Source organism: Lissotriton vulgaris, chromosome 3_1 (assembly GCF_964263255.1).
Source record: "Lissotriton vulgaris chromosome 3_1, aLisVul1.2, whole genome shotgun sequence".
NCBI lineage: Eukaryota > Metazoa > Chordata > Amphibia > Caudata > Salamandridae > Lissotriton > Lissotriton vulgaris.
In genome coordinates, this window is record NC_141689.1 from 804601165 (window position 1) to 804745343 (window position 144179).

The 144179-nt window shown below is 43.3% G+C and overlaps 1 protein-coding gene across 1 annotated transcript; it reads left to right on the forward strand.

Annotated features, from left to right (window-relative positions):
- Positions 1 to 1827: 1827 nt before the first annotated feature.
- Positions 1828 to 116335, forward strand: ISOC1 (isochorismatase domain containing 1). The gene is made up of 5 exons (XM_086961120.1): positions 1828 to 2149; positions 95097 to 95216; positions 95341 to 95544; positions 112151 to 112267; positions 114344 to 116335. The coding sequence occupies exons 1-5, from the start codon at positions 1868 to 1870 to the stop codon at positions 114488 to 114490; spliced, it is 870 nt and encodes a 289-aa protein (XP_086817246.1). The 5' UTR covers positions 1828 to 1867; the 3' UTR covers positions 114491 to 116335.
- The last annotated feature ends 27844 nt before the right edge of the window (positions 116336 to 144179 follow it).

Sequence of the window (144179 nt, forward strand, 5' to 3'; positions counted from 1 at the left end):
TATAAGTACCCCTTGGTTTTGGGGGTAAGTTAGAATTTTAGGATGTTCTTCTAGGGATGCTGCTTGACTCTTTTCTGATTTTGCTGCTCATTGAGACATCGAATGATTTCTAATTTTTGACTACTCTCTCTATAACGTTGCATTTAAGCCTTCATGGCATGTATTCTCTCTATAACGTTGCATTTAAGCCTTCATGGCATGTATTCTGGCTTGAGTTCTGAGATTTTTATAATAAAACCCTTTAACTTTCTTTTAAGGTGGCACTTTGGAACAAATTGTATTTACACGTTTGGATGAGTTCACTTTTTTAAGTTTCTATCTCTTTTGAATGATTTTAATTAACTGATACAAAGAAAGAATTGATATTGATATGATATTGATTTAAAGGATGCCTTTTTTGCACAAGATCAACCTGGGGGAGAACCGTCTGAGGTGATATTAATTTTTGGGGGTCCTGAATGTTGAGATACAGGTTTGCTCCCACCATGGTAACCCGTCTCCAGGTTTGGGCTAGAGAAGATAATAGGCCCAAGAACCAAAATAAAAGTAACCCACATTAGTGAATCAGACAGCTAAAAATGTGACGCACATTTGCAAATCTTTTTGAACTTGTAAAGAGATTTTGTATAGGTAAAACATCTATTCAAACTCTGTCTACAAGTTCAAAACGATAGCTATGGGAGACTGCATGCATTTGTGCTTACTGCAGGCAATGTGTGTGGCAATAGCGGGAAATCAAGGGTCAAAATCGTCCCTACAGGCCATAAAACAGGGCCATAAACAGCCAAAACACTTTTCCACACACTGACCTGTCACACCTGTCTTTATGACAATGCCAGATTTCTTTAGGCCAGTGGGCCCTGGATCTCTAATTTTGACTGTGATTAGTTTCACCGAATGGATGCCTAAAGCTCTGCTTAGAAGGCCGTGGCAGTTAACTGCCACAGTGCTAAATACCAAGGCTTAGTCTTCAATCCACCTGCTGCCTCTTTGATCTGTTACCAGAAACTCTCTGCTTCTCTATCGCACTTTTGCAGGTTCCAGTTTTCTCCCTTTGTTGCGTTTTTATGTCTTTCTCCGTCTCCGATCTTCCATTGTCTCTCTTGCTCTTTAAATGTCTGATGCGAAAAACAAAATGCCGCTGGGTCCCACCGGGGAGCACTGGCTCAAATTAACCACTGTCTTCAACCATGTTCCTGCTGCATATAAGAATACCAGTAAGAACGTGAACCTATTAAGCCGTATAAACAGGGCTCGAGTCGGGGGTACACGCGGGTGTCGCCCCACTCTTTTCACAGGGTGGACGCCGTCCCCTTGTCAAGAAGCTGGGCCCCACAGAAATAAGCTGAACGTGTCCCGGTGTAATTTTCAGACACCGGGACACGTTCAGCGCGTGACGACATGAGGTCATTTGCATATTATCAGTCCCCCACTTATTTTTATAGGACTTGTGTGCCCTGTGTATAAAGCCTCTTGGACAACGCTTGCGTTGGAGAAAACAGCATAAACAATAATCTAATGAAGAAAAAAGATGACGAGGAAACAGGTGGTTGTTGTTAAGCAAGTCTGTAACTGAGTTTGTAAACGAAAATCATTAAGTCAGAGGAAAAGGTGCCCAGCGCATCCAGTACTCTCCAGAATGACAAATGTGACTCTGATTTTTTGAAGCGTTTGAGGTCGCAGCGCCCGATGTGCTGCCAGGAGCAGCTGCTGCTATCAGCACGCCTCGGCTTCTTGGCTGCCCACTCCCCCAGCAGTGTGCGCTCGCCTCCTCTACTGGCCCCCTCCCTCCCTCCCTCGCACGAGGGGGCGGGGCTTAGGGCCAATCTTGGCGAGTGAAAAAAAGCCGAGGACTTGGAGCGTGAACATGGCGGAGCAACCGGTTCCTGCGGCGGCGGCTCAGGTGAACGGGAGCGTGCCCGTGCTCTTCTGCTTCTCCGTCTTCGCCCGGCCCTCTGCCGTGCCGCACGGCTCCGGGTATGAGGTGCTGATCCAGAAGTTCCTCGGCTTGTACGGAGACCAGATCGACATGCATCGCAAATTCGTCGTGCAGCTCTTCGCCGACGAGTGGGGCCAGTACATCGACCTGCCGAAGGGCTTCCTGGTGAACGAGCGGTGCAAAGTGCGGCTTGTGCCTCTGCAGATCCAGGTGAGCGCCCGCCTTGTCTTGTGGTGCCTGACAGCTCCCTTAGGACCCACCTCAGTGTCCCTGGTGTTCAGGACTGCCCAGCCCCCTTGATCAGATGGTTTTGTAGTGTCCTGTGCTCTCTGTCCCTGAGACCAACCAACGTCATGTGCCCCTTCCTGGGTGATATCCTTGTAGTGTCATGCGCGACACTACACTCCCTGCTCCCTCGTCACTCTACAAGTGAATTACTGTCCCTCAAACTGCTGTAAATCCACCCCTCCCCGGGGCGAGAGGTGTGCCCACGAAATCCACGATTGTGCCTTTTCAGGTCCAATTCGGTGTCCATCATACAGGTATTCAGATGCCCGGATGTCCATCCGAGGTGCGTCGTATGCTCGGGGTCAGTGCACTGTCCAGTCCAAATCTCGGCTGCCCACCTGCAGTAAGTGCCCTTCAGCCTCCAGTCTGTGTAATCTCAGTGCCCGGCACGTTCGTCGTTGCGCCCTCCAGTGCAGCTGTGCGCATCTGGACCTCTGTGCGCGTGTCTCTGAAGAATGCTGTTCCCAGTCGGCGCAGATACCCGCACCGTGCCAAGGTGACTGAGGCTGTGACAGTACGATGTGGTCTGTTTACTGTCTGTAGTTGAGCGCGACATGGTACATTTGGAAAAGCGCGTGTTCCAATGAATCTTCAGTCTCTGTCTGCCAATTCCGGTTGGGCTGCTGTTGGATCCTGTTGCTTTCTTCTCATAAACTTAGCAGTAATCGTGTCTGTGTGAATGAAGTGATGGAAACAGTCGGCATTAAAGCCAAGTACGTAGTGCAGTGTTTTGGGAAGCAGTGCTCTTATAAATGAAACGCTACACAGGAAGTGTCATGTCTACCCAGAATCAAGACATCCCACACCTACCCTTTTTTATTCGAGAAGGTCCATTTAAAGTTATTTTATTGTATGTATGTTTAATGCAGTATGGCGGGGGGGGGGGGGGGGCTGTTGAGTATTCGGAAGGCGCGTGCTGAAGTGTAAGTTTATTTACTACACCATGCCTCGTGGCTCAGCTCAAGTGGGCAGTGGTTCCTGTTGTAGGGTATGCTGCACCCTTCGCCCGCCTGACACCCACACAGTCCATTCAGCCCATGGCCACCACCTCCGTGGTTAGAGGAGGCTGACCAAACGTACAGACCCCTTCTAGTTGTATTTGCCGCACTCCATGGCAATCTTATACTATTTTCACTCGATATGTATATTTTTATCATGCATGCAGGTCGAAAGACCTGTTGTGCCAGACCGGTCTGTGGAGTGAGTCCGTGTGAATGCCGTTGCACCCTGCTCATGCGCAATCCGCCACAGAGGGCCGACCCTGTGGCTGTGTGCTGTCATGGGAGTCGCTTGGGATTGCTTCCCCCTTCCCATGGCTGCTTCACAAGCAGCTTCCTCTCGAAGCGTTGGTACATTTAGAACCCTTGAAAGAAAAGCAAGTGGTGTAGGGACAGAATAGGCTTTTGCACCTGTGAGACATCCTCCCAGTAATATCCATTGCGTCTGGCTGTCAGTCCCAGGCTGTAGGACGTAACTACATGTACATAACAGGAATCCACATGCAGCAGACAATGTGAGAGTGTTGTATATGGTGTTTTTTTGATTTGTTTGTTATAAATAACTCTTCCAAGCCCTGCAGCCACACCAAACTCATGGCTTCTGGTTAGAAGAAAAGGAAACAAACTTAAACCAAGCATTGACTAAACCAAGAGACTTCCTTATTTTTAAAGAAGGAATGTCCTTCACATTTCATGCCCTTCACATTTCATGCCCTTCATAAGCTGCGCGTGGTACTGCTCCCATGCAGGCTGCAGTATCTTACGGTCTTTCTGGAGCTCCCATAGCCCTAACGTGCTCCTGTGTCACAAAACCGCAACCCATGGCAGGTGTAAGATATTCTGTCTGCAGGGCTGTGTGCATGTTCGATATGGTAGGGAGATATGACAGGTAGGTATGTTAGGCGTGTTGAGATTTGTAGGTATGTTAGGTTAGGTATGCTATCTTGGGTATGGTAGGTAAGTATGTTGGGCATGGTAGGTTCTGAAGGTATGATACTAGTTTGGGTTTGGTAGTTTGTAAGTCATGCTAAGTATATATGACAGTTTAGTATGGTAAGTTAACAAGGTATGGGAGGCTTAGTAGGTTATATGTTGCTAGGTATAGTAGAATTGTTAAGGCATACGATTTTAACTGAATTATAATAGTAAATAATATGGTGACAGCAAACTAAAACAAAGGAATGTGCTTAGTGTTTAGTAACAGGGAGTGAGATTTTGTTAAGTAGTAAAGCCATACATCCACAAGTAAAATGCCATTGCCTCAGGAAAGTAAATACAGTAAAGAGCACAGACTGGCTAAAGCTAAACATAATGTTGCTTCTGCAGCTTAACTGAAGGACTACATGATCAGTTACCAAAATCTAATTCGTCTTAAGCAGGACAATATAACTATCCTCAAAATGCCATGACCTTGATGAACAGCCCATAAAATCAATAGCAAATCATAACAAACATGAAATCCAGTGGTTGAAGAGAACTGACCCAAACCTTTCTATCTGTTTATACTTTTTTATATTTTGTTGTGAAGTATTGATGACAAAAGCTCTCAACAGATTGCTAAAACCGTCAGTAGTGAGTCCTAAAAAAATAGTAGTTAAGGCACTTCCACCTTCTTTTCTTATAGTGGTCACACCATAAGACCAATAACATTAAACAATGCGATTATATAAGTTGGAGATATTGAGTCATGGAATAATTGAAAGTCTGGAATTTGCTTCTTTTCCACGAGCCATGATTCTCTTTGACAAGCAGGGCCAGACAGACTATTGCAGTTGACCAAGCCTGCTATGGTCTCCTGCACTTCCAAATGACTAGACTGGTGTTTTCCCTCCACTAACCAGAACCCTGTGCCTTACTTACCCTTCACAACGTCCACTGTAACACCAGACACAACTGAGCACTCAGCAAAGAGATCAGAAAAATGAAAATGTATTTGTGACTGCAAAGTATGCCTGACATTGTGTAGTGAGTGTTGCTCCTGATTAGACCATTAAAGAGAATCTACTACTACAGAATTGCTGAATATTCTAAAACCTAAAGCAGACATGCATTGCTTAGGGCACCCCGAGAACCTGCAGTGTGTTTGCCCCCAATTCTCCCATGACACTTCCTGCATGCTTGATGCACGTTAGCGGAAGTCCGTATCTCCCTACACAGGGTGACATTGTGATTTTAACAGCTAACCATCACTTACTTACTCTTTGTTGAACTTAAATGTATTAAGGTCGTATCCTTTACTGAAAGAACAAGGATTGGACAGTACAAAGTGTGTTCTGTACTGTTTAGGTGCCTACGGTATGAGTTTCCACATCCACAAATAACATGCAGGAGTAAGCCTTGACTGTTCAACCTTACTAATCATGAAAGTCAAAGCCCAAACAGGAGCTCTTGGGTATTTTCGGAGTTCCAGGGATGGCTGCAATTATTATTACAAGTAAACCTACTTTCTCTTGCGTCCCTTCTGCCTCCAATTACTGGCTTGCGCACGTAGTCACAGTTTACATTTCAAGTAGATCTAAACTGGAAAAAGTGGGTCTCAGAAGTTCAGTAATGTGGGCAATTCTAGGCCAAATACCTTACTCACTGGTGTTCTCCATTAAGAATGTAACTCTATGTATCAAATTATTAATTTTTGGATTGTAATTTTTTTAAACAAACTTTATAGAAACTTTGAAACCTTCATAACTATCAACAATCGTGATCATGAAAATGTCTGTAGCTTTCCGAAGCACATTTGTAGAGAGTGCCACTAAAATATAACACATGGTATTGTGTGTTGAACACCTTGTTTCTCATTCGAGCTTCCCAACTTGCTCACTTTGGGTAAGGCAAAAATGAATATTTAGAAACAAAGCGCTTTCCCTTTTGTTAACTCGTCAGCATAACTCCCATGGTTAAACAAAACCTCCCTGTCTCCTGCGTGGAATCAGATCTAACAATGTGTACCTCTCACCCCCTTTTTGTGAAGCCTCGCCTTTTTGTTGGTAGTAGTGTTTGATATAGTGCTTTTATGATTTGATCATATCTTGTGTTTATTTGACTACTTCTTCTCTCTTTCATCATGATAATGTACTTTTCTGGAGCTTATGCTTACTTCTACTTTCTTTGTTTTCTTTTAACATTGTGCTTTCCTATGTGCCAAACTTGGTTCTAAAACTTCAGACACACAGGGAGGCAATGCACTGTTTACCTATTGCATTCATTGATTTACAAATTTGTTGCAGCCTTCCAAATCAAATACACAGCACTGTTTTTTTTCTATTTGGTATTTAACATACAGTATTGAACATTTCACATACACTACGTACATCATTCATCCACAAGTTGCAATTGAAATGAAGTCAGACCTATTGGACTGCTGTTATATGCATATTCAGTTATAGGAAATCTGAGTATCCAAAGTCCTGGAAGGTATCCGCTAGCAGGCGCGCAACATCCATTGGATGAGACAGATCCCGGGCACACACAGAGCCGCACCCGAACGTTTCACAGGTCTTTAAAAGACCATTTGAATGTTAATTAGGCCTTGTCGTTGTTTCACCCCTTCTAAGAGCCCCTGCAGCTCCACTCTGCCTACTGATTAAAGGTTCAACCCCCCCCTCGAAATTTTTTTCTTAGCTCCCCCGAAATTTGGTTCTAGTTGCGCCTCTTTCCGCTAGCATGCAATTTGTTGAGGATCGTGACACATCCACCCCACTCTCTAGACAACATTCAGTAAGCCTTGGAGAAAAGTAACCCTGTGGACCTCCTTATACCCTTTTCCCCCCCTCAGCCGTGGCCCGGTCTGTTCTGGACTCCTTAAAAAGCAGAAGTCACCTCAGCTCTAACCAAGTGGTGCTGTGCCACCCAAACCTCGGGGTTGTGCAATGAACTCTCGCCACCCATAATACATCCCTCCAGGTGTTTGACCTTGCCTTTTTTGCAGGTTTATCCCTAAATGTTTTGCCTTTTGCCTCCTATCATTCTGACCCTGTTTTTTTTGGCTATAGGATTCTGGGCACTTTACCACTGCTGATCAGTGCTAAAGAGCATGTGCTCTCTGTGTAAATTGATTGGCATATTTGATTTATTGGTAATTCCCGAGTAAAGTGCAGTGAGTGTGCCAGGGCCTTTAATTCAAATGCTACAAGTGGGCTTGCAGCACTGGTTGTGCCACCCACATGAGTAGCCCTGTAAGTGTGTTTCAGACCTGCCAGTGTCTGTGCGTGCAGTTTTGAACTGCCTTGTTGACTTGGCAAGTGCACCCACTTACCAAGCCCTACCCTTCCATTTTCTTACATGTAAGGCACCCCTCAGGTAGGCCCAACGTAACCCCATGGGCAGGGTGCAGTGTATGTGAACGTTTGGGCATGTGCTGGTGTGTTTTACATATCCTAATAGTGAAATACTGTGCATTTCGTTTTTTCACTATTGAAAGTCTGTTTGTCCCTTAGGTTAACATGGAAGCTGCCTAGTGTCAACTTACACCTTTCACTTGCCATCGGGACAAGGTAGAGAAAAGAAGTTTAGGCTCTCCGGACTCAGAATTTAATAACACACCTTTTTAGTAAAGGTGTTTTTGCAAATTGTGTGTTCGAAATTGTTATTTTTAGAAAATGAGCAATTTCTTGCTTTACCATTCTGCTGGCCTCTTGTGTTGTGTATTCACCATCTTGGTTTGGAGTAACAGGACCTAGGGATGTGCATTCACTATGGACAGTCACAAGAGGGTCTGAGGTGTGTCCTGCCTTGCCTGAGTGACTCTTCCCTAGGCTGAATAGGCCTGGTCTGTGTTTAGAGTGGTCGGAGGAATTACGGCAGCACCTGAAACAGCTGTGTCTCCTTTCCACAATGCAGCTTCCACCCCCTGTGGTCAAGCTGGACCAGAGAGGGCAGAACTGGTTAGTTCAGAGCTCTGGAGCTAAGAGAACAATAGGAAATATGGTAAACGTGCAAGACCTTAGACCCCAGGACTTGAGATTACTTCTGGAATCAAGAGGCACCTCTGCCAAGTAAAAGAGCTGGAGAACTGTAAGGAGGAGGCTGCCCCTTTGCTGTGTGTTGCTCTGCTGGGTTGGCCGGCGGTTGCTGTTTCTGTCAAGGAGAGGACAAAAACTGGACTTTGCTTTGAAGCTGTTTGAGAAGAATATCCAATGGCTTGTAAATGCTTGCCTCCTGTTCTGAAGTCTCAGGGACACAAAGACCTCACTTGCAGCATCTCTGAACTCCACTGCTGGGAGTTCTGACCTGCCTAGTGGTGCTATTTCCAGTCCTGGACCACTGGAGGTCTGTGCTGGAAGATTCCTGTCACCGTCTCCAACACCGCTGCCTGCACTGACGCCGTGGTCACTGCTCGTTGAGTGAGCACATCATCAACTGTGGCACGGTAGCCCCGACTCCTGCCAATGCAGTCTCCACATTAAATCTGACATCAGGACCTAGGCAACTGCCTACACCTGGGCCAAGGGCACAGCTCGTGGAGTGTATGACGCACCAACTGACTCCAGCACCTCCCGACCACCGTTGCAGAGTCGCTAACCGATGTGGGTGACTGCCCGACGCCTCACCATCACAAGGAACCAAAGCCTTGCTGCCATGTTATCTCCCCAGCAACAGTAAGCAACCAACGCCTCCCCTCCCCTGCATAGCAGTAAGGAACCAACGCCTCCCCTCCCCTGCATAGCAGTAAGGAACCAACGCCTCCCCTCCCCTGCATAGCAGTAAGGAACCAACGCCTCCCCTCCCCTGCATAGCAGTAAAGAACTGATGCCTCACCGCCCCTGAATACCAGTAAGGGACTGCTGCCGCCCGGCACAGGCACCACACCACCTTGCGACGCCATTGTTTGGATCATTACAAAAGGTTCTGTTTCTCTGGGGGTCTGTGTGACTCCGTGACCAGCCTGCACACCTCATGGTTGGCTCCGTACTTTGAATTTGTACCTGTCACGACGTTGAGATAGCCCCAGTTGGAGCTATTGTCTTCTAAGAGCTATATTTTTGCAAGAAAACATTTACATGTGATATTTTGAGTTGTGTATATTGGATTTATGTTGTTTTGCTCTTGTTTGTTTTAGCTAACAATATTCTATTTTTCTAAACTGGTGTGGTGCCATTTGCGGTGTTTTCACTGTTGCTGTGGATTATATAAAAATGCTTTCTAGATTGCCTCTGTAGTTTAGCCTGACTGCTCTGTGCCAGGCGACCAGAGGGTGAGCACAGGTAAACTTAGGTGTGTACTTTACTCATCCTGACTAGAAGTAAGGGACCCTACTTGAACAGGCTGTATGCCACTGCCAATTAGAGACCCCCATTTCTAACACCATGGAAATCCAGCATCCATTACTTTTACAGTCTTTTGGGGGTACCTGGCAACTCGTCAGGGGAAGGTGGTCCGGATGCTGAAGTTCATTAACCAACTCCTACCAAGCCCTTGCTACTTCCATCAACTGAGGTGTCTCACTCTCACACGACAAAAGGTGAATCCCCTTGAGAGAGTCGTGGGAATAAATTAACACATTGCACGGACAATCACAATAACATGAAATCTATTATAAACACAAATATATTGTACAAATTATTTATTAAACATAAATAGTTAAAAACAATTCATAATACTATTGAACAAATTGCAATTCTAAAAGAAAAATCAACATATTACTTCATCAACTATGGCCTGCATAATTGACTGGACAGACAAAAACTGTAAAACATAAACATTGTAAAATACAATTTGTACATTTATAGCTCACAGATATTATCACCTATAATTTATCATCACAGAATTCATATATAAATATAAGTGATAGAGACTCAAATTGTACTAGGAGTGCGTCGACGCGTTTCGGTGGTGTATGCTGATTTATTCCACCTTTTTCAAGACAGTTCTTAGTTGTCTGTCGTGGCTGAGGGTCTGATACAGCACCCTAAGGTAAACATACATTTCGTTACTACATCTTGGGTTACCTTCGAGATTATCAACAGGTAAACCTTGATCCTATTACCTGTCGTACACCTATTAGGAGGAAACAGGGCAATTCAAGATCAGCGATTTTTGTATCTCTATTCAGCCGCTATTCACTTATATTTATATATAAATTCTGTGAGGATAAAATATAGGTGATAATATCTGTGAGCTATAAATGTACAAATTGTATTTTACAATGTTTGTTTTACAGTTTTTGTCTGTCCAGTCAATTATGCAGGCCATAGTTGATGAAGAAATATGTTGATTTTTCTTTTAGAATTGCAATTTGTTCAATAGTATTATGAATTGTTTTTAACTATTTATGTTTAATAAATAATTTGTACAATATATTTTGGTGTTTATAATAGATTTCATGTTATTGTGATTGTCCGTGCAATGTGTTAATTTATTCCCACGACTCTCTCAAGGGGATTCACCTTTTGTCAGGTTAGATAACCTCATTTCCCTTGAGTTTCTTAAGGGGTACCTCTCATTTATATTCTCATTCTTTTTCTCACTCCCACAGCCTGCCTAAAACCGCACTTCTCCTCCCCCCACCCCTGAAGGCCCCTCAGTGTATTCCAGTTCCTAGTGATTTCTTTGTTTGTTTGGAAAAAACCTAAATGAGACCTGCTCATGACTTTATTTTTGGTCGTGTGTGGGAACCAGCTTATGAGGACACAGGACACTGTCATCTTCACAAATAATTGGCATGTCTATATCCACAAAGTATTAAACTTCCTGTTTTAGGGCCGTATTAGTAGATATTTCAAGTTCATACACTATTTTTCCACAGGTCTAGGCCAAGATAGTGCTGTAACTAAATAGTCAGTAAAACATCTAAGAGGGCTCACAAAACAAATAAAATTTGCTATTTGCATAAATAGTTGCTTTCATTCTGTCACACTATTCAATAACTTCCCTGTGAGAAAACACAATGCCTGAAAAATGGACTAGAAGAGCTATGCTCTCACGCATTGTGAGTGACAATCCGACATTTGGACTTAGGGTTCAACTCCTACACCACATTGATTGTCACACCTGTTGGGAATAGACGCTCTCCTTATTTTTTTCTATTCATCGCTCATCTGGGTGCATAGCAACGCTGAGGATGCTGTAAGTGGCCTTTCCATCACAGAAGAAAACACCCCATAGACCCTTCTATTGAAGAGCACGGACGTATCTCAGCTGTGCTCTACTAATTGGGAACAATATGTTTTCTGCATTTAATCTGGATACCTTTATATATTATGCATTTTGTGCCACTGCAGTTCATTACCTTTTTAATGAGACTTTGCTCTTATTTTGAACTGTTGTCAAGCTTACAACGATGTCGGATTAATTAAATCTTCAAGCACGGATGTGGCCGAAGGGCTAGCGTGGTTGACCTCAAATCTGGGGAACCGGGTTCGAGTCTCGGCAACGACGCTCGACATCACAGTGACTAACAAAAATGAACGCGTCCTTGTGTAAAGCAACTGGCGCTCATGTAAATGCTCTGATACCATTGCGCTATACAAAATAAAAAAATAAAAGTTGCGTGATATTATTGCCTGCGATATACTTAAGTATGCTTTTTACTACGCACTTACATTTGAAAACACACACCTTCGCGGAAAAAAAGCGGAACCAAAGTAAAACCTGTTTTTCCAAGGAGGCTAATTGGCAGCGGAGAAATGCAGTAGGTGAAGGAGTAATTATTGATGTAGGTTATTGATCGTGGATGAAACCTCTTAGTGTTAGTACATAACTGCAAATGAACTGCTTTCTAAAACTCAATGAAAGTGTACAATTTGAGATTCCCTGAAGCTATACGCAGCAATTGAACCAATGAAACAAGATTTTAGCACATAACAAAATTCTGGCAAGTTGACTACAGATTTAAATCAGCTGTTGCACAGTAGTCTTTCAATAATATGTCCAGCTTTGTAAACCTGAAGGTTTTCCTGCCAGATAAGGGAACATGATAGTTCCCTTGTGAATGGATCTGCTTTATTTAATCTCAGCCACCATTTCTTAAGTCTCTACTGGGTTTATTAGTCCTCTGATGATGTAAAACGACGAGGGCCATAAGGTGCCGTAGCAGATCTTTGTACAGAGGATACTTCATCCTTTGAGGATTAACCAAAATAATCTCTTAATACCTCCAGGGTGCTTGATTGTGACCAATCGAGTGCAGCAGCCTATGCACCTGAGAAATGGGAGTTGGGCACCCCGAGGTCACAAACACAGTCTTTGCTTTTCAATACGATTTTTGAAGTAATACCGAGATTCAGGCCAGCAGGGCATAAAGCTCTGGAGTTTTTTCATAGTGAACACTCGCCTGCATGCTTTAGAAAAATTACTAATGCGTAAATAGAAAAGGGCTAAAAGCAGGACATTTTTAGGTCTGGACTAAAGATCGCTGTACCTGATCGCCAACCCAGTGTAATAAATTAAAGAAACGCACGCAAAAAAACAGAACATTCTTAGATGGGTCTTCCATCAGCCCTCTTCATCTGTTGATATTTTCAGCTGTCATTCACAATTTGCTTCTGCCTATCACAGCATGGAGCAATGGGCCTCCCACTTCAACCATTGGCTGTCTTGCACTGCGAGTGATGTTTTATCTTTCCTAACCACATGTGATCATATTCTTAAAAAGAAGTGCACTTTAGTCCAAGGGCTGGAAAGCTACTTCTTTAGTTTGCCAGTGTTTTTTTTTGTTAATTTTATTCTTTAATCCTTTTTATTTTTTAGCCATCCTCATGTGTTTGAACAATATACTCAGGGTACATTAATGCAAAGTCAGAAGTAACTTTATTTGTGCCAACAAGAATCACATTGTTCTGTGATGTACATTAAAACTAGAAAGAGACGATATGCTTCTAACTACACATACTGGCTAGGACCCCCCGCCCCCTAATCCTTTATGGGTTCCAGATTGGGTAACAAGTACTATATGAATGCAAACCTTTCTTCCCCTTTTATCCCTCCGCTATCCTTCTCACTCCAAATGACTTCTACATATCCACCACTGAAATTACTTCATATTTCACCATATTAATTCACCACTAATCCTTTTTGGGCTTCCTGAATAGCGTGCGTCAACAAGCGCTATATAAATACAAACCTTTTTCCTCCTCCTCTATCCTTCTGCTATCATTCCAAATCAATAAATAATTGACTAACTTATCCACCACTTAAAATATACTTGCATGTTTCACTATACTAATTCAACACTAAACCTCTATGGGTCCCGGAGTAGCGTGCTACTCGCCGAAAAAGCGCTTTGACTCCTCGTCGGGGTAGTAAGCTCTTTATAAATGCAATTACAATACTATAAAGTTTACATATTTCTTTTGTTTTTCTCTTATTTGTTGTGTGTGTGGTATACGACTTTAAAAAAAAAAGTTACCATTTAACCAGCTTGCCATGGTTACATTTATTGAGTTTGCCAGTGCTGTATTGAAGAAGAATTTGTGTATTCTGAAATGATGGTAGATTAGAAGGATGTAGAGAAGGGGCAATATGTAGACATTGTGCATTGAGGAAGGCAATTCAACTACACTTATCTAACCGATAACAGGCCTTCTGGGGAAGGCGCAGCCACCGCCCTTCTCGCTAATGGTGTTTGAGAGAGTAGGCAGAGGACCAGGGAAGTGCCTGTCGTCACGGGCCTGTTTCTGATATTCTTAGTGGGGGCTTGCATTTTAAAAATGGAACAACTGGATCACTTCAAATATCATTCGTTACCTAGCAGTGCAGCATGTGGAGCGTGGTAGATGGCCTTTGTATGCAGGGAATGTGCACACAAGAGAGCTCCTAAACATGGTATTGGTTTTAAAGAGAAGACATGGGCAGCAGTGATACCTACCATGTGTGCTGATCTCCTAACCTCCCCATGGTGGCAAGAAGGCAGAATATAACCAAGAGTGTAAATCCAAGAAAGGAACATCCAGGAGAAAGAGAGCGGTGAAGGGAATAACAGAGGCGGGTGAATGTGCATTACCTGGGCCATGGCAAGAATGGATGCAGGAGCGGCCACTGAAAGGACAAGTGAAAAATATAAAAGAGTAGATATCGCAGATGCAAATCCTGCAAGCCCCCAGGAGGTTCAAGGCATAACCCGTAATCATACCCTGCTAGAGCACATTTGGTGCACTTGCTTTAGCACAAGACAAGGCACTGGAAAATGTCAGGAGCACTCCTCGTCCTCTTAGCTAGGGAATCGTTGAGGTCAGGGTCTGATGCAGGACAGCACAAGGTGCAGGGGAGGAAGGAATGTGCACCGCTGCTTAAAAGAAAATATGTGAGGATAAATCTCCTCTAGAGAACACTTAAGGCAGCAATGCCCATCATGCAGTGTATTTAAGGTCAGGAAGGCTGAAATGGGTAGTTGGATCCTGCAGTGGGTGCAGGGTAGGCACATTAATAGAGTTGGGCTGTGCAGCCCTACAAAAATAAGGTTTGCAAGCTGTAGAAGTAAAATGAGCTGTGTATAGCAGTGAGAACTCGAGGGAGAATGTAGAGATTGTGAATGGCTGTGAAGCTTCCAAGGAGGTATTCAGTAATAGTAAGAAGGCCCAGGGAGTCCCTAGAAAGAGCAGTCCTCTCTACAAGTGATGAAAATGTGGTGGTTAGAAGGAAAAAGAGAAAGATCCAGTTAGGCAGCATAGCCAATGAAGCAGGTATAATGGAAGAGTCTCATTGGATAACAGAATGGAAACAGAAAGGGAACTACAAGTTTTGACAGCAGAGCATGGGCAGGAAAAAGGAGAGTGGGGCCTATGAGGGTGGGTACTGCAGATGTTCAGGGATGAGAACAAGAGAAACACGTGTGAATTAGAAATAGTTACATGACTTTCGGATGGAGAGAGAAGGTGAAAGAGAGCAAAAGCACAGACGACCCATTTTGCCCGGAGCACAAGTCAAAATCTAAGAAAGCGGCTGTACAGGAAGAAAGCGGGACAAATCTGAGGAAAGATGAAGGTAGTATCAATAGGAAAAGGGTCACACCTTCTATGGGGACAAGGGAACAGTAGATAGGAGGGTAAATGTGATGGTCAGAATCTTTTGTAGAGATTGGGAGGTTCCAGATGGATGTATGGCAGCAATAGGTGTAGGGCAGACGCCATGAAACAGGAAGGAGGCTTATAACCGGGCACAAGGAGATAACCGAGAATGTGATGGGATACAGGAGATTAGTGCCTAGAGCAAAAGAGTGTGAAGAGCATCCAAGGGAGCATATTTAGAGAAGCGTAATAGATGTGGGGCCTGTTGGGCTAGGGCGAGCAGGATGAGATATCGAAGATTGTGGTGGGTTGTCCTTTTAGCCCTTCATAGGGAGAGCCGTCTTTAGTCCCATATACATCCTTGCTGGATTGTGGCGGTCAACCATGCACCATGATGGCATGCTAGTATTCATAGATGGATCTGTTTGCCAAGGCCCAGAAAAGTTCCCTGGGTATGCCTTCAGGTTCAGCTGGTCTCAGGGCCGCTATGTTTTTTCCAGGGAATCCACTGCTATCACAAGTCCTGTGAAAGGAGTGGGAGGATACAGCACAGATGGTCCTGAATGCTCCAGCTTGGACAAGAAGGCTTGGAATGCTTATCTGTTGACACACAGGCATGTTGTCACTTCTTCTCTTCTGTACAGAGTGGATCTGTTCTCGTAGCAGAATGGTCAGATGCTCCACTTAAGTCCTAAACTCTGCACATGCATTAGCATACATTGATCAGTGTCAGATAGTCATTTTCCTTCTGAATGAAGTTGTGCACGTTGTGGCAGCCAACCAGCTATGAAATCTATTTCGCAGTTCCTTGGACAAATGTGTTCAATTGTTCAAGCCAAAATGCCTGAACCTTATCAATCATGTCTATCTGACGTTTTACGATTGTGGCTGTCCTTTCACTGGGTATAGCTAAGACTGTTTAGCAGCCTTGTCCACCTTCATGTGTCTTCCTTACAAGCCCTACTTTTTAGATGGCCCCTAGCGGCACACTTTGTGAAAGGTTCACGTCACTTGTTTTCTCCCACTCCTTTCATTGTTTCTCTTTTTTTTTATTGAGGAAAGATAAGAAACAAAAAGAGCATAAACAAACAAAAATAATACAGATGTAGAAGAATCGGTACGCCCACATTATCTACAATTGATTTTACGATCTTTTCAATCCCAGCATCCATATTTCATTACATATTTACATAGTTAAATTACTTAGTTAAATTACAACAGCAATGCATGTTTTCATAATACTTAATTCTTTACTGAAACATTTGTTTGTAATTATCCTAGTGCGGGGAATGAGATTTTGATACCTTTTCTGATTACCTAGATACCTATCTCATTCTTCCTTTTTGGATCGATTATTTTCTGTCATTGAGTAAAAGGCAAACCCACATAGGTTAAATCAACCCCATAGACTGACGCAACTCTGAAGAACCACTTACGACTGATAAAGTTTAAAAGTTTTAATATAAAATCAGAATCAATTGCATATACAATCCTCTCAGGATAAGATTCAACAAGTATACAGGAACTAAAAGGAACATAAATTCCCTAAAGAATCTAAGTCTACAAAAGAATACAATTAATATCAATTCCAGAATCAACAGATTAAAAAGCATAGACACAAAGTGGATCCGTTGCGTCATCTATAAAAAGAGAATAACAAGTTATTTCTGTCCCTACTCTATGCTAGGTGACATCCCTACTGCGCAAGTTCCTTACCTAAAAAAGGTGTCAGCAGTTTGACTTCCAAAGAAGTTCAAACTCTCTTAGCCTCTAATGGTAACTTATATCGAGAAACAGTACCCTTTCTGCCTACCCATCCGCTCTCTAAGGGTCCTCGGCCTACTGTTCTCTTGCGCTCTGCTCTTTCTCTCTCTGACTCCTCAGGCCATCTGCTCTATCTTCTCTCCTCTGACTCTTCTCCCCAGGGTGCTGTCCCTAAATACACAATCACAGTATGGGTTTGACGCCCACCACGTATACATTTACACATGCTCTCATTCTTGGGTTTTTCCATAGCTTCATCTCTTCGCGACGTCCGTTAAGTTGACCTTGCTTCTTAGGCGCCATCTTCGTCTTCGGGCTGGTGACTTCATTGACATTCCAGTTGACACTTTCAGAGCAAAGTCTATCACCTCAACAGAACTCCATTCTTTACGATTGTGATTATAACCTCGTTTGGTCTTGTGAACAGTCATTTCTAAACAAGACCCCAAATTCCAAGCGTCTCTTATCTCACTTAGGCCATAAACTTCGTCCAGTATTGTCACCTTAAATTTAACAAGACCTTTGACTCTTGTCTCGCACGTACAGATCAAGGCTATCCCCTATTCCTGTGAGCCCACTAAATTACATACAGCGGACTACACTCTTGCGAACCCTTGGTCAGTTAGGTTAAAATCACACATGACCACACTTTCTAAAACTCCTTCTTCTACACAGTATAACCTTTAACACACATACATATATATATAATCGAATTAGCGAATCAGTGATTATACTTGAATCCATGTTACATAAAATACAACGTTTACATTCTCGTTTCTACACAGTGCTATATAGTCTACACATTTCTTCGCTTTATATTTCGTCTTCTTTCTCCGTCTAATGATTACATACGTATATTCAGGTTAGCACGTTCTAACGTTCTTAAGCATTTCTATACATTTCTATATTAGACCACTACATATACGGTCTTTCTAAGGCATATTCTAAAGTGAATACAAATACATTCCTATTACTTAGGTTACATCGGCTAACTTATACGCTACAAGTGCTCCTTCATGTTACAACTTCTACGTTTATGCGATATGCTTGTAAATATGGTACAGATATACTTTTCATTCAAATTGCGCTCTCTCAGTTCCCCCCTTTGATGACCTCTAGGGGTCATCACTAATTTCAATTTGAATGACACTTTACACAGAACTAGTTACAAGGTTCCCTCTTTTTATCGTTTCGAGAGCTCTCAAACTTTTATACTGTTGATCTTGTAAAGCAGCTAATCTCCTTTCTTGCTCTCTCATGGACCTTTGTAACCGGTTTGACCTATACCATTTGTACAGTCTCACTAACCCAATAATGTAATTATGCAAATCAATATTATTAAAACAGGTTTCAATATGTACCACACAACACTTTTACCAAGATTGGCAAACCAATTTCCAACTTTTCCCACTCCATGACCTACTTTCTCCCAAACATTTACTTTTGTTAAATCTTCGATTTCTTGATGTATCTCTGTAATGTTCCGTATGACTTTCTCAAGTGGTTTTGAATTGTCTGGAATGTAAGTACAACATTCTTGGACCTTCAAAGCCTTGCAGACTCCGCCCTCTTTTGCTAGCAGAACATCTAAAGCAAGACGGTTCTGAAGAACCATTGCCCTAATCGACTGCATCTCTCCTTCTACTAGCATTAATGACCTTGCAGTACTTGCAGATAATCTATCTACAACTGTAGCTAGTCTCCTGATCTTAACATCGTTAAGTATCAAACCTAAAAGAGGAAACATTGCTCCAAATATGTCTCCAACTACCTCAGCATCTCCTACTTCCCTTTTCGCTCTTCTCGAAGTCTTTCCTTCTATGATCTCTAAATCCTTTGCATGATATACTTTGGGGAAGACAATTGCCAAGTAACACGAACCATACCAATTGTCAGGCAGTTTTACATAGGCATTTCTTCCACATACAAAATATACATTAGGAATCGCTTGCATCCCTTTCATAAAATCTTTCGTATAGAATTCTAATCGAAAAGCATGTTCGCAATTTACTTCACCTACAAATACACTCTCATAATATGTCTTGCTTCGAGTTAAACATAACTTTCCTTTCTGCGTTCTATCCAAAGCTATTGGACCATTGCTACCCTTCTTCTTGTGCGCTTTTTCTTCTTCGGTCCAATCTGTTTTCCACTGTCCTGACATTTTTAGAATCTTCTGCCTTCTGTACCGGTCATCTACTTGTCCTATGAACTTTTTCTCTACCTCTGACACCTTGCAAGTCAGATTATTTCTGCGTGCATATGCAGTATCTAATGTATCCCAAGGAAGAAAGAATGTTGCTAATCGATCTTCCTTTTTGTGATAGTCCCACTTATTCATTTGTTTATAATTCGGGACTTCAGGCAGTACCGAATCATAATTTGAAAAGTAGTACTCGAACCCTTCTCTACCATAAAATATACTGAGCAATAAACTACATGTTATCCCATATGTCAGTGGGAGATGATGATATCTGATGCCTTCATCTACAGAAGCCGGCAATTCCATGCACACAACAATCTTTGGCCTCCATGGCATCAATATACTCATACAATAGCTTGGCATATGCATTTGATATAAAATTTCCCTGCGACTCGTCTACGTGTAACCTACGAGCTTCATTTGCCAGTAACGTCTTTTCACGGATGACATTGCTCTCTTCCTTCTTCCCAACAAGAGCAGGTTTCAAAGTCGTTACAGGCTTTACATCTGTTGTCTCTTTTTCACTTGCATGTCCTACCATGTACGATGTGGTAACTACTATAATAATGAGAAAAATTACTACTGCTATTAGTGTACCTACTATGCATTTGGCTTTTCGGTTTGGGTTGCCATTCTCCATGTTATCAAAACAGCGTAGCTCTTTCCTTTTTTTTGAAGAAAAGTTTTCTTTTCAAGTCTTTGTCTTTCTTTATTTGCCTTCTCAGTCTGTGAAGCGCTCTTAATCAACAAAAAGTCTCTTTTCACAACAATGTCTTTTTATCTTCAACAATAGACAACCCTAACCCTTCTCCGTCCTCTAAATGTAATCCCTAATTTTATTCTTCTTTCCACTCAGCGCTAGGTTACCTTCTTCTTTATAGCTTTAAACACAAAAGTCTTTATGCATCTACAATGATTCTCGTACCTGCAGCTCTAATAACATGTTCCAATAATTCTAAACGAATGACTTTTTCTTCTTGTGCTGGTATTTGATGACCAAAAGTCGGAAACTCTAATCGATTCAGTACTAGGTCTTTGATCCGACTTAGGTAAAGGGGAATGGGAAGTGTGAAAGTCAGTAACCCCTCAGTCTCGATTCCAGGCGTCAACATCCATATCTCCACTGCCACAAATGGATCGAGATTGATCACTTGCACTTCTCTCACTCTCCCAGATCTCTGTCCCCAAGACATCTGCTAGATAAGTCCACTCTGGGGTGGCGTACCTTCTGCAGGGCACACGTACCCTTCTTGATCTTCTCAGACTCTCAGAGCCTGAATCCGTAGCTTCTTCGTCTGGCTCTGAATCTTCGGAGATCGGGACAAGGGTGCTCTCTGGATTTACTCTCAAGCTTGACCTTCTCCTTCTTTCCGGCCAACTAGCTTCTCCATTCCTTGTCCTCCTGCTCCTTGTTCTTGGACTCGTCTCTTGATCACTTGCAGCTTGTTCGGTATCTGACTCGAACTCCCAGCTACTTTCCTCTTCTGAGGCGACTTCGGTCTCACTGGTGTCCTGACCGTCGTCAGCCTGTTCCGACACAGGCTCAGCCTCTTCAATCACCTCTACAGCTTGACTTTCCCCCTCTGTGGCTTCTCCGCTTTCCGCTGGATTCTCATCCGAGAGAGGAGCTGTTTCTTCCAGAGGTGCTGGAACTCTTCGGGTGTGTGAGGCGTGTATCCAGTTGGGCAAGCCTCCACACTTTACTGCAGTGTTCGTAACTAGTATGACTTGGAACGGTCCTCTCCAGCGTGCGTCTAGACAGTTCTTCCTGACATGCTTCTTCACCAGGACCCAGTCCCCTGGACACAGGTCATGGCACAAGTCTTGTGCTGATGGAACCTCTGCAGCCTGGACCTGGAGGGACACAGAATGAATGGCATCAGATAGTCCCTTGCAGTAGTCCAAGATCAAATCGTCTGTGATGTTCAACAATGCTGCAGTCGGAACCGATGGCAATCTCATAGCTCTTCCCTTTAGCACCTCGTGTGGAGAGAGACCTGTTCTTCTATCTGGTGTGCTACGTATGCTCATAAGAACCAATGGAAGTGCATCAGGCCAACTCAGAGATGTCGATGAACAAACTTTGGCAAGTCTGGATTTAATTGTGCTGTTGATTTGCTCTACAATCCCCGAGGCTTCTGGTCGATAACTACAGTGGAGCTTCTGGTTAATACTCAAGGCTGAACATAGCATCTTCACTGTTTCGCTGTTGAAATGAGTTCCTCTGTCCGATTCCAAAGAGGATGGCACCCCAAACCTCGGTATCAACTCTCTAAGCAACAATTTTGCTACTGTAAGAGTATCGCACCTACGTGTCGGGTAAGCTTCAACCCATCTGGAAAATATACAAACTATCACTAAGACGTATCTGAGTCGATTGCACTTAGGCATTTCAATAAAATCCAGCTGCATTCTATTGAAAGGCCCCCCAGACCTCCCTATGTGACTCAAAGTAACTGGTGTTCTTTTCCCTACGTTTAGTTGCTGACAGATCGCACAACGCTGACATACTGCTTCTGCCGCTACTCTAAACTTCGGATTATACCACGTCTGTCTGAATACTCTCACCATAGCATCTCTACCTATGTGTGCTGGTCCATGCAATCTCCTTGCCATTGGACTAACAAGTTCGTTTGGTAAAACTGCTCTCCCATCTGCAGAAATCCAAAAATTCATTTCACTTTTGATACATCCAGCTGTCTCCCATGCTTTTTTCTCATCATCTGGTGCATTTTCCTGAATACACTTCAATTCGTCCCACGTATCTACAGTGTCTAACAACATAGTCAACTCAGTTCTTTCCTGTATTCCCCCCACTTCTACATTGGTGTGAGAATACCCCTGTTCTGCACAATAACGTGCAACTTCGTCCGCGTATCGGTTACCTTGTGACACAAAGTCTGTATTCTTTGTGTGCGCGGCGCATTTGACAACCGCTATGGCTGTCGGACCTTGTAATGCCTCTAACAATAATCTCACGAATTCTCCATTCCTAATAGGAGAACCCGAGGAGGTCATGTAACCTCTTTGAGACCATAACTGCCCGTAGTCGTGAACTACCCCGAAACCATACTGGCTATCGGTGTATATGGTGACTCGAATTTTGTTACCTGCCAAACAGGCACGGGTCAAAGCAATGATTTCAGCTACCTGAGCGGAATGTACTCCTTCCAGGCAGGCGGCTTCCACAACTCTGGTAATTGTACAAACTGTATATGCTGCTCTCAGCTGACCGATATCGTCTCTTACGCATGAACCATCAACAAAGAATATTTCATCGGGGTCAGTCAATGGTTCATCTACGATATCTGGTCTCGGTTTGGTGCATAGTTCAGTCACATCAAGGCAGTCATGATCTGTACAAATTTCATCATCAATATCATTTGGAAGTGGCATCAAAGTAGCAGGATTCAAGACAGAGCATCTCTTTAGGGTCACATTCTCAGCAGCCAATATGACTTGCTCGTAGCGTGTGAGCCTGCTATTCGTCAGATGCTGAGTCTTAGTCCTGGTCATTAACAATTCCACAGAATGCGGTACATACACCACTAACTGATGTCCCATTACCACATTTTCACATCTTTCAATGCTGACACCCGTTGCAGCAACGGATTTGAGACATCCGGGCAACGCTGCGGCTACTGGATCTAATGTAGCCGAAAAATACGCAACTGGCCTACGCGCATTTCCGTGTATCTGGGCCAAAACTGCTAAAGCACATCCTTCCCTCTCGCAGCAGTAAAGCAAGAATGGTTTTTCGTAATCAGGCATTCCCAAAGCCGGGGCACGACACAAGTCCTCCCTCAGCTGCAAAAATGCCATCAAACAATCTTTGTCCCATGGTACCGGATCACTCACTCCCTTGTGCGTCAGTTTTAGTAAAGGTTTTGCCTTCAGTGAAAAGTTGGCTATCCACTGCCGACAATAACCGACCATGCCTAGAAACATCCTGACTTCTCTTTGTGTTTTAGGCGCGTTCATTTTCATGATTGCCTCTATTCTGTCTGGAGACACCTTCCGTTTTCCCTTTTCAATCCTGTTGCCCAAGTATTGCACTTCGGTGAGACAATACTGCAATTTACTTGGAGACACCTTGTGTCCGTTCTCGGCCAAGTGATTTAGTAAGGTGATGGTGTCTACCTTGCAAGCTTCCTCAGTTTCTGACGCCACTAGGAGGTCGTCTATGTACTGGACTAGAACCGAGTTCTTGGGCAGTACTAGACTTTCAAGATTCTTCTTCAGCAGCTGGTTAAAAATCGATGGGCTTTCTGTATACCCCTGGGGAATACGACACCATGTTAAAACGCGATTTTCCAGCTTAAAAGCGAACAAATACTGGCTCTCCTCATCTAAAGGAATCGAAAAGAAAGCCTGGCACAAGTCTATCACTGTGAACCATTCAGCTTGGAACGGTATCTGAAACAATATTACTGATGGATTCGGTACCACTGGACAACATGAAACAACAATATTATTAATCTTTCGAAGATCCTGCACTATTCTGTATTTCCCACTAGGCTTCTGCAAACCCATAATCGGGGAGTTACATGGACTTCCCACGATCTCCTTCAGTATTCCCTGTTTAATCATGGATTCGATCACAGGCTTTATTCCTGCAATCGTCTCCGGTGTCAACTTATATTGTGGTGTTCTTGGATACTCAGCATTGGGTTTTACCATGATCTTTACCGGTTCTACCCCTTTAATCATTCCTATTTCTTCTCCAGTAAAATCCCACACCTCAGCTGACACTGTCTCCTTCAAGTCCTGTGGAAGCTCCTCCACCGTTAGGGTAGGATATAGTTCCACGCATCCCTGCGAGTTTACAACCTTAAAATCGGCATCATCATCGTTAGTCTGCACTTCTACTCCTTCAGGTGTGCAATATATGGTGCAATTTAGTTTACACAACAGATCTCTTCCTAGTAGACACACAGGGCTAGAATCACAGATCACAAACTGATGTTCATCACTGTAGTTCCCTATCTTCACTGACACTGGTTCTGTCAGAGGATTCGTCATTCTCCTGTTTGCGACTCCTACCACCTGAATCGTCTCTCCCGACATTGGCAAACCTGGGACTACCGCTGATCTCAAAGTGGATCGAGTGGCCCCCGTATCTACCAAAAAGGTCGTAGGACATCCAGCCACCTCAGCCTCTACGTATGGTCCTCTCTGGTCTACCTCCAGGGCTGCTCCTAGAGTACAGTCTTCTTCCCTATTCACTCGTTGCCCTGTAAGAGGATCAACGTAGTAGCATTCTTCTCCTCCTACGAACAGTGGCAGTTGTCTATAGGTTTTCCCTCCATTTGTAATGCGAGGCGGTTGAGGGAGCGGGGCTCAAGGAGTCTGAGTCCCCCCTTTGATAAACTTTCCTTTCGGGACTACTGTTCCCTTTACCATGCTGGTTTGAACCTCATCCTCCTCCTGTTCTAATTCCCCCGTCTCGACATTATAGGGACACTCGCGTCTCCAGTGTCCTACCTCGTTACACTGATGGCACCTCGTTGTCTTTTTCAGTGTCGCGATATCTACCCTCGGTCTCTGTCTTTCTTCCTCATCTCTGCTTTGATTATTCTGTTTCTTTCCTAGGGTTCCTGTTCCCTGTTGCCGCTGTCCACTCTTTCCAGCTGATTGCATCTGCACCAACATCAGCTTTTCCTTAAGTTTCTTTGCCTTTGAATCTATTTCATCGCTACAGTACCTCGCATACCTCAGAATCTCATCTAAAGGTTTGTTTTGCCAACAGATCAAATGCTGTTGTATCATTAAGCTTATGTCTGGTCGCAATCCCAGGACAAACTTCGACACAAACTGTCCTATGTCTTTGGGATCCATCACATCCAATCCACTGTACTGTTTGAATGCTTTCAGCAATCTCTCATAGAACTCGTGAACGGTCTCTTTAGGTTCCTGAGTTGTTCGATCTATCTTAACCCAGTCTATGTCCTGCACCGGCACCTTCTCTTTTAACCATGCAATTACCCTCTCGTACTTTTCCATGACTCTCTCTGATGGACCATTCGTCCGGGCATCCCTCGTGTGTTCACAACTGGGCCATTCGACACTAAGTTTGCATGCCGTCCACAAATCTCCGGGTACTACAATATCAAACAGGGTGTTCAAATCGATCCACAGCACCTTAGAGATCTTCACGAACCTCTCTACCTGTTTGTACCACTCGACGGGATTCTCCCTGAGCTTTGGAAAGGAATTGGTAAATGCCGCTAAATCCCCCCTACTCCAGGGCACATGCACGTAGCTTCCGTTCGCGATTTCTCACAAAGGGAAAGCTTCCATTCGCATTAGTTCTCCATCCGGGGACCTCGTAAGTGTACTCCTTCTGACGGATCCCCTCTTGGACCATCTTTCCTCCCATTTATCCAAATCCCTCCACATTCTGATACTCAGGATCAGTTCCTTTATGTGTACTTTCAGCCCAATCGTCCTACGCTCATCTAGATCCTGATCCGTGCAGTTTAGCCTATGGTTACCCTGTAGAGCTTTAGTTCGTGATAAGTCTATCATGTACCTGTCTGCCAACTCAGATAATTTCTCATGAACTGACCTCGCTTTCCGAGTAACATCCTTAGACATAAACAGTATTTCTCCCTGATCGTACAGCTCTATCCTTTCCATTGGCAATGTGCCGTCTATTATTTCATCCAAATCTGATTTTAAACTCATTACGTCGAGCCGTTTTGCTTTTATCTCAGCTCTCAGTACCTCACCCCTAGGTGGTTCGTATACATCCCTCTCACCCCCACTACGAGCCCTACGTCTCGGTACAGGTGAGTTATGAGGCGTCCTTCTTGCTTCTCTTTGTTCCCACCTCTCTAGATCCCAAGCTCTCCCATCCTCCCTTGGGGTATGGTGGAACAAAGTTCTATCCCCCATTACTGCGTTCTGTCTTTTCGGCTCGGTCTCTCTAGATGCAAGATAGGATCCTCCGTTCTGTTCTATATCACTGCAACTCCCTTGCTGTCTGGTGTCACTCAATAAACGATAAGGTCCTTCACGGTCCTCCATGTTCCCGCGATCCCGTCCGTGATCACTGGATGTATGGCGAGACCTTTCGCGACTCCCTATATTCTAGTGACTCCAATGTCGCACGTTTTCTCCCGGGGCATGGTGAGTGCACCTGAAGCTATCTCGGTACTCCTGCGTCTTTCGTTCTCCCTCACTAAGAATGAGGCGAGGCACTCCCCCACACCCTGCACTCTTGTCCTCACACATTTGTCTAGTGCCACCGATGGTATGGCAAGTATCTCCCTTGCTTCCTTGACTCCCTCCCTCCCACTCCGGGCTGCTTTCGCCAGCTCCGCAGTGAGAGAGGATCCTGTTATCCTGATCTCTCCATTCTGCTTCTGTTTCTAATCTTTTATTCTGAGTCTCTTTGGCAGCATCCCATTCTTTCAAATACTCCCTTAATTCCTTAAAGGTTTTCGGTTTCGGTCCCCTCAGATCCATCTGTCCTCTCTGACCCCCTTGTTCTATCCAGGGACCCGTTGCTGAATCCAATGGGGTACTCCGACTCTTTGGTCCTTGCAACTGCCTTTGGGAATTGATCGTATTATTCCTACTTTCCATCTCTGCCCTTTCCCTGTCCCATCGTGCCTGTTCCTCCTGCTGGACTCCCTCCGGGTTGTAGATTGACACTATAGGACCTATGGTAACAGGTACTTGTAGAGCATCCGGCAATTGATACGACCTTGCACACTGCGTTTCTGGCACCTTCTGGACCACGAATCTTCCTACTACTCTCTGTACGGGACTAGATTGAGGTACTTCCTCACCTTTCTTGGGATCCCACTCTGTTACTGGGAGCGGTTTATATTCCCCCCACCTAGCCCCATCCCCTTGCTGTAGTTCGGGACTTTCGGCTTCTCTGTTGTACGGTGGTGGTCTATCTAATAATAGCCTCTCTATCAGATCCTCATCCGGCTCGCTATCCTCATCTTCTTCTAGAGGTTTCTTTTCTCCCGTAGCACCTAGCATTGTGAACAGTTTGTCTGCTTCTATCTTCTGCACCCTCCACTTTTTAGCTTCATCATCCCATTTAGCATCCTGCACTGCTTTTACCAATCGTCTCACTCTTTCTTGGCGCCTATTCAAGCTCTTTTCGTGTGCCGTTCTAAACCATGCACTAAGGGCTTCGAACTGTGTTGGCCTCGGTAGAGGTCTCGTTGCGAGCATTACCGCTTTTAGTTGGTTCAATACTTCTAACCTAAATGTCCTGTATCTCGGGAACGTCATTTCCTCATTTCCTTCTGTTAGCTTACTCCACTCGGAGATCCATAGTATGGAGTGTAACCCTACATTCACAGCCATATAATAAGCTGGTGTGCCTTCTGGTGGAGCTTCTTCCCCTGCATACAAGTTTCCTCTATCTCTCTTAAAGATCGCCCTTAAACGTTTAAAACACTTCATTTTCAAAATCTACGATTTTCCTTTTAATTCTCTTCCTTATTTACTTCTTGCTGACAACCACCAATCCCTGCGCGGCTCTCGCTGACCAGCCTATTCCAGCGCGACTCTACGCTGACCGACCAATCTCAGCGCGGCTCTACGCTGACGTCACTCGTCCCCTCTGCAGCAGTTCCCCTCCTTTCTCAGCTCGTCTCACGGTCTTGCATGCGTTTTCATTCATACGCCGAAAAATGACTACTTCCGTCCAAGCGATCACTTTTCTCTGACTGTACGGCCACAGTCTAACTGTAATTGTCACCTCAACTGACGAGACATCTTTACTCTCACGTTCAGACGCTCGCCTTAACTGATAGGTTACTTACACACAGTAAACGTCCGACCAGCGTCCGTTACTCATACACTCACTCTGTCACTCCCCCTATCATCGGTCCTAAGGGCGATCAATGGTACCTCATGACCCCCTTTACAATGGTAGACAATTACTCTGGGTGTTCGATACACCCGAACCACTTAAGCCCTTCTCTGGATCTTAAGATTTTATCCGGTTGCGCGCGCTCACAACCTTCCCTCAATCACACTACAGACATTCAACTCCGCTTGACATTACAACACAGGTACAACACAAAACACCGCAATCTGGCAACGCATGACCCTTATACTCACTCTCGACCGACTCTGCTGCTTTTCTCTCGCACCGTCAGCACCTTCTTCTGCAGGGATTCTTCTTCTGGTCGTCGATGACTAGGGACCTTGGGGTAATTTAAGCCTGACCTAGGTTGTCTTCCTCAAGAAGAAAACCATCTTTCTCTGCTACCAACTGCGGGGAATGAGATTTTGATACCTTTTCTGATTACCTAGATACCTATCTCATTCTTCCTTTTGGATCGATTATTTTCTGTCATTGAGTAAAAGGCAAACCCACATAGGTTAAATCAACCCCATAGACTGACGCAACTCTGAAGAACCACTTACGACTGATAAAGTTTAAAAGTTTTAATATAAAATCAGAATCAATTGCATATACAATCCTCTCAGGATAAGATTCAACAAGTATACAGGAACTAAAAGGAACATAAATTCCCTAAAGAATCTAAGTCTACAAAAGAATACAATTAATATCAATTCCAGAATCAACAGATTAAAAAGCATAGACACAAAGTGGATCCGTTGCGTCATCTATAAAAAGAGAATAACAAGTTAATTCTGTCCCTACTCTATGCTAGGTGACATCCCTACTGCGCAAGTTCCTTACCTAAAAAAGGTGTCAGCAGTTTGACTTCCAAAGAAGTTCAAACTCTCTTAGCCTCTAATGGTAACTTATATCGAGAAACAGTACCCTCTCTGCCTACCCATCCGCTCTCTAAGGGTCCTCGGCCTACTGTTCTCTTGCGCTCTGCTCTTTCTCTCTCTGACTCCTCAGGCCATCTGCTCTATCTTCTCTCCTCTGACTCTTCTCCCCAGGGTGCTGTCCCTAAATACACAATCACAGTATGGGTGGAACGCCCCTTGACGCCCACCACGTATACATTTACACATGCTCTCATTCTTGGGTTTTTCCATAGTCATCTCTTCGCGTCGTCCGTTAAGTTGACCTTGCTTCTTAGGCGCCATCTTCGTCTTCGGGCTGGTGACTTCATTGACATTCCAGTTGACACTTTCAGAGCAAAGTCTATCACCTCAACAGAACTCCATTCTTTACGATTGTGATTATAACCTCGTTTGGTCCTGTGAACGGTCATTTCTAAACAAGACCCCAAATTCCAAGCGTCTCTTATCTCACTTAGGCCATAAACTTCGTCCAGTATTGTCACCTTAAATTTAACAAGACCTTTGACTCTTGTCTCGCACGTACAGATCAAGGCTATCCCCTATTCCTGTGAGCCCACTAAATTACATACAGCGGACTACACTCTTGCGAACCCTTGGTCAGTTAGGTTAAAATCACACATGACCACACTTTCTAAAACTCCTTCTTCTACACAGTATAACCTTTAACACACATACATATATATATAATCGAATTAGCGAATCGGTGATTATACTTGAATCCATGTTACATAAAATACAACGTTTACATTCTCGTTTCCACACAGTGCTATATAGTCTACACATTTCTTCGCTTTATATTTCGTCTTCTTTCTCTGTCTAATGATTACATACGTATATTCAGTTTAGCACGTTCTAACGTTCTTAAGCATTTCTATATTAGACCACTACATATACGGTCTTTCTAAGGCATATTCTAAAGTGAATACAAATACATTCCTATTACTTAGGTTACATCGGCTAACTTATACGCTACAAGTGCTCCTTCATGTTACAACTTCTACGTTTATGCGATATGCTTGTAAATATGGTACAGATATACTTTTCATTCAAATTGCGCTCTCTCACTAGTATCTCAAAATATCCCTGATGCTGAAAGTACTACACTCCTTGTCCAGTACTCCCCTAGAAATAAACACATACAGTCAGTATCCAGCCACCTATTCACTGCTGACCAGACAGCAGCTCCTCTTATTCTTGCTCTCCTACCTTTCCAGATTATATTATTTATGATTAGATATAAATTCTCTTCTAAATATTATATTCCAGAAAACCTAGCATTTTTCACTATTTGATAGAGTGGGGTTCTGGGTCTAACCACGCTGCCATGAAACATATCCTTGAGACTGTTTCAGCTACAAAGACTGGATGTGTACCACAAATAGGGGAGCGAGAGAAAATTAGACCAGCTGCAGACTCCTGATTTAAATAGTTAAATACAAGGGCAACTGGAATATTTTAAGTGGGTTTCAAGGAGGCCTGATCATTGACAATTTGCCAGAATAGGTCCTGAAGGTAACCTCTTGAATATCCAAAGATATTGGAGTAGACGCCTCGCTCAGGATCCTGAGTGGATCGTGTGGTAACAAGACATTTTTGATGGCTTGTATCGTACAGAGGACTTTGACCGAAAATCTTTTTCAATTTTAAGACAAAAATCACTTACTTGCCAATATTTAAAGAACTTTTGCCACAGTATTCTATATTTATCCTGCAGGGCTGCATACGGTGCGAATTGCCCATCTGAAGAGAGGATACCTTAACTTCTGCATTCTTGCTTTCCAAACAGTGTTCATCATGGAACACTTTCAGGAACTAAGAAGAGCCCCAGAGTGGAGTTTAGGTTTTTTACTGGGGCTATCCCAATTTTGCCTTACCGGGCTGCCTCACCCATCTTCAACCAAACGTTTTATAGTAACTAAGCTCCAGAATTCTTAAACACCCTTTAGCATTCTTTCCCAGGGTTAATTCATAAATGCTAGTCGGGAACCCCGGTTCTTTATGTGGCCCACTATTATTGGTTCCATGAAATGCAACATAGCTGCCCAGGGGTAATACTTTAGGCAGGGTATGGCCAAACTACCTTTATCCAGTGAGAGAACTATTAACCTCAGAGCACTTCTCACTCTCTTATGTTCCCAGATGAAATCATTACATATATTATTCCGCTTTTTTAACCAATCATAAATAAATAGAGAACCTTCAGGAGCACCGTCGTCTTGATAATGTCTACCTATCAGCAGCAAGTGGAGGTTGTTAATCAGCACATAGTTTTTCTTAATTTTGATCAAGAAAGGGGCCGAAATTTATTGGGATGATATCTCGTGAAAGAGGAGTTGTGAAGTCACCATATAAATCTTCCATTTATCATTGATCCGAGTATTATCATTACAAATGATTTGACTCTTTTCCCTGGTAAGGAGATAACCCGATATCTGCCCAAACCGGGCAGCCTCCCTCTCAGCTTCTTTAACCGCACCATTGGGGTCTGTAGTTAAAATGGCCACATTGTCCGGATACGCCAATACATTAGTTGCCAATCTGTTGACCACCACAAATCTTACAGCTATATTATTAATTAGCTTGTCCAGAAAGGGGTTAATATATAGAGCAAATAAAGGAGAGCATGGGCAGGCTTACCGCCTACCCCTAGCAATTCCCATATTTGGATTTTACCTTCAAAAGCCGGATCTACTCCCACTCTCTCTAGTTATTCCCACAGATAGGACCATGTGACCTACTCAATGGCATTTTCCGCTTTACAGGATCATCCTGGATAAAACATGCTGCCAAGAGGAGACCAGTCTGGCAATAACCCTGATCATCTGAGTCACTAACATCTTTGAATAAATATTAACATCACAATTGATTAATGATATCGGTCTGTAGGAGCCTTAGCTCAGGGGGGGTCTTCCCCTTCTTTAACCCCTTGGGCCTGGCCGGGATTCTGCACCTGTGCGGCACATTCCGATCGCGGGTGCGGTCATGACGGCCGGGAGCCGTCATCAGCACACGAGCACTGTGTGCCATGACGGCTCCCGGCCGTCATCAGCATGGATGGGGTTAAAAAGACAACTATATTAGTATAAGACCATAATTATGGGCCTGACTCCACTCCCGCACCCTCCCCTCCCCCCTTGTGTATCTAGGATGATCACAAGCATGGCTTCTGACAGGATCAGAAAAAAGTATGATAAACTCTGTGATGTTTATCCGGTCCAGCTTCCTTCCCCCAATGCCAACGAGTTCACTGCTTCTCTCAACTCATCCATTGTAATTGGTGAGTCAAGAGCAATTCTGTACTCCTCCCTTAATAGCTTTAACAATGGTTTGATCTAAATATTGGTTGGTGCCATCCACCAAGGGATCCAGCTCCTCTTGATGCAGCGCACTCTAAAACTCAGAAAAGACCCAAACCATACTCTCTGTATTGTTAACTTTCTGGCCTTGTCCATCTTCAATGGCAGAAATTCCGGACTGTATTTGCTGTTGCCTAAGCTTCAGGAAAAGCTGTTTCCCTACATTCGCTCTATATTCATAGTTTTCTCCATTGTGTGCCTGATACTACTCAGCAGCCCTCCTGATAAGAAAGCTATTAATCTCCGCATTAACCATTCTAATCCTCTGGAAAATCCCATCTTCTGGCTCTCCCTCTCTCGCTGCCTGCCTAGTCCGACTTGCATTAACGAGATCCCCTTCCAATCTGCCTAGTTCCTTTTAATTCCTTAATTCTATATTATCTGAATGTTAAAGCTAAAACTAATTAGTTCTCCCTTACCTCCAGCCTTTAAAGGTTCCTATACTACAGCTTTTGAGGTGCTTCCTCTACTTATATTTAAAAAGTCAAACAACCACTGTTTCATATGTCTGACATAATTGTGATTTGACAAACGTGCCCTATCAAATGACCATATGCTCCACCATGATCTTAAACTGTGAACATTGTGTATTTCCAGCAACAGAGGTTTATGGTCTGGAAAGACCTATAGAGATTTCCATATACCAGCATGGTATAATAAAGTTGATGATGACAAGAAATAATCCAATAGTTCATGCTTTTTATGTGGATAAGTACAATACCTAAAAACACTGGATCAGTAGTTTCTAATGTTGCCCATACTTCCTTCAGCTCATGCAAATCCATCAGCTGTTGTATGGCACACTAGGCCTTGGGTTTTCTTCCCGAAAACCCCTATCTAGAAGCAGCAGCGGTCGGCTCAGGTAAGTGTGGTGAGGTAGGGCAGGGCAAGGCAGGGGGAGAAGCCGAAGGAATAGGTTTTATTTATTTATTTAATTATACCTCCTACGTCTTCTACCAGGTTACCCCCTGCTGCGCCCTGCCCCACCGCGCTTACCTGAGCCGGCCATGGCTAATTAGAAGTACCTATCAAACCCATATGACAGTCTTCGCACACTGGTATAGCTGTAGACCAGGAGGCCAAATCTAAAATCAAGTTTTCTACTACTAACGTCTCTTCCAGCTTGGACCCATAAATCGAGCTAACCAAGAGCCCCAAACTTGACATAAGGCCTACCTCTCCCATAGGTTAACATTGGGGTTGCCTTAAAACCTCTTAAGTGAAATTTCCAATTGGGAAGAGATGGAGATCTGAAGTTTGGCGTTTCAGGACTCACAATCCAAAATCACAACTTATGGTGAAGTCCGATTTCAAATTGTAAGTCTGAAAATGCCTCTTTTACGAAGTTATAAGAAATGAATGAAGGGCGCTGCACTCAGTTTAAACTTATTCTGAAATGTTAGTTCGGTATGTGTGCTGTACTAGATAAGTGCCTGCTCACTAGAAAAAGTCTGTATGTGGCCTGGTGAAACAAGTTACGAAGTTGGCATTTTCTTACTGTAACCCTTCTGTCTGTCTTTGAATGCATGTCTTGGTTGGGTAACAGGTGGGCTTTGTGCATTCCCTCTAGACAGTCACACGCAAAGGGAACTGAGGTGTGACATTCACATCCTGATTGCCCACCTGATGGGTCTTCTTGGCCTAGGTGGAAGGAAGGAGTTGCCACTTGCACCTGAATAGGGCTGTGCCTGTTCCCCCACAAAGAGATGCATACCCCCTTCAGTGAGTCAGGAGCCAGGGCAGGAAGGGCGGAGAGCTTGTGTTCTTCAAAGGCCTTTTTTGAAGTGTCGCCCACTTCAAAGGCACAGTTGGATATAAGTCCTGGAACCCTGACACCACCAACTCAGTACACTCAGGACCCGAGGACACTCTGCCAGGAAGTAGGACTGCTGTGCTGCTGAAAGAGCTGCCACTCTGCTGGTCTTGTTGAACTTCTGCTCTGCTGTGCCTGCCCTTCTGCCTGCTGCCCCCTTCCTTGGTGGTGAGCAGTACTGGACCTGACTGTCTACATACCCAGTACCAAGTGACTCCAAGGACTTGCTGGCTTGCCTCCTGGTCTAAAGTCTGAGGGATATCAAATATATCATTGCACTCTGCTTCAGCTGCTGGACCATGCCAACTGTGAGCCCTCCCCTACCAAGAGGTGCCAATCCAGTACTGGGCCTTCAAGACGGATTCTGCAGTTTCTCTGCCAAAATCCATGCATGGTGTGCTTTGCACGTGTTGGAACTGATGCATCTGCTCTTGATGCAGGCTGCTTTGGAGACTCCACAGTGTTGACAAGCGCCGTTTGACGGTGACACAGGACCCGACTATGACGCTCAATGACTACACAGTGCCTTCTTCTTAAAGGGGTTCGACGATGGCGCGGGACCCGACTGCATGATTTGGACCCGACGCAGCTGCTCCTTGACATCGACACATCCTCCAGAACGGTACCATTGTCAGCTTGGCCTGCACGGCTTCTGTATCCGACCATGTGCTCCATTGCGTTCAGCTTGACTTTTTTTTAGATTTGACCCGGTCCAGTGCGACTTCAAGTAACACCTAAGCGCTATTGACTTTTAAGCACTATATTCCACTTTCATGTTTAGAAATTCATAACTTCTGTTCCACTTATTGGATGTTTGTTGTTTTGGTCTTGTTTTGATCATTAAATTAAGCTCTAGTTTGTAACCTGGTGAGGAGTATTCTTCAGTGGTGTTTTTCACTGTTGCACTGTAATAGATGTGGCACAAATACTTTACACATTGCCTCTTAAGTTAAACCTGACTGCTCTGTGCCAAGCAACTAGAGGGTGAGCACTGGCTAATTTAAGGTGTGACTTACCCTGACTTGAATGGTGGTCGCGACTTGGACAGGGTGTATACCTCTGCCAAATACAGACCCCATTTTTAACAGTAAAAGAAATATTCATACTTTAACATTTAGTTTTATTCATCAGTTTGCAATATGATTTTCCTTGTTCTATACATCTTTTTGGACATCCATGCCCCACTCAAAAATAAAGTATTTTTCTTATGTTAACGTTTACACTTCTAACTGTTTTATTGTTTATTTTTTTTTGTATTGCAACACATGTACTTTACTCTGAACCCCAGGCAGATGGTATTTGCCATTATAGTTAACATATAAATACAGCACTGTATGTAAGTATTTATATGGGTGTGACTTCTCATGATTTGTTGACTAAGCTACCAGATTAGCAAAGCTTTTTTTCTGGGAGCTTGCATTTCTTTTTACTTCTAAACATTCATGAGTAAAGCATACCATAGTCTGGACTAATATGTGATTCTTTGCAGAAAATGCATTGTGACTCATCATGCCAGTAAGTTCAGGAATAGTTTGAATTTAAGATAGGAGTTGGACAATACTCTCAGTAAAAGCTTTGTGAATTGAGCTCATCGCTTTCATGCCACTGTTATAGCGTACCACAATCTCCCTAATTATTATTTCCTTTTTCAGCCTGGTTGTCTGCACGTTTTGGGGAGGATTTGAAATGGAAACGTCTGTTTTCCGTTTGTGTAGTGTGACCTTAATGTTTGTTATTCTTCTAAGAATTCAGGTTATTGGTGACTGAAGTAGAGGCCCCACTTGTGTAACAGTCACAACTCCTTGTCAGAGTGAACCACCAAAGTCACTAAATTAATCTGTGATTAACCCTCTGGTAGCTTCCCACAAAACAGTCGGGCTCAAATTTGAGGTTAAGTATTTATGCAGCGTACAAACGGTAATAAAATGAAAAACCAGCACAAGAAAAATCCCAAACCAATTTATAAAAATGGAGTACATTTTAATGAATAAAAGGCTACAATATCACCAAAAATCCAAGCAGTAGAACTGGAGGTACCCAATCTTACTGTTTTGAATAAGAATAGCGCAAAAAAAATGAAAGTGCCAACTGAAGGTATCTGGTCTTACTGACCTAGGACAAAGTCACACAGGCTGACTGCGATGGAGCAAGCAGTATTGCTTTGCGTTAGTTATGATAAAGCTATCAGCTATACGGTGAGGCTTTGCGATGCTTTGTATTGCTCATCGTTGGTTGTGATGTTTTCAGCTGTGCAGACTGGCTTAGCAGTGCTTCATGCGCATTTGATGGAACCTTCAGTTAGGCAAGGGGGAGTTCTCTCTGATGCCAGCCAATGGCCGAGGACCTGGGGAGGCAATTCTTAGGGATCAAGCACTGACTCCATCAGAGGTCAGCATTGATCAGTAAGGTCCAGCTGCATGTCCAGGCAGGTCAGGTGCAGCAGGTCAGCTGGGCAGTTGCAGGGAGGCCTCTGGGGTTTGTTTGAGTCACTTAGGTAGCCTGTGATGAAGGGAGAAGGCACAGTCTTCCTTCTCAAGAGAAGTGCAGTCCTCAAGCAGCAGGGCAGCCCTCTGGGGGACAAGACAGTTCTCAAACAGCAGGGCAATCCTCCGGCTAACAAGGCAATCTTCTATCTGTAAAGTCCACAGATTCAGGAGTGTACTAACGAGTGGCTATGGAGGGCTATCATTTATACCTGATGCTAGCCTTTGAAGCGGGGGGGGTCACTATATTACTCCCACACCTGGTTCTGGAAAGTTCTTACCTTTCCCTACCAAGGCTCCAAGAAGTCTGAGGTGACAAAAGACTAGTGTTGGGTTTCATTGGGTGTACGGGAGGCAAAGCCCTTTGAAATGCTAGTGGGACTGGTTACAGCTTTGCTCCCAATCATTTGGTCAGGAAGGCCAATCCTGTTCACACCTAATCCTCTGTATTACTCCTAGACACAGCCATTCACAGTACTATAGGATACTGGTAGAAGGCACATATGTTTAGAACAAAAATGGCAACTTTCTAAAAGGGATTTGTGACTTAAAATCTGACTTTTCTTTAATGGCTGAGTGTTGGAAATGTCTACCTTAAATTAACATGGGAACATGGTAAGGAGAGATGACCATTTCTAGATCTTCTTCTTTATCCTAAAGCTGGACGAGTGCTTACCCAACTGTATAGGAAATGGCAAGTAATTCACTCCTAAGCTATGACAGCCACCAACCCAGGTCCTTACCTCGGGCAGTTCCTGAGTAGTAGGCAGAATTGTTCAGGAGTAAAGAATTATTACAAGCACTCAGCTGCTCCGAGTAGACAACATATATCCAAGAAATATACCACATATTTGATTCAAAGAACCGAGCAGCAGCCTGTAATAACAATCAAGATGCCTTTTTCGAAGATAATCATTGACCACCCAATGAACCATTGATTGTAGTTGTAGCTTTTCAATGAAGATTCAAAAGTCTGTTCACAAGAATTTTACTATATTGAACACAGGTTTGATGGACCTAGCACTTGCAATATTTGCTTTTCAGCAAGGCCATATTTGATGGATCAGCTTACTCACACTCACTCACTCACTCACTCACTCTCACATGACCAGCATTGAAGAAGCATACCTAACCAGATAGGCTGTGGTCTCTGCTAAAGTGATTGGACACTTTCCATGTGGCACCTGTTCAGTGTGCCAGTTCACTAAACAGATGACAGTGGTATAGCTGGGTGTCAAGACCACATGGAAACAAACATTTCAGTAACTGCAATAGCAGTGACCTGATTCATATGATCATGTATAATTGTGGACTGAGCTATGTTGGCCTAACTACACGATCAGGATCTCTGAGCATCCCAGCATAATTTAGTGCAATCATAACAACACAAAGTTCATTCACCACCTTCTAGAGATGATCCTCAGTGATCAAGATATTTTTAGGGCAGTGATTGACAAAGCAGTCTGTATTCCCACAGAGGCTGTGGGACTAAGCTTCTTACATAATTTGGAACAACATGAAGTATTCTGGCTTAAAACCCATACAAGAGGTCTGATTGAAGATATTCCCTGGAAACCATGCAGTTACAGCCTGCCTTAACATTGCTTGTTTGATATAGCGCATTTCTATTTCCAGTCATCTGTTTTGGCCTTGTATGTCTGGTGTTTGGGACAGAAGTACCCTAGCTATTGATATTGGAACAGAGTTAGCAGTAATGATTTTGTGTGTCTTGGTTGTCCATTTAAAACATATTTTTTTTTGCAATTTGGCTTTGTTTTCAACTGATTGAGATAATAATGTTAACTCAATTTGGAGGATGCATAAAGAGCTCAGGTGACTCCCTGCAATCCCTTTTAATCTTATATTTAAAAGGTCCTATGGACATATGGTCTATTGAACTTCATTTTGGTGACATTTTATGACTTTCTTTTTGTGACCCAGCACAAGTGCATTTTAACTTGAGACACTGGGATCAGATGAATTTTCAAAACCACCTTTCCATAATTTTTGTTTGGTTCTATGACTCGATACCAGTGTATGTTACCTCGCTAGATGCCGGTTTAAAAACTGAATTGTTCCAGTTGAATTTTTTAGAACTAAATCTCCTGTTATTCCAAGAGTAGTGGTACCTTGGTGACCTCATCTGGTGTTTGTCAAGAATTATTCTTGTACAGATATGCGGTAGACATTTTTTTCTCACTGCCTCATGTAGGATATTATGAGCGACAGCGGAGATTAAGTTACATAGAGATCTCATTCCCTGTTTTTCCCTGTTAACTTATAAGACTTTTACCCGGTAGCTATGAAGAGCAGTACATACTGTTGACTATCAACCTTACTATGACGGTTTTTTTGTCCTGCTTTGTTAGCAGGTAGCTTGTGTATGTTGAGATTACCTAAACTGAACAGCCACAATTTTTAGAGTGACTATTTTGTGCTGTTAACTCACTTACACTTGAGATTGTTGGTGCTGATATGAGGAGTGCTTTGTGGTCTCTCGACAGTGGGTGTGTGCAAACAAGTTTGATCAATTTTCTCTCCTTATTTGCAGTTTTGTCAACAGTGGCCCCTAGCTGGTGAGTTGAGGCCATTTGACCCGACACATGCGGGTAAGCAGTGATGGTATATGATGAATTATTGTTTTGGTGGCTGTATAACACTGAGGACATGAACCATTCACCTTTGGGTTGTTAGTATTGGCACCTATAAATTTGATGTGCTTCTGAAATGGGGATACTGAGAAACCGTCACATGAGAATCCAACTATGCTCAGTCACTTTAGTTTTCTAATATCTTTTCTGATTTCTTGAGTTTTTGCAGATGCCGACAGCCTTATTGATTATGGTTTAGGGTTTGTACTTGTTCTATTGTTTCACATCCTGTTTACCTACAGAGTGATAGGTTTTAGTAACATGGTCATGAAGAATGCCATTCACCTTATATTAGGGCAATTAGTAGTGGCATAAACACGTGGAGCATATCATAAATTTGGCTATGTTCCACTGAGAGGCATTTTTAATTACTCTTTTCTCGCCTTTTTTGTTTTTTCACTACACTTGATTTAACCCCTTCCCTGCGGCGAAAATTTCCCCCCGGTGCGGGGAGTTATTTAGGGGGAGTAACTCCTTGTGTGCTCAGATGGCCCCCGGCCTTCCTACTTTACTCTGGGCGTCCGAACTCCGCCCACTAACTAATTCTCCAGTGCAGGCATGGCATACGCGCTGCACTGGGGAATCTGTGGCATTCGGACGGCCCCCGGCCATTCTGAGCACACGCCCAGCGTGATGTAGGACGTCCAGGGGCCATCCTGAGCACGCAAGTGGTTAACCTCATGAACACCATCCAGCTGACATTGTTGTAACCATATGTCATGGTAGTCAAAGTGGTTCCTCTTCTGTTTTTCTCTAAGAGTTATAGCCCACTGGAACATCCACACTTACTAGTGATGACAGGAGGAACCCAATGATAAGGCATGCCAATTAAGTGTGGGTGAGAGATTGTGTGCTTAAAGGACTATTTTCTAGGGGTGGGCAGTAAACTCTGCTCCTCCAGCGCAGTTGGCAGAGTTTTTCCACTCCGTGCTCGGCTTGGAACGCGTAGTTCGGCGAAAACCCCACCAACCACTGACTGAGCAAAGTTTACCAATATGTGCCACTCACCCTTAGTATTCATCCTCCAGAAAGGAGTATTGCACTGGGAGCAATGATTAAAAACGTGTGGCGGGGCCTCCGAAGAGATCTCAGCAATCCCACTTTGTGGGACTTTTTGGTGAAAACTGTAGTGGTTCTTGGCCCCCAACGACCCTCAGCAGCCTAAGGGACTTTATTCCACAACCAGGAGTGTGACGGGAGGTGCATTTGAAGAGTGGTTGAGAAAGGGGGCAGGACCTCCACCGAGGTGTCGGCAGTTCTTCTGTGTGACACTTGCTGGACAATCCTGCTGTGTGAGACTGGTGGTAACACCCTAGTGACCCTCAGAAGCCAAGGGGACTATATTCCTCAACCAGCAGTGCACCAGGAAGTGCATTTCTAACGTGGTTGAGAAAAGATGCGGAGCCTCTGGCAAAGTCTCAGCAATCCTACTGTGTGGGACCTACTGTTGGTAGCAGTAGGGGTTCTTGACCTCCAAAGATCCTCAGCAGCCATGGGGACTTCATTAGGTGTGGCCGAGCAATACTCCACCTGCTGGAATTGGGCAGAGTTTTTCAGTAACTCCATGGATTTTCGGGAAGTGAAACTCAGCGATCGCCACCTAGGCCTACTATACTCCAAGAGATTTCTATTTGCTAAACACCACTTCTGGTTTTTCCTGAGATAGACCCACCTTGTTCTTTGTGTGTCTTGTTAACATCCGACTTTACCATTTATAGAGGATTTTAGATTACAATTCTTTTTAGTCTAAACAGCATATCTCTATCTGCTCCCAATCAAAAGTTATTTATTAAATGTATAAGGTAACAGCATGTTTGTCAATGGGACAGATACGCCTTACGTAGTGAAATATGACTATAGGACTTTTTCCCTACCAGGACTTCAGGCCAACCAGGAGCTTTAATTTACAGGCCCTATATGCATGTAGTACCATTTACAAGTAAATCAAATTGCCAATTAGGTGTGAGAAAATGTTGCCATATTTTAGAGCGAGGGAGAGAGTGAACGCACAAGCACTTTAGCACTGGTTAGTCCTTAAAGCCAACTAAATCAAATTCAACAAATGGGAGAAGTGAAGGCAAAAGGTTTGTGGGAATGCCACGCCAAGGATGTTTAATCTAACACTTCTAAATGAATAGGGCCATATTTAGACCATACGCACCAGTATGGTATTACTTTTCTCACTGGTGGGTAACGTTTACTGCAAATGCTGCTGTGGTTCTGGTGGCAAGGATGTTTTTAGGGACGGAGACATTGGTGCTCTGGTGCTCTTTCCCGTATTGGGCCTGCAATGCTTCTAATTCCATAATTCATCCTGATTTCTTTTAATGTGAGTGTGGAGTGCCCCTAAAATCAGCATGGCATGTCAGGTGGACTCTTCCACTGCCCAGTCACTGTCACAATTACACTGAAAATGCACAATGTTGTTAAAAATTGATATTCAATATGCATGGTACGGTGTTTGCGCTTTGGAATTCCTGTGACTCATTCTTTCTTCACCATCATCCATCACTGATTAGCTTGAAGAAATGACCTTGCTGAAGCCGAGCACTGATGCAATCTGGTGACCGTGAAAAGGTGCTTCTAGCTTTGCTCTTGGTTTGAGTAATTTGCGCCCAAATATATTAGTAATTTTCTTACAAACAGGCTACCTCCTGTCTAACGGATGGAGCACTCGTTTGATGTCTCATTCTCGTTCATCCACTCGGGCATCGCTTACTACTTCTGTAAATAAGTGGTGCAACCTTAGAAAACATTTTTATTTTGTTGTTTAATCAATTGTCTTTTCTTTAACTCACACTAAACGAATTCCCTTGCTTTCTTTTCACTGACTATATGAAGCAACACTTTCAGTTTACTTTGAACAATATCTTCGTTGGAAATGTAAATCCTAAAGATCATAATTATCAAAGAATTGCAGATTGCACTAGGATATGTTTCATTTAGTTCACTAGACCGCTGGACTGCATTTTTGGTAACCTCAAAGTTGGGACAGGCTCTGACGTTTAGGGCTTTAGTCACAATTATTCGTCATGCCTAAATTTAACTTGGATGTGCAAAATATATCTAGAATCACAAATGTAAAGTCTCGATTAATAAAAATAGTTGTGCTTACCGTTTTCACTTGCAGAACGACCTTACTACTGCCGGCAGTCTGCCACTATTTTAAATTATGCTTTTGAAGAGGGAACTTGTAATCTTCTAAATGTATGTAACATTCTGATTGTGCACATAACTTCCTAAGGTCTACTTGATTATACTCTAAATTAGAGTTGGAATACATGTGTATATTTTATCCTGTTTAGACATAGGGCCTGATTTAGGTTTTGCTGGACAGTAGACCATCTGTCAGGGTGAGGAAGGACATTACCTCAGCCACCCTCCTGGACTTCCTTCCATCAAAGTTAGAAATAAACTTCTGCCGAGCTGTCATCTCTAAGTTAAAAGGAACTTTCTTCTTGATGGTTCCCTTAAAGGTACAAAAAGGTTAGTTGAAATCAATTTTAATGGCCGTTCACCAAACGTTTACTTTTTTTCTTGTTTTTAAGTAACAAACTCAAAAAAGAAGAAGTTTGTTTCCGAAAAAAAAAAAAAATCACCCTTTTCACCCTGGGATCCCCTTCTCCAACAGGCTGTCAGAGGAAGGATTTCTTCGATGGAGCTAACATGAGCTTTGTTGATGGAAAGCTGATGGTCCTGTCTGTCAAACTCTAAATCAGGTCCATAGCTGGTAGATTATTTTCCTTCATCTTTAGTATGGCGGCCTGAGAGCTGTGCTAATTGTTATCCCAGCACATTCCTTGCAGTGTTTGGTGTTTCATTCCATAGTATTCTTAATGTGAGACAAGCCAATGACATTTGTGTTGCATTTGCCGACACCCTCACCCCCAATTTCGTGTGTCAGGCACTCACCATGAACTTCTTCCATAGCATTTGGATAGTTTGTTTCCAGATTTGCATTACTCCTCTGTGATATTTAAGACTTACTAAGCCAACCTTCAAGGAAAGATATTTTGTAGGATATTCATATGTACTTCCTAAAAATTTCCCTCTACTTTTAGGTATCTTTATGGTTGCTTGCCTTTCTGCCAAGCATTGTGCATAATGCCCATCTTGCTTGCTTGATTCACTGTTGGAATGTACATTGCATTCAGGACTGGTCTTCCATTCCCATGTGTATAGTTTGGAACATTGGGATTGTTTGACTTGCTCAAGAGCTTTGTCTTCCTTGTTGTGAGATCAAGAGGCAGCTGAGCCAGGTAGCTGTGGAGTCTAGACTGTCTCTGCCATGAGAAGACAGAGGAGGTGCCTGCGAGTATTTCAGTGTGAGCTGTAAGTTGGTTGTAAGAGTTTGCGAACACTGCCATTGACACTTCTCACAGAGCCATAGAATATCCATTGCTTTGAGATGCCCGACTGTTTCATCTGATAATGTTGTCCTTCAAGTAGGCTCTAAGTTTCGTTTGGTTTGTGAATAGTTGACCATTATCTTGAAAGCTATGCTTACGTGTGCAAAGAACCAGTCATTTTCCTATTTGTATTCTACAATTGTTTTTTTTGTTTGATAGTTTTTGAATATAGAACAGTATTAGAGTGGGACATTTTTGCTCACCTTCTTCTTGTAACATAGGATATTTTTTTGTAAGTGTTAAATGCATTGTGTTTTTATGAGCCTTTGTCATTCTAGTGTCCTCCATACAAAGATAAACGGGCCAGATCTAGATTTTGATGGACAATACTCCATCAGCCTGGGAGGTCGAGGACTATATGCCCACCAAATTCAGAGCTCACTGCTGGCCCAGCAGTGATCTCAGTACATTGGAAAGAATTATATTGTGTTGGTTACTGTCAGGTACAAATATTTTGCTGGGTGTCCGCCATCAAACATGTGGAAACTTTTTATTCTTCAAAGTGGGAGTTCGTTATGAAAATGAAAGGGCGGAGGAAGAACCACCCCTCCACCCTCTCTCCACCCCTATATGCACAGTTTCTTTCCCTGGGTGTGCAGGTCATTATTTGGGGTTTTTTCTGTCCCCCCCCCCCCCCCCTCCAGGTTTTACCGGGCAGTTACGGGCAGAAAAAAAAGATGATCATACTTTATTCCCTAAATAGGGCAGGTGGTGTATTGCCCTTCTTCCAACAGCCCCTACACAGTACGCCATTGGAGGAAGCTTTCTGTTGATGGAGTTAAAGGCAGCTCGCCCAACTGAAAGTGGATGCTCCTCCATAACCTAAGTAGGGTGGGCAAACGGTCATTTTGGTGGACAGGGTACTCCATGGCATTTACGATGGACTGCCAAACTCGAAATCACGCCTAATGTTTTTTAGAGAGCTATAATTCATGTTTATCATTCATTTTAAATTCAAGGATGGACACCTTAATTTTTCCTGCACGAGGCCGAAAGTACTCCTGTTATCAACATTTTGAATGTGGGAAGAAAAGTTTTCATGGCTTTTCCCCATAGTCTTATTCTGCTGGTATGAGATGAAACCTGAAAGTACAGTTACAGTTTTAGAAATGTGAGCAGACAGCGCATGATGGAGAGGATTCTAGCCAAGTAGAAGAAGGCCAGAAATCAAGCATTGCATTTGAAGAAGTAACATGTCATCATTTACACCTTCTGCCGGGAGAAACCTGAACAAAGGAAATCGTTGCTCTGAAGAGCTAAACCTAGTTTGTATCTTCTTCTGTAGATGTGGCTGTACTGTCCATTGGATATATTGTCTAAACTAATGTGGACATTAAAATGGCATTGCACAGAGACTGCATATAACTCTATGCAAATAATTGCAACTCTAATATTCAACCATATTACATTTTGAGTTGTTGCTATGAGTGGTTAAGTAGAACGTTTGAAGACTGGAAGTTCTACGTTGTGACACAAAATGTGCAAGTGCATCTCATTACTTCTGAATAATATTGCATCTTTTGAAAGAGCTAGTGGAACAGCCAATGAAAAGAGGCTACCCAACCAGTAGTAGCCGGTATGTGGGAGGGGAGGGGAGGGGAGGGGAGGGGTGGGGTGGGTGGTGAAGGGGTTGCAGAGGGGGAAAACATTTAAAAAGTATCTTCAGCCGGCTGCATACTGTGTTGCACTCCTCTGATTCTGGAACAGGCTCCAAGAATGCTCTGCAGCCAATCCTGAAGCTGCTCTCAAATGAGAGTAGCTTCAGGATTGGTCTGAGCGCCCTCAGTTAGCGCTCCAAGTCAGACTGGGTGTCTGTGCCTTCTCTCTCCAACCCTAAAGGGGAAGATGGATGGAGTGTTGAACATTGCAAGCACTCACCCCGAGTCAACTGATCTGGGTTTAATCCATCATCATTCCACCACCCCAGTTCAGACATGGCCATATGCAAATAAGTCTCACCCTGTGCCTCATGGGAACAGCCCAGCCCAAACTGCCAAGCCATGTCTTCCCTGGACCGGAAACAAGTATCCTGGGACCGGTTTCTAGGTAATCAGGCATCATCAGCCAGGCTAGCTTGAATCTGGTGGCAAAGTGAGCAAGGGACCCACGTCTGGGCATACCCTGCCAACTTAGGGCGAACAAAATAAAACCAAAGGGGTTGATGGACGGAGTGGTGAACATTGCAAGCACTCACCTCCAGTCAACTGATCTGGGTTTAATCTATCATAATTCTTTAGCTCACTCCACCCACGCCTGGGCATCAACCCCAGCAGCATTGCTGGGGTTGGAGAAAGCAGGCAAGGACCCCCAGAGCTTCACTGCGCATTATGATTTGGCCAGCCTGAGACAACCGGCCAAACCATCATGTGCAGTGAAGGGAGTGCACTACCACTTCCCTCAGTGGTGTCACCCCCTGCCCCCAAGACTTTTCTTCTTTCCTGACGTTACTTGGGGGGTAACACTCCTCCGCCATAGTGGATGAGGCCACTGTATCCGACAGGACATTGTATTCAACAGGACAATCTCTGGAAACTGATTTGCCTTTTTCCTGACCCATGAAAACTGTGGTTCTGAAGAAGTGCAGAATCCTATTTCTCAAAGGTCCCTAGTTTTCATGGTGTAAATAAGGAGACTCTAATGAAAGTAAAAGCCTAGATTATTCATTGAAGATATGTGACCCTTCCTGTAAGTTTCTGAAAATATAAATCTCACTTCTGTAGCACATTATCCATGAATCTTTGGGATCATCTCAAAGCCTATCACTGGGGAATCGTGCCATGAATCCATTTCAGACTCTTTCGAAAATAGTAACGTATGTAAAATAATTTAAAAGCAACACTTCTTAGTCGTGCAGTTTCACCAGTTTAGCACTAACGGACATCAATTGCTTGCACTCTGCATCTAGACCTGCATTCAACTGGATACCCTGTTACTTCTAACCACAACGCTATAATGCAAATAGTGGCTCATCTCCCGTTCTCATTGCATTGTTTGCCAGCATCCCTTCCCAGAGTTAGACTTCTGGGGCAAGTCCATTAAAACCTGCTGTCCAATAGTCGGGTTTTGTGGCTTTCTTAGAGTAGTTCATCCCTCAAGGAAATTTATGTTCTTGGAAATTGAAGCCCTGCCAATTGACGATATTTGAAGATTGTATTTTAGCTGAATTTCCTTTTATCAATTGTATTCTGTTATCCAGCTTTTTTTCTGTAAAGTTGTTTAACCTTTTCTGCCCCGAAGACACCGCAGTGAAAAGGTTCTTGTGTTTTTAAGTTATCTAAGTTCACCGTTTGATGATGTTAATTCTCTGGGTTTTACTGAGTGACCTTGATCGATCATTTTTTAATTAATATTTCAGACATAGCTAATGCATGCAGAAGCTTAAGACACATTACAGTAGCAATATATTTCTATGAGTAGCATTTCAGTTATTTTTATGTTATGCTGTGTAGTAGTGTGGGTCTTTCTACAATACTCATTGTATCTCATGTTGAGTCTAGCTATATCTTTTGTAGAATACCATTAGAACTTGAATAGAGCATTAATTACATTTTACCTGTAGGCAGAGTCTCTGGAGAAAAGCGGTTGTGCATCTTTTCCTTTCAGCCTCTGAGATTTGCAATCAAGACACTTTTCTCTTCGAATTGCCTCAGTGGGGTTTTTTAACATTGGTAAAGAACACCGACCCACGGAGTGAAGCAATACCCTTCTGCTGCCACTCTGGGAGCCCTTGTTTTAGTGCAGCGCAGTGCTTTCCTTGAAAGGACTAACTTCTGAACTGTGTGCCTCTTTCACATTGCTGCCAGTTTTGTTGAAAGGATTTGAAGAATTTTTGCTCAGATTGATTTCGATTTCTGGGAAGTCTACCATTCTTGAGAATTACAGCACCCCTTTTTGAGTGCATCCAACAAATACATGGGGTTAATGTAGACTTTTCACAACTTCATCTATAGTTCATAAACCTATCCAGCTACAGTGTCCTGAGCATTAGTTCTGAGGCATTAACCCCTCACAATATAAATCGGTTCACTGTTAGTTATTGGTTTATCAACCAGATCAAAGTGAGATTCACTCAGATGCTCCGTGAGTGTGAGACAGTCCTATGGCTTGTTGTTCTTGGTGGTATGCATCTTGATGCTAGGTTCAGGGCAGGGCAACAAATCATATGGGACGTTCAGAACAAAATTGTAATTTCTCTTAGAAGCCTTATGGAGCTTGTTAGCCAATTCAGTGAGCAAGTACTTGCAGCTTGCGTCGTTCTAAGGTGACAGGAGCCAGTAACAGATCATTAACATAATGTACTATTTACACCACCTATTCATGTGGAACATTATATTTCTGCCAGGAGCACCGCTGTTCTGACTAGGCTGACCTTAAATGCACTGCAGTGCCACACGGCAAGGAAAAATTCTGAGATGTGGGATATGCCAATTTTTCTATACTCTTAAATCACCCCGCCCCCAAAGTGTGCCTAGTAAGCCCACAAGACAGGGTTCTGGTATATGAAAATAAGATTTGCTGCATATTGGGGATAGTGTGTCCTCACAGAGAAATACACCCAAAAGCTATTTTACGGTAAAGGCCTGGCTAGACTATTCCCTAAAAGGCTCAGGTAGGATTAAAATCTTTATTTTCGACCTCTGTTCAGGAAAGGGCTACAAAATGCCTCAAAGTTATTTCTTCCTTAGTTTTTAAAATCTGATTTAACTGTGAAATCAGATTTCTGATAAGTTAAGCAGGAAACCAGGTCTGCCACTCACTACACCACAAGAGCAGGATACCCATCATTGGCTGAGAGGATTAACGACACTGGCTCAGGGAACTATGGTCTACCTCTGAGCCCACGAAAGGCCAATGGGTTTTAACTGCTGACCTTCAAAGAAGGATTAACTGTCTTGGAGTGGACAAGAGCAGTTGCTTCTACAAAGGGCATCTTTAGCACTACCTCTTTTGACTTTTAGATGACAGCAAGGGATTCTCCTATTCATCCCCTGGATCTTCCTAGACAGTCACTACCCTGGCATAGTAGGAGGGAAATCTAGAGCTGCAACCCTGTCATGTAGGGGAGTGGTCACTAAGCTGAATATAGACCTGCCACATGGATCTTAAGGAATTAAAAAAAAAAGGCAAAGAGAAAGTGCTGCAAGAGAGTTGGGTGACTGCAAAAAAATAGTTAGATTTTGGTGGTATGTTTCATCCAGTCACTGGCTAATGTGCAGGACAAATCTGGTACCCCAACCACTACCACCTTCGAACATTCCCGGACCTGTGAAAACTCTGGGTCTGATTTAGATCTTGCCAGATGGGTTACTTTGTCTCAAAGGTAATGGATATTACATCGACCGAAAAAAAATCGCATAGGATATATTGGGGTTTATATGTCGGCAAACTTGGCATCCGTAACCATTGTGATGGAGTAACCCATCCACCAAGATCTAAATCAGGCCCTCTCTCTTCAAGAAGAAGGCCCAGGAGGGTGAATCGGATCACCTGCTGGAAGAAGAGAACTCATGAACTCTTGCGTCCTGGTGGTACCTGGGGACTTGAACAGCACTCCAAGGGTCAAGTGGGTGGCCTCCTGTTTACCTTCTTCAGTGGGACAAAACTGGAAGGATTCCAGACTCCAAAAGGGCCAAGCTGAATATAGAGGACTTCACACTGCAGTACCCTGGCTGGAAAGAGGCCTGGTGCCCAGAAGCCTGCTCTGATGAGCTAGGGGCTGCAGGAAGCTCTCCCAGCTTATGGAGACTTGGGGTCCAATTCATTTCTTGGCTGTAAGGTTACGCTGTTGCAACGACAATGAAGTATCCTTACCACCAAGATAAATTGTCCTCATCCGACAGATTTATATTCTAACAGACAATTGTGTAATCATGGCATAGACTACTCCATCTCCACCTCCACCATGGTTATCTTACTCCAATGGATTAATAGCCTAACACTTGACTTTATGGCTGTCCACCCAAAAAGCTTGTCTAGCAGTTATTTTTTTACTGTTGCATGGTTTGATTGGTGGTGAGTGACAATAAAAAAGAAATAGTGCCCCCCTCTCCATGGGAGATGACTCCTTGATGAGGTGGGCATTATCTATCTAATTTTCAAAAAGAAAATCCTGTATCGCGATTTTTATCTTTGAGAATAAAAAAATAAAAGACAGTTTGGTACAATGTTCTATCATGTTGATGGACCCCGGCACAAAACAGCAAAATACATTGACAGGAACAGCTGTGATGGTGGCTCCTGCAACTGCTTTCTAAATGACTTCCTCCTTGGCAATCGTTTTAAAACTGGCGGTCAGGGCGACGCAGGAATTTGCTCCGTTACCCTAGTAGAACAATGGCTCGAGTGCCAATATCTAAATCGGGCTGTTAGTCTGCTGGTAAAAAAATAGACCTGGACAATCCGCTTGAAGTATTTGGCCTCTACTTCATTGCAATAGGCCTGACATTGCGTCTAGGTCCTTGCCCAATGCAAACAATTGTTTTTCTATAGTGCTTCACTTTTTCCAGCCACTTTTACAATAACCCTTTAAAAAATCACATCTCCGATTCCCCTTAACCTATTTTGATAATCCTGGTTTGTCTGTTTGCTCACTAAATATTTCTAGATTGTCTTGGTTATTTTATTATGTTGTGTATTCACATTTGTTGGTACTGCTTGAACTTAGCATGCACTTCTGGGGATTGAATTTTGCTCCTGCCACAGCTACCAGGGTTCTAGCAGAGGTTATTTTAGAACTGTACTTTTTTTACCTAACCAGAGTGTGTTTATTGAATTGTTAGGCTTTCCCTTTCTGCAATCAGTAACCCTATTTCTGAGTGGGGCAGTGATGGTGCAAGTCAGAACCCTTTTCTTTACGGTGTCTAATTTTGTATTAGAGTCTCTCCTGGGGCAGATTCATGCCATAGATCTGAGACATATGATTCCAATTGTTTGCTTTCTCATACCAATTTAAAAGAGCTGGCCACTGGCCTGTGTCTTTTGTGTTCTTAGTATTTCTCCATCATTTTCTGTTTAAGTGATCTAGATCAATTGTGCCTTCCTCATGAAAGCAATTATTTCCATTTTTGCTCAAGAGTTCAAGTCACTGTTTAAGATATGTACACATGCTTTTTCTAATGAGGCTCTTGCTGTTTATATTTTCTATCCCCTGATTTTCTATTCTGCATTCATACTAAGGAACACCTGAAGGTGCCTGCCAGCCTAGTGCTCCTCTTTATCCCATGGATGGAGTGAGGGAAATGAAGCAATGGGAACGGAGGGACCTCCGTTATTTCTGTAACTGATCTCGCGGAGGGAGGAAGGGAAATATCTTTCACTTGTGTGCAGTGCCCTCCCCCCACCCCTCTTCTTGATGTTGGCTTGCATTCGGTTAACATTGCAATGGTCACAGAGAGGTAGGGCAGCGGGATCAGTGAACTTCTTTCAGACACACGTTTGTCGGTATAGGGTATTTGCTTGGGTCCTTGTGCTCTTGCCTGGCTACTTCTCGCTACATCACTCCACTCACTCTATACCATGGAGGGTGACCAAACAGGCCTTCATGCACTTCTACTAAATCTACCTACCCATCCTCTCCACTTGTAAAACACCCTGATTAGTAAGCAAAACTGCAGAAAAATAAGCCATGAGCTTTGATCTAGGGATGTATACGAGCAGGACTTCTGAGGATCTGAGCTTTCTGCTAGGCGAGTACCAGGCTAATTTACTATGGAAATAGCTAGGTCCAAGGTTATGGCGTGCCTTAAAAGTTATGCATAGTGTTTTTAACTCTAGACGTTTTGCTATAGGTAGCCAGTGTAGGTTGATCAAACTTTGGGCCGCTGACGTATGTTTGGGTATTCCAGCGAGAAGTCTCGCTGCCACGTTTTGTAATGTTTGTAGTTTCTGTAGAAACTTCTTGCGGATACCAATAAATAGCGAATTTTCATAATCCAGCTTGGTCAGGACAAGAGAGGTGACAACCAATCTTTGAAGTTCATTTGGATAAAAGGTCTGATTTTCCTTATCAGTTTTAGTGTGTAAAATACTGAGGAAGATAAGCTCCATTTTGATCATCAATTAAAAGCCTTATCATAAAAAATGACTCCCAAGTGTCTTCCTTTTTGATCTGGAATAGGCAAGGGTCCTATTTTCTGAGGCCACCAGCTCGGAGACAAGACCGATCTATATTTACCAAAAACTAACACTTCAGTTTTGCCAGAGTTTAGCTTTAGGCAATTTATTGTCATCCAATAATCAACTTGCAACATACAAGAGCTCAACCTATGGCCTGCCTCTATTGAGTCTTTGGGGATGGACACCACAATTTGTGTGTCGGCAGCCTAAGACACTACCGAGAACCCCAGAGATTTTATCAGTTTCACCAGGAGAACAACATACAAGTTTAAGAGGGTGAGGCTCAGTGAAGAATCCTGCAGCACCCCACATGGCAAACTAAAGTGCTCAAATGTGCAATTGCCCAGTGCAACATAGTTTCTTCTGTTTGTTAAGAAATCTTGTAATAAGGTCAAGGCAACTCTGCTAATTCCCATGTCCCTTAGACGGTTAATCAATATAGTATGGTGAACAGTGTCAAATGCCACGAAGCGACCAAGTAATATCAGGGCGACTTGATCACCTGTTATCCAAGGCCCATCTGATCTCTTCGGAGGCGGCAAGCAAAGCAGTTTCTATGCTATGTGCCTTTCTGAAACCGTATTGTAAAGAATCCAAGAGATTATTATTATCAATACATGTCATCAGTTCATCATTTAGTGCCTTTTCAAGTATTTTGGCTGGGAAGGGGAGCCTGGAGATGGGTCTACAACTACTGAGATACAGGGGATCCAAATTACTTTTTTTCAATATGGGGAGAATAGAAGCCATCGATCCAATCAGTAGGTTTACATCCTGTGTGGAACACTTTGTTTAGAATGTGTGTGAGTTGTTTCTCGAACATCTTAGGAGCTAGATGTATGATTTTAGGGGGACAGGGGTCTACTGGGGGCCTTGATTTGCAAGCTGTAATACGTTTCATAACTTGCTCTCTATCAAGAGGGGCGAACCTATCCAGGAAGTGTGGGAGAGTTCTTCACAGGGTTAATGGATGCTTTCTTATGGTTTTGGTTAAATGAATCAAAGACCTCCGTGACTTTACCTTGAAAAAAGTTGGCAAGGGTGTCACATAGAGTTTGATCCGACGTGCTAACTTTTTTTGTTGCCATTTTTGATAATTTTGTTACTGTTTTAAAAAGTTCCTTGACCCAATTTTCAGCCAACAGAATCTTTTCGGTAAAGTATTTATTTTTCTCCTTATGTATCAGAGATTGATGCTCCGCAATGGCTTTTTTGTAAGTCTCTCTGTGTCTCCCGCATCATAACTGGTTCTCCAATTTCGCTCCAGTCTCCTAAAGGTTTGTATCTGTGACCTTAGGGCCTTCGAGAACTAGGGTTCAGACGGGGTTCCGTGCAGGAGTTTCTGCTTTTTTTCCAGTGCTAGGAGGTCCATGGCCTCCTTTTTCCAGATATTGTGTTTATAAGCAACTATCTCCCCATCCACTATATTTGTTGTGGGACTAACAAAATAGCATTGAGGTCCTGTGAATTTAGCTTACTCTAAGGTCTTGAATTGAGGATCTCTGCTGGTGACACTGGGGGGGGGGGTCACTAATAGGGGAAAAAATATAGCATTGTGATGTGCTGGACTAACTCCAAGGTTGAACTGCTGTATCTTTCCAAATTCTTTGGTCCTTTTTGGCTGTAGTAACTTTAAAAGTGCCGTTAGTGAAGAGCAATGGATTTACTCATTTGTATGTGGGTGTTAGTATTTGTATGTCCCTACCTAAATCCCTATTTACCACTCCCTGAGCCCCTCCTTTCCTCTCCCTGTAACCCTCTCAGTAGTATTTCCAAACTTTCCAGCCTCTCTCCTAGGATCCACTCCCATTTACCACTAAAACATCTGCAATCGTGGCAGAGTACACTGCATGGGAAAGATGGAGACAAAGGTCTCCGTGAGTAGGTTTGTAAAAGGAATTTTGAAGAAAGGGAGTTGTAATATTATAGTGCTATTAAGCTTACTAGTAAGTGCAGTTTGTGAATAGGCCCCTAATTGCCCGAGTAAGTGCTACAAATGTGTACTTTGCTTAGTCAACCCCAATAACCCTATTTACCAGAACCAGATGTATTTGCCGCATGCAGGATCCTTCGGTCATTCCCTCGCTTAAATATCTGGGTGCTTCTCGAGTAGTTCACTGATATTGCTACTGCATGCCACTTTTACACAATCTGTATCAGGTGAACTGGTTCGCTAGAAGCCTGGAAATATGGGCGGAAAACAAAAGCCTGACTTGTTATTAGGCTCGCAGCCAAATTATATTATCCTTGCATTTCTACATGTTATGATAAACGAAGCAGCAGGACAGAATATGCATGTTTTGTTTTATCATAATTTGATTATGACACGGTTTAAATTTCGTTGGGTTAATCTCCACTGAATCTGATGAAAATGTACACTGTGGATCAATTCCTAATTAAAAATGATTTATATATCAATGTTTATTTCCTTAAGGGCTTAATTCTTGTATAAATAATAGCTAAATCAATTTTGCATGAGTTATAATTTTGCTGGTTTTACGACTGTCTTATTTAATATGCCTTTGAACGAAAATATTGGGTGATCATCTTTCATGGAAGACCTTCAATCCATTATTACACTGAAGAGGTTTAGAATGTAGTCTGTTTAGTCAACACAGTTAAAATAGAACCGCAGCATTACATACTTGCATTAGGGAATCATGTATTTTTTTAAATTGCCCTTGAAAAAGCACAAATGGGTAATGGTGAATTTGTAAAAAAAAAAAAAAAAAAAGTGCCAGTGCCCAACTTATTTCTCAGGAATTCTTTGGGACTCGCACCATTCACTGCCATGAGCCTTAAATGGCAGTTCCCGGATTGACTACTGACCATCACACTGATCGATTTTGCTCAATTTCAAGCCACCACAAGTTGTCTGAGCAGATCAGCCATGCTAGGTCATTATGTGTTTTAACTATATGGAACAGGTCTTTTAAAATAGACAGCGCTCAAGCGAGCCTTTTAAACAGACTGGGTTGGGAGCACACTGCCTCACAGTCCCAAAACTCCAGCTAACTTTGAAGTAAGTTTGAACTGTGTACTGCATTTACCAGGATGCAAAAGAGCAAACTGTACTGGGACTGTGAGGCAGTGTGCTCCCAACCCCCATTCTGTTTAAAAGGCTCCCTTGAGCCAGCAAACTGACTAGCTTTGGAGATGTACCTGTGTGCCTGTGAGTGGTTCTGTAACCCGAGAGTAACTTGGCAGCATTTCGAGCAACCCCAGATGATTTTTCTTTGCTCTCTAATACTGCTGCTCTCTACTGAAGATGGGCTCAACCCAGAAACACATGTCTAGAGATATACAGCAATGTCTGCAGCAACTTTGGTGAAAAACTCCAGCTAACTTTGAACTGTGTGCTGCATTTACCAGGATGCAAAGGAGCAAACTGTACTGGGATTGTGAGGCAGTGTGCTCCCAACGCCCATTCTGTTTAAAAGGCTCCCTCGAGCCAGCAAGCTGACAAGCTTTGGAGATGTACCTGTGTGCCTGTGAGTGGTACTGTGACCTGAGAGTAACTTGGCAGCATTTCCAGCAACCCCAGATGATTTTTCTTTGCTCTCTAATACTGTTGCTCTTTACTGAAGACGGGCTCAACCCAGAAACACGTGTCTAGAGATATACAGCAATGTCTGCACCAACTTTGGTGAAAAACTCCAGCTAACTTTGAAGTAAGTTTGAACTGTGTACTGTATTTACCAGGATGCAAAGGGGCGAACTGTGCTGAGACTGTGAGGCAGTGTGCTCCCAATCCCTATTCTGTAAGTTTGCGTTGTTTGTCTCCTCTTGGCAGCTTATATTCTTGTCCAATCATTTAGAGAGGTATTTTGTTTTGGCCTGGTAGAAGCTCCTTTTATATGTTTTTCTCTTTGATTTTAGTTTTGTTTGTCATGAAGGATACACTTTTCTTTGATCATTGCTTGGCTGTGCAGAGTGGACTTTCTTATTTTGGTGGAGACAAACCAAAGTGATCATTTCTTGATCAAGGTCAGTTTTGTTTAATTGGAGAGGCCAGTTAGTAGAGAGTGACTGTAATCGTCATATTGTAGGGTGGGACAAAAACATTAGCGTCTGATTGAAAGTGGAGGGGGGGGTGGCTGGAGATGTGTGGTAATCAGTATATCCATTTATTTGCTTTATGGTCTTAGTGTTTGGTGTTTCTTGTTTCAGACATCACATTCTTTGGTTATATTTTTCGTATGGTTGCAGTAATCCTAATGTTAAACAGAATCAGATTTATCCACCATCATGGGTTTCAGCATTCACTTGTTATCGAATCTTAAGACAATAAGGTTAACCCCTTCCATGCTGATGACGAACCCCAGCCGTCATGCACTACGGTGCTCGTGTGCTGATGACGGCTGGGGTTCGTCACGGCCCGCCCCTGTTCGTGTTGTTTACAGCACGCCAGCGGAATCGCGGCCGCATGGAAGGGGTTAAAAAGCTATACTTTTTAGTGAGTAGGACTTTTGCATTGCTATGCAAGACCACTGTTTTGAAATTAAAAACATATAGGGTATTAGATGCTAACCCAGTGGAAATTGAAATCATCTAGAAGTACATTCCTCAATTTGGGTTATCTTCCCACTAAAGTGGCAGTAGATGACACTTGTCTTGATAACTTTTATAGTAGCAAGATGTATATCCGCACATATACATTGGAAGGAGAGATAATTTGAGTTTGGTCCGTTTTTTATGATCTCAAGTCTCTGTTGTGCAAATATTCAAACGTAATTTGTATTGACAGTCAGCGTCAAAACCACTGATAGGACTCTCAAGAATGGGATGACCAGGATTCTGTAAAGAAAAGAAAGCCAAAGTTGTAATGCAGCAGAGATGAATAAGAGAATGCACCTCTGGTCTGAAGTTTTGTAATGCACAGCAAATCGTATGAGTTCTGGGAGCAAGTTGGGAGCTGTAGGGATCCGCTTTATGTAAGAAGTTCCTCACACATATTGCGGTATGCATGTGCATGACATTTTCATAATGCAAACCTAATCAAAAAGGCAGCTGAGCGATTTACAGGGTCAAAACAAGCATGAAGTCAACAGGTGATAGAGGTTTGTGGACATTATTGCATTGTGATGTATTGCTCTTCAAAGAGTGGTGTCTGCTACGCTTTTCTAAACTGCATCAGCTTTGGGTGGACCATGTAGATATGGGGGTGTTCCAGAACCTTGGTGCATCATACACACGGAGAAGACCTGCCACCTTGGTTTTTTTTTACACTTCTTAGTCTGCAGTGTGATGGTGTCCTGTCCTGGCTGCAAGTGTGCCGAAAACCACCAGAGATGGTGACATTCTGTGTAAGATAAGTGGGGGTGCTGTTTGTGATGGCTTTGTAAATGATGCAGCTAGTTTTGAAGATGGGGCGGGTAAGGGAAGCCATAGAGTGACTTCAGAATAGAGATGATGTTTTTACATTTCTTCATTCCCTGGATGAGAAGGTGCTACGGTGTAGGATGTCCTCAAGCTGCCTGTGTGCTGCGCAGAGGGAATGCAGAATCATTAGGTCATCAGGGATTTTGTTTTTCTTCCATTTTGTTTTCTATCTGCAGGTTGATAGTTTGTCAGCAAGATCTGTAGAGTACCAGGGTGCTGAAGGGTTTGGCTTGCACTTGGATGTTTTAATTAGGGCGTGGATGTCCACCTAGTTTTTCAAAAAGTGTTGACATTGTTTAGAAGGCTGTTGGTATCAGAGAGGGAGTTGATAGTGTTCTCTGGCAAAATCTTTAAGGGACCTGAAGGTTTGTACTTGTCTTTTGTTGAGATCTCAGTTTGTTGGTAATACGCTGGTGAAGTGGCCGGTCCAGTCCAGCAGTTTGAGTGGTTTGCATGAGAGTTTTGGGGATGTTGAAAAGACCAGGTCCAGGATATGACATTTGGAGTGTGTTGGATGTCTCACATCCTGTAAGCATTGAGTATGTGCAGGAGTGGAAAGGTTTTGTCTTTTTTTTCCCCTTGGTTTTTAAAATTGAGTGTGAGGTTTGAGTCATGTGGAATTCTGGTGTAGGCATTTCAGATGCACGAGGTGCAGAACAGAATTCATCAAAAAGTCTTTTTTTCTGCAGGGAGGCTTGTTAATGAGATGGAAGGTGGAGGTCTGAGTTGGAAATGGGATGTTAGCTCCATGGAGATGAGCGTCACATGCTTGCCCAGGGTGTAGGACCAGGAGGACTTATAATGGTGAGGCCTCTTCCCTTCGTATGCTTGTGTTGAACATGATGCGTGTTGTTGCGTGTAGGACAAAGGACTTCTTGGTTGTGCAAAGATGTGGAAGTGCATCATGGTTCATTGATGAATAGGGAGTCCAGCTTAACAAGCTTGTGAAAGGTGAGGGGGTCTGTGATATCCGGTGCATAGTATACTGTAGATTGAGAGTTAATGAGCATAAGTTGGAAGGTGTTCTGTAGTTTGAGGCGGTGCAGTGGTTAGTGGAATGTGTACACTTTTGGGCCTATGTATTGTGGTAATGCTATGTGAATGTTTGGGTCATATCGGTTTGGGTGTTATTGTGTGTGGCGATTAGCGGTATGTGGTGCTTGGTGAACATGATTTTTTCTTACCTTTTAAATTTCAGTGAACGTGATCAGCTAGTTCCTTTTCTTTTAATATGTATGGGTCTTGAGAGTGTCTGTCTGTATGACCATATGGGACACATTTTGATGTAATCTCTGATAGATGCATTGATGATTTGGGCAAAAGATGGGGAAGTTGGCCTCTCGGTAGATGATCATGTAAGGGACACATCACATAGTGTTTGGGAGACATTATAAGTCTTGGGATTTTCATCAACATGGCAATAATTCAGGTAGACTGTGGAAGATTCTTGTGAATATTCTGATCTGTTCTTCATTGGAGGATAATAGTTTACCTTTTTACTGGGCTTATGTAAGAGTATGGAGTGAGTCTTACACTTCATTGAGAGAGGTGGCAAGTCTCCTGATCTGTTCTTCATTGGATGATATTTCACCTTTTTACTGGGCTTATGTAAGAGTATGGAGTGAGTCGTACACTTCATTGAGAGAGGTGGCAAGTCTCCTGATCTGTTCTTCTTTGGATGATAATAGTTCACCTTTTTATTGGGCTTATGTAAGAGTATGGAGTGAGTTTTACACTTCATTGAGAGAGGTGGCAAGTCTCCTGATCTGTTCTTCATTGGATGATAATAGTTCACCTTTTTACTGGGCTTATGTAAGAGTATGGAGTGAGTCGTACACTTCATTGAGAGAGGTGGCAAGTCTCCTGATCTGTTCTTCTTTGGATGATAATAGTTCACCTTTTTACTGGGCTTATGTAAGAGTATGGAGTGAGCCGTACACTTCATTGAGAGAGGTGGCAAGTCTCCTATCAAGTGTTTACATTTTTATTTTCACATCTCATAAAGCTGACTGGATTTAAGTGAGTGTCATATATAGAGGTGGCTCTGCAATTGAAGGACTTAAGTGATTGGTCTGTCACTTTATATGCTCGCTAGTTGTTGTTCAGTGTGAAGGTTGAAGGTGGGTAGTTTGTTATTGCCGTTTTAGGAGACGTGACATTACCTTAGAAACCCACAGCATTATCTCAATTGTTATTGGAACTGTATGTGAACATGTAGAAGTTAGGATTTTGAATGTGAGATCTTTCTTGTTCTTTTTGTTAGCAGAGGGAAGACACAGGATACATATCTATAGTTTTCTATGAACCTTTAATCTCAGAAAAGGCCAATGACCGGGTAAAATAGTCATCTCTCTCATCCCTGCCTCCTCCTTTTTGTATTTGTTACAGGTTTATTGGATTCATACAGATTCTATATAATTCTTCAGTTGCTCCCATGTGTGCTATTGGCCATTGATCCTTGTATATTCAGTTGCATAGGAGCAATTGCAAGGGTTCTGCTTTCACCGCGTCTGTTTGCATTGTACTTACAACCCTTTCTTTGTCTCTAATCAAATAAAAGTTGTAGTTTTCCAGGTGCATGCATGGATGATGTGGTCCTGTATACAAATGATCTGTCTCTCGCTGCCTCACAAGTTCAGGCAGAAACTGACATTTTTGGTGCTGTTTGTTGATTCCACGTGTGAGCCTCCAAGACCCAATAATTAGGAATCCTGGGATCAGGAATGAACCTCTGGGATGGACTAGGCAGACCACATATGTAGAAGCTATTTTATGAAATCAGGTTACAAAAGTGGTCTCTGTTAAGTTCAACAGACAGCTCAAGCAGTGTACTGTTTTTATGAAGTGGTGAGACCATCTGTATATTTTGATCATATGGCATTGTGAACCTATTAAACTTTAGTCAAGTCAAAAGATCTTTATTCAGAATAAAAACACCCATAAAAGTACATGCAATTGCAGTTTCAAAACAATACAGTACAATAATGTGACAGCTGGCATAAGACATAAACCAATCAATCAATTTCACAGTAACACACAGAATGTCTCTCCTTGCTAAAAACAGCATTATATACAATTAAACATATTTTCTAAAAACAGAATAAAAAATGGATGAAAAATAGCAGCAACGTTAATGGGTCCACATCAATAATGTGCAGAAATGCAGAATGTGCAAAAAAGAGTTATAAAGTGCATAGAAAGTGCAATGTGCGGATGTTATACATTAATATGTAAAGTGGCTCGTGATCGAACAGCAGCTTTGAGAAAGCAGCTCACTCTGAATATTACTTCATCTGAGCCCAGTAGTAAAAAGGACCTCGGTGCTATTCTAAAATTAGTCAACTTACATTTTCTACAATAGGGCATTAAGTAATGAGCGGAAAACAATTTACAGAAATCGCAGAAAAACAAAAAGTGCATAAGGCTCTGTTTCATATTAGGGTTACAAGGACAATACAGAGTTTTCAGATGTTTGTTGTAACCCAAAGGGAAGTTTAGTAAGTTTACTATACTCCCATCTCGAAAGCGAAACAGTAAGCTCCTATTCCATCTGCCAAGGTGTAAACGTAAGTACCTGTGTGGGGGGCCTGAGTGTTTAATTTGAGGTTCAGAATAGCCCGTGTATTTTATAACGGTGCACTTTGACAGGTTCTTCCTTTCCCGCTCCTCTCTATACAGGTGATATAATGCCCTATGAATAATAGTCTTATGTGAGCGATTTATTAAACTGGGTGAAGTAAACAAATAACCATGTCCTACGCTATCAAGGCATTCTTTTACAGCTTTTAACCATGGTATGCAGTGTGCCCTATCACATTTTAAACAGTCCAAGATTATATCATGGGTCAAAATGGCAGCCGGGTTAATCCATATCTTTAGCCAGAAGAGTGCTGGTCTGGATCTTACAAAATCTTCTATATATGAGATGTTTAATTCACTATGGCATATATAGTGAGGGGAACAAATAACCCCACCCAGTACCTTCCGACAGAACCTATTTTCTTCGGTCTGGATATGGATACAGTTTGTATAACCCCAAACCTCGGCGCCATAAGTACCAGTTGGGATGCATTGGGTTTGGTAAATCTTTACTAGTGGTGTAATCACATCAGCATGGTTGGGTTGTCTTAAAGAAGTGACACAGTTTATAGCTTTACCCAACTTATTCCTAGCGTAAGAAACGTGTGGTTGCCACGAACCAGTATTGGAAAATAGCAACCCCAGATAGGGAAAAGTACAAGTGCTTTTCAGAACATTTGACCCTGATTTAATCTCAATAATTTTATATTTTTTGGGGCCACAGCTCATAATGAGAGATTTTTTGAAATTAGTGGTCAAGCCTAGGTCTGCCATAAAATGGACAAAGCCTGAGATTAAAGTGCGAAGTGCCTTTGGCGTGCGGCCCATTAGGACCGCATCGTCAGCGTAAAGGAGGGTGGGTATGGGGACTCCATTCACATGGGGTACATCTTTTGATAAAGTACTCAGCGAGCAGCTCAAATCGTTAATATAAAGAATAAAAAGGAGGGGGGCCAGCACACACCCCTGTCTGACCCCCCTACCAATGCTGATGTCGTCAGAAACTTTGCCAGATTGGTTAATGCGCACACGTGCTCTTGGTCCACTTTTTAGCTTTTTTACATAGTGATCTAAGTAATCATCCAAACCATAATTAAGAAGGGTGGACCATAGACGAGAACGGTTAACAAAATCAAATGCAGAACTTAAGTCCATGAAACCAAAATATAGGGGGGATTTTTTAGCGGTGTTATATTTTGCCATAATCAAACCCAAGTTCAAGCATTGTTCCACCGTGCCAACATTGCTGCGAAAACCAAGCTGGCTGGGATGTAGAATCTTGCTCTCATCTGCCCAGGTTCTAATCCTTTTAAAGATGACCCTCCCCAGGACTTTCAAGGTGTTATCGATTAACGATATAGGGCGGTAGCACCCGGGATCCAGCCTGTCGCCTTTTTTAAAAATAGGCACGATAGTACTACATGACCATGTTTCGGGGATATGTTCGTTCGTTAAGTTATTGAAGATGTTACATAACAGTGGGGCCCAAAAGTTAAGTTCCCACTTTAATTGATCAATTGAGAGCCCATCGGGCCAGGTGCTTTGTTTCCTGCGCTTTCAGCTATAGCATCCTCGACCTCAGACACAGAGATGTTAAGGGGGCTTAAGGGGAGAGAGGTTAAAGCGGGGATGTCCGTGTAGCATAAATTTTAGCAAAGTGTTCAACCCACGCAGATCCGGTGATATTACAATTGATTGCTGTTAAGTTCGGACCTATGGATCTTAGGTTCTTTACCTCCCTCCAAAACCCAGTAGTATCTTTCAATTCGGCCGAGCGTGCCAGGGAATCCCAGTGGGTCTTAACCAATTCATTAGTTCTAATACGTAGGGTAGATTTGTACTCTGCTCTGAGTAGCCTTGTTTGAGGGATGTCCCTGGGTTCAGATTTTAGTGCAGCCCTTAGCTTCCTGTTTGCCTTAGAGCAAGAGGCATCGAACCATCTAGGTGTTTCCTCAGATTTCCTCGAGGCAGGTCTGGAAATCTCACTTTTTATTGCAGAGCGGAGTTCACTAAATGAAGTAATTATATTACCCCCGTGGTCATCAATGGTGAGGCAAGTGTCAATCAAAGCTGGATGTTTTTTTAATAACTTTTGCCAGGATTCCCCTGTTATCCGCGCCCCTCCAAATTACCCTCAGTTTATCCGTTGAAACTTCCAAGTTTCTTGCACCTATTTCATTTTGTGAACACTTACCCCCCGGAAGTAGTAGGTGAATTACAATAGGGTAATGGTCACTATATACTTTGCACACAACCTCAGCCTTAGTTAGAACATTAGCAATGGAAGGTGAAACAAATACATAATCAATCGTAGTACCGCTCCCATGACCAATAAAAGTGGGAAACAGGGCAGCGCTCATTTCAGTGCCAGCATACTCCATGCAATTTACAAGTTCTCTAGTTGCAAGGAGATTCGACAGTTCTATACCTCTTCTACAGGGGGGGTTTCTAAAGTGTATATGTGCATTGAAATCCCCTCCAAGACAAATACCATCAAATTTCCCGTATTTCTGTCCATCCATAATTTCATCAATAAAATCAAACAAAAAGATAAAATTACGATTAGGTTGGGACAAAAAGTCGTTATTGTAGAAGTTAATCAAACATAGCCTTGTCCTTTTAGTGTATGCCAATGCCATGAAACTTGGGCAGTTGGTTTGAAGTGTATCGACTTTGGCTTTTGCAGATATTTTGACCCAAATAGAGAGGCCCCCACTAGGACGGCCTAAAGGGGGAGCCGAGACAGTCCTGTTATGACAGCTGTACCCCTCAAATAGCAGGTCATCCGTGCACCAGGTTTCTTGGAACATTAACACATCATGACGACCCAGTCCTTCCAAGATGTGATTTCCATCTTTGCCTTCAGGCCGGCAATGTTCCAACTAAGGATTAACACATTTTTATCGGGCCTCAAGCAAGGGTCCTGGTCAGTTCCTAGGGTGAGTACTGTTGTAGTATTCACCTGTTGTTCACATGGTGTTTCAAACAGAAAGGTTTCGGGTGATAACGACGGTACTTTGGATGATGTTTCCACTGTGTGGTCAAGGGCCGGACACACCGAGACAGGTTCTTCAGTAGTGGATGACAGTCAATCCAGAGTGCCCAGGTCACGAAGTATTGAGAACCTGTTTTGCAGTGGGAATACAGGTGGTGGCTGCATCATTCTGTGTGGGGGTCGATAAAAATAACTTAGCGGTAAAGGGGTCACCACAGTAGATGGGCCATGTTGGACAAAGTTTTTATTTAACAGAAATTTCACAGTGCCAGGGTTCCTGAAATTGACTATAATGCAGTCCCTGTTACTGTTTTTAAAAAGAGGACCAACCCAGGTTACTCGGCGTGTGGATATAATTTCTTTGGAAATGTCGTAGCCGACCCCCTTATGCTTGGTTAGCCAATCAATACATTTATTGTGCAATTGAACCCACGATTCTCCTTGCCCTTCCCTAAGGGGTGGAATGCCTGCCAGAACCAAGACATAAGGACACGCCTCAGGTGGGAGATGTAAGGCAGGGCCTTGATGTTTGAAGGGCCTAGTGTCTTCATGTGGGGTCTTATTCTGGCGTTGGCTGGAGTTTGAAGAAGCCTTCTGCTTTGTCGTGCCTATAGCAGAATTACATTTATGATTGTTCTTAGGGGCACTGGTAACAGTGGAGGGCAAGGAAGACAAAGGGGTGGCAAATGGGCTTGAGGAAACAGGGGGATTGCTTTCCCTTGTACTTGCGACCGCCACAGATGTTATAGTCGTGGGCGGACTGATGGCAGCCTGTGATTCCTTAACCCCATTTGTTGTGGGCAAATTGCAGTTTTTTGTGTAATCGCCACTAGTGAAGGCACGGGTGGTAGATTCCAGGTCTTTTAGCAGACGTTCGCCTCTTAACTTATCCAGGCACACCGTGCCTTTTCTCTTGGCATCATCATTTTTGATTAAATTTTCCAGTCTGTCAAGTCTCTTAAAAATATTATTAAATTGTCTGATCATTTGACCTTCGAGTTGTTTAAAAATTGATTCCGCAATGGTCTCAATAAGATTCCCCTTTGATTTAGAATGGGGACTATTTACATTGGGGAATTCTGTCTGAGTGGAGATAGTCGTTGAGTTTAAACCATCATTTATAACAGCGACTTCACCCAGATGAGGTTGGTCCTGTAGGGATACTGTATGTTGTTTTTGTTTCTTCCCCCTGGTCCACATACTTTGAGGTGTTGGTTGATTAGTGCTCCTAGGGGGCTGCTTCCTTTTGTTGTGTGTTGATTTTACTGGGCCCCTTTTTCGCTTGGCTCCTGTATTCTCAGTGAACTCAGTGGTTGGTAATAATGAGGCAGGGTCCGGAGCCGCGACTGGGACTGTGTAAGTGGTAATGTTTTCGTCTTCAAGGACAATGGGCAAACTAACAGCAGATTGTGGCTTTACCATGATTACTTCAGGAAATATATGCGTGTTACCATTTGAACTACCTGTTGTACTTGGTTGGTTAGTGGTAAGTGAACCCATGGAAAGCCTCCTCTCAGTTTCGGCAATCTCATTGAATGCAGTGTCTATTAGTTTCTCAAAAGACGTAATGAGAGATGCAGAGGTTTCAGCGTCCTGGGTGGCTGGATGTGTGGTGTTGCTTGTAGCGTTACATTTGCCCATTTTAACAGCCAAAAGAAATGCTCACCTTTAAAGGGGAACGTTAGATGGGTGGCCCGCCCATCCACTGATGACCTCAGAGGGCCCGCCCTTTGCCCGGGATTCGACCGGCACCGTCCGCGCGCGTCCGCGATGCGGAGGAGATGCCCTGGTTAAGTAGCGCCTCCGGGCGTGCAGCGGCAGGAAGTGGCCGACCGGAAGTGGTCGCTCTGCCCTCTGGGAGCTGTAGTCTCCAGCCGCCGCGATGGTGTAGGGCGGCGAGACCACAGCATCAGGGCCCCAGGAGCGGAGTGGCGTCCAGCGGTAAGTTGGTCTTCCTGTGGCTGGTGTGCTGCAAGGATTGTTCCCCGCTCCACCGAGGAGATGCCCTGGTTAAGTAGCGCCTCCGGGCGCGCAGCAGCAGGAAGTGGCCGGCCGGAAGTGGTCGCTCTGCCCTCTGGGAGCTGTAGTCTCCAGCCGCCGTGATGGTGTAGGGCGGCGAGACCACAGCGTCAGGGCCCCAGGAGCGGAGTGGCGTCCAGCGGTAAGTTGGTCTCCCTGTGGCTGGTGTGCTGCAAGGATTGTTCCCCCTATTAAACTTTAAAAAAACTCCCTAAATGTGTATACTTGTTTGGTGCATTTGTGCTGTACATTCCCCATACGTTCTTTAAAAGGTTTGAGTGAGGTGGTGACAACTTCATATGCTACTGCAAAATCCGCAGGCTATGTAGATCTCACGCAGGCTATGTAGATCTCACTGTTTGATTGCGGCCAGTTGTAGTTGCTGGGCCTAATGTTACAATATAATTTTTGGGCTTCTTCAGGCCATCACATGTTTAAATAGAGATTGACTCTGGAGGGTTGAATTTAAAACAGTTTACATGGGTTTCGCATGGAGAAATATGCTCTGATGCTTCGACCTCCCCAGTGTCCTGGGGATTATCTTCTTTGGAATAGTATCTTACTCTCGCAAGATGTATCGTGTGATGTTACTCATGGAGCAAAGATAAAGGTAGGTTTATTGTTTTTCTCATTGCTTTTAGACTGTGAACTGATGATATCCTTTAAGCAAGTTTCGCATGGAAAACCTGTATGTTTTTCATATTTGCAAATTTGTGACTTTATTGATAACATTGAATGCTGCTGGATCTTTGCAGTCGCATTCAATATTTAAACAGGCTTAAGTTGCTAGCTCTTTTCTTCATACTTGGTCAGTAAAAGAGACTTATACTTTCCTGCTTCCTCATGATGTGATTATGCTATCATATGGCAAGATCCTATCGATGATGCGGAAACCTGACTCCCTTCATCTTTCTTAAGCATTACGTCATGAAGATGTCATTGATGAAATAGTACTCTGTCATTTTGACAAATTTCTAAAACGAAAACCGGCTGACACAAATTCATTTCAGAGAAAAGTTCAAATGACAAACTGCCTTCTCCATCGGAAAATGTTTCATGGAAAAGGACTGCATGACAAACTGGTAAGGAGGAAGATTGGGATGGGTATCCAGAATGGGAGAGGTGCGAGTGGGAAAGGGGATGGATTACGTGTTTTTTGTAAAAGAAAAAAGGGTCTAATGCTGGCAGGAAGGTAAAGGATTGTAGAAACAAAAGGGAGAAAATTAATTTGTGAAAAAAAAATATATATGCATGTAGGTAACCCTCAGTTTCCATTTTTAACTCACTCTGTCCCGCAAAGTACTCCTACCAAGTATTTCTCATGGACAAAATCAGAAAAAAAGCCTGATGCCTGACTTTTCGTACACCCCATGCCCCTTATCCACATCTCATACCTTCACACTGCTCACACTAAATAAACTCGTTGACTTTCTCCTCTCCTTGAAGGTCAACATCATTCCTCTTCCACCAGTAAATCACTTCTTGGAAAAATATCCCCACTCTCAGGATTTTAGTCTCCTCTCTATTATTAGAAGCATTCTCACCATATTAAAAAGATATTGAGCTTATTTAATAGAGGCCCTATTGCATGTTTACCTTCCTATGCAAAATAATATTTGCCCTAGTAGTATGCTGTCACCCTGCATTAATTTCAAGATATGTATTAACTCGTACAGATAAGGCTTCCACCCAATACGCAGCATAAATCCACCCTCTTTGCAATTAGTTAGTGGCATTCTTTGCATCAGCAGCACAGAAGATCACTAACTATCTGTGTTTTTCAATACTGTGTACCACTTAGCCCTTTTGACTGCCCTCTCCTCCTACATGGGTATAATTCATTTTGTTCCCCTTTTCCTTTTCTGATGTTTCCAGGTTATCCAGATAGACAATTGTCTTCAGGCACTTTTGGTGGTTGATTTGCACTAGTCTGTTGATTTTGTTCTACTGACTGCTGATACCCAGCTCTGCCTGCACGTGTCATCAGCGCATGACATTCACAGACTTGCATGCCCTGCTGTGGCCTGATCCAGTTCTAAATGTCTTCAGACAAAAGCAGACTTTGTTTTCCTTCATGGCCAAACGGACAAAACTCAATACTGAGCAAATGGCTATGAATTAGGAGGGTTTCACCTCAGGCTCACACAATGCTAAATTATGCATATACAACTCCTTGTTTAGCCCACATAAACATTCAAAGTTGTTTTTCAATTTTCTAACTAATACGGTGCGCCCTGAACATTCTGTGGTGATCAATCCAAATTTATTTTGGGAAATACCAAATCTTTTTTTCAATTATTCTTATAAATGATAGTTAACTTCACAATCCCTCTTTAAAGTGTTGCACGCAACATATTTGCTTCAGTTCACAGCACATTTATAGCATTGCACATTTAAAGATGAAGCCCAAATAACCCAAAATGAATTGCACAATTAGCATTCACATTGGAGATGTTGTTTCTGGGTAGTGATTTAGTCAGACTCTTGCCATGTAAAATACATGCATGAAAAGTGTTACTCTTTGATGTTAGGAGGCGAGGAGCTTGATTAGGAATTGCCAAAAATTAGGAAAATCCCTCACAGAATCATTCACAGAAAATATTTGAAAGAGTTTATACAATACATTATCTTGGATTCTTTCAGCTTAATATCGATTCTTAGGAAAGAGAAAGGTGTGATTGATCTCCAATCATCCAAAATAGAAGGGATATTTTTTTTATTTGCAAATCAAAATATCTAAAGAGGGAGAACAAATATTATAGTTTACTTAAATTAATACCAGTGGATAAATAGCTGACTTAAAAAAAATATTTCAAGTATTATGGATATAGTCAGTAACAAAACCAAGATTAGAGTTATTCAAGAGATATTCAAACTTCTGCTCTGTCATGCATTACAATAGTTGGATATATTTATTACCAACTGAACTATAATTTTGCGAACATTTTTAATGAACTCACAAGACGAGCAAAATTATAACTACAAGTTAAATAAAGCCATTTCATTTGGATATTGCAACCTAATTTGATGGCTCATTAATCCCTATAACTAGAGTGGATGACCGGAATAAATAACTTTTTTTTCTTCAGGAATTACTGATTTTTCTACCATCTGAAAATATAAAAACAATTTTGAGCAGTGAGTTGTTGAATCCCTTCTATAGAAAATCTATTTTGTTAGCTTGCCGACACAATAGAGACTGGATTTATGTTACTTGTTCAAATAACACGAGATAATATTTTTTGAGGAGATGTAACTGGATAGTCTGCATTCTATATATTTGTATTGTGATACATTGAGGGTACATTGAAATACTCCTAAATCTTTTGATATTAATTTAACACAAAGCTATTTTCATAATACGTGGAATAAGTTAAAAATAAAGCAAACAAAATCCTTCTGTGTAATTATCTTGGCACAGGCTATATATCTAAGGCAAGTTGTCAGATTGACTAAATGATGTGTACATATTAGATGTTGATGTTAAGTCATTTAAGGTTCCTGGCTTGTAAAACATCAGGTGACAGCCCAATAATTGAGAAGGTTGATGGATGACACGAAAAGTAAGGTCCAATATGCATTACAAAACTAGTTGGATGCCAGAACTAACATATATATTTAGAGTGTGGATGAAATTAATGTGCGTACTAGGGAAAATAAGAGTTTAAAGGAGTCTTATTTTCCATACGTAATTTTGTAAGTATTTTATCAAAATACATGATGTAAAAAAGTGCAGATGATGATATTTGTTAGTCCAGAAAGTAGGTGATTTTTAAATATCATGCTTTATTTCATAACTCTACTAAAATCAGTTTCCTAACAAATACATTTTCAAATATAATTTAATTTTGAAAAAAAAGTAATGAAGGGTTTTATTGATGATTATCAATACAAGGTTCAGCTTAACCAACATCAGAAATAAAATGAAAATATTGGTAACAGAATGAGAGACTGTTACAGGCCTTTTGTGAGACACAGTAGTCAGAGGCTCGGGCACAATTATGTGAAAAGAAAGTGGGTACACCTGACCTAATCCAGTTTCCTTTTCAAAACCATTGACCTCAACATGCGAAATGTATTGACATATGGGAAACTCTACCAGTCCCTTGATTGAAACCACACATTAGCACTGCTCTTTATTGCTTTATTGGGTAACACCAATATAAAATAAAAATGTAATTTGGACCTAGGGAGGCTGCTGTTTGTCTATCTTTAAAATGTGTTTTGTCAATAAGAGATCGGGTCACTCGGGACGTGGCTTGGATGGCAGAGCTAATGGCTGCCTGATCCCGTCGCTCGGTGTGAGGAGGGGGAGATATCTCTGCCGTTCTGGAGCTCAAGTGTTCGAAAAAAAGAGGAAGAACATGCTATCCCTCCGTTAAGAGACGCGGCGTATGATGTGCCGTTTGGAAGTGGAGTTTAGCGTCTTTGTTGCCTGATATTCAGGATTGAAGTTTGGCGGGTTCTAACGACTCCAACTCCATAAAATGGCGACAACAGCAACCAGACCGAGGGGCTGGTGACGCTTCTTCAATATCATCCCAGCTGCAAGTGAGACCTCACTACTCAGCGTTCACTGAGCTTGAAGGTGTGTGATATCTTTTATTTACCTTTTGCTGGCAAGACGTTTATAACTACAGTCCGAAAAACTTGAACTACCTGACCCTAAGGCGCTTGCATCACTCAACAAGATCCGCTAAGATTTCGGTTCCCTGATGCGACAAAGCGCAGGCTGCATAAGCTTAAATTCCAACCTGCTTCTATTTCTGCTTCTGGCTACCTGGTGAGGTTTTTCCTTGAAGGAGGGTGCTGTTTCCTGTCGGGAGATGTGGTCTCTTCCTCAGAAATGAGCCTGATCTTAAAATGGCGGAGCCTCTAGCATAACCCGGGAAAGGAGAGCACACCTGTGCCTTCGCGCCCGATCCCTCACGCCGTACTATTACCACCAACTTCCTCCAGGGGCAGAGCGGCAATTTGAAAGGTAGAGGACCCTGCCACTCACACACTATACCTGCAGCGCATGCTGGGTACAGAAAAGCCGGATGATCTACTGAGCGGCAGATTGCTCCCTTCACGCTGTTGTCCTTGATGCTAATAATCCCATTACTACTTTAAGGCCGGATGATGTCAATACCTTTCTAGTAGTACGTGCCAATACTTACCTGTTAAGGCAGACCAATAGAGACCCCCTGACCAGGGGATGTCCATGTGAGAGGATAGCAAGTCTTTCCTGCTGGTGCCTATACTGCGTATGGACTGCCAACACAGTTGCCACTACCTGCCGGCTTACATTGATCAATAACGACCACTACCTGTCGATTCCAGCCTCGTACACATACCGCTACCTGCCTTTCCACAGGCTTCTGTTTACTGCTGTCACGGGTTCCCAGTGCCCGGTGGTTGTCTGTGGTCTTATGGTCATGGTTGCTCGTCCATCTACCACCGGACTATGGGCAATATCCCTGCTGCAAGATGGTGGATAAAGAGTCTAGGGCACAATAGAAAAAATCTAAGGCTAAACCAGCACACTTTGATTCACCGATCAAAGCCACATCAGACATCAATAACACTATGGACATGATCCTAAAGAAATTAGCTGACATCCACGACTTTGCAAAGTCAACAAAACCGAACACTGACTCCATGCAACTTGAGCTCACCGCCATACGTTCGGACATGAGCACAATTAACTCAAAAGTCGATGACACAGAGCAAAGAATAAGTGATATGGAAGTTGCCGCTTCTCAGGCCAACAAGGACATAAGGTACCTTCTGGATACAACCAGTGACCTTAAGACATGCAGTTGAATTGGAGGACCGCAATAGAAGAGGCAACATACACATTTTGGGGATTCCAGAGGGCTCAGAAGATTCAACTGGGTCTTACGTGGCATTTCTGGAATCCTGAATACCCATGGTCACAGGAATAAAATGCCATAAAAACCTGGAATTAGGCCGGGTACATAGGATCCCAACGTTTAATTCCTCAACTAGGAGAATGGCTGGCCCTATCATCTGCAAACCACTGCGAAACCAACACAGGGAAGCCATTCTTAACTTCGCCAGGAAAAATTACCAGGTGTCCTAGGAAGATCAAAGAATAACTTTTACGCAGGACTACTAAAAAACCTCTGTGGATACGAGGTAGTGATTCCTTTTACTAAAGGACAAATTGAGAGAACATCCAATTTTCTTTTGCAGGTCCCGCAAAATTCAGAATCTTTAAAAATGGCAAGCCAAATTTCTTTACGCACCCAGAAGACCTGGCAAAGTACTTGGAAGCATCACCAATCAAAGAAATGGATCGTTCAACAGCGGCCTCGAGTAAGAGGAAGACATGATCTCCTTTAGGTCTCGTAAATGATTCAAATATGTCTCAGTTCTGTTACATCCATGCGGGATGCTTGACGTTATACTTGTCTAATATACCTTCTTGATGCAAAGTTATTGTGTGCTGTTAGTACAATGCTACATACTCTCCTGAATGAGCTTTCGCCTTGTACTGTTCTCAGACGTAAATGATACGGTTTTCAGGCTTCATTGTTTTACTCCATATACCTTGTTTTTCATGGGAAGTTTGGCGCTCTGTTTTATTATGATTTAAGCAGATTTACGATAGTTTTATAACAGGACCTATTCTCTGTTTGGTGCAGTAGTGAGTTTAGATCTCATACAGTTTATTGTGCTATTAGGCTGGAAATGTAGTTTTCTTGCATTGGTTAAGAAGGTAATGTTGGCCCTAGATGTAACTGCCAGTACCTATGTTAATTGTGGAAGCTGCTATCTATTGATTATAACTCGCAACTGATAATGGTGTATGTGTAATGTTTCTGCTCTTCTCCAGATTGTTAACACCCTGCATTCTGCCAATCCGATGCTCCTGTCGTCGCAGCTCCTACATCTAAATTTATTGGGGAGGGAGGGGGGTTGAGGGATTGTGAGTGAAATGACACTTGGTGGTTTTCCTTTTTCTGTATGTTTTCTTCATCCTGAATTGACAGGTATGCACTACTAAAGACATGGTAAAGAGCCATAGATCTATTTAGACTCGGCAAGAGACTCCCTTATCGGGATAACACCCATATGGAACTAAATACTCCAATTTGTGGTATGCGGACGGAGATTCACACATACCTTATGAGAGCGGTTGTTATTATCACCATCACTGACTCAGTTGATGTCTCAGGTTAGATGTAATATTATTGAGGAGGACCTCAATTTTCTTTTCTTAAATGTGAAGAGGCTCAACCACCCAGTTAAACATAGGAGAATCTTTGATTACTTAGCTAAAACTAAAGGGGATATCATACTTCTTCAGGAAACAAAACTATCCGCAGAAGATGCTGCCTTTTATCAAATACAACTGGATCTCTCACATCTCATGCTCTCCAGCAGACCATAAAAAAGGAGTTCTTACCCTTATAGCCAGGAAATCTTACATCTCTATTGAATCACAATCTCATGAGGATGAAGGAAGGGTGGTAGTTACACATCTGATAAAAAGGTGATGATTTCATTCATGTCCTTAATGTATACAGCCCTAATGCCGATGAGCCCAGCTTCTGGGAAAACCTTTCAAAGACCATAGAACATTTTCCCAGGATGATCTCATCATAGTTAGTGGAGACTTCAACTTGCCACTAGATCCTATAACTGACCGCCAATCCAAGTGTAAATATCAAGTCACTTGCTCTCATGATATTGTTAATTTGCTCTAAATTCAATCTTAAGGACTCCTGGTGCCTTCAACACCCGGACGCTCGAGACTATACATTTTACTTGGCCCCACACAACTCCTAACGTTGCATAGATTACATACTATTCTCTGGCTCTTTCACACATCTGGTTGACCAAACAGACATTGCACCCAAACTAGTGTCAGACCACTCTTGCATCAACACCAAACTAGCTGGTACCCATACCATACCTCCTACTAAAAGGTAGCGTTTTAATGAAGATGTCCTCTCCGATCCGGAAGACAAAGAGAAAATTGAGAATGCAATCCGGGACTACCTTAAGCACAATGATCTTCCTGAGACAGATACTTTCGCCCTCTGGGATGCATTGAAGGCAACCATTAGGGGAATCCTCAATGGGTTAAAACAACATTTAATAAAAAATGTAATTCTGAATTAACTAGTTTGGAACGTGAAATTAAGCTCCTAAGACCTCACATGCCCGGGCGGTTCGACAACAACATCCTTAACTAATTAGTACAGAAAAAATATGAATATTATAAAATTGTAAGCAAGCTGGTGGGTGTGTGGATCAATAAGTTTAAGGCCCTTAAACTCTGTGAAGCCAATAGAGCAGGCAAATTATTAGCTTCTTATCTCAAACATAAACAGAGACAACATACTATCTATTCAATAAAAGACACCAAAAACAATATACAGACTAAACAAAAAGAAATGTGAACGCCTTGAAGATCTTTTATGAAGATTTGTATAAGAGCAATCAAACCCTTCATTTGGAAGAATTTGTAAGATACTTGGATACCTTAAACCTCACTCGGCTGTTGGATGCAGACAGCTCAGCACTAGGGAAACCCATTTATGACATGGAGATAACCAACTCCATCAAGTCACTGAAAAATAAAAAGGCTCCAGGGCCTATTGGCTTCTCAGCATCATTCTATAGGACATTCAGAGGGTCAATCCAACCAATCATGCTAAAAGTATTCAATACTAATGCTTGGGAGAGACCTACATCCAGCTCAATGAAAGAAGCCAACATTATAGTTCTACTTAAGGAGGGGAAGGATCCTATATTACCAAAAAATGATAGGCCAATATCTCTGATCAATGTAGATTGTAAAATCTATGCAAAAGTACTTGCCACAAGACTGAATGGCTACAAGACTTCCGCAGCTGATAAGTAACTCCCAAGTTGGATTCCTTAAAAACTTAATGTCTAATGATAACACCCGCTTGTTATGTCATGTCCTAGAGCAAGCAAAGTTGAAGCCAAAACCGAGTATAGCAAACACTCTAGATGCGGAGAAGGCTTTTGACAGAATATCGAGGCCATTCTTGAAACATTGCATGCAATCCTTCAATCTTGGAGGTTCATACATTAACATGGTCATGGCTATGTACTTGGCGCCTACTGCTCCTATTGCAATTAATGGAACACTCTAGGAAGCCTTTACTTCTGAGCAAGGTACTATACAGGGTTGTCCTCTTTCTCCATCACATTTTCTATTAGCCCTTGAGCCCTTAATAGAGGACATTAAACGTAATAAAAAGATAAAAGGTATATCTTTTAAAGACAGTCTTGTTAAATTTGCCGTCTACGCGGATGATCTACTCATAGTTATGGAGGTCCTTCAGTTGGTGCTCTGATGTTAACCATAGGGAAATATTCAACTTTCTCTGGATACAAATTAAATAGGGATAAATCGGAAGTTAAGCCCCTAAATGTCCCCTGTATTAGGGACGTACTGGACGACTCAGGCCTTTCGTGATCTGGATACATAAAATATCTAGGTATTGAGTTTGGTAGTAATATAATTGATACTCTACAGCAAAACAAATCCTCCACTCTGGGGAAGATTAAAACTCTCTTAGACGCATGGTCACCAACATTTATTACATGGTGGGGTATAATTGAGACCATCAATATGATGATCACGCCCGTACTGAATTATCTAATTACCATGCTCCCTGTTCGACTTAGCCCTTAAGGCAGGTTCACCCCTAATCTTTTTGCTTTAGATCTGTGATCTGTATGGATGATTTTCTGGTCTGTGCGCACTTTTTCCCTGTGTCCCAGAGTAAAGTGCGTGCATGTAGTTAGGCTGGCCTGCTCTCCCATAGGGATGCATGGGGAATGTCTGTGTCCCTAGTAGTTCCTGATGCGTGGGGAGTGCATGCTCGAATTTGGTATGTGCGAGCTCGTGGGAATGAATGCTTCGCAACGGTGTATGTGGCATGTGTGTGTCATGTGTAGAAATGCCACTTCTAGGACTTGGCATATTAATGTAAAATATGCCTGCCGTGTGATTGGCTGGAGCTGGCTGGTGAGCCTGGCTCCAGGAAGGCTGGATGGGTCTGCCCGGTGGTGAGTGTGAGATTAGCATGTTGATGGCTTGGGAGGAGTGCACCTGGTCCCTGATGGGCCTGGACTTTCCCCACACAATGCTGGCTCTACCCCCTGTAGTGCGACTGATGTCCCTAGCCCTGCCAGTGAATAGAAAGGGTGGTTGAGGTAAACAGAGTACTTCAAAACCAGCTGCTACTGGTTTTCCCCCACCCTGCACCTACAGACAAAGGGATTTTACAGTATAAGAAGGGGCTGTGTCCCCATACAATTTGTCCTTGGTTCTGCTTGTGGATCCTTGCCAGAGGGGGCTGCTGCTGGGGCCAGGAGGACCGCCACTTGGCTTGTCTCCCTGCCTGGAGACCCAGTGTGCTGGCTCTGGCCCTGCCTTGCCCCCCTGCCTGCCTCCAGACCCTGCTGGAGCTTTGCTTTGGTCCTCTAGCGCTGGGGAGCGCTTTATTTTCCTTTTAGCGCTGAGCGTGCTTCTCTTGGCGCTTGAGAGCGCTGTGCTTTGTCCCAGAGCGCTGGGGAGCGCTCGTTGTGCAGCCGGTGCCCACCCGGCATCTGCCCGTTTGGATTTGCCGTTTTTCGGCAGAGCGAGTGCCCACCTCGCATTGCCTTTTATTCGAAGGCCGGTGCCCACCCGGCATTGCCCCGTTGTGTTTATTTATTTTGAAGCCAGTGCCCACCCGGCATTGCCCGGAGATCAACGCCGCAGCCCAGGAGTGTGTGTTGCCCCTGCCGGGCCGCCGCGCTGCCTGCGATGACCCGGAAGTGCCTGTGTGCCCAGCCAATCTCTGCGCGGCCCGGGAGAGGCGAACCGGAAGTCCCGCCCCCGGAGCCGAGCAGCAAGGAAGAGAGGCAGCCGGTCGGGCCCGAGGCTCCCCGTGAGGAGAGGAGCTCCGAGCCGCTGGAAAGGAGAGCCGCCCCAGCGAGACAGCTGGTGAGTGGGGCTCAGTGTTAAATCGGGGAGGAGGGCGTCGGGGCACATTGCCGGTGCCCGCCCCTCCCCGTCAGTGTGAGGAGCCCTGAGGCTCCTGGGGGCATTGCTTGATTCCCGAGTCCCCCGTGAGGGACTCCAACGATCCGGGCATTTCTGTTTCCTGGGTCCCTGAGAGGCTCAGATCGCCCATATTTGTTTTGAGAGCCTGCGAGGCTCAGACCCAGCCTCATTGTTCTTCGAGCCAAGAAGGCTCACGGCGCCATTTGTTCTTGAGCCCACAAGGCTCCAGCCCACATCGATTTAGAGCCCTTAGAGAGGCTCTGGGGGCATTCTTATTATTTTGAGAGCGCTGAAGCTCTAAGGCACCACATGTGCTTTGCGAGCCCCTGAGAGGCTCCTTGTCCACCTTAGTTCTTGAGCCCACGTGGCTCCAACGTTTTCCCAGCTGTGATTCACAACTGTCCAGCACTTAGTGGACAGTTGCTACGTTTAGGCTTTGTGTTCTGTGCTGCCTGCGCAGACCCCCTGACATTGAGACTCCGGGCATTCCGCCCCTTGCGAGGCCAGTTGGCCTGAGGGACAATTCGAGTGTTGTGCTATGTGCACCCTGCGCATTGTAAGTTACTGATGTATGTGATTCTTGCGCAAATGTTCTAACCTGCACCTCTGAATGTGTTTTAATGCCTCATGTGCAATTGTTGATGTCCCTTTTTATGTTTATCCCCTTTGCTAAGAGTGACATGCATAGAGGATTGTTGATGTCCCATTTTATGTTTATCTCCTTTGCTGACCTGCTTAGGTGATTGTTTAGGTTTCCTTCCCTTTGCTAAAAGTGACCAGCTTAGGTGTTGGTATTCCTTCCTTAGGTCCTGATGATAAGGTCCTAGTTCCCTGCGTGATTTTCCTACAGTGTTTTAGGGTTGCGTAGGAGGTATTTACTCTTAACCAGTGATTACTGGTTGTGTGCTACATGTACTATTTTGGTGCTAGTCATTATATGTTTATGTGCTAAGTGTATACCTACAAGTATTATTTCTAACAAGTGCCTACCCCTGACAGTGGTCCATGTGGCCCTGTCCTGTACACAATTCCCTTGTAAATTCTGCCCGTGCCTCTGGCACATTGTAAAGTTTGTGTGCTATCTAATGTGTTTTTACTATAATACAAAGGCTATTTTTTATATAACCTTGTGTGGAGTTTCCTTTGTGGTGGGCCTTGGGTGTTGTCGCTGAGGTGCGTGCGCAAATACTTGCCTCCAAGTTTAGCCTTGCTGCTCGCGCCACGTTACCTAGAGGGTGAGCAGGGGTTATCTTGGCGTGTAACTCCCTTGCCATGACTTAGGAGTGGTGGTCTCTGACTGACTTTGGCGCAAGCCCTGGCCAGCCAGGGACCCCGTTTCTAACACTCCCTCTTTTATTAACTGAGGATTTTCAACACAAATTGGATGCACTCAATTCTATGGCAAGGTAAAAAGGCCAGAATTGGAATGAAAATCTAAGATTAGACAAATCTCCCGGCGGGATCAATTTAGCCGGCTTTAAAATGTATCAAACAGCATTCTTGGCAAAATAAGGCTCGTACTGGATCATGCTCCCGACTAATTATACTACAGTATGGCTAGAAGTGGAAAAATCTTTACTGAACAACCTTGCCCCGGTAGCCCTGCTCACATCCAACCACACAAATGTCAGTTGTTCAAAATCTATATTTAAAAACACAAAAGCAGCTCTACTGAAATTGGATTAGAAATTAGACATCAGTATGAAACGCTCCTAATCCAAATCATTATGGGACAACCACAATATCTTATATAAAGGGAAGACATTACATTATGATGCCTGCATTGATAAAGGGATCTTTTTTCCTTATCCACTGGAAAATTCAGCGTACCTGATCAGTTTTAAAGATCTTCAAAATAAATATAATTTGGACAATCCAGAGTTTTATAATTTTCTAAAAGTTAAGGCAGTGCTGACGAAGGCTAAACTACATACCTCAACTCCCTCCTTACCAAACTACGTAATGAAGATTAATACATTGGGTCACCAAATCTCTTGGATCTTTAAACTAATTTGTTCAAATCACTCTTCCCTTAAAAAGAATCTTATATCATTTTGGGAATCACACTCCTCTTTACCGATCTCTGAAGCCAAGTGGTCTCCAATATGGAGTTCTGTCTTCAGAAGTAAAATATCCCCAGTCCTATCACTGACAAAATTCTGGCTCCTACATAAGGCTTATTGGACGCCGGCCCACCTGCACTTGCATAATATGCAGGATGATCCTAGTCTCTGGAATTGTAAACCGAGAACAGAAGACTTGGCCCATATGCTTCTACACTCAAATGTGTTGAGACATTTTGGATCATTGTATTTGACTTTATTTCCAAATTATTTTCCTGCACCCTTAAAAAGGAACTATCCACTCTGACAACCAGCTTTATATGGGTTGATACACTAAACAATAATGATAAAGCCCTATTGGACCTTCTTCTTTCATCTGCTGTTAAGATTTTCCTAAATAACTGGAAAGACACAAAAGGCGACTTTTAATTGCTGGTTGAATTGGATCCCCCACCTTAGGGGTGCCTATAATATTGCTCTCCAAAACTCCCCATGGCAACCCCTCAATAGACACATGTGGGATAGCCTAGATTTATATTTCGATTCACATCAACCTCCATGATCCACAAGTGAAAAGGTGTTGTTCTGGTCCCTTCTCTTGTCGAATTACTGAGCTACCTGTTTTGACTGTGTTCTTACTTTAAATAGAGGTGTATTAAATCAATGATATTATATTATTTTCTGCATAGTTTTAATTTCTGTATTTTAAGTGATTTGTATCAGGTGGTTTTTAAGGTGTAATATCTATCACATCAACGTGAGGTTTTGTATATCTTTCGGCACAATGCACGAAGTTAATGATACCACTCTATTTGTTATACATCACTATAATTGTTATTTTCTATTTGTTTTAAAAAAACAACCAATAAAAAATATTTCAACATAAAAAAGAGAGATTGGATCACTCACTATATTTGGATGCAAAGGGAATTTAGGCAACATTTTGATTGTGTATTTACTAGTCAATTATAGGACTTTCTAAATATATCCCTGCTGATGTCTCAAGATTCAAATTAATTTGAAAATCTATAGAGACAGTGGTCCTAATCTGTTACCCTTTAAGATTCATTGAGCACAATAGTGGATTTCGATCTCCTTGTGGTAGATTTGAACTAATCTTTGCAATATCTTTGGGTATGCATCATCTCTATATAGGAAAATTCTACTCCTTGTTTATGTTTTAGCGATATTGGCTCAAACATGCTAACTCTATTGCAGTTTACTGCCAATTACATTAAACACATCCTACATACCTCCTACTCGCATAAGAACTTTTGTAAAATCCTGAATAACTTTTAGCCCCGCAGGTATTGCCTTCATCAAATTATTATGTTGCCGGAACCTTATGTTCCACATGTTTTTCATTATATCAGATCTCATTAAATTTTATTCTGTGGCTTGGAGATAAAAATAGACTTTACATAAAGCAGTCACAAATTGCCCACTGACTGTTTTGCGACCTAGCTGTGGTGTGACCGATTTTACTAATAGGTTGCATCACAAAACCTCCAGTTACAGGCTTTTGAAGAATGATCTGCCTAATTAACATTAATTATGAAGGTCACTGTTTGTCACCGTTTGTGAAAGGGTACAAACACAGGGATAGCAGGCTACTACTCCTTCTTTTGCACTAATAAAGGGGAAACGTTACTTTAAAGCAGCTTGTATTCCAGAAAGCAGCTGGTGCTGCTTTAAAAATTGTCTTGACCTCATTTATATAAAAACCAATAAAACCTTGTACTGTGGGGAAGCCTGATAAACTGTGACTCTTCATGGTAAACTCATGGTAAATGAACTGCGCGTGTTTACTGCCAGTGCCCGCCTTTTAAGGTAAGGCTGCTGCTATGCAGCAAGGGTAAGGGGCACTTGGATGGTTACCGGTGAACATGTGTGCACATGAGTAAGGGTTGTGCCTGGGAGACTCCTTAAATGGTCAGCTCGGTATCTGGGCACAGATAGCCTGGCTCAGAGGAGAATCTCCAGGACTCGCTATTGACCTGGGGTAGGCCTCATAATGGTAGTGTACACTCATAGGGAAAGTCAGTGTGGTTTACTATCTTGTATGCAGTGACACTCCATTATACACCTACAGAGAGGGCTGCCTTAGAGTGCTGCTTCACTTTTCTTTGGCCTACAGACAACAATGGCATCTCGAATTGGGGTGTAACCTGTGCGGGAAAATCAATTCTGCAAGTTCTAAAGAGATATCTGTGCAGCGTATGGGACATCCAGGAGTGTCCAATTTCTCTGGTTCACCTCCGGTTTAGAACCCAAGCCTTTTATCATCCTGTTGTGCCAAATCACTGCACTTCTCTCCAGCTGCAGGAACAAAGGCCTCCTTATACAAAGGGAGCAATTGACAGTGCTTCACTAAGCTCCTGAGGAGGAGAGGATTGGGCGGAATGCTCTGCATCAATCCATCAGTGATGGAGTAAAAAGACCTAACTGGGCCCAAGATACCTGCAGCAAAAGGATTTGACCTTTGACCCGTTAGAAATCACGGCATGCTTGGAGCTTTGCTGTCCGGCTGCTAAAACCTCCCAGGCTGAGCAATGATCATTCCTTAATTTTTATCCCGGTGGAAGGGGCTCATTCCTACCCACTTGCCCCCTTCTCCCCAGGGGATGACACAATTTTTCTGAGGAGAGGGATGCATGAAGCCCCCTCCGTGGACTTAGCTGGCCAGTGGTCTCCATCTCCTGGGCTGATTATGCCAAAAGGAGGGCAGGACCACCCCCCCCAAAACAAAGTAGGAGGAGAGTGCACTGTCATGCAAACCCCACAATGGTGGTAGCTTCACCCCCACACTAGTGTCTGGGGGAGCGGGCGGCCTCTGCAGAAGACATCATTCTGCTTGTTCGCCCATGTTGCTCAAAATATAAGAGGACAAGGATAAATGTTTAAACCAGGGGTCTTCAACCAGTACCTTGTGAGCTACTGTAGCACTCCAGCTACCTTGGAGTAGCTCACCTGCGTGCAGCCCTGCTTATTCAAATGGAAAGCTTTGAAAAGGGCGTGAGTGGCAAAATCATGGCACGTGAAAAGTGAATATACAACACACACTAAGGTGTTTTGAAAAAATGATGTGGTGTCGATATACTTACGGACCCACTTATGAAACACTTAATTAGAGTGTATGGTAGTGATTCAGGGCCCCAGAGGGGTTCCATCTGTAGTCACACTTTCGTCAAGACAGAGAACCTACTTCAGTCTCCTGTGGTCCTGGCTGCTGCAACAACCCACATGTCAAAAATCATCATCCTAGAGTAAATGCAATAATCTAATTTAAGCATGTGTGGATGCATTTATTACAGATAATAAAGCATCTGTACCTTGATCACAAGTTGCTGTCCACATCATTAATTCAGTAAAGCATTTACAAATAAAATATGCATTTCTCATCAGTCTGTTTGCATTTGATATACTTGCAGCATTAAACGAACAATTATAAAAAAAATCCCCTGAAGAGCATCACATTCTTTTTTTTTTTTTTATTACAACCCACATGTAACCATAAACTTTGCCCCTAGATGGCGCTACACAATATGTACTCTTTTTAGACACCTTTGGGTCACAGTAATACAGCCATAGATTTTACCCCTAGAGGGTGCTGCACTCCTAACTGAAGAGCACATTCTCCAGATTAGGGAATACTTGAAACTTTGAAGAGTAACCTGGGTTAGTAATTCCTGCATTGACCCAGTAAACCTAGGGTCAGTACTTTAAAACAAGCATTGGTAAATGCATTAGTTTGCACCTATGTGATTATTATTACTTTTTTTTTGTTGTCATATGTAGTTTTGTGAGGAGTTTTGCAATATAAGTTACTGAAACTCCGTAAAAGTATGATGAGTTGTTTATTGAGAACGTTCATATATTGTGTATATTGTGCTGTCACGGCTGATATCATAAAGCAGGGATATTAGGTAAGTGGGGGGTCAAATAATTTTTTGAAAAAAAATTGTCTGTGTTGAAGTGGGTGCCAGTTCTATTATCTTTGTTACTGTTTTTAGACATGCTGCAGAACACTTTTCACTAAGGAAAAAATAAAGCTGCATTCCCCAACACCTTTTAATACTAACTAGCAGCCCGCCCCGGCGTAGCCCGGGGGCAGCTGGGGGCACCATTTTGTGCTTTTGTTTAGTCCCGGCCTGGCCCCCACCCGCACGCCCCCCGCCCCGATATTGCCTATACCGGCCCCCGCCCAGACATTGCCTATACCGGCCCCCGCCCACCCGCCCCGACATTGCCTATACCGCCTGCCTCACGCCCGACTGCCTCCCGCCTCTGCCTTACCTCAGCCGCGCTCACCGCCCCTCCCAGGCCCCCGCCCGCCCCGACATTGCCCGGACCACCTCCCGCCTCGCCTTACCTGAGCCGCCGCGCCACTCGTCGCCGTTTGTCACCGCTCCTCCCCGCCTGTCGTCATCACGCAGGTGTAGGTCGCGGTCAGCGTTATGTCGCGGCCGGCGCAAGTTTTGGGGACTACTTTGTTTTTAAAGTTAAATTTTTTAATTTACGTTTTTTTTCTTTATTTTATGCAGCCTATGTCCATCTACACACCCTGAGGATTACAACAATGCATTAGGTGTGTAGATTGGCGCTGTGGTTCCCGAGTTTACCTTGCCAAAAGGTTTCTGTTCTCTCTTTATAATAGTAGTATAGATAAGACACACGTAAAGAGGGCCCGAACTGTTTTGTAAAACGAGGACATATTTTAACGCCCACGTTCTCACAAGCAAGGCGTGCTTCAGAAAGAAAAACAACCACATACACTGAGCCACCACTGAGTTAGTTAGCTCAGTGGGCAGAGCGCCTGCCTCTGTGAGAAGGCCATGAATTAAACAAACAGCACCGTAAACATTCTAAAGGTAACTAGCTACTCGCAAATAAATGAACATATTTATAAGTTATTAAATCTCTGACAGTGCTCACTCCTTACTGGTGGTTATTGTGTAACTTCAATTACAGTATTACAAAGGGCCTGTTAATCATGTAACCCTGCCGTGTTTTACATTTCAAATAAGTGAGGTTTAGTGGCAAATAACTGGTGCATGTGTGAAGTGGCCAAAGCCATTTTATCTAGTTTGCGCTATATAAAAAAAAATGTGTGAAATGTTCCATAAGAAGATTTACAAATACTAAAAGGAACAGCAATTATAGGTTGTAGGTTTTTCTTTCAGATTACAAGTTGCACTGCCACTTTTACACCACACTCTGATCCAAACATATTAAAGCAGGTTCTCACTCTCAAAAGAAAACAATATTTCCGTGCTACTTTTAATTTTAATAAGGTATGCTTAAAGAGGACTCAAAAAGCCTAAAGCATATTTTTTTAACATCAACGTGAAAAGACAGAAGCAAAACACTGCTGCAAGAATACCTACGCAACAACATGGTTATGGTATCTTTTCCCTGCACTCTGTATACTTTCCAAAAAGGCCCCAGAAAAGGTGCTCACTCCTTGGGCCAACAGTCTTAAACAAGCACTTGCAATGCAATAGGTCTCGCGTTTACGCGAGTTTGAGCACCTTCTGTCTCTCTCATACCGTTTTTCTGCACCTCACGCCCTCTGAAAAGAGAGACCAGGGGAGAGACAAGTGACGTGCATGCACCACCAGACTCTAAGGGCCAAACTGCTAAAACGTTCCCAAAACAAAATTACATATCAACCTACCAAAGGAAGCATGTTTTATATAGGTACTGCTCGGAAGGGGCAAATGTTGGTTCAAAATGCCAATGCATGTGGGGAACGTTTATTTCGTTCTGTGCCAGTACATTCAGGAACATCAAGAGCTTGTTGGTGAACCCTAGAGTGTCTCCCGGGTCAGCCCTGGACATTATGTGTGTTCCTGGGCAAAGACCAGGCCTCTCTGCAGTCCTCATAATAGTTACTGCAAGTGGTCTGGAGTTTTAAACCCTCCCCATACTCTCTTTGAATGACACGTGTGCCGTTCTCGCCAGAAAAATCATCTCCAGGAACAGAAAGTTTAGAAAGTGTCTCCAGGAAACGTATGGCACCAAAAGGGGCAAAAACATTCGTCTGCAAGGGAGACACCGTAATAAAAAAGAAAAAATCAAATGTAGAAAGGACAAAAAGGCCAGCTTTTACATTCTGGAATATAAAATAAATATTCATCAAGATTTGTAATGTTCCCTTCAATACTGTGATTTAAAAATGAAAGCTTCGCTTTACCTGTCTGCCGGTCCTTGCAGTCTCCCTGTGTGCGGCGAGGGTGTCTGGCAGCAGCCTCTGCCCTCCATGAGAGTGGCTTTACTCTGCACAGGGCTGGCACAGTGGCGGGGGTCTGTGGTTCTGGGGCAAAGGGGCTACGAGAGATGTCGGTGTCGGGACCCGTGCACAGCCCGACGGGGTATGAGGAGGTGTGAAGACCCCTCTGTCCCGCCTGCAATCCCTGGAGCCCAGCCCGAAACACGAGCTGAGCTTCAAGTCTCGACTTGTCTTCCGCACATGGTGCACCCGGATCCTTTACACCGCGTACCCCATTGCACAACCGGTGGGCACTGACAGCAGCTCTGGAATGAGGGGCGGGAATGTGAGGCATGCAGCTGGGATGTGGGCCGGGACGAGAGTGCACCCAAGGGATGTGCAGCATCAAATTCAACATAATGGGCAGACAGCAGATGCTGTACACATTAAAAAAATAACCCACATTTTAAATAAAAAAAACACAGAGGTGCCATTGCGAGCCACACATTTTAAAAAGAAGAAACAGTCGCCGTTACCATCGTGCCGCGTTGTCAGAATGAAAACCATACACTGTTAAAAAAAAATAGAGTAAAGAAAAGAAAGGCGCGGGCCGCTATGGATGAACCAGGCGCCATGGTGCTTAAAAAAATACCAATGAAGTAGTCCCTAAATGAAAACATACGGCCCTGCAGCAAAACAAAACTATACTTGGTCGGTGCTGCCTGCAATAAACAGAAGTGACGTCTAAGGGGCCCAAGCCAATAATGACGCAGGAAAGCTGAGCAACCGGAGGAGTGAGCCAATGCAAAGTGGCAGGTGGGATTACACTCTAAATACTGTTTACTTCAGGTCTTGCGACAGCGCATGCGCTGTCTAGGCTCGACCTAAAAAGACCCAAAAACATAAATGAGAAATATTGGTAGAAGAAGCTTGAAGCGTTTGACCAGCTCTACACAAAATGTACGAGTGGACATGTTTTTTTCTGGGGATTCATGTCAAAAGACTCTTTGTAAAGACATTGATGGAATTACCATTTTGCTAAACATTTCTTGTTTTTGACATGATTCGAATTTCAGACTGGATTCCCTGTACGGAAGTTTTGATATCCCTTATGATGGGATGAGGCACATATAGATATCGTATTAATTTTGCCCTGAAGTCCCTGTGTGTGCGGAAGGAAAAGCGTTGTTACTTCACAAGAAAAAAAATGTTTAAACCCCTTCCCTGCGTTCATCGGCCAATGGCCGTCGCGAGCCCTTCCTCCGTTTGGCCGACGTGACCCCGCCCACTCCGCTAAAGGGCCGCACCGTGGCAGAATTGCCGCCGCGGTTAAGCGATTAAAAAGGAGACATCTGAATTTGTGATGTCTTGACTTATGAAAACGTTATTGTGGTGTTTCTTCATAAGTGTGGCAGGAATGTAGCAGCTTGCATTACTCATTTGGGACTCGTTTTGCAAGTGAACATATATGTTTCGAGTGTGCTTCTTCTACCAATATTTCTCACTGTTGCAAAAATTATTCTCAAAGATCTTATCAAAAGCATTAACAGTTCCCTAGTCAACAGAGTGTATAGGCCCTACACACTGTGAATTGCCCCAGATCACCATATGTTAAAGTGAGGTTAAAAACTCAAATGGGTGTTTTCTAAGTTAAATTCTCCCAGCTCTGTAAAAAGCGCAATGCAGGGGAAACATGAAAAGAAACCGTTTCTATTAAAACTAATTTGCACAATGCTGTTCCCAAGTGCTCTCATTTTGAATATGAATTTGTGCTTGCATAGCTACACCTAATTTCAAATAATAAAGAGGGATATAAGTCATTAAAACTTTCCGCATTGTACACCCGTTAATACGGGTTAATTTTCAACTTTATACAGCAAACTACAAATGACCTAAAAACAATGAATGCCTCCGTGTCTTTAGAAATGTGACCTTAAGTAAAGTGTCTGTTGCCCATTTAAAGCGTTCAAGAACCCTTGAGCAGAAATCGCTATATGTAAAATTAATAAACAAATTCAGTCTCAAATGCCCTTACCAGAAAATTGCAGAAAAAGAATGGAGTAGTAGATGCGTGGCACTAACATTTTATTCCGATTAGAAGCTGCGCTGCAAGGAATAGGGAACAGTAGTGGGAATTTGTATTTCCACTACCTTTTCACATTTTTTACTTACAATCTGACCCATTCGATTTCGAAACGGTGCTGCTGGCAAGACAATATTTTAAAGAATGTGTAATAACAAAAATGAAATTCGTTTTAAGGCATCCGAAGGAGAAATGTAATTTAAAAAGCTGAATATGCAGACAACAAACAAGCATAAAATGTGTCCTTCTGGCACAACAATGTTTCACAGAATGAGTAATAGAAAAAATGGGAAAAGGAGTTCAAAGCCATCAGAAGCATAAATAGTAAAATAAAATGCATGAAATGCAAGTTGATCTCACAACAAGATTTAACAAAATGCATGTTTCATAAAACGACATAAGTAGTTGAAGGCGTCATAGATGAGATAGGTAAATAAATGCAATATACAGGACAAGGCAAATTACAAAATAAACAAACATCCTCTAAATGCATGTAGCCGGAAAAACAACAAAAAGTTCCGCCCAACAAATGCTGATGGAAATGAGTAGTGAGGTCACGGGAAACTGATGAGAGAAAAACAGAAGGAAGAACAGTCTACAACCAATAGAAATGGAGGAAAGTAAACTGGCAAGTACACAGACCAATAAGAAGTGAAGGCGGGTTGCAAGTCCATTATAAGAAATCTTAAATACAATACATTTCACAAGCACAACGCAAGCACTGTGCAGGCAAACCATAAACATTTCTTTTGGCCTCTTTGGAGGAGATGCAGTGCTCCTGCAACTCCCCAAGCTCTTTTCTAGATTCTAGAGTCAGTTTCAAGCCTGCTGCAGGGCATTGATTATTTTATTAGCGGTTCTCCCGCTGAACAGTGAGAGCTGCTGCATTTGGTGAAGCCTCATGGCGTGCATTATCATCTTTTTGCCTTTGGGGGCTCTCTCAGCACTGCCAAATGCCTACTTTGTTTTCGGACAGCCCACGGAGCCCACCCCTGGCCGGCTCCCCGAATGAGCAACACGAGCAACCGTGGATTACATTAGTTTAGCACGTTTTCCGCTTGTAGGTTTAGAATTATTTTTGGATGACTCCTAACAGGCTTATATTGCATTTTTTTAGACCAGAGGTTCTCTTTGTAGGCCCTAACCGATGTTCATTGAATTTCAGCATCTGGGCATTGTGGCCCAAATATATGCTAATTACTCCCACAGATAGTTATAGGTGGTATTGCCAGGGCCGGCGCTAGGCATGGGCAGTGCGGGCAGCCGCCCAGGGCCTCGCGCTCCGCACAATAACATGGGGCCCCCGTTTCGTGTGAAATACCACACTTTCACAGGCAGCCCTCCTCCTCCGCGAGGCCCCCCTCCCCAACCCGATCACCTTGCTAATGTATTTATAAGCGAGGTGTCTTGACCTCGCTGTTCAGGGCATGGTGGCATTCCTGGGTGTGAAAGGTGGGGGGAGGGAAAACAAGGGGTAGAGGACGTGAAAGCAGCAAAGCCAGTAGTTACCTCAGCATTCTGGAACAAGTGCGGGGCAGCACCTCTGTTAAAAACCTGTGGTGAAGTACTTGTCTGCCCTTTGTGTATTTCGTCTTCAGGCGACAGAAGGCCCTTTTGTTTCCACAATGAGCCGGACATTAGCAGGTAAGGAGATGTTGATGAGGGGATGGGGGAGCATCAAGCTCAGACTGCCACAGTAAGACAGTGCTCAGCAAAGTGTCTCACTACTGCTTTGATGTACAGAGGAGGTGGTCCTTATCCCCTGGGCCTCGAAGCACTGAATCAGGCTGCAAGGTTAGGCGTGGGGCCCCTTTAACTGAGACTTGGGCCATTATCTATTGCTGCGAAGTCCAGGGCAGGGGGGCCTCGCAGCTCTCCACCAGGCTGCAAGGCCCAGATGTGGCCCCCCCCCATGGCAGGACTTTGTAGCCATTATTTTGTGCTGGGAGACCCAGGACAGGGGGGCCCTGTCCTTGGCCTCGCAGCACTATTGTTAGATAATTCATTTTTATTTCCCAGAGAGACTAGCATGTTTGCTTCCCAGTCTAGGCCACCAGTGATAAACCTAGAGGGTTGTCTAGTAAATGCAGCTAAGTGCGTACAAATGGATTACCACCCAATTTCCCCAGCAGGAAGCTCCGTGGCCGCTCTTATCGCGAATAAAGCAGATTTACTGCTTTGTGACACACTTTGAGCCCCTCACTTATGTCAGAGTGGCGGTGAATTTCTTGTCCATTTAATTACTTGTAGGGGATTTCATAGATACTATTTTGATAGCCGATGTTTGTGCTGCACCTGGGTCTTGTTTAGCAGGGCAGGGAAGGTGGGGTGGGGTGGGGTGTTGTGGGGTAGAAGGCAGAAGGGAAGTACTGTAGGTGGACAAGGTTTCTCGTTGTGAAAGAGTGTGACACGCTGTCAGCTAATAACCATGAAAACATCTTGTCTGCCTTTTCAGATGTAGAAATGACAAGCAACGTCATTGATATTATAAGTTCAAAGACATTGTCCCCAATCAGTTCCTCAGAAAAGCAGCAAGGTCCTTAAACATCCCTCTTTTTTAGCTCTTCCTTTTGATCTCTGAAGATTGCAAAATGCGGCTGCGCACGTGATTGTTGAAAATATTTTAGTGCTACTCTGACCCTTTTTAGGGTTATGCCTGCAAGAGCATGCACTACTGCATGCGTCTTGCTTGAAAGACACTGTTGTATGCATAAAAGGGCTTGGAACCTGCCCATTGCTTACCACATGTTGATTTGCGTGGTACTCTTCTTTACAGCCTCATAATTGGTCAAGGCAGCTCTAACATCACTTCCTTTACTCTCTGTGGAGCAGGTACCAGGCACTGATTGATTCAACTTAATCAGTGCATGTTCGCTGCTCCCAATGTGATTGAGGTACTTTTTTATTCTGTTGAACTTTTAGTGTCCTGCAAACAGAAGACGTGAGACTGGTAAAAATGTGCCCAGCAGGACAAACAAAGTTGCAAATATTTATTTTCTATAGTTAAGTTTCTTTTATTTTGCCTAATCTTCTTTTCTTACTTTTCACTAATGTTTTCTTTTGTTTTTGCTTGAGTACGCTGTTCTCAAATATTATTGCAAATTGACCAGGTTTCTTTCTTATGTGTTTTTTTCTGAAAAATGCTTTAACACATAATAGTTCAGTACACCTCCAATCGGTCCCACTCTAATCCACGCCAATCCATCCCACATCACCCCACACCAATCCACCCTACTTAATCCAATCTACCCTAGACCATTCCAAACCACGCCACTCCACCACACTCCAATCCTCTCACCCCACACACCAATCTGCCCCACTTCAATCCAAAACAATCTGCCCCAATACAATCCATAACAATCTGCCCCAATACAATCACCGCACTCCAATCTGCCCCACTCCAATCTCCGGACTCCAATCTGCCCCACTCCAATCTCCGGACTCCAATCTGCCACCCTTCAATCTCTACATTCCAATCTGGCCACTCCAATCCAAAACAATCTGCCACACTCCAATGCAAAACAATCTAGCCCGCTCCAATCCAAAACAGTCTGCCCCACTCCAATCTCCGCACTCAAATCTGCCCCACTCCAATCTCCGCACGCCAATCTGCCCCATTTCAATCCAAAACAATCTGCCCCACTCCAATCCAAAACAATCGGACCTACTCCAACCTAAAACAATCTGCCCCACTCCAATCCAAAACCATGTGCTCCAATACAATCAGCGCCACTCCAATCCATAACAATCTGCCACACTCCAATCAGCACCAATGCAAAACTATTTGCCCCACTCCAATCTGCACCACTCCTGTCTGCCCCACTCATGTCTGCTCCTCTCCAATCCAAAACAATCTGCCCCACTCAGTTCCATCCCTCTCCAATCCAATCCACCTCACCCCTATCCAATTGAACCCAACTTCAATCCAATCACCCAACTTCAATCCAATCACCCAACTTCAATCCAATCCACCCAAATCCAATCCAATCCACCCAAATCCAATCCAATCCACCCAAATCCAATCTACCCCACTCCAATCTGACCCACCACACTCCAATCCAAACCACCCCAATTCAATCCGATCCACCTCACCCCACCACAATCCAATTCACCTCAATCCAAGCCACCTCACTCAATAAAAATCCACCCCACTGCAATTCAATCTACTCCACTCAAATCCACCCAACCCCAATCCAATTCACCACAACCCATTCCACCCCACCTCACTACATTATACCCCACTCTAGTCCACCCCACCCCACTCATGTTCACTCTTCTCCACTCCAATCCACCTCACCCCAATCCAATCCTCCCTTCCCATTTTTATCCACCCCACTTCAGTCTAATCTACCACATTCAGTCCACCCCTCTCCACGGCAGTTCAATCCACCCCACTTTACTCCAATCCACCCAACTCTACCCAAATCCAATCCACCCGCCCCAGTTCAGACCACCCCACTCAGTTACCCCGGCCTCCCACACTCCAATCCACCTCACCCCACCCCAAACCAATTTAACAGAACCTACTCCAATCCACCTCACCCCATTTCAATCCATACCACTCCAATCCACCCCACCTACCCAGTCCAACTCGCTCCAACTCGCTCTATCCCAATTCAGCCCAATCCTCCCCAATCTACTTCAATCCACTCACTACCTCAGTCCACACAACCCACTCCACCCATTCCACCCTACTCCAATATACAGCACTCCACTCTATGACTCTGAACTTGATGACACTGCACTCTACGACACTCTGACACTGAACGACTAAACTCTACTCCGCTCTACTCAACTTATGACACTGTACTCCCCCTATTACACTCTACAACTACTACTCTAAAAAATCCAGTCAATTACACTCTATTCCTATAGTTTCACTCAAGGACACTCCATGCCACTAACTTTTAACCATGCTGAAAAACAGCTACACTGGTGTACAACACGGCAACTCAACATTGCCAAAGCCAATATTTGTTCTAGGCAAGACCAATTGGCTTTGCCTATGCTTGTTAATGGTGATGTTATTCTGAGCCTTTGCCTAAAATATTTAGCATGAAAAGAGGCACACAACACATTGGATATTAACCTAGTGGTGAAACGCACAATACCTATGTGGTGGTGTGGCAAAGGTATTTTTAGCTGTCATTTGAATTATCACGTACATATAAAGGTGTTTCATTCCACTTTTTCTAAGGATTTACTATTATATTATTTAATGACGCTCAGATAATGGATCCTGGAAGAACGATTGTGTCTTGCATAGATTCAAACTACTGATCTGCAGTTATACAGCCAGGGTGCAACTCACAAAACTATTATGCTATCAACTGTGAACAAACTGAGGTCTTTGCTTGCCTCCTCTCCAGGCTTTGTTTGTCAACAGATTTACTATCCAATCCTAGGCCCCAATTATTAGCGACAACACACAATGATAAAGGCCAGGCAAGTATTTAGCCATGTTTGTTGAACGTACTGAGTACAAATCCACTTTACGGAGAGATCAGAAAGAAGATAGACATTGTGCAAGGGGTTCCTATTGTCCCCGCATGTAAAGGTGCAGCCATAGTATGGGAATGAAGCTCACTAACTCATTTCTTAATCCCCATCTTCAGAGTTTGGTTTTGGTACATTAGCAAGATGGCAGCTATTTGGAGCTTTCCTTTTCAAAGGTTTATCCTTGAGAAACGTAATTTGTAGAGTTGCGAAAAGCATACATTACTGTTACCAAGTTTAAGGATACGTTAATCGTAGGCTGGGCAGCCTGTTAAGTGAGTAATTAAATAGGTACACTTCTGAAATTCTACAAGAAAGATGAGAGGTCTGAACTTCCATGCCAACCTTATGTCAGCTAGCCTGCTCCAGGTTGCACACTGATTACAAAAGACATTACGTTACCCCACCAAGCAGCCTTTTAGATTAACATTCAATGCTGTGTAATCCACAGCAGCAGTTTGGAAGCATTTCTAATTCATTTGAATGGGATTTTAGCTTTTCAAGTGTCCTACTTCGATTTGTCCAATTAACATATTGTATGGTATTGTAGCATTTGTTTAGTGCTTACTATCCATGTGTGAGGCGCTGAAGCACTTACCAACATAGATACCAAGCTACAACATGTGTGTGGTTGGAAGGGTGTTGTGTTGTTTTGAGCTTATGTGTAATGTTTTTTATGTCCTGCTTGGCCAATGAGGTACAGCATACTTTATTGGGCACAGCACCAGAGGGTGAGATGGGTGAGGGTATGCGAGAGGGAGACTCACAAACTGTAATTATAATAAGGAATTACCAGCTTAGCCACAGTGATAGGGAATGATGTGTGCCTGTTCCCCAAATAGGGTGATATTCATAGAAGGCCCAGTAATCCACATGGCGACATGTGCCTGGAAGTAAAGGCTTTCAATGAGTAAAAAGATGCCCAAATTGCTAGAAAATATTAATTGGTGACATAAGCTGTAGTTATGCACTATTTTATATATTTATTTATTTAGAGGCAGAGATACGGCCTAATGCTAAAAAAGTACACCTAATTAAGGAGGAAGGAAGCCGAAGAGAAATCAAGGCTGACAACCTCAGCAGAAACAACACAAACTTTAAAACATCCAAATTCCACCGACTTCTAAGGGCCGAAGGAAGCCAACATTTTTAGCAGGACTTCACACAAGCCTCTCTCAAGCTGCAGAAGGCTGTCGAATGCAGATAATCACCAGTTGGACGGGTCTAATTTGGATTGTGGTTCAGACCCCAGACACACTGGTACCCTGCGGGGATATGCTGCAATAGGATCAAATGCCCTCACACACCTGTATGCGTGTCATGCTTCATAATCGGGCAAGCTTAATTTCAGGTCAGCACTGCAATGCCCAATGGGCACCCACAAGGGGGCGCTTTACCGGAGATCTTTTCATAGAACTTTTGGATCATGATATATAGTAAGGAGCATGTATACTGGACCTAACCACACCTAACACCTTGTGATGTCACAAGCAAATTAGAGGGGCCTCACATCTTCCCTTTCGCCCAGGGCCCCACAAGTCCTAGGACCGGCCCTGGGTATTGCTTACCAGAAACTGTCTCTGGAAACTCAGATTTCTGCAGAGACTAGCTTATGTGTCTCCTGTATCTGAAACTAAAGAGTCTGTTAACTATTCATCCTTCCTCTAAGGGTCAGTGTGGTTGTGCTGCTCAGCCTCTCCTTGATTATGTGACCGGCATGAGGGTGTGCCTCACTAAGTAGCTTCTTTCTCAGATGCAAAAGCTGCACAAACTTGGCACCTTACTTTTCATGTGATGGTTCTGCCATATTGGTGCTGTGAATTTCGAGCACTTTCTTTGCCACATGGCTCCAAGTAGCTTGTGAAGTGGACATTATCATCTAATTTTTTGCCTTGTTCATCAAGCCTTTACTCATCTGAAAACCTCTTTTCCTATGCCAAAAACCTGTCCTACTACTTTTACTATCTTTTAAGAGCCTTGCAATGATCATCTGCCTTGCTGTTAAAATTCTCTGAACACCAAGATCTACTGTAGAAGATGGTCCCTTGGACATTAGCTCACTGACTGTGGCTTCTCTGTCAGTCTTCAAACAGTTTGTGAAAATGACCTTTCTTTGAGGGAACTTAATTTGTTTTTGTGAATATTTAAAACGCAGAGTCAATATTATGTTTGTCAGTTTATCATTATGCAAATTATTGGCTGTGTCAAGAGGACTTTGGCAGTAGAAGAGTGCATTATAGGAAAATAGAACTGGATGCCAAGTGGGAAATGTTGAATCTCTCCTGAAAATGCTTAGTGACACAATAGGGACTTTCGTCAATGTTTGGAACACAACAAAGCCCTTCAGTCTATTCGCCCATTCAGGTGCATTATTAATAATGCAATGTTAATTCTTTTCTCAGCTGCGGATGGACTCTTGATAATGCAGCAGCAGTATATGAACAACTAGAAGCAAAATGTTATAGCTTTTATAATTAAAATGCAAAATGTTCTTCTGTGTTTTCCAGCTCACTACCTTGGGAAACCTTACACCTTCAAGCACTGTGTTCTTCTGTTGTGACATGCAAGAGAGATTTAGGCCAGCTATCAAGTATTTTGGAGATATCATCAGTGTAGGACAGAGGCTGGTAAGTTTTTGTTTTTGTAATTCTTTTTTGGTTTTTGTTTTGTTTCGTTTTGTGATTTTGTGTTTTTCGAGACCTTGATCACTGGGGGAAATATTTTAATGTATTTTATGTTGTTTTCCTCTAGCTCCAAGGAGCTCGCATTTTAGGAATTCCTGTGATAGTCACAGAACAATATCCCAAAGGTCTTGGAAGCACAGTTCAAGAACTTGATTTAACAGGAGTTAAACTTGTGCTTCCCAAAACAAAGTTTTCTATGGTATTACCTGAAGTTGAAGCTGCCTTAGCAGAGATTCCTGGTGTCCGCAGTGTGGTATTGTTTGGAGTTGAGGTATGGATATCAATTTTGTCATCTAAAACAATGTTTGAAAGTATGTATAGCATTCGCTTAAAATTACTGGTATTGAAGCATACAAATTCAGATTTTGCAAGATTCATGCCTTTGAAGTATCAACTTACTGCAATCTTTTGTATTAAATGATGATGGTTATGCTGTTATCACCTGGATCATCTTTATTTAGAAGTCGCTGTACCACACCACTGTACCAGACAGGATTAAAAATAGTGACATGATAATTAATATTCTGACACTGTTGAGGGCCTTAACATATTAGGACCCTGTGTTTTTTTCCTGAAGACCAACCATTTAAAGTATCTGAACATAGTACAAGGCAAAAGCCTTAGCCACGCCCAAATAACTTATTGTAATAGAAATCTGCATCAGGCCGATAGGACAAATAAGACGTAACTAGATAAATTAGAAAGGAGATAAAACGTTATGCATCATCAGAAGTTATTAAGGACCACCATAAAATAATTAAATAAGGCATTTTTAAGGGTGCATCAGTAACTCAAAGGCTTGGAAGCTGGGGTACGTTATGACCGGTAAAATAACAGTGTAGCAGAACCAAAAATAATATCACAAATGTACATCTGAAACAATGGATTAGAAAGTGGTTAAATACCAACAAAATTAAATGCGCCCAGTGAGTATCCGTAAGCAACAATAGTATGAATAATTAGATCTAGAAAAGTGTGCTTTATATCTCTGTATAGAAAGATTCCACAAGTATCTGGTGGAAGGTATGGAATGTTAGAGTGTAATAAACTACTGCACTGGTCACAAAAATACTAGTCGCAAATTATGACCAGTATTTTGTGACCAGTGATTAGTATTTCTGACCCTTGGTGTCCTAGTTAATTCATGCAACCCTAGCCTACAGTCTTGGCCGTAGTCTATTCTGAACATGATGTAAGGCTGTATGACTACTTTGACTGCTTATTTGTTTAAGGATATATGGTTTTGAATGCATTCTTAACTAGAAGTACATATTTTTAACCAGAGTGCTTGTGTAAATTAAGGTCTTCTTGTTAAGTATGAATCCCAAGGATTTAGTGTCATTTCTTACGACCCACCCCTTCCCCCCTTTCCCAACTCCCTCTGTTGCTTTCCCACCCAATTCCCCGTTGTTTTTGCCACTTGGCAGTGATTACTTTCCCCCCCATGCCCTATTTATTTTATTTATTTATTTATTGGCATTTATAAAGCGCAGCATATACCCTAGGGTGTCTTGGCGCTGATTAATTTGCCAGCTTGATGTTAAATAAGCTGCCTTGCTCAGACCTCTATTCTATACCGAGAACTTATTTATTGAACAGCCAGGTTTTCAGTTTTTTGCGGAATTGGAGTAGTGTGGGACCCACTCCACTGCTGCTTCCCGGCTTCTCCCAGCATTTTATTGTATAACATTTGTATCCCTTTCTGTAAGGACCGAGAGCTACAATTTGCTGACAGGCCACTTTTTCAATTTACTGCTCCAAGATTAGTGTCCGCCATCTAGGTCAGTAAATAAAAAGCTGCATTATGACGTTCATGGGCGTGTTTGCTGATTCATATACTACGAGAATCCTCATGCTGGGTCGCTGTAGCCTTATGATTCACACAGGTAAGTGTACATATAGTGATTTATTTATTTGTTTACTTGCGGAGCTGCACTGCATCTCCAAAAATCTTTTTTTCCCTTTTGCCCATGCTGAAAAGCTTCAGCATAACCATTAGCAAAATGAAGAGGTCTGCATTACCATCCAAAAGGTGAGACCTATAGGCTCTGCTAGTGCAAATTTTGATTAATGTGTGAAATATTAAATTTACTACCATACATTGTCTTAATAGGTTTTAGAAATGAGTACCCCCTAAATAGTCTTGCATAAATAAGTAGTAGCCACTTGTAAAATTAATCTGTGATGTAAGATACATATTGGTAAATAAGACACAGAATTCAACAGCAGTTTAAGGTAATGATTAAGTATCAACAGGCACATATGGCATAGGTTTGACCTCGCGGTAAATAGCGGGCCGAAATTGCGAATTCGCAATTTTTAAATGGATGATGAATTGCATTTAAGGAATCTCAAATAGAGATTCCTTAAATGGAATTCCTCGCAAAATAGCGAAATCGCTATTACCGATTTTTGCATTTGGGATGATGAGTCCCAAATGCAAAAATAGCGATCGCAAAGGGCCAGATTCTCAGAATCTGACCCTTTGCGAGCCGATTTCGGCTTGATGAATCAGGCTGTAAATGTATTCATTAGCGAATAACCCATTGTAAGGTAATCAAGACACCAATCAGCAGGGCTACAAGCAGAGGACTGCATGGATGGCACATGTTGAAATAAAGCAGAAGCTATAGACGAGCCTCTGAAGTGAATGGAAAAAGTTAAGGTCAAATATAGCATGTGCTTATGGGCAGAGTGCTGAACTAGGGTTAAAAGTTATAATGCAATAAGGGCTATGGATGGCCAATTGAAAGCCGGTCAAGTGGTGTGTTTGTTTCACCCACTTCTCAAAGTTTTTTTTGTATTTCAAAACAGACAGAGTTTGTTTATCAAATAATAAAAATCAATTGCCCTGACTTTGTTCTTTGAGGACATTCATTGATTCTTTGCCCGGCACTGCCACAGTGAACAAGTTGGGAGATGTGAGTGCAGGAGCAATATGATCATTGTGCATAGGGCCAAATACAAGGAGAGTAGAGCTTGGCGAGGGATATGTGCCGAAAGCCTTGTTTAGAGGCTGTTACAGTAATCAACATACCACAGCGAGTATTGAAGCAAAGTTCTGTGAGCAGTGTGACTAGAGCAAGATCATTTTCATTTGAGGAAGGTCGATCATTTGTTCAGGTTTTCAAACTGCATTCGTGAGTGAGGAGAATGAGAGATAACTGTTGATCACACACACAATGCAAGCTTTAATCACTGGGTAAGAGGAGACATTATTCTTGGTCCACAGAGTAGCCAGGGGGTATAAAATCCTTCTTAATATAGACTATCCACTAATGTCGTCAGGCATGATACTTTATGGCACTAAGTTCTCACGGAGGTTGATCAAAATACGAATCCTGGTTTGTCAACTGTATTAGTATTGGGAAGTCCACCTTTGCCAGAGAAACCATTTATGAAAGTTGGGGTGCAAGATGGTCTGCCTCAACCAGAATGTCTCTTTTCTGCATTGGCACCCCTTGAATACCGACCGCTCTCTTTGTTAAATGAAAACCTTGTCACTTTGTCCCAAGAAAGGATTTAGCAAACAGGTATCATACTTGTGGAGAGGACAGGATTCAGTTTGAATTGCTCAACATTTGATAACACGCTGACCCTGGCCTATTTATGAATATGGGCAGCAATTGCCAAAACTCACTTATTACACATTGTGTATATAGGCTACACTACAAATGTTGATCAAGTTGGTCATCCGACACTATGGTTAAAACTACAAAGTTGTGGGATTATGTCCGGTTTATTGGCATTAGTAAGTGAACAGACTACAGACACATGGCTCGATGTTCTATCTAATATTAAACCAATGGTTAAAGCAGGTATGTATTCTTGCACCAGTTTTGTCTACTCTAAGACCTGCTGATCTAAGCACTAGTTTGTTGGTACTACCTGCTTTGCATCTCGACACAAAGGATCTAGTCGTTCTACATATGCTGATGATTGACCTGACTCATCTTGGCTTATAATGCAAATCTTCAAGTTATTATAAAATATCAGCAATGCAAATTATCTGTTAATACGGTCAGAAGTACAAAAACTGAAGTTAAGGAATACCAGTACATTGGAATAAAATTTCCATAAAAACTTGAAATGGATCCCATACGCGGCATCTCACATAAATCTGGCAATGACAGACCGGAAGTGGCCTTAATCATTTTTGTTGTGGGATCGGGTGGGGTAGAGCAGGTTGCATGTAATCATGAGCAAACCTGAATTGCATTAAAAACCTAACATAATATGTTATTTTTTTATCTTGAAAGGTCACTCACTACATTGTTTAGATTGATTAAGATCGCAATAAACGGATAAGCATTGCAGCACGTTATCATATAGGTTGCACCAGACATGGTGGCTTGTAGATGAAAAAGAAAACAACAACCTTTTTGGAAGGAAAGTGATGACTTTAGTTAATCAAAATCTATAATTGACATACATATTACAGCAATGTACCCACCCGCTACCGCCCACCTTCTTCACAGACATGCAAGCTCAAATTGTAAGTTTCTTGTGGGTGGGTAAAGCACCCAGAGTCTCATTCAAGAAATGTTGGTACTCCTCATTTGAGGCAGGGCTGGACTGCGTGGTTGTTAAATTGTATTTCTGGGCGTCACAGTTGTTCTATATAATTGAATGGTTCGGAGCGGACACAGACAACCCTGCCCATTCATTGCCGCCCATTGCCCAGGTCCCCATTTGGTGCTGTTATGAGGCCCTTAACCACATGAAATGGTTTGGTACCCTTCAGGTGTTGACCCCTTCCCCCCCCACACCCCTCCCTTTGGCACGGGACAAGGCTGTCAGACTGTGGGCCTTTCTGGGTTTGGCTTCTGGAACCTTTGGCATATCTATACTGCAGGATGTCTGAGGGAGGAGTATGAGGTTGTTCCAGGAACTCGTGGCCGAGTTTCATCTGCACTCCTCTCAGTTCTCTAGATACCCCCAGCTGCGTCATGCTCTAGCTAGACACAATGAAAGACTGGACACCCTCCCGGAATTCAGCCCTCTAAAGCGTAAAATTGTCACTAACATCCTTGGATGGGGAGGCATTTCACAACTCTACAAGTCCCTGGTTGTAAGTAAATCAGACTCGCTGACTTCTCTTGGGGCCAGGTGGGAGGAGGACCTGGGGATCCTTGATGACGAGAAATGGACTGAGGGGAAAATGGCTCCAAGGGTGATGACTATATTGATGTGCTTTTGCTTGATATAACTCAAGTATTTTAATTGAATGTCCTTTTCCCCGATGCGACTCTGGCGAATGGGACTTGCCCCTGTGCTGGTGAGTCTCAGCTGTCACTGTTCCCCGGGCTCCCTCTGTCATGCGTTGTGGGAATGTCCAGTTGCGTAGAGGTACTGGCAGGGGGTCAAAAGCAAGATTGGGCAGGTCGTTTACCGACCGCTTGCACTGGACCCCAAAATTGCATTACTGGGAATTATGGACACACTAAGATAGACAAGAGCAGCATGTGCTCTCATAGCTGCAGCATACTTGGTCGCCAAGAGAGACTTGGCTAGATGATGAAGGGATGAACAGGCACCACCACTGCATGAATGGGTCAGGGGCATGGACTACTGTGCAGCGATGGAAAAATTGGTGTTAAAGGCATGTGGAGTCCCACATAAATATGGCACCCTGGAAGAACTGTGGCAGGCTCCTCTCTTGAACAAGCTCCATGTGTGAATGAGAGTCTTCTACCTCCCATCATTCATGGTGACAATGCGTTAAGCGGGGGACCAATTATTTTTTTATTATATTTAATTTTACAGTATTTTGTTACTGCAATATAGATGGTTTATATGTATAGGGCCTTGCGCTTGGACACAGGGTCACAGGGGCTGCAGTTGTGATAGCGCAGATTTTTTTTAGTTTTGAGTAAAAACTAAAAAAATGTGTTGTAAAAAATATAAATATATTAAATTGACAAGCTTTCAATTACTACTCCATTACCCAGTCTCTCCTTTCTCCCCTCGCCATTTCAATCGTCTGTTCCTCTCTTTTTTCTCTCTGGTGTTTTCTCTCGTCTCTTTGACTCTCACTTTTATCTGTTTGGGAGTCGCTTTCCTAGTCCTTTTGCTCCTGTCCATCTCTAGTATAGAAAACAGTTGGTCCTCGACACAATTATAACATATAAAGCAATTATAACATTCGGTTAAGTTAATTTTTTTTAAACCAAGACTGAATCTGTATTGTTAATTCAATAGGTAATACTAGCCCACATTGACAAGATATCATACAGTAAGCACCAACAAATCATTAGAACTAAGAAAAGTTCAATTAGGTCCGCCTATTTAATGTACAATATAACAAAGTTTAGAATTAAACGTATCTTTATACATGTATTTACATAAGTAATAAACCAAGAGATATTTCTATAGTAAAAGAAAACGTGCACAGAGAAAGATTAAAGTGTGTGCTCAAGTGAATGATCAAGAGGGTCAGAGAAACATAGTGTAGGTCATTTATATACAAGAAAAACGAGCCTGCCCTGGATAACGCTTGTAAAAAATGTACTTCTTTTTTACTAGCTTGTATGCTATATACAGTTCCGTAGTCCTTAGTTTGCACAGATGGCAATGGGATTTTTTGGAATTGGGACTTACTGTTGGTGCTTACTGTATGATATCTTGTCAATGTGGCTAGTATTACCTATTGAATTAACAATACAGATTCAGTCTTGGTTTGAAGAAAATTAACTTAACCGAATGTTATAATTGCTTTATATGTTATAATTGTGTCGAGGACCAACTGTTTTCTATATTAATGAATACCCAGGTCCTTTGACTGTACTGGGTCAACCCCTGTTTGATAACACCTGTCCATCTCTAATCTTCTTTCGCCATCTCAAGACCCACCTTGTTTCTTTTACCTCCTCTCTTCTTTAGCTGTACTTCTCCCTCTCTCTCGCCCCTTCAATCTTCATCCCTTCTTCCAAGGGAGGCTCCTCCGCTAAAGCGGAGTAGCATTGTCCCACTGTTTGCAGCAGTGCAAATAAAGGAAAACTAAAATGATAATGATGTTATCATTTTAAGTTTTTCCAGCTGCAAGCATGAAAAGGTGTGGGGGGCTGCCCTGCTCACTGTGCAGGGGAGGAGTGTAGGCACTCTGTAAAGAGTGCAATAATGTTTGGCTGGCCAAGCAGTCATCCGCACTTTGCATGTTCTTCACCCACCCTGCATTACAGCCTGGGTGGAGAACATGCCCAGGCTTCCAGTTCCTGTATTAAAACTGAACCACAGTGCTCACATCAATCCCAACGCTGCATTGCTGCATTGTTATTAGCTTAGGGGAGCCTGGGTGCTTCCTGTTCCGGCTGATGCGGAGGAGAGACCGAGGAGAGATGCAGTGATAAGGTGAGTGTTTGGTTTTCTTTTTTTCCACTCCCTGTCCCGCTACCCAAATCCGTGCCGGTCTCCCCTGCCTTCTTCTCCATTTTCTCTGCTGTCATGCACCTCTTTTCATTTCTTTGCCTCTTTCCCTTTAAAACATTTTGCTGTGTTCACATTTCCCTCTTCTCTCTCAACTATCTTTTGCTTTCTGTCCCTCTTTTCCTCTTTCCTTCATTTCCCCGTATTTCTTATTTTAGTCTCGTACTCGTTCCTGGCAGAAATCCCAACCCCTTTTGTCCACCTCTACTGCTATCCTGTCCTTCATTTAAGTCTGTGTCCTGAGTCTGCCCCTCTTCTCCCTTTTCCTTCTTGCTTTCGCCTGTCCTGTATCTCTCTCTTGCACACTTTCTTTTTTTGTTTCCTGAGTGTGGGCTTGTCTGTGAATATGTGTGTCACTGTGTGTGTTGCACTCTGTGGATGTAATTGTGTGCCTGTGATTGTCTGCTTTTTAGTATGCACTGGCAATGCATAGTAATCGCAAAATTAATTTAAACTTCAAATATCACATTGCGAAGAGTCAAGACAGCAAGGTGCCAGCATTCCCTACTGAAGCACCCGAAACTCACTTCTTCCCACTCTCCAAACCTTGGTCCTCCCACCTTACAGATTTAACACTTGTACGTTTCCGACACATGAGAATGGCCGCACTGACCACTCAAAGGCATTCACAACGTTGCTAAACGGTTCATCAAGGGCACAAAGAAGTTAAAACAAGTCCCGTCTAAGGAACAACACTGTTCCACTTCTTGCGGCCAGGGCCACTCTAGAAACGTGGACATAGCTAAACTTGAAACAGAAGACTAGAGGAAATAAATAAAAGGCAGGACAGTAATTCTCTGTCTATGCTTAGTTTTTGGAGCAACATCCCTGTCAGTTCCATTAGTACCCCATCAATCCTTCAAATTCTGAAAGGACCCAAGAGCCTACCTCTATAGACCACTTGAGCCAATAGAAACACCATTTCACAACTTTTAAATGGTCCTAAAGCATCCTTTTTGCGAACACCTTGTTCAGTGTTATTGTGCTATTAAAAACCTATTTTTCTCCACTGTATTTGTAATGCTGTGTGTGGTCAATAGGCCCATTCCAAATGTTTGGTCAGTATGTTTAGTGTCCGTGCTCCTAGGAGTTCAAGTGACTTCTGTTAGGAAGTTGGACTGCTGGGGAATAAAAGCTGCCTTCCGAGTCTGGCTGAGTTAAACTGTGTGAGTGAGCGAGTGAGTGAGTGAGTTTGATTGTGTGAGTGAGTGAGAGTGAGATTGAGTGAGTTTGATTGTGTGAGTGAGTGAGTTTGATTGTGTGAGTGAGTGAGTTTGATTGTGTGAGTGAGTTTGATTGTGTGAGTGAGTGAGTTTGATTGTGTGAGTGGGTGAGATTGATTGTGAGTGAGTGAGAGATTGAGGGAGTGTGAGTGAATTTGAGTGAATTTGATTGTGTGTTTGAGTTTGATTGTGTGAGTGTGTGAGTGAGTTTGATTGTGTGAGTGAGTTTGATTGTGTGAGTGAGTGTGTGAGTGAGTGAATTTGATTGTGTGAGTGAATTTGATTGTGTGAGTGAATTTGATTGTGTGAGTGGGTGAGATTGATTGTGAGTGAGTGAGAGATTGAGGGAGTGTGAGTGAATTTGAGTGAATTTGATTGTGTGTTTGAGTTTGATTGTGTGAGTGTGTGAGTGAGTTTGATTGTGTGAGTGAGTTTGATTGTGTGAGTGAGTTTGATTGTGTGAGTGAGTTTGATTGTGTGAGTGAGTTTGATTGAGTGAGTGAGTTTGATTGTGTGAGTGAGTGAGTTTGATTGTGTGAGTGTGTGAGTGAGTGAATTTGATTGTGTGAGTGAATTTGATTGTGTAAGTGAATTTGATTGTGTGAGTGAATTTGATTGTGTGAGTGAATTTGATTGTGTGAGTGAGTTTGATTGTGTGAGTGAGTTTGATTGTGTGAGTGGGTGAGATTGATTGTGAGTGAGTGAGAGATTGAGTGAGTGAGTGAATTTGAGTGAGTTTGATTGTGTGAATGAGTGAATTTGATTGTGTGTTTGAGTTTGATTGTGTGAGTGTGTGAGTGAGTTTGATTGTGTGAGTGAGTTTGATTGTGTGTGTGAGTTTGATTGTGTGAGTGAGTTTGATTGTGTGAGTGAGTTTGATTGTGTGAGTGAGTTTGATTGTGTGAGTGAGTTTATGTGAGTGAGTTTGATTGTGTGAGTTTGAGAGTGAGTGAGTGAGTTGATAGTGAGTAAGTGAGTTGATAGTGAGTAAGTGAGTTGATAGTGAGTAAGTGAGTTGATAGTGAGTAAGTGAGTTGATAGTGAGTAAGTGAGTTGATAGTGAGTTGATAGTGAGTTGATAGTGAGTAAGTGAGTTGATAGTGAGTTGATAGTGAGTAAGTGAGTTGATAGTGAGTTGATAGTGAGTAAGTGAGTTGATAGTGAGTTAGTGAGTTGATAGTGAGTTGATAGTGAGTAAGTGAGTTGATAGTGAGTCAGTGAGTTGATAGTGAGTCAGTGAGTTGATAGTGAGTCAGTGAGTTGATAGTGAGTAAGTGAGTTGATAGTGAGTAAGTGAGTTGATAGTGAGTAAGTGAGTTGATAGTGAGTAAGTGAGTTGATAGTGAGTTGATAGTGAGTAAGTGAGTTGATAGTGAGTTGATAGTGAGTTGATAGTGAGTAAGTGAGTTGATAGTGAGTAAGTGAGTTGATAGTGAGTAAGTGAGTTGATAGTGAGTAAGTGAGTTGATTGAGAGTGAGTGATTGTGAGAGAGAGAGAGATTGCCATTGATTTGTGCCATTGTTAAACGTGTCACTTAAGTCAACCCCTGAACATGTAAGAAACAACAGAATGCTTCTTTTTTGTTTTCTAAAAGAGTACCGCTTATTCAGAAGCTAAAACGGGAGCTTGATGGGCGGGCCCCCTGTTGCAGTTAATCTGGCACCAGATTACCTTGTCACAAAAAACATGGGCAATGGCATACACATACATAGAAGTCGGCACTCTTTGTATTTATCTTGTCAGAGGCACTAACAGGTGCTACTGTAGCAAGCACTGACAAAGCCAGTAGGTTTGACTTTTCAAAGTTGGTGCGTTGGTCAATTTTAAAAATAGAATGTTGGAAGCAAAAGCCACAAAACGAAATCTTTTTTTTTTTAAATGCCAATGAAAAAGCATGGCACCAATATGCATACAGAAAAAATCTAAAATAAAAAAAACTATTACTTATTTTATAAGCGCGGGTGCTTCCTAGCAGGCAGGTCTACTCACAGCAGGTATAAACACCCTTTTTTGTGTTAATGCACATTAAAGGAAAAGAAGATTCTTATTGCAGCAAAGAAAAGGTTATATTGATTTTGAAATACTGTAACAAAAGAGAACTTATTTTAAACACACAAGGAGAGAAAAAAACCATTGGCAAAGTATTGGGAAAACAGTTCTTTTACTGAAATGTACTTATTTTAGTCAGATGTGCTCATGTTATAGGGCAAAATGTTATCATTTGCATTGGAAGATAGACAGTGGCAGAAGTGGGGGGACCCTATTGCCATATGTTGGTTGCTCTGGTGGATGGAAGCAAAATGAGAAAGACAGTTGAACAGACCAATCTGATGATCCAAAGACCTATTCACAAAGGTAAACATGCACATATATAGTTATTCACTTGTGTATTTTCTACTAAACTTAGGTGTAACTACTCTTTTTTGCAATTCACTATTTCTGAGTGTGGATTTACACCTTGGTTTAGACCAGCTGTCTCTAGACTTCTCTGTATTCAGAGCTACTTATGTTCAATAAAAATCATCCGACCTACTAATATTCTTAGGGTCAGATGTACGACTAGTTTAAGCGGTCGCAAACTGGAAACCGGCCCGTTTGTGACTGCTAAAAAGGATTGTAGCATATATCAAACCTATTTTGCGAGCTGGTAACCTGTTACCAACTTGCAAAATAGGTTTTGCGAGTTGCTATTAGGAAGGGATGTGCCGAGGGCACTCCTACTAGCGGTTCGCAGGGGGATGTAAGATTGTTTTGCGACCACAAATGGACCACTGCCTACTCTGGAAAGTCTATTTCTTTTTTATATGCATCCTTTAAGAAAAATCGGCTGCATTTAGGAATTGTTTTTTAAGATGCTTTATTGAAAAAGCAGTCAGATATGATGGTCTGTTGACCCCAGTAGGCCACTATCCCTTTTAGTGCCAGCCATTCCCCCTGGGGCACAAAATGCGACCTGGTTCATAAATATTAATGAGGCAGATTCTTCGTGACCCATTTGGGAATTGCAAAGAGTGTGTCAAAAATAGTTGTACATCAGTATTTGCGAGTCGCAATTAGCGTGTCGCAAAAAAAAGGCAAATCGCGAGTCACAAACACCTAGGTTCGTACATCTGGCCCTAAGTGTTCTAATAGCAGTGGGTAGAGGATATCCACTACTGGGGTCGATTTATTGATGATTGTGTAATGATCTGGACAGGTTCCTCAATGAGACTTTATGCATTTTTTGAGTTTTTGAATAGTAATGATCACAACATGAGATTTACAATGACCAAGAGTCAGAAGGGGTCGGTGTTTTTGGATGTGGAATTGTACATTGAAGGTGAGAAAATTCAAAGCCGTATGCTCCGTAAACCTAACTCCAGCAACTCATTGCTCATGCAGGAAGCGCACATCCGAAAAGCCAGATCAACTCCATCCCGTATGGTGAAATGCTACGTAGGAATTGCAGCTAGGAAGACACTTTTGACCATAATTTGCAAGATATTAAGACACGGTTCCTCACACAAGGGTATGATGGGGAACGTAGTGGTCAAGGCAGAGATCAGAGCACGGAATTTGAAACGTTGTGATGCACTAAAAGAAAAGACTGTGGTTACTAAAAAGGATGATACGGTACGACTAATTACCAATTATCATCCCTAATCACCTAAACTGCACAGTACGCTGAAGAAACATTGGCCATTGTTGAAGATGGATAGGGACTTACGTAATTTTGTCAAGGAACATCCAAGTATCACATATAAAAAGGGCACATCTATACGAGGAATTGTTAGTCCCAGCTACCCCCCAATAGCAAGGACAGAAACGTGGCTCCACACCTTGAGTAATGGTTCATACAAATGTGGTAGGTGTAGCTTGTGCAAACTAGCTATGGATGGTATCAAAGAATTTGAGTTTAATGGGTCGAACAAGTTTAAAATTATGAATCCCATTGATTGTATGACCAAATATGTGGTATATGTTTTGATCTGTAATTGTAAATTGATTTATTTAGTGAGCACCATTCGACGTATGAGGGAGAGGATCATAGAACACTTTAGAGCTGTGAAACAAAATGATATGAGATGCCCATTAGCGCAACACATGAGTGTCTGTAATGCTCAGATTAAACATCTACAATTTAGGATTCATGGCTTGCTAACAACCCCTATTGGTAGAAGAGGTGGGAATAGGGAGTTGAGGTTACGTCAAAATGAGGCACGATGGATCATGACTTTGTATTCTGTGAGAAATGGGCTTAACCTGGACCATGAGATACAATACTTTCTAGGTATCTAAAATGTGTTTGCCAGAAGAAACCTAAATGATAGCCAGAAGGTGGAAATATGGGATCTGTTTTAATCTCATACCCATGTATGACCATTACATCAACAATGAACTAATCTGTGACACTAGGTTTGGTGGAAATGCTGTCAATTTCACATTAGATGTTACTGGTCCTTATATGCAAACTTGTGATACAAATGTCTGCTTCTCCATACCTGATAAGGTCTGACTTGCGATTATTTCTATTATATGTTGTATATATTCATATGATATACATTATAGAAGTTTTTTATTTTGAAACAACAACTCTGGATATGATATAAGGTTGCTACACCCGAGAATGAGTGAAGGTTATTACCTATACTCTTTGAAAATACAGAGATGTGGTCATTACATCATTGACTACAAGATTGGATAATACCTGTTGATGTTCTATTGGTGACGAGCTCTTTGTTTTTTAATTATTGTAACTTGATAATATGGAGTTATTTGGCTGTTACATCTGTGTAAAGCACCTTGGCTATTATCTTTCCTTTTTATATCTTTTTTGGACCATACACTTCATTAATTAAGACTTACGGACGTTTTGACAGTTGAGTTATTAATTATATGAATACAGGCATGTACGATCGTACGGATTAGTATTATAATTCAAGTGGCAAATGTTTGAGTACATCCCTTTTATATTAACGATGTATATGGAATTAATAATATTTTCTATTGGTTCCTTATACATGTAAATGTGTAAATTGTCAATAAAGTTTTGATATGTAAAGAAGGATCCTTTCAGGTTATGGAGCGTCGGGTAAACGTATGGTGTGGTTAAGGATGAAGTATCCTGGCGGCCATGTTGAGTAAGCCGCGAATACTGGTTTAGCTAAATCCAGATCTGTTTTGGTCTATTACAGGTACATGTTTATATTTTGTAATAATAAGTTGGTCTTTTATCATGGGACTGAGATAAACGCCGATCGGTCTGGATAGATAGTTTACTTTATATGTGGACTGACCTTACGAACGGAATAAATATAACGAGCAAACCCAAGATGGCGCTTGATTACAATGCCGGTCTGCTTGGGTGAGGAGTACTCTGTTGTTGGGGTGAGTTTTGATGTGTATGGCGATCTCTTGAATATGGGTTCATACAGATAAGATAGAAGATGTGCATTTTAGGGATCGGCTGGGGAACGAGTGGACTTGATAAGTTTAACGAGTTAAGCAAACTGAATACGGGACACTGGGGCATTTTACTTTCAACCATATCTAGGTTGAATTGTTAAGATCAATGGGTACGATAACAAGTTGGAATATTGGGACGAACTAAAGGGGCAATAGAACTAGTCGTCTGTGTCTGTAGTATGTTAGACAAGAAACTGACCGGGCGACATGATGAATATAGAAGGGATATTGGGAATTTATTATGACCTTATCGAGTTGCACAAATATGAGACTCTTGAATTTGAAATGAGACGGAACGTTGTCTCACACTGTATATATGTATGATTTACAGATAACAGACCACACACTCTGTTAACTACTTGTCCTGGATGAGGACTACATGAAAACTGACTGTAAGGGTTTATATCAACTGTTTAGTATGTGAGTTTTTCTCTTTGTGCTGTATACTATTAGTTGTGGAATAGAATAGATGGTTATGCCATTTCTTTGTTTTTGCTCCAGTTGAATATGATTTGCTATGCTGAAAACTTGTATAGTGAAGTACGGTGTATTTGATAACAATGTGGACGGATATTTGAATAGGTTAGCTCGTCTCTTTTGGAGCATCATCATGGGGATTTTTTAATTAAGGTCCTGGGGTCTTTGGCCCATTCACAATCTTATTAGAAGTAAGGCTTGTACACAGTGTTTAATAACTGTTTCTGCACATGTAGAATAGTGTTTACATCATTACCCCCTTGTATAAGATTTACTCTGGATGATAAAACTAACTAAGATGTTGACTATCGACTGATTTAGTCACTTGTAAGTCACCTTATGATCACCGTTGAGCACATGGGTGTTATGGTGAATGTGATCCTGTGTAAATAATTTTGTATGACATAGAAATATCTTTGTTAAATCTGCTTATAGCCCTGAAGAAGTCAGATGCGGAGGCATCACAACTGACGAAACACGTGTTGGCTATAGATGATCGGAAGGAGTCACTTGTGATTAAGCTGAAGATTTTATCGAACTTCAAGAATAAAATCACTGTGAGAAAAGAAGATTGACTGGACTTCTTTGAATTACATGTTGAGTTGTGCTCAGGACAATTTACAATTTGTTCTAAGAGTGACTCTGTCAGACAAGATTAAATTAGCGGTGGCCACCACATGCAAGATTACCGGCAGTAATCACCTCGGTGCATCAAACAGAATTGCTAGCAATAATATATAAAAAGGCTTTTTCAGTTTGGAATGCCTCTACTTGGGAAATAAATGACATTCATAGCTGAAATGCCCCTAGCACCAAGGTATTAATAATATTGCATAGGTTTTCACTCAAATTTCAGCTTTAAATATATGTTGTTAATCTTTTTTTCAACCCTTAGCTTATGAGCTCTGAAAATACACTAAGTTTCATCTCCAATGCACACTTTTCTTTTTTTTTTTGGGATACATATATTATTTAATTTAAACAAAAGTTTCTTATTTAGTAGGCTGGGCTGCACACAGCAGACCTACTTCCAGCTTGCTGGAAAACTACTAGTTGTTCCACGTCTACTCATTGGAGAAGCCTTGTGTAGGCTCTGTCCCTCCAAATCTGAGAGTAAAGACTCAGACAACCAGATTTAGAAGTGCAAAGATTTTACTAGTAACTTTGCACACTTAGGTGGAGATATCCTTATGGTAAAGAATAGGGAAACATGATTACACTTTTTTAATGTATTTTTTATTCTAAAAATATTGCAGTTTTATGAATGTAGATTAATTTAAAATATCTATCATTAACCTAGAACTAATAAAATGTTACAATACATTAAGTCATTAAATTTGCGTTAAAAACTAATTTAAATATATTTATTTTGAAATGATCTTAATACATATAAGAGCAATCCCACCCTCTCTAACATTTTTTGTTGTATTTAATATGTAATACATTTTGTGAAAGGTTGTGTTGAATTTATATACATTTATCTTTCTTATTAAGTTTTAACGTTTATTATTAAATACCAAAATATTTAATTAAACACACAAACACTGTCCTTTAATTGTTGAAATGATTTAAATAATTCAAAATACATTATGTCCTATGGGATGTTACATTATTCCCTGCCTTCATAATTTTCTATGATTGTGTGTTACAGTACCTATGAGAGTTCATATGTGGTGCTTTACTTACTCCAAGGCTGGGCTGGAGTACACTTGAGCCTGTTATGACCCATTGTGGGCTGTAGTAACTTTAGAAGTGTAAGTTTGATAGTAGCAATGGTGCTTGTATTTACACATGCCTCCATTAATGATTCCGTCAATTTCCCTGACCCTCTCCCATTAAGTAGTAAGTATTCACAGTTTCCTTTTCCATCCACTCCTCCTTGTCCCAACCTCACTTACTGCAAGAATATACACCTACTTGTGCTGCAAACTTCACTGAGAAAATATGAGCGTGACGGAGGCAGGGACCTCCGGCCGCAGGTTTGCATTCTGTAGTAGTTGGGTACTACTACAGAAGTATAAAAAAAATTCAGTTTGTAAATTGCACCACATATATGTATTTTTTATGTATGATTATATTTGACTACATGATGCTGGTGAGATATCCAAAAATTTGTGGACAGTGTGTTTGCATCCATCTTTTGCACAGGTACCTGGGTTAAACCTCAAGGTCTGTATTTTGATGATGATAATAAAATATGGTTGTAAAGATAAGAGGCAAAGTCCTTTGCATACCATATGGAATCGCTATGACTGTTGTCCTGTTATTTCAAGGCCTTGACTCAAATTTTGTTTTGTTTTGTTCAGACACACGTATGCATTCAACAGACCGCACTGGATTTGCTTGGAAGAGGAGTGGAGGTTCACATTGTGGCTGATGCCTCATCCTCGAGAAGTATGATGGACAGAATGTTTGCACTAGAGGTAACATATCACCTGGTGTTAGTGAGATTAGCACAGTATATTATCATTTATTTTCGCAATGGATAATTTAGCAATGATCTCAACCTTGTCATATTATTTTCATTGTTGACGTTAGAGGTGATCGATTTTGATGATATTGTACAGTGCAAAGATAGCCCCCGATTTAATAAGAAACAGAATCATACTATTACATGTTTTTTTTTAAATAAAATAGCTGTTTTAAAATTATGAAGGTCGAAAGGCGAAGTGTCAGATTTATTAATTTAGCTGTTCGTTAAACACACAACTTAGTTCAATGTGGATTATTTACCAAAATTCAGTATCCAGAATGAGTAACATAAGTCTCCGGTAAGTAACAGTCTTAAGTGCTTGGAATCTTTTCAAAAATGCCTGTTATCCAAGCCCTCTATATGTCGGTTTCACACATTGAGTAAAATACACCAATATTGGGGTAGAAAATAGGACTCATTTTAATTAATTTTAGAAATCCTATATTCTCTCGGTTCACTCTTTTCTGTACCAACAGGTCTATTTGTTCCATCATTGCCCGCCACTCATGTACCCCAAATAAAAACATGTTAGTGTTCATTTCTTTGCTTTCTGTAGGAATTAAGGAGTCATTAGGATGGCGGATGTACTGGAGTCCGTCCCCCATCCTGGTGGTGACAGGGACCGTCTGACATGCATGCGGCGGTCCTGCACACCAGATTAGGATGCGACCACCACCATGGCGGTCGCATCTTGCCATTTAGCACCCGCCGCAATGACACAAAGGCAGGATATGCGTTTCACTGCACTACATGGCAGGCACCACACGGTGCCTGCCACGTAGTTCTGTGAAATCTCCAGTGCACCCACACCTCCCCCAACACAATGGGGGCTCGCAACAGGCCCCCATAACAAATCCCCACCAGCTTATCCATGTCGGCATCGCTGCTATGGAAAGGCCAGCTGTAGCCAGCATCCTAATTTGGTGGACGGTGCCTGCTAGGCACGCCACCATATTAGGCTATCTGGACCATCTGCCAGGCAATCTGTATGATTGCATGTGGCAGTCCTGTGGTGGACGGTCATTGCGTCCACCACGGTCCGAGCGCGATTATCGCCGCCATCATAATGTGGCGGGGGAATATCGTGGTCAGATTGCGGAAGGAACGCCACCGCATGCCTGGCGGTGACGGGCCTTCCGCAATCGTAATTACCTACTTAGTATGGACTTTCTTTAGTAATTAAGTCTGTGGATAAGTGTGGAAGATGTTCTTAAATATATAGAGGTAGGTGATTAGGGAATGGGAGTGTTAGTGTGCGGGTGGGAGGAGAAGGATCTTTTTACTGATGTAAGCGGACTCTGTTTCCACACGGCCCAAACAGTCTGACCCTCAAAATGAACTGAATTGTTTGAAGAATCCCTGGCTCTGCTTTGGTAGCAAGTGGTGCATGTGCAGCAAATCACTAATTAACAACACAGCTAACAATAAAGATTTTAAAATGTCTAAACCTAGTCAGGCCACAACATTACAATTTAATAAGAACATTTTTCCAAAAATTACAAAAATCACTTTATAAAGGAATTTTGGTGATAATTTGCAACAGTATTCATTATCGTGAAAGGGCGGATTTTTTGTTTCATTGACACATGGAAAGAAAGAGGATGTTTGTCGGATGTCTAAGCGTGTGCTTGTCTAAGGTCCTACACCAAGCTATTCTCGCCTCGTTAGGCCTGCCCTCAATTCTCGTTTGACGGATTCAGTAATGGTGAAAGGAATAGTAGCTTATTTAGGTCAATTACTGTTAGCAGACTGTTCATTCCATGGCTATTGTATTTAGCCCCCAGTGTTGAATTATTTTACTCCAGTACATTCTTTATTCTGCAAAAATCGGAAATCATTATTCAGGTTTCTGATCACAATATTGCTCCCAATGTTGAGCTACTTAAAAGTTGCAAAAGGCAGTAGAATTTGAGTATTTTGATTACTTGTCTTTTCCTCTCTAATTGATTTTAGAATTATTATTGAAGTCTACATATCAGCTCATATTTGCCAATTTACTGTTCTTGTCTGGCCATTTTTTTTGCAGCGCCTCGCCCGCAATGGGATTATAGTTACCACCAGTGAAGCAGTACTTCTGCAATTGGTAGCTGATAAAGACCATCCAAAATTTAAAGAAATCCAAAACCTTATTAAAGCAAGTGCTCCAGAATCCGGACTCCTTTCCAAAGTTTAGAAAAGAGCACAGTCGTGGAACTCGTAGTGAACATCAAGCGAGAACTAAGAAACTCAAGAAGCGTACACGCCACATTGGAAGACGTGGTGCTCTCTACAACGGTTACTGAGGTTTTCTGATGTACTATCTTCGAAGACTGTTCTCTGTAGTCATTCTCTCATTGTCAAATATTTTGTAAGTGGAACCTTGTCGTTTCCCAATGTTTACTGTAATTTATTTGCAAGTAAGTCAACAGATGTGCCTGTCCAATGTCTGTGCTGTACCATGTGATTGTAACACAACTTGACACATGCATATCATTTTTTGATAAACCTTTTTAACACTGTAATCTTTGTGTAAAAATTTTTTCTGTCCAGATAACGATTATAGTGTTTTTTCTTTCTTTAACTCTTGTGTGCCTGGAAGGTAAAATAGGTTTGTGTAGTATAAAAAGTACTTTTAATGGTAAACTGTGTACCCCGAATGATGTGTGAAGGAAACTGTGTGCATATTCGATCTTCCTGGTCTTTTATTTTTCAGCAAGTATCTTTTTCGGACTGTTGTGTCTCCAGATGAGTTAGACAGGCAAACCCCTAGACTTCGGTTTATTTTGCAATTTTCCCTGGACTGGGAGGCACACAGTCTCATTCTGAAAATGTAACTAAAACTGTGACAAATAAAAGGGTGTGCCTGAGGCATGTTTTGGGCCGTCGGCGCCATGCATGTAAACTTCATATATTCAGTTTGTTGGCACAGTGGTTTGAAACGTATTTATCAGTGAGGTGACAGAGTTTCTGATTTTAAAATGGCATGAAGCCGTGTGGTATGTCAGGGTGCTGGTTAACCCTGTAGTGAAATGCTGAACTCTGCATTGTAATGTAAACGAAATCACTTAGAAATTAAACTGCAAGCACATTTTTAATTGCCAGATGATCTTAGACGTTGATGTTTGTTCTGATAGAGCAGAACTTGTGTTCTACAAAAAGCATTGCAGATCAGATTACATTTTGCTTTGATGATTGCTTCCAGCAGATCCGGCGGAGTGCAACGATTGGATCTGCTCAAACCAATGACTGTCTAATCCTGTTTTAATGTTCTTTAGCTCAGTCCCCCGATCCATCTGGAAATAGTCATTAATGGGGATGGGACTCCAGTGCCCCATTCAGAATAACTCACTAATCTACAAAATGGTTAATCCGATTGTACTCTCGGATTTGTGCTCATCGAAGCAATACTGTTTGCACGACAGAATTATGCCATCCAAATGTTGGTCACATTGCAAACATTAAGGAGGGAATGAAATTCAGTATTTCATTAAGTGGTATAGAAAATCAGACCGGACCTAAACGTATGCTTTGGAACAGTCCACAAAATCAACCTTTGCAGCAGTACATTCAATCCAGGCCATGGGTGGAACAGAGGCCCCTGCAGGCCCTTAGACGCAGGCGGGTTTCCAGTTCAGTCTAAGACCAATGAATATCTCAGCGTTATGGTAGAATTAGGGGCTCTTTTTTACGTTCTGCAGGGGGAGGGTTTGGGGGGAGGGGGCAGGGGTCTTTTCATTGGTGTTACCAATGCCAAATCATGTTTTTCTCACTCCAGTTTACCATGTTTCACCACTTGTCACCACTTGTCATTTTCAATAACAAAACTTGTTTATGGAATCAAAATTGTTACTTTCACATGAAAGGTATATATTTTGCACGCAAACTGAAGTTTTTGAATTGGAGCGTTGTTTCTGATTTGTTCAAGTGCTATCCCCTCACATCTTAACCCGTACAATGGCTCCCAAAACCCATTCTGATGGTCCCTCCATTTTCTTGTATGTACAATTCTGTCAACAGCAAATAAAATGTATTTTTAAAACTTTGGTTGGCAAATTTTTGTGTAGTGCAAAACAATACATTAAAATATGTAAAAGGTTGCCTCGGTCCTATTGTGAAGGGGACAGGGCGCTGTAATTTTTAGGTTAATTACTTCTTGGGTATCTGAAATCCATTCCATTGCTTGCCTGCGTTTACATCCCTACAACATTAAATATACAGACTTCATAATATTAACAGATGGCATATTTTTTTGTGTTCAATCCTTATTCTTGTGTGTTCTTAGACTAAGCCTAGCACCTGACGAGTCTTGATGTGACACATTATGCATACTAATCAAAACAAGTCTTTGTTGTCGATTCTTCTAATAAAAAGCACCAATCGCTCCTGAATAATAGTCCTTTATTACTTTGGGAAACAACCTTTACAACAGTCATTACAACTCACTAACTTTACATAGCAGTCGTTACATCGCAAAATTCTTTACATCACATGTCATTATTACGCAGCCATTACATTGCATGTCACTACAATGCATGTCATTACAATGCATGTCACTACAACGCAGGCATTACACCGCAAGTCATTACAATGCATACCATTACAACACATAGTACCCTTACACTATCCAACATTTCTACTGTTGCACTCACTGGCATTAGAATAGTCATTTTTACCCCTATACTATCCAACACATCACCTTAAATGCAATGTAATGGTATGCATTGTAATGGTATGCGTTGTAAAGGTATAATGCGATGTAATGGAATGCGTTGTAAAAGTAGTTTCTGAAAATGCAATACAATGGCATGCTATGTAAAAGAATGCATTGTAAAGGATGTTACAATATAAAAACTGTATTGTAAAGTCATGCATTGTAAATGTATGCGTTGTAACGTCATACATTCATTACTTTCCATTACAGAGATGTCACACCCTCCAATAAATACCCACATCTTTGGAAACCCTTCTGCTAGCCACCAAAGCGGGTATGGCCAGAAGCTTGCAAAGCCTCCACTCTACTGAGCAAATGCAATTCCAGCCTTACAGATAGTTATATAGAATTTGTCATGTATCCCATGTTTAGCTGTATCCCAACTATACATCCACTCTAACAGTGTAAATATGATACATATCTACTTTGCAAGCAGTGGCATGTTATGCTCTCATGTACAATATCTGCTGATTAATACACTCCCATTCTTGCCTGCTTTTTAGCTGCAAATAGCCCATTTACTTTAGTTTTTACATGCCACTGTGTGGCCTCCATGCTTCATTGTGTATTGATCTGTATTGCTATCACTTTGGCCTGCTTATTTTTCACTGATACACAGAATACCTAGTATGTACGTATTTGCTATTAATCAGACTTATGATAATATAGGGAGCAGAGCAACACTGAGGATAGAAAAGCAGTCACTGACCTACTTTGCTGACCTGTTTTTAACTAAATTTCTGTCTTGTGGTTTCGGTCTGGCCACCTGTTCTGTCAGAAATTCATCCTAGAAAAAATGTGTTGGCGCTGAGGTATGCTTAGAAAAGTGTAATTTTCTGTGGCCTTGCAGGTAAACGTGTTTTGATCGGTTTCATCAGCTTCAATCTGTTTACTTTTTTGCTTCATTACTTATCAGATTTGCAGTCTAAATGTAGAAAACTAATCACAATATTGTGTTTAATATACATCACTTGCCCTTGTTCAGTAAGGCAGGCAATCTTTCTATCGACACATCTTAATTGATGTGGCTAGGCTGTTTAATTTACAAGGTTCAAAATGGTATTATATCCGTTCACTGAAGTAAAAATACTTGCTTGCTACTAGGCACAGGCAAACCGTTTTTAACCTGTTCTGTGCTGCCATCGGCCAATGGCCGACGCAGCCCTGCCCTCCCTTTAGAACGCCCGCACCGCGGTGGAAAAACCGCTGCGGTTAAGGCGTTAAAAGTTAACCCAGAACTCCTGCCGGATCACCAGGGTTACAAGGGACCAATGTGCAGGGCCATTGAAGAATATGTTGGGTAAACCTTTAGTCTGTTATTGTTCGTCCTTGAATATAACTATCTGTATCATTTGTGTTATAGATATGGTTGCTATCTTAACGTTTTTAAAGTAAATCTACATTTCTTACTACTTCATTTTTTGTGTGTATTGGTTTTATTTTATTTTTGTCATGTTTTCTTTCATTTGGTGTGTTTAGGGTTAACTTTATATTTCCTTCTAATTTTATATTTTCTGTCTTGTTATTTATTCTGACCGGTTGGGGTATGCTTGTATAGATGTGGTATATAGTAGCAATTAAATCTGAAAGAAACAGTTAGTTATAGATTCCTTACCATAGAATTACCCCCAGGCATCCGACTGGATCCGGAACATTTTCTGTCAGCAGTAGCCCTACGTGTCGAAAGGTGGCATCCATTGGGAACGCGTTCGTCAATGGCGTCGTGGTCGCCGGGATGATGTCGCAGTAGCTACTTAGACGCACCCCTCGCATGCTGACGTCAGTTCTTTCTTTTTCCACGCCAGCTAGTGCAGAATGGGAGAGAGCGGTACCTCCAGTCACTTTCTGACTGTTTTTTTGACGACTTTTGTCGACACCGTTTTCAAGTCTTTGATTCCTGGTGCACGTCAGGGATGCTTGGCTTCAAGGCTTGCGATTCCTGTAGCCAACTCGAGGTCCAGCAGTCGGATCCGTGACGTTAAATTTCCCGGTTGCGTGGGAGGTTGAGGGACCAGTTGCAGAGTCATCCTCATCATTCTTCCAAGTCTTCACACTCAGGGCCACGTAAGCCGAAGCACAAGAATAAGTCGAAGAAGCATCGTCGCTCTTCCACTTCTCCCCGTCTGTTGACCGACGCAACAAGGGATGTGGGTGGTGCCCTTCCTGCGGCTCCGGGTGCAGAGCTCATAGGGTCGGTTCTGGGTTTCCCTCCCTTCCCGGGACCCGGAGAGACCTCTGAACACCTTCGCCAATTTTACAAAGTGATGCATGCCATCTTTGGGCATCCTGACTCTGGGCCCCGTTGGGCCCAGCGGACCCGGCTGGGGGCCCTGGGCCTTCGATGCCGGCAGCTCCGGCACAGCAGGGTCCACTTAGATCCAGGCACGGTCCCCTTGGATCCAGGCCTGGATCCGCATCAGCGCCGGTCGACCTCATTACACCTTCCCCGGCACCGATTCCACCGGCACCACACCACAGCTGACACCGGTTATGTCCCCAGCCGGTGATAACCCGGGCCTCCATCCTGACGTAGACACGGAGCCGGACCGGCATCGACCGACGCCAGATCCGGCATCAATGGGTACTATTGTGCCCTTTTTCTCCCTGGCTTTTTTAGACCAGATTGGCAGGCAGAGGAGGGTGAGGAGGACTTGTAGGGGCCGGGAGACCCTTTAACTGACCAGTTGGGCTATGGACCAGACTGGAGAGAGTAACTGGGGAAAGCCAGTGATCTGGATACCTCACCAGACCTTGGCATGTTGTCTCCTCCTACTGTGGCTACCGATGAGAGAGCGTCTTATGCAGTGGTTTTGCATAGGGCGCTCGAGGCTCTCAGCCGTGAGCTACCTACCGTTGCAGTCAGGACTAACCTCCTGACAGAGGTGCTTCAAACGGCAGCAAGCTCTTCAGAGCCCCTGCTGCCGTTTAATGAAGCCCCAACTGACATACTTTTGGGCACCTGGTCCAGGCCCAACACAGGGGCTCCTGTAGATAGATTGATTGCCCGACGCCACAGCCTGGCTCTGAAAGACCTGAAAAGGAATCCAAAAAGCTGGACCATCTTGCGAGGAAGATGTTTTCTTCCTCCAGCTTGGGACTGCAGTTGTTACACACCGCATGTCTGTTGGGCCGTTACACCCACTCCATTTGGGATACGGAAGTGCAAGTGCTGCCCCAGTGCCCAGAGGAGGCCCGGGCCGTACTCTCCTGTGCAGTTGCCGAAGGGAGAGATGCCGCATAGTTTACCATCCACTGTGGGCTGGATACTGCTGACTCACGAGCAGGACAACTTCCACGTCGGTAGCCATTTGACGCCTGGTTGAGGTAGACTGGTTATTCCCGGGATGTCAAACCCACTCTTATGGCAATGCCCTTTGATGGCTGTCACCTATTTGGCGACAAGGCAGACAACGCCTTAGAATGCCTTAAGGACAGGTACTTGGGCCTGGTCCTTGGGCCTCTCCACCACCCGCCCTGCACAGTCTGCTTTTTGCCCCTTTCGTGGCTACTTAAGGATGCCCCTCCACCTGCCAGCAGCCGGGGATGTGGAACCACCGCTGTAGTTTGGGGGCCAGTGGGTGGGCCAGTCCACAACAGCCCCCCGCAGCAGCCTGCAAACCCTTCTAGTCCGATGTTTCAAGGCCACCATTCACCAGTGGGCAGTAGGATTCACCATCACCTCCTCCTCTGGTGCACCATCACGTCGGAGAGGTGGGTTTTGCAAATAGTTCGAAGAGGCTACTCCCTCCCCTTCAAGACTACCCCTCCATCCATGCTACCTCAGTTCCATCGCATGTCGGAGGATCATCTTGCCCTTCTCCAACAGGAAGTTTCAGCACTCTTGGCCAAGGGAGCCATCGAGTGAGCTCCTGTTCCAGAAGTAGGTTGTGGTTGCTATTCCCACTACTTTCTGGTGCCCAAGAAGGACAAAGGCCTGCGTCCTATCTTGGATCTCAGGAACGTCAACGGCTTCCTCCGGAAGGTAAAGTTCAAAATGTTGAAGCTAGCTCAGGTCCTTTCTGCCCTCGACCCTGGAGACTGGATTGTGGCGTTGAACTTGCAGGACGCTTATTTTCACATCCCGTCCTGCCGTCCCACCAGCATTACTTGCGGTTCACGGTAGGCCACAAGCACTTTCAGTTTACCGTGCTCCCCTTTGCCCTTACCAGCACCCCTCGGGTGTTCACGAAAGTGATGATGGTGGTTGCAGCTCATCTGTGCAGATCAGGGGTTTGTCTTCTCCTATCCTGACGACTGGCTGTTGAAGGCGGGCTTGCCCCAAGCTGTCGTCGCCCACCTCCAGACTACAGCCAACCTCTTGCTGTGGCTGAGGTTCTCCATCAACGTCCTGAAATCGCACCCGACTCCCTCTCAGTAGCTCCTCTTCATCGGAGAGGTTCTGGACACAACTTAGTTTTGGGTCTACCCGTCCCCGGCCACACATCCCCCCCCCCCCCCCCCCCCACCCCCCGAACAGCTGGTCTAGGATATTCAGGTCTACGATTCCGAACTTTCAGCCTCTATTCCGGGTTTCGGTCATGATGACCCTCAGGCTACTGGGCCTGATGGCCTCCTGCATCCTACTGGTGGACCATGCCTATGCAGGCTCTGCAGTGGGACCTGAAGTTGCAGTGGGCTCAACATCAGGGGAACCTGTCCGATTTTGTCCAGATCTCAGAGGGCACTGCACACCAATTGCAGTGGTGGCTAATGAACCACGATTGGGTTGAGAGCATGTCCCTCTCCCTTCTCCCAACCAGAGTTCACAGTGGTGACAGATGCATCACTTCTGGGATGGGGCGGTCACATGGGGCAGGCGGAGATCAGAGGCCTCTGGTCTCCAGTGGAGTCCGAGCTCCACATCAACCGTCTGGAGCTTCAGGTGATCCGTCTTGCACTAAAAGCATTCCTTGCCGGGGAAGAGTAGTGCAGGTGTTCATGGACAACACCACCGCCATGTGGTACTGCAACAAACAAGCCGGGTGAGGTTCTAGACCCTATGTCAAGAGGCTCTCCGTCTCTGGATTTGGCTAGAACATCAGTGCATATCTCTGGTGGTTCAACACCAGGCAAGTTCCCTGAACATCAGGGCGGATGAACTCCGCCGCAGGTGCATGATGGATCACGAATGGCCTCTTCACTTGGAGGTGGCTCAAGGTCTTTTTCACCAGTGTGGAGAGCCTTGGTTAGATCTATTCACCACCGAAGAGTACGTGGAATGTCAGCAATTCTGCGTGTTGGAATTTCCAAGGCGTCACTCGCTAGGCGATGCTCTTCGTCGCAGGTGGAATTGCGGTCTTCTATACACCTTTCTGCCATACCACTTCTGCCCAGAGAGCTGAAGAAGATCAAGCGCGACCACGCCCAAGTTATTGTTGTGGCTTCGGATTGGGCATGAAGAGTCTGGTATCCCGAGCTGCTACACATGGCCATTGATCCTCCAATCAGACTGCCTCTTCGAGAGGATCTTCTGTCCCAGCAGCAGGGAATGGTCCTCCACCCAGACCTGTCCAGCCTCCACCTCATTGCGTGGAAATTGAGCGGCGGCAGTTGACGTCATTAGAATTTTCTCCCGAAGTCTGTGATGTTATCGTGGCAGCCAAGCGTCTCTCCACTAAGATGGTACACGCCTGTAGATGGAACAAATTTGTGGCAAGGTGCGCAGCAAAGACTGTGGATCCCCTTTCTGCCCCTCTTTCTGAGGTTCTTTTGTTCCTTCTTTTTTTGGCCCTGTTGAATCAGCAAAGAGGAACTGGTTTCTGTGCCCTTTGTCGGGGTCAGTGAATGCTACTGGTACAAATTAAAAAGACCCCTCCCATCAGTACAAATAATCAAGTTGGGTGAAGTAACATTCTTTCACTGCCAGCCTATTTCAATATGTGGCGCCTATCTGTAGTGTCCAGGTAAGCTAATAACACTTAATAAAAGGTACTTGGAAATCCGTCTCCTTGAAGAGAAAAGTCTTGGTAGGCTGAGGACAGAAGGGAGTATCAAGGGATACATACTATTAACTTTTAGAAATGTATATAAATTGCTCCCACCCGCAAAATCCTACTAGAGACCGTCTGACTCACTCGCAATACTGACTCAAGACAATATGGGGCTTCTCTGAAAACGTTTTCCAGGTCTGCTTTTACCGCAAAGTCCATCACTGATCTGCTTGCTCTTTATCATTTGCAGTTCTTTATCTTCTAGCTAAATCTGTCTTCTAGTGAACATTTCAGGTCGATCAGTGATAGAGCGCGCAGGTCACCCGACTCAGATTACCATACTCACCTGGGCCTATAAACAACATATGATGAGATTTAATCAGGTAACCTGTGCACTTATTCTAATCAGTGATTTATAAATTTCATTAGGACCTATACCATTGACTTACCATACCTTGTCATCGGTACCTAAAGGCCTACGGGATCAAAAGGAGTTAGAATAATAGGTAGAATAATAACATTTGCACTCATAAAATAACCACAACTCGGGAAAGGTTTAAACTCTTTATCTAAATTTCTTAAGTCTTAATCCAAATATTCATTAGAAAACATCAGAAAACTCTCAATCAGGAAAATAATGATTAGAATGAAAATATGCAGTGATTTTATAAAGCAGTCTTTACGCATTCAGCATTAGGGTGGGGAGAGAGAAGGAAACGGTACAATGACATACCCACATTGAATATTTACCTAGAATGGTGAGAAGAACTAACCCTGGCCACGGGTCAGTTTTAAAGAACAGAACCCCGAAAGTACAGGCACCATAAAGGCAAACAGGTGCAGATCAGAATCTGGATAGGTAAAGCCAAATTGGATCAGGACAGGACCACCAAGGGCTAAGACCAGTACCTGCAGTTAAAGTTGCAACACCTGCGTTACTCCCTCTCTGCAGCTAACAGCCAGAACCCGGTAAGAGTTATCGATCTCTCCAACAAAGTGCATTGCCAGCACTTCAGCTTTCAAACCCCGATCTGGGTTTTGAACCTTCTGACAGAGGGCTCCGTCAGCACCTCTGCTCCCGATCACCTATTGAGTGCGTTGGGTCTTTGAGAGGTCAGCTATTCGGACAAGTCTGACAAATTAACTAGCTAAGCAAACTCTAGTTATACTATTTTCCAGGTCAGTGTACCACCCCCCAATGTTGCAAGTTTGATTGGACAAGAAGAGAGCAGAGGTCATCACACCATACCAAAATGAAACTTTTCTTGATGATATTTAAATTAACGTTCCCGCTCCTAATTTTATTTTCCCATGCACTTTTATTCCACCCGGCAATGAACGTATCAATCAGTAACAATAGCGTTCAGTGTTGTACAGTCCAGCTTCCTCTCCGGGGGCTCAAAGTTCACGCTCCCAGGCACATCTTCAAGTGTACTGTAAGCTTGGCTGTGGTTCAATGACGAATGACTTAATCTCCTTCTGGAGTTTGACATGCGCGGTTCCAGACGTACACATGACTGTCAAATTCAAAAGAAAAAAGAAATTTGCTGTCTGGGTGCAATGGAATCGAAAAAAATGCTTGAAACAGATCTATTACGGTGAACCATCCAGCTTCCCATGGTATCCGATACAGAATTACTGCAGGATTTGGCACAACTGGACAGCATGGGACAACAATTTTATTGATTTTTTGAAGGTCCTGTACGACCCTATACTTCCCACTTGGGCTTCTTTATGACAATTATGGGCGAATTACATGGACTGCTCATTATTTCTTGTAAAATGCCAGCTTCACCCAAAAGCTTTATTTCTGCTGCAACATCTGCTTTTATTTCTGGGCTCATTCTGTACTGTTGAGTATTTGGGTAAACTGCACCTTCTTATACTGTCACTTTTATTGGATCGACATTTGCCATTAATCCTACATCTTTTCTGGTAAAATCCCATACATTAGAATTTACAGCATGCTGTAATTCTCCTGGTAAATCATCTATAGTTAACTTTTTATTCTCTGTTTCTTGTTTTGCTAACATTAGTTTATAAATTCCGTCTTCGTCTGGGGTTTGAATTTCAACACCACTAGGGGTGCAAAAGATGGTGCAATTCGTTTTGCACAACAAGTCTCTGTCTAACCGGTTTACTGGACTTGAATCACACACAACAAATCTGTGCATTTCTTTGAAATTGCCTATTCTAACTTCCATTGGTTCTGTAACTGGGGGTACTAATTTGTTTATTATAAACGCCCACTACTTAGATCGCTTCTCCCGAGAGGGGTAGGTTTGGAACGTCTGCTGTTCTCACAGTATACCGGGTAGCACCAGTGTCCAATAGAAAGGTGACATAATTTCCTTCAATGTATGGTCTGACTGGTCTACTGGCACAGAGGCACCAAGTACGCACTCCTCGTCCTCCCCTCTCAGGCACCCTCAGTATGTGTCCTCACTAAAAAACGTATCACTCAAAAGAAATTGTGATGTTGCTGTGTCTCCCCTTACACTTCCCCCCAATTTGTGGTATCCACACTCTGGTGTGCTTTGCTCCTAAAATTTGGCATAGGTGCAAGGGGTAACTGGTTTTGTATTACCTGCTGCTGTTGTTTCCGTGGCACCTCATGCTGCGTCTGTGGATTTAAATCATTAGTTCGCATGTTACCATTTTGTACATCCTTACACTCGTTCTTCCAGTGCCCCAACTTGCCACACCCGTGACAGGGAAACTTCTTTTAGGCTTCTTCTCTATTGAATTTTTCTCTTGGCTTACCCCCATTACCATCACCTTGAGTCCGATTATTATTCATTTGGCTTAACTGGAGTTCCTGTTGCTCTGCTAATTTCACTTGTGCCCACATTACTGTTTCCTTTAATTCTTTTCGTTTATTGTCAAGTTCATCTTCACAATATTTTGCATATTTAAGGATCAATCGGCTTGGCCTGCCAGCAAATTTTATAGTCTTTAATCCATTGCAATATTTCTGGCCTTAATCCTGACACAAACCGATAGATGAAATGCGTCATGTCTTACATATCGATATCATCTAAACCACCATACTGTTTGAATTCTTGTAACAGACGTTCATAATATACATGCACAGATTTATCTTTATTCTGAGTGGTTCGATCTATCCTAGTCCAATCTGTCTCTTTTGCAGGCACCTTCCCTTTGAGGTAGAGTATTACCTTGTTGTATTTTTTCATAACCTCATCAGAAGGTGCCCCCTGTCTTCGGATCTCTAGGATACTCCTCACTAGGCCAATCAATAGCAATTTTACATTCTGTCCACAAATCTACAGGAACAACAATGTCAAATAATCCATCTAAATCTTTCAAAAGGCATTTCGAAACCTTCACAAATCTCTCGACTTGTCTGTATCACTCTACAGGTTTCTCGTGAAGTTTTGGGAAGTCATTTGTAAATGACAAAATATCCTGTCGGGACCATGAGACATGTACATAACCTCCACCTGGTACTTCTCTCATGTGACACAACCTTTCCACCTTTTCTGCTTCTTTACTGTAAGCTTGGCTGTGGTTCAATGACGAATGACTTAATCTCTATCTGGAGTTTGACATGCGCAGTATGGGTTTTCAAGATGGAGTAATAGCACCTCCCAGGCCCAAGATTATCGTTACATGAAAAAATAGAAAGAAACCGTTTTAGAACACAGAATAAATGAATGCACTGTATACCACTTATCTCTACTCTATTTCCATTACTTTATATTTAACTATTGCGTTAAAGTTAAGCAGAACGAACAGCTTAGCAAAAGCAGCAGTGCAAGCTTTTTGCATGTGAGGACATGGAGCAGCCATCTTAGTTCTAGTGCGCAGAAACAAAAGATTCTCTCCAAAAGCAGAGAGTGCGTCATGTCACGTGAGTGTGACAGACGCATGGGCAGTAAGAAATTGCCGCGTAGCAGCGGCCATATTAATTCAAGCGGATTATCGTTAGTTAAAGCACATATGCAAGCTTCACTTAAATGTCATGTAATGCAATATTAATAGGACAAACATGTTGATTAGTATATTAAAGTTATGCCGAGAGGACTGAATACAACCAAGTCGCATAACATGCGAATCCTTGCTCCATCATCAGGCAGGCTCCTGTTAAATCCATAGCTAATCACCTTTGTACAGGATGCTAAGGTTGAAGGGCGTAATGTCAATAATGATATCTCAATAAGACCAAAAGGGTAACAAGGTTGATATGTGTTGACAGTGGCATATTGTAGAACACCAAATACTGATTTACAGCTACTTTGGTGGCCAACCAATACAGTAAAATGTGAGGATACAAAATTAGAAACCATCTGGGTGCGAAAAGTGACCTCTCAACTGATATACCTTATTTGCTTCCCTCTTAGTTGCAGGGCCTGGGCTAAAATCCAGCCTTAGCACATTAGTATTCCAATAGTCTTTTGAAACGCAGATATTTTAGTACAGGTATTAGGCAGTGGTTCCAGCCATTTCTTAGTGAGTACCACAAACTCACAAGCATTTACCTCTGTTTTTCCAAGTTGAACCCTTGCTTGTCTATCAGACGGGCTGACTGGCTACCTGCTTGTGAATCTCATTTTCCATGATTCTCTTCCCATTGTCTTAGTAGACCTCATGCACTGCACAGATTATTTCAAATTTGATTTTGGACTGTTACGACAGCCAGTTCTTATCTTACATGTACTTTTTAAACACAATTTGGTTGCTCTGTTCTTTTGCCTATAAAGCCCATCAATGAGTCATTCTGCAAACGTGTACATTTTTTACACTATATTGTTCTCATTCCATTACCACTGCTTTCCACCCGGTGGTCAGTTTGAAGGAGCAAAATTAAGTTTTGAAGCCGCTGTCTTTGGAAGCTTTTTAATGTGAGATTTAAACGCAAGCTTTGTGCCTTATATGACACCCATGTTTTTTGTTGTTGTATTATAACATGGTTGGGTGTGTCCTCAAACCTATGGACTAAACCATTTTCTGACTTAGCTGCTACCATTACAAAGTTCCCGATTTGTCATCATTGAAGCAGAGGACAATCTCATCCATCCAAAGGTAAACTTTGTCCATGGCCTTGTCAATATTTGTTTGTCAGGACCATTTTCCACTTGAATATTAATTGATTTGCCAGTGGGTTACACTTGAAAGTGCAGCTACACTGTTACATCACTTGCGCCATTGAGTGCAAGTGGACATTGACTAGTAATGCAGCGGTGGATAGCCAAAGAGCCATTTTGGAAGGCATATATCATATAGCCAATTACATGGACCAGTTGCTGAGGGAAGGGCAGACACATTTTATGTCAACTCAGACACCCAGGTCCGTTGCTCAAGCCCTTTCAATAGTAGATTATGATCTCTAGTGCTATTTGTTGCGGAGAGGTTAAGATGAATCTGGCGCATGTTGCTGACTTTTTTCAACATTAATATGAACTTCATTCTGTTTGCCAGAGCAGCTTTAGATGATTTCTTTTGACCGAATGCTCGAGCAATGATTGTGAGCGAGATGATTTTATTCAATGTGTTCTTGAATTGGATCTGTTATCTTCCTTTTCAGAATTTTAGTGTGGTAAGGAAGGGTATAGATTGGTTAATAAGTTCCCTATGTCTGTGGATCTATTATTTTCTTCTGAGGTGGTGTGATTAATAGCATGTTTTTGGGGGAGTAGCCAATCCCGATTCTGAGGGCCAGAATTCCAGTGCTTATTATATCAGCTGCAAATGTTCGAAAAAATTGTTACTTGCTGCATGATGCTGGGCATGATTCCACCAGAAAGGTGGATGCCTTAAAGTAAAGACCCAGCTTAGTCAATTTTTTTAAAATATAGATGTATTGACTGATGTCATTTTGGACTTTAGGCAAAGTAGTCCTCCACAGTGATTCAAAGTGCTTGGGATGTCAGTGTATGGGGGGCTTTTAATGTAACAGCTCCTCGTATAGGAGATCTGTGATTTGCAATGGATCTTGTCTTTGCTCCACAACTTGTGATGTCTGTGTTCAAGAGGGTGGTTCACTTTTTCCACCCCAACCATTTCTCCATTATACCACATGTTAGTGGATTTAGTCTCATAATTTCCGTTTCCCATTTGGAAAGGTTTGTCAAGCAAGATTGCTATATTGTGGCAAAAGATTTAGAGCATTGCTTCAGAGCCTCGAACCTTATTTGGGTTTGCTCTGAAAAGTTTGTTGGTATGTCATGTTCCTTCTCACATATTTTGTTGAGCTTTCCGACTGAGCTTACATGTATCAGCAAGTAGTCCTTTCAACATTGTGTTGTACTCAAGTTGGTCCCAAGTTGTGTTATATTGTTGGATTTGTAACTTAGCTTTTGTGTGGAAATAATAAATCTAGAATATGGCTGACTGTACACAAGTCCAGTCACTTCTAGACTAAAGTCCAGGGTTTTATGTTCAGTGTGGTCACCCACAGTTTGAACTTTCACATTAGGAGAATTTTAAGGCAGATTCAGCAAGTGTAGGCCACGCCCAAATGTCCTTGCTCTACGGACAGAGATATTGGCTCTGCCAAAGCTTTTTGCAAGTGCATGCATCAAGACGTGCCTGTATTGTCAGCAATTTTGGAAAACGTTTTTTGTTAAAGTAAATACATTCTAAGATGGCAGTCGATCACCAGAGAGGGTTAAGCTGTTCTTGCCAAAGGAAGTGTTTGTCAGGCTTGGTGGTATTTATTTTTAGAAGGGAGGTCTTGGTTTTTAGCGGTGTGGTTTTGGACCGAGTGGATGTTGAGCAAGCTTTGTTTTATGTAGGGACTAACGTCTGATGAGAAATCACCCTCATTTAGTAGTTGGAGTAAATTAATAGGCTCATTCCTGTCTTCAAAGCTGTTGGCTTGGGAGTCTGAAAAGAAATGTTGTATGCTGTTTCGGGAAAGGACAGGGCTTGAGGTTAGGCTCCTGTAGAGGTGTGAGGTCACCATGGGCTGGTCTATGGGTGCCAATGGATTGTGCCTAATGAGCAGTGTTCTGGGTGTTTTATATTTGGGAGTTGTGCTGTGGAGTCACCATGTTTGGGCCTAGAAGTAAGATTGAAGGGACATGAAAGTTGCTATGCCACTCTGTCTCAACTCTAGTGTGGTTTTGCCTTTGGACCTTGTGTTGATAGGATGTGGTCCTTCAACGATTTGAGGTGTGGTACAATGTGGTTAAAAGCACAGAGATGGTTATTGGTCTGCACCTACACTGTATTGGCTGTTTTTGATGGCACGTGGTGTTTCCAGCTTTGCCATTGTTGTGGCCTAGAATCTCTCAGCACTTTTTAAAGGTGAGATTTTTCTTTGTTGCAACCATTTTCAAACTTCAATTTTGTATTTTTAGATCTTTTAATATCATTTTGGGATATTGTGGTTTTTGGTTAGGCTACTTAGACGCACTCTGAGCCCATTTTGTTTCATGTTGCTCGAGCCAAAAAATGTATGTATTGTGGCTGTCTCTCGCCTCTAATTACTTCTGCTTCCATAGACATCAACGGGGTAAATATGCTCTCATTATTTATTTATTTATTTATTTTTCATCTCCCACTTTTCTTCTAAAAAATTACAGCATGTATGCCGTTGGTGGTTGTTACTTTGAGGAGATGCAGGTAAAAGTATTGTGGGAAGAGCCTATCCGATTTTCATCTGCAACCTGGAAGTATATTCACTGAGGCTATGCATCTATTTAAGGATGTACTTTAGAATTACTCATGGTGGGGGGAGAGGGGGTGATGTGAGTGTCAGAGAGGATGGAATGATATAATAGAGAAAATACACCAGGGAAGGGTGAAGGGGATTGTTTTGGGGCAGTGGCTACATTCTTTTCCCTGATGGTGTGGTATATATTTCCTCACCTAATGTGAGATACTTTCTTAGATTTCAGTTCAACCTCCAGTCTAACATCTTTAAGTTCACTATTGACTTATCTACCCTAGCTGTGCCCCATGGCCAGATATTACCAATTTCCTGCTCACTATTAAGAGTACATCCACCCCAATTCATGCATATCCATTATTTATAGCTCCATTTCTCAAACAATCACCCCCCAATGAGAGGACAGGAATGTCATGAACTCGCCTCCCCCACTTTAGCAGATTGAGTGTGGGTAAGTTCCACTGTGCAGTTCTGTGTAACAAGAAGCATTTATCTCGCTATTTATGGCTCCTTTGACTGTGTTCGGAGATGCAAGCTTATACATCTAACTGGAACAAGAAAGCACTGCAAGATGTGAGAACAGGTCGGATGCAGAGGAGAGATGGATGGGTAGATATAGAGAAGAACGGGTAGATATAGAGAAGAACGGGCGTTGATAAATGGGTAGGTACATGGATGGATGCAGCAGAGTGGATTATGGAGAGAGGAACGTTGCACGGTAGGGAAGAAGGATAGATGGATGAAGAGTGATAAGGTGAATAATGGAAGAAGAGGAGAATGGATAAATACATTAAAGGCTTTATGGGTGTGTAGGAAGTACCATGTAATATGGAGAGAAGGAATGATGTGTGAAGAAAAGTAAGAATGGATTGATGGAGAGAAGAATGGAGAAAAATGAATGGAAGGATGGAGAGAAGGAAGGAGTGATGAATTAGGGATAGATGGAGTGAAGAGAGCTAAGAACCGAAGAAATGAAGGACGTATGGGCAAATGAATAGATAAGAGACCAAGATGGTAAAATAAGTGAATGGCAAAGGTCAGAAAGGATGAAGAGATAAAGGATACATGGAAATAAGGATAGAGGGAAATAAGGGGATGTGGGGCTGGATGGAAAAGGATAGCGAGTATGAAGGGAAAAAGGTGACTAAAAGGAAGTAATGAAGGTAAAGTAAACGTTACTAATGGGAAGGAAGCCAACAGAAGGAAAGAAAGCTGGACTGAAGTAAAGATGAAAGAGGAATATGGAAAGATCAGAAAACGATAAAGAGTAGAAAGAAAACAAAAAATAAATGAAGAAAAGGAGATAAAACGGAAACGTGGAACAAATGAAATAAAGAAAAAAAATCAGAAGTCAGTTCTGAGAGAAAGATGAACTGCCATTAAAGATGTGAAAAAACATTGTAAGAGAAACACGGAAAGAAATTTGCAAAGATACATGTAAATAAAGATGTCAAAAATGAGGAAACAAAAATATCAGAAAAATGAAGATAGAATTAAATGAAATTAAGAAGAGGACACATACAAAGAATCAAGAAAACGGAAGGAAGAGAAGATACTTTCCAAGAACCTCTCAATAGCCATTCGGTGGATAAGTCTTAACTTGTTCTAAGGCTAGCTTGTTTCCTACACTTCGGTTCATTTAATTCTCTTCATGTTGCCTCTTGTCCTCCAAGATTTGCAGAGGTACCAGTTCTAACCATTGCTAAAACTCTCTCAGAATTCTATTTTTAACCATCTATTCAGCAAAATGATGGAGATAAATGGATGCTTTAGTGTATCTGCATTTTATTTCTCAGAAGTGGTGTTTTTCCGTTCCCAGTAGTTTATGGTAACATTCCCACTGCAGTCAAGAGGTGGTTGCTCCATTCTCGTACACCTTCTAGATTTGGGGAGAACTCTGTGCACTTATCTAGAAGAATGATGGCTCTACCCAGGCATTATATGAAGCTTTCGCTGTATGACACAAGGGGAGTAATCCATCCATGGCATCTCTTAGTATAGCAGTAACGTCATAGATCTACCAAATGGGGTGAGATATTTCTCCCTAACAAGTTTGCATGCTTGTTTATTAAAATAAATGCTCCCCATTGTAATACCGAAGTTCTCCTGCTAAAATAATATCATACCCTTTTGCTAGCCTGTGGCAAATATAGGCCAGATTAACTGACACCACTATAAGCATTCCTTTTGATCATTAATCAGTAATCCCCTTGATGCCTGTAGTGAAAAAAGATTGATTCCAACAATACGGGATTCTGCAAACGAGTAATATCATGTGACTTAATAAAAGGGATGACACTGGAGTTGAGTATACACCCATTAGTTGGCAGCTTGCACTTACAGCTATGTTGAACAAAGGATTAAATTAATTAAAGTTGTGCAAATTATCATTGGAATGCCCCTGCATTGGTACAAGGTGTAGTGTTCTCCCCCGCCTGGTAGCATGCGAATGACCACGTCACACATGTAGCTCTGTAGTACATGTAATTATTCTTCTGAGTGCAACTGTTCAATAACTGTACGTATTGCGTCATGAACTTTATTAACCACACCCAAACGATTATCATATAGATGCATCAAGCATCCATTCTGTGAATCTGAAATAGCGAAAAGTAACGAATCGCTATAAAGAAATTGCAGAGTGGGATGCACCATCAAAATCGCTAAATATTTGCGATTTGCACCCGCCCGCAATCGCCAAATACGACTCCTCAGAAACCCCACCAAAATCGCAGTCAGCTGTTTCCAACCCCCTAATTGCGTATTTGCAAATACCGAAATCGCAAATAGCGATCTCACACATAGCGAGATCGCAAAAACGTGAAGTCGCATTTGGAGCCCAATGATGACATCACTACCAGGAAGTAGCCTGCTCCATGCTTCATTCAGACCACAAAGCTGGATACAGGAGGAGGCAGAGAACTTAGCTCCAGGAGCCACACCCTGCATGGCCCATACAGGAGTGGAAACAAAACCACAATGTCACAGGAAGCTGCAGGACCAAGTGAAAAAGCCCCAAAGCGCAAAATCAAGCTCAGTGAAAAAGAACTTGAGTACCTGATTGAAGGAGTGAGCAGGGACCATGATCAGCTGTTCAGAAAGCTGTCCCAGAAGGTGCCCGAGGCAACCAAGTGGCGCATCTGGGTGCGCATCAAGGCAAAGGTGAACACGGTGGGAGTCACCCACCGGGCCATCAATGACTTAAAAAAGAGGTGGTACGACCTCAGGGCCATGCCAAGGAGCGAATAGCTGAGAGACTGGGGGAGACAAAGATTACGGGATGGGGACACTCCACAGTCCCTGAAAACACCCCCATGGAGGACCTAGTGCAGGACACCATACACCCTGAAGCATGCGTGGGCGTTACCCAACTGGACACCTCTCGCACCACACACCAAACTCAAGGTAAGGGGCATGCTTATGCGACCCCGTACCCTAACAATGCCCATGCCCCCACTGCAATCCATATTTGTTAGCACAGTATTCCAGTACCTGCTCCTCCCAAATGCATTGTGGAACCTGTAGTGTGTAAATGTGCCTTGATAGCCAAACACAGCCAGAATAGTCATGATACACAGACCCCTAAAGTCAGACAGGGAATGCAGACATTAACCAATAGCGAGCCTGCATGCATGTTTCAACATCCCAGGTGCCTGAATCATACCAGTAATCATGCACTCATCCACATCACAGGTGCTGCGGATACTGACACTTCTGACAGTGACAACCTCCACATCACGGAGACACCTGAAGAGACGGAGAGGGGAGGCAGCCTGCACCTGCACCGACACCCTGGGCCACCCCTGCAGCTACAGGCGGAGCACAACATCAGGTCTCGGCACATATGGAAGTGGAGCAGACCCCACCCCCACCCAGGAGGCAGAAACGAATCACAGCAAGTGTGCGGGCCCATGCGAGCAGCAGGTCAAGGCAGCATCGCTCCGTGCCCACCACAGCAGCCATGGAGCAACACGCACACAACGTGGGCCTGGGCATTGAGGCTTAGATGCTGCGTGTGCCCCGCAAACAGGCGCAGCACATGGCAGCAATGCAGCTGAAGCTCTACAAAACAGCACACAGACTGATGTTGTGTGCTGTTTTGTAGAGCTTCAGCTGCATTGCTGCCATGTGCTCCTCACAGGGAGTGTGCAAGAACTGACCACGGCGGTGAAGGAGAGCAACCAGCTGATGGTAGCGCAGCAGACGTCACCCGCAGACGCCACAGGCAGCTGCTCACACGGCTGTCAGCCTACACCCCTTCCAATCACCTGATAGGGAACGCCACATCCCAGCTCTCGCGAAGATCATTGTCCATGCAAATCCAGATGGTCCAATGCTGTGCTGACGTAGCAAGGGCCCTGGAGCAGGTCACCAACGCTGTGGAGCACCAACAGGCGGCAGACCATAGCAATGCAAGTGGGGGTGGATGATGCTAGCAAAGGGGCATCTAGCCTCAGCAGCCTGTCTGTGCCGGTGCAAACAGACATGAGGCGCAGTGCCTGGCCCAAAACTGCATCCCAACCGAACCAGCCTAACGTGGAGGGTGAGAGGCGACAGGGTGTGTGCGGCAGGAGGCACTAGTTGCATGATATTTTAGGCTGTGCCGTGGTGAGACAACCATGCACACCAGCTAAGGTTACATGACCTTGGATGTTTAAAAGCTGTACCCTTATTTGTTGCTGATGGAAGCACATTGAGACCTTGTGAAATAAACAAAGGCTTTATTTTGACAAAATAATCTTCCTCATGTCAATCATGGATGTGGCTTGCATGAGAGCAGTGTTGTGTGAGGGGTATGGATGCACTAGAAATAGTTCTGTGTGATGTGCGCGCGGTGCCTGTGACCTTCAGCAGGATTCTCCCCCTGTGCATGATGCACATGTGCAGGTGGCAGGTCGTCCGACTCACTACCAGACACTTCAACAGGTATCCTCCGCTTGTTGGCAATATTGTGCAGCCTGGCGCACACGGCCACGATGCAGCAGCAGATCTCGGGCCGGTATTTGAGGGCCCCGTCAGTCTTGTGGAGGATGCAGAATCGACTCTTTAGCATGCCAAATGTTCGCTCAATCGAATTTCTGGTGTGTATATGCGCACCATTGTACCTCCGTTCCAGTGGTGTTGCTGGGTTGAGGTATGGGGTGAGGAGGTATCCCCGGAGGGTGTAAGCGCTGTCACCTTAAGGGAGGAGCAGAGGGTCAGTGCCTGTCATGCCCACATACAGTATGTTAAGACCATGTTGCTGCGCATGTGTACTTACCTAGGAGATGTCCCTAGCCAAATTCACCCCTGACCAAGCGGTGTGTATGCCGCTGTGCCGAAAGATGAAGGAATCATGCGTGCTCCCTGGGTATTGTGCCACAATGTCTGTAATGATGGTCTTCGCATTGCAGGCCAAATGAATGTTGAGGGAGTGATATGACTTGCGGTTCCAGTACATGTATTCGGTCTCTGCGGGTGGACAGATGTGTATCAGGGTGCAATCGATGCAGCCAATTACATGGGGGAAATGGGCGGTGTGATAGAAGTCCTGTTTAGTTTGCATTAAGTCCTGTTGGGTTGTTGGGAAGGTGATGTGGTGATGGATCCGGCTCTGCATGGCGTCCAGGAAACTCTGTAGGCAGCGTGAAAGTGTATTCTCGGATACACCCCCTGCAACTGCGACTATCCCCTGGAAGCTGGTGCAGGCAGCACAGGACCTGGACATGGGTTGGCACGGCGTTGGTCCTCTATGTTGGGTGTTGCATCAGGGGCTCAAGGTCTCTGATGAGCTTCAGGATCATTGCCCCATTGAGCCTGTATTTGGAGTAGATCTCATCTTCAGTCTGACCCAGTAGTGTAATCCGCAGCCGGAAGATGCGTTCATGGATCCTGCGTCATATCTGGGCTGCAGCCTGGAGCCTCAGCCACCTTGCCACGATGTATAGGCCTGCCATTGTGACTTTCCTCATGCTCCTAATGAGTCTCCATAAGTGGGTTTGATTTAGCCAACGCCTGTTTGTTATTTCCCCAATTTCTTTTTTTTTAAAACCACTTTGGCTTCATGGTTACCACCTGCTTTAGCTTCTCCTTAAATTGTAGCTCGTATTTTACGAATTATGGTGTTTTCACTATTTGCGATTGCTGATGCATGTGGATAGCGATTTGTTTGCTAGTTCGCTATTTGACTGCAAATTCGCTATTAAATTATCAGAATATGGGGAGAATCGCTTTTAAGGAATGGCAGTGGGGGTTTCTATGGGTTTAGTGATTCTTTGTTTTGCGAATTCGCAAATTGTTGCTTATCCACTTGATGCATTGCGGAAGTGGAATCTGCAATCGCTGTTTCGCAGCCATTGTGATCGCAAATTCGCTTGATACATCTATGCCTTAGTCCTTCTTATACAGAGTTCAACAGGGACCTAAAGGATGCCGCTATACATATTTACAAGATCCAGTGGCTGCAAATAACAATAGATCATCACTATAATGAAAAGGATGTGTGACAGGAGGTATTATGTGGCCAACAACATCCTGAAAAAGTTCTGCAACTGACGATACCCCAAAACATAGTCTTTTATATCCGAACAAACCAATATGGGTCGAAAAGGTGATAATGTCCGTGCAGTTTTCCTCCAGTTCAAGTTGATTATACCTATTGTTCAGATCTAGACAAGAAAATACTTTGGCAACATTCAATTGTGTAATCATATCTTCAATGTGCAGACCGAGATGTCGTTCTCTCTAATTTGCCTTGTTAGCTTGTCGCATGTCAACACAGATGCGCTTTGCACCTACATTGCCCTTTTTAGGCACTACCCCTATGGGTGAAACCCATGGTTTAGAACCAGTAGAGTATTCCATGATATCCTTTAACAGCATCTCCAGTTCATTAGAAACCACGTTTTGTAAGTGAAAAGCAATTTGATGATGTCATTAAGCAGTAAGGCAAAAGTCCTCATTGACATGAAGTTGCACTTTCATGGTTTTAAGCTTCCCTAGTCCATGAACAATGACTGGAACTGACTCACTATGTCTGCATGTCCATTTATATTATAGTTGATGAAAATCAGACCCATGTGTGCAGCAGTACTGAACTGAGTAAACATGCACTTGACAAAGTACCTTTAAGAAGATGAATTGGTGCTTGTACCTTCATCTTCTTGTGTTGCATGGGTGCTACAAATGATCCCTGACATTGAAATGGCTTGGAGGCAGTCCACATGTATACCTTTGTCTTCGAAGGTCTGAGATGGAGCACCAGCGACCGTTCATTGAACTTCCCTGCTGCCATGATGTTTATTGATGCACCACTGTCGATGATAAAAGGTATGGAACAAATATTCACCTTTAGTGTGATATTGGGTCAATGTCCAAAAGAATGTTTTTGTTTTATGTGGCAAGGTCACTTGTACTTGGACTCTTCTCTGCATGAATCCAAACCCATTTGCTCATGTCATTCATCAGTCTACACCATCATCGTACAGCCATCTTCTTTACTGTCACTTGAGAATGACATTGAAGAACCTTTGGAAGATTAATATGATGACCATTTCCTATGTTTAGTTTCCACTTGCCTCAAATAGTGTCACTGTGTGGTCCTGTGGACTTGGCTACAGGGTTTCTGGATTTTTCTGCCATCCATTTTCTTTTATTATTATTATTGGACATTTATTAAGCGCCTGGTTACGCCACTGGCGTGTCCCCGCGCTATGACAAGTGGAGTGACTGTCCCCCCTCCTCCCAACCAAGCTATCTACAGAAACAGATAAGTTTTAAGTTTTTTTCTAAACTGGATTTCGGAAGATTCCAGCCGAAGTTCCAGTGGCAGGTTATTCCAGCATTTGGGGGCAAGGTATCTGAAGGATCTGCCTCCCATGCGAGCTTTAGATATTCTAGGTACTTTTAACAGCCCGGTCTGCGAGGACCGGAGGCTGCGTGTAGGCTCATAGTAGGCTATTAGGCTCTGGAGCGGGAGAGGTGCCTTGCCATTCAAAATACGGTGGCAAGTGGCAAGGGCCTTAAACTGCACTCTCCTCTCAATAGGGAGCCAATGGAGCGCTCGCAGGGCTGGCTTGGCGGATGCCCTCCTGGGGAGTCTGAGGACCAGCCGCGCTGCCGCGTTTTGAAGAACCTGCAGACGACCGATGACCCTGCCTGTGGCCCCCAGATAGAGTAGGTTCCCGTAATCAAGTCGGGAGGTGACCAGGGCATGCACCAGCGTCTGACGAGCAGAAATAGGAAGCAGGTCTAAGACTTTCCTGAGGGCTCTCAGAACACTGAAGCATACCCCCGCCACCCGACCGACATGTGGGCCAAAGGTGAGGTCCCTGTCGAGCCACACGCCCAAATTCCTGGCCTCACGGCAGGGAGCGGGAGCTTCCCCCAAACAAGGTGGCCACCACGCCGACGACCATGCCGACGGTACACCCCCCACCACGAGCACCTCGGTCTTGCTCCCGTTCAACTTTAAACAGTTGGCAGACATCCAGGCAGCAAGATCATTCATGCAGTTCCTGAAGATGTCTGCCGCAAGACCGGGCGCGCGCGAAAGGGAGATGACCAACTGCGTGTCATCGGCGTAGGACACCAGGCGAAGGCCATGACCCTCCACAATGGCCGCTAGGGGGGAGACGTAGATGTTAAATAGAGTTGGGCTCAGGGACGAACCCTGAGGAACGCCCTGGCCCAGCTCAATCTCCCTAGAGTAGCACTCCCCTAGTCTGACTTGGAAGCACCTCTCAGAGAGGAAGGACTTAATCCATCCAAGTGCAGCTCCTGTCACCCCGCCTCCATTCAGACACTGTAGCAAGGTGGAATGTGCTACAGTGTCGAATGCTGCACTTAAGTCTAAGAGGATCAATACCATCGTCTGGCCCTCGTCTACTCCCTGTCTGAGTGCCTCCACCGCCACGAGGAGAGCAGACTCCGTCGAGTGACGGGGACGAAAGCCAAATTGCGAGTCGTGGAGTAGCGAGGCCGTCTCCACGAACTGCATGAGCTGGATGTTGGCTATTTTTTCCGCCACCTTCGCCATGTAGGGAAGGAGGGAAATAGGACGGAGATTGTCCAGCTTGTCAAAGCTGACGTTGGCCTTTTTTTGCAGGGGAAGTACCACCGCCTGTTTCCAGGCCTTCGGAACCACTTGAGACTCAAAGGAAGTGTCCAGAAGCTGCCGCACATAGGGCTCCAGCACTGGCAAGCTGTCCTTGAGCCGGCTGGGGGTGGTCGGGTCTCTGGGGGAACCGGATTTGATGGTTCCACAGATACGAAGAAGCTCCGTAGTGGAGGGGGTGACAAACATGGTCAGCCGATGTTCCCCTTCCCTTCTTGGGTTTTCCAAGAGGGCGATGCCACTATCTGTCCTCTGGGGGAAAGAATTGTATATATTGGAGACCTTGGTTGCAAAGTACTCCGCAATACGATTACAGCCCTCCGTAGTGCAAAGTTTCTTTGGTGCTGTGGCGGATTTTCCTATTGCAATAGATTTGTAAATAGAGAAAAGCTCCTTGGTGGACTGCTTGGCTTCCTCAATTTTATTGCAATAATATGATGATTTAGCTTTCCTAATCAGCATGTGATAGGCACGTCTGCAGTCAGTGTAAGCAATTTTGGCCTGCGTGGAGTATGCGACCCTCCATTGCCTTTCGGCACGTTTACATGCAGCCTTGGCCGTACGCAGATCCTCATTAAACCAGGGTGCCGACCGTTGTATTCGGCCGCCTGATTTCGACATACCCAGAGGTGCCACCTGATTTAAGGCTTCCAAAATGCGTTGGTCCAAGTTGAAATTAACTTCATTAACCCCGTCGCCCCCAGGATGACCTTTCTCGGTAAGTGCCCGATTGAATTTCGCCAGGGAGAATGCTGTCCATCTGCGCCTAGGATGTTTGTCAGCGGGAGGGTCAACGGGGCGGGGTCCCTGTATTCCGATGGTAAAAGGGACGAGGAAATGATCGGACCATGCAATGGGAATCGGCGCTTGGGCGTTCACTTGGCTCCAGTTAGCAAAGACTGGGTCCAGAAGGTGACCCAGCTTGTGGGTGGGTAGCAGTACCTTCTGCTCGAATTGTAGGCTAGCCATCGTGTGGCATAGCTCGCTCGCCACTCTGTCCGAGGGGGTATCTAGGTGTAGGTTAAGATCTCCTAGGACCAGATATTTATCCGAGCGAAGGGCGGCTTCAGTGACACCTTCCACTAGCTTTCCAACAAAGGCTGCGGAAGAGCCTGGAGGACGATAAATTAACAAGCCTTTCAAGGTGAAGCGGCCATTAATAAAAATGGAGAAGGCACCAGCTTCACTGTCGTCGATCACAATGTGGTCCCACTGACATTGATAATCTTGCCGCACAACAATGGCTATACCGCCCCCTCTCCCACGTGGTCTGTCTAGCCTATGTAGGCAGTAGCCTTCAGGTATGGCCTCAATGATCTCCGGCATGGAGTCTTGATCAAGCCACGTTTCCGTGAGAAATAAAAGATCCCATTGTTTCCCCGTGAGGAGGTCACGGATATCAAGGGAATGTTTCCGTAAGGAACGAACATTTAATAGGCCACATACCAAAGTATGTTGGCCTGCGGTTAGTGCCTTACCGGTGTTAAAGGTGTACTCGCAGTGGCTGCAGCCCGCATTGGTCCCTGCGTCAATGCTATGGGGACAGAGCCCACATAGCTCTCTTCGGAGGAGAAGTAGCTCATCTCGACTCCAGGAGACTTGACAGGAGGGAGAGGCAGGGATTGTGGCCCCAGGCCGCAGTCGGCCGCGGACGGGCGCAGACGGGCTTAACTCTGGCGCAACTCCGGCGCGCCTTCGTCGCGCCCGCTCCGCTCGCCCGCTGCGCTGTCGACAACACATCCGCCTTATATCCCCCCCAGCGTTCCAACCACTAGAGCGCTGCTGTTCCCTACCGGAAGTGCCTGGCTCGGACCCTCCACGCCCTCTGCACAAACGGCGCTAATCACCGGCGTCAGACCGAGGCGGGAGGGAGGGACGAGTCCAGTCCTCCGTGAACCGTCTAGCAAAGCTCAGCCGAGCTAAAATCAGGGGCTCACACAACACGCTACCAACACGCTGTGCTTCCCAGCCAGGTGAGGAATAATGAATAATGTGAAAAATTAAAATAGCATAAAATGTTCACGCGCCGCTAAGCATGCGAGCAGAAGCGCTTTGGTTTTAAAAGCGGTAGGGACGCTGCCACAGTCCACTTACCACGCAAGGCTCCTGAATCCAGTGCCTTATATCCCCCCCAGCGTTCCAACCACTAGAGCGCTGCTGTTCCCTACCGGAAGTGCCTGGCTCGGACCCTCCACGCCCTCTGCACAAACGGCGCTAATCACCGGCGTCAGACCGAGGCGGGAGGGAGGGACGAGTCCAGTCCTCCGTGAACCGTCTAGCAAAGCTCAGCCGAGCTAAAATCAGGGGCTCACACAACACGCTACCAACACGCTGTGCTTCCCAGCCAGGTGAGGAATAATGAATAATGTGAAAAATTAAAATAGCATAAAATGCTCACGCGCCGCTAAGCATGCGAGCAGAAGCGCTTTGGTTTTAAAAGCGGTAGGGACGCTGCCACAGTCCACTTACCACCTTTTCTTTACGTGATGCAGTCTGTTTCTTTTTCGCTTTGCAAACGTTACAAAATGGTTTTCTTTCCTGCAACCGTTGCATGTCTGTCCAATATTCGGACATCTACCTTCGAGCGGAAAAGAGAATCCGCACAGGAAACACAATTTCCTTTTCCTCTGAGATATTCCTTTGTGGCTCTGGACCTTATGTCTCTGCTTACTTTCCATATTCAATGCAGATGCATTCTGTGCTACACCAGTTTCCATACCTGCTGCCTGTTGATTTTGCATTTTTCTGCTCTTGAAGCCATGAGCACTCTCTCCAGACTGAGTGTCTCCGGCATCATACGTCGTCTGAGCAAGTCAGACTAGTGCCCATTGATTACTTAGAGATATGTGACTTGTACATCGTTGAATTCATGGAACTTGCAGTGCTTGATGAGAGTCTCAAGTATTTCAGCAAATTCCTCCATCGTTTCTCCAGCTTGCTGTCTAGCTCAATTCAATTCAATTCAGTGATTTATATAGCGCGCTACATACCCAGAGGGTCTCAAGGAGCTTGGAGAAGGGTGGGGAGTTCCTTGTCGAATATCCAGGTTTTAAGTTGTTTTCTAAATGCTAGGTGGTTCTGGGTGAGGCGAAGGTGAGTGGGAAGTGAGTTCCAGGTTTTAGCCGCCAGGTAGGAGAAGGATCTTCCTCCCATGGTGGTTTTGTTGATGCGAGGTACAGCAGCAAGGGCTTGGTGGGAGGAGCGTAGCTGGCGGGAGGGGGTGTAGAAGGAAAGTCGTGTGTTGAGACATTCGGGTCCAAGTTCGTAAAGTGCTTTGTGTGCGTGGGTTAGAAGGCGAAATGTTATCCTCTTATTGATGGGAAGCCAGTGGAGGTTTTTCAGGTGACCAGAAATGTGATCTTTACGCGGAATGTCTAGAATGAGTCTGGCTGATGCGTTCTGGATGCGTTGGAGTTTTTTCTGAAGTTTTGCGGTGGTACTGGCGTATAGGGTGTTTCCGTAGTCCAGGCGGCTTGTAACCAGTGCGTGGGTGACCGTTTTTCTAGTCTCAGTGAGGATCCAGCGAAATGTTTTTTTGAGCATGCGAAGAATATTGAAGCAAGATGATGAAACTGCGTTGACTTGTCTGGTCATCGAGAGTGAGGAATCCAGAATGACGCCCAGGTTTCGTGCGTGGTCTGTTGGGATGGGTGCTTTTCCCAGGGATTCTGGCCACCACGAGTCGTCCCAGGCGGAGGGGGAGGTACCTAAGATAAGGACTTCTGTTTTGTCGGAATTCAGTTTCAGGCGGCTGTGCTTCATCCATTCGGCTACTTCTCTCATTCCTTTATGTAGGTTGGTTTTGGCGGTGTTAGGGTCTTTGGTGAGTGAGAGGATCAGTTGAGTGTCATCAGCGTAGGAGATGATGTTGAAGTTGTGTTGACGTGCGATGGCCGCGAGGGGGCTCATGTATACGTTGAAGAGGGTGGGGCTGAGTGAAGATCCTTGTGGCACGCCGCAAATGACTTCAGTGGCTTCTGATTTGAATGGTGGGAGGCGGACTCTCTGAGTTCTTCCGGCAAGGAACGAGGTGATCCAATCCAGTGCTTTTCCTTGAATTCCGATGTTTCTGAGGCATTGTAACAGGGTGCTATGACAGACTGTGTCGAAGGCTGCGGAGAGGTCGAGGAGGATGAGGGCGACGGTGTCACCATTGTCCAGTAGAGTTTGAATGTCGTCTGTTGCTGCAATGAGTGCCGTCTCAGTGCTGTGTTTGGCTCGGAAGCCGGACTGTGAGGAGTCAAGGGATTTGTTGGTTTCGAGGAAGGCGGCGAGCTGGTTGTTGACAGCTTTCTCGATGACTTTGGCCGGGAATGGGAGGAGTGATATGGGGCGGTAGTTTTTGAGTTCGGTGGGTCAGCTGTGGGTTTTTTCAGAGGGGCGCTGAGTTCGGCGTGTTTCCACCTATCTGGGAAGGTGGCGGAGGTGAGGGAGCAGTTGATGACATCTCGGAGGTGGGGTGCGATGATGGAATCTGCTTTGTTGAAGATGTGGTGAGGGCATGGGTCTGTG

Bases quoted from the DNA above. Each gene is read 5' to 3' on its own strand.
- ISOC1 (XM_086961120.1), top strand. From the start codon at position 1,868: ATGGCGGAGCAACCGGTTCCTGCGGCGGCGGCTCAGGTGAACGGGAGC. The intron at 95,217-95,340 runs GTAAGTTTTTGT...GTTTTCCTCTAG, and splicing joins TCAGTGTAGGACAGAGGCTG to CTCCAAGGAGCTCGCATTTT. The intron at 112,268-114,343 runs GTAACATATCAC...TTTTTTTTGCAG, and splicing joins ACAGAATGTTTGCACTAGAG to CGCCTCGCCCGCAATGGGAT.